The sequence below is a fragment of the Dendrobates tinctorius genome, unplaced genomic scaffold (genome assembly GCF_039654945.1).
Source record: "Dendrobates tinctorius isolate UK_male_01 unplaced genomic scaffold, ASM3965494v1 ptg000028l, whole genome shotgun sequence".
Lineage (NCBI taxonomy): Eukaryota > Metazoa > Chordata > Amphibia > Anura > Dendrobatidae > Dendrobates > Dendrobates tinctorius.
This window is the reverse complement of record NW_027361696.1, coordinates 42,796,784-42,940,962: the sequence shown is the minus strand read 5'-3', so window position 1 is coordinate 42,940,962 and position 144,179 is coordinate 42,796,784. Positions and strand designations below refer to the sequence as shown.

General features: G+C 44.9%; 1 protein-coding gene across 1 annotated transcript; it reads left to right on the top strand.

Annotated features, from left to right (window-relative positions):
• Nucleotides 1–43,984: 43,984 nt before the first annotated feature.
• LOC141084985 (C5a anaphylatoxin chemotactic receptor 1-like) lies at nucleotides 43,985–116,253 on the top strand. Its single transcript, XM_073569913.1, has 6 exons — nucleotides 43,985–44,065; nucleotides 69,915–69,942; nucleotides 70,442–70,649; nucleotides 70,745–70,849; nucleotides 70,966–71,239; nucleotides 115,339–116,253. Exons 1-6 carry the CDS (start codon nucleotides 43,985–43,987, stop codon nucleotides 116,251–116,253), a joined length of 1,611 nt encoding a protein of 536 aa, XP_073426014.1.
• The last annotated feature ends 27,926 nt before the right edge of the window (nucleotides 116,254–144,179 follow it).

Below are 144,179 nucleotides of genomic sequence, written 5' to 3'. Positions count from 1 at the left end.
ATTATAGCCTATGGATGCGCATATGTGCGCACTGGCATGCTCATGTATGCGTTTTTTTGCATATGCGTTTTTTTTTTTTAACCATGGAATTTAGGGGTTTGGGTTAGAGTTAGGGTTAGTTAAGGGGGTTTAGGGTTAGGGTTAGGGTCAGGGTCAGGGTTAGGGTTGGGGTTTGGGTCAGGGTTAGGGTTAAGTATGGTTTGGTTAAGGGTTAGGGTCAGGGTTAGGGTCAGGATTAGGGTTAAGTATGGTTTTGTTAAGGGTTAGGGTCAGGGTTAGGGTTAGGGTTAGGGTCAGGGTTAGGGTTAGGGTTAGGGTTAGGGTCAGGGTTAGGGTCAGGATTAGGGTTAAGTATGGTTTTGTTAAGGATTAGGGTCAGGGTTAGTGTCAGGATTAGGGTTAAGTATGGTTTTGTTAAGGGTTAGGGTCAGGGTTAGGGTTAGGGTTAGGGTTAGGGTCAGGGTTAGGGTTAGGGTCAGGGTTAGGGTCAGGGTTAGGGTTAAGTATGGTTTTGTTAAGGATTAGGGTCAGGGTTAGGGTCAGGATTAGGGTTAAGTATGGTTTTGTTAAGGGTTAGGGTCAGGGTTAGGGTTAGGGTTAGGGTCAGGGTTAGGGTCAGGATTAGGGTTAAGTATGGTTTGGTTAAGGGTTAGGGTCAGGGTTAGGGTTAGGGTTAGGGTTAGGGTCAGGGTTAGGGTTAAGTATGGTTTTGTTAAGGGTTAGGGTCAGGGTTAGGGTTAGGGTTAGGGTCAGGGTTAGGGTTAGGGTTAGGGTTAGGGTCAGGGTTAGGGTTAGGGTTAGGGTCAGGGTTAGGGTTAGGGTTAGGGTTAGTTAGGGTTTAGGGTTTGGGTTAGGGTTAAGTATGATTTGGTTAAGGGTTAGGGTCAGGGTTAGGGTTAGGGTTAGGGTCAGGGTTAGGGTTAGGGTTAGGGTCAGGGTTAGGGTTAGTAAAGTCATGGTTTGGGTAGTGTGAGGGGCCACCTAAAAATGTTGGAAAAAAACGCAAACGCGGTAAAAACGCACTAAAAACGCATACAAACGCATAAAAACGCTGCGTTTTTTTCATGCATGCTCATAAAAATGCTTGAAAAAAACGCAGCAGTTGTATGCTTATGTATGCGTTTTTTCAATGCGTTTTTTTGCGGGAAAAACGCGCTGCAAAAAAAAGCAAGTGTGAAACTAGCCTAAGATCATCCAGAATCTGACTGCACATTGCGGTGTAATATGCACAGGGCCTGACAGTATCCAACTGTGTCCTGAAGTCTACAGAGATTCTAATTCTCCCCACTACTATATACACCTTGTACCTCGTTTTACAGGACCGTAGAGTTGTTGGTTTTTTGGGGACAATTTCCCCAAAAATGAGGAAGTGTGTTGGAAGAGTCCGTGGAAGTGGGCGGGGGTTGGCAGCTGGTAATGATGGTGTTGGTGGTGGATCTGCTGGTAGTGGCAAAAGCAAAATAGCACCTAATGCAGGAGGTGTTGAGCCTGCGTCATCGTCTGCCTCCACAAGGCCCTCGAAGGCTCCCTTTTCTGGGAGTAGGTAAAACGCTTTTAAAGCCGGAGCTTCAAGAACAAGTTTTAGCTTACATTGCTGACTCAGCCTCCAGCTCTATCGCCTCCTCTTCTGAAATTTTAAAAAATAAAAGCACTGAGTCGTCATTGGAGGCTCATGGTCATGTACCACAACTTTCCAGCACTACAGATTACTCCATGGAGCTCTTTTCTCATACCATGCCTGGGTTATCAAGTCAAATCGTGAATTCCCCAGTCCAAGATGAATCTGACATGGAGTGCTCTGATACACAGCCACTGCTAGATTTATCTGCTGGTACATTCACTCAGAGCACTTCATTGTCCTCGCAGTGTACTAGTAGAGCCAGAATCTGACCCTGATGAAACTCAGGTGCCCCTTCCCGCATACTATACCACCGTACACGGTGACACAGAGGAAGGTGCTCATGGCAATGAAGAGGAGGTGATAGATGACCCAGTTGTTGACCCAGAATGGCATCCATTGGGGGAAGAGGGTTCCGCTGCCAATAGCTCAGAAGAGGAGGAGGAGCATCCGCAGCGGGCATCGACATCGCAACAGCTGTTATCTGGCAGGCCCGGAGCAGTCCAAAAACGGGTTACAAAAACCAAAAGATTTGCAGGACAGCTTGGCTAGACGGTCAAAATAGCACAGCGTGCAATGCCTCAAAATGTCTTCCCTAGTAGGAAGAGTGCAGTGTGGCACTTTTTTGAACAAAATCCTAATGATCAGGCAAAAGTTATCTGTAAGAAGTGTGCAAAGACCTTTAGCCGAGGGAAAAATCTGAGAAATTTGAATACGAGTTGCATGCTAAGACATTTAACCAACATGCACTTGCAAGCATGGACGGACTACCAAATCTCACGTACCACATGTGCAACTGCTCCCAAAGAAGGTAGTCAGCAACACTACATTGTTTCCCCCACTGTAAGCCCAACGGTTAGCACACCCCAAGCAGCAAATGTTGAGTTGTCGTCGCAAGGGCAAATCAGTCATGGAATCACACTGTTATTGCAACGAAAGACTGAATCTAGGCCATCAGAAAGAATACCAACTCCATCACCATCATCAACCTTCTCTCAGTCCGCCATGTCCACCGCTAGTTCTACCATATGCAGCTCTCAAGTCCAGCTCACCCTACCAGAGACTATAAGTAGGACAAGAAAGTACTCACCCTCTCATCCGCGTACACTGGATTTGAACGCCCACATTGCCAAACTAATCTCGTTAGAGATAATGCACTATCGCATGGTTGAAAGCGCATCTTTCCGCGAACTCATGGCCCACACAGTGCCACGCTATGACCTACCCAGTCGCCACTTCTTTTCTCTCAAAGCCATCCCAGCCCTCCACCTTCATGTGAAAGACCGCATTGTCCATGCACTCAAGCAATCAGTGAGTGGAAAGGTGCACCTCACAACTGATGCATGGTCCAGTAGGCATGGCCAGGGCCGTTACGTGTCCATCACTGCGCACTAGGTTAATGTGGTGGATGCAGGGTCCACAGGGGACAGCGGTGGTGGGACAGTGCTGCCTAGCCCACGGTATAGGAAACAGTTGGCTGTAGGCGTTCGACCCTCCTCCTCCTCCAGAAGCGAAAGCTCGTCCACAGAGCGCAGTCGCACGAGCACTCCTTCCGCGGCTGCCAGTGTTGCTCACGAGGTGTCCCCCTATCGATCAGCTAGTGGAAAGCATCAGCAGGCTGTGTTGAAGATGATGAGTTTGGGCGACAGACACACCGCGGAGGACCTGGCCGACTACTTTCAGCGAGTCATGGCTGGGCAGTCTACATCTTGAGGCAGGCAAGGTAGTTAGTGATAACGGCCGGAATTTTGTGGCAGCCATAGCCCTATTAAAACTCAGACACATACCTTGCTTGGCTCACACCTTGAACCTTGTGGTGCAGTGCTTCCTCAATAATTATCCGGAGTTAACAGGCCTGCTCCATAAGGTTCGAAGACTGTGCTCGCACATCCGCCGGTCGCCCGTACACTTCAATCGTATGCAGAAGCTGCAGCGATTGCTCCACCTTCCCAAGCACCGCCTAATTATCGACGTTGCAACAAAGTGGAACTCCACCCTGCACATGGTGGAGCGCCTGTGCGAACAGAGGCAGGCTGTAATGCATTTGTGGGAGGATACACTGGCAGGCACTTTGAGGGCAGACATGGAGTTGTCAGGTGGGAAGTGGTCGAAGCTGAAAGACCTCTGTAAAGTCCTTCAGTGTTTTTAGGAATGCACACGACGCAATCATAAGCATGAGCATCCCACTTATGAGTCTGCTCATGCAAACCTTGATGCACATTAAGGAGCAGGCGTCTGCAGCCGAGGATGATGAGGAAGAGGAGGAGGGAAGCCTTGATGAGTGTCAGCCATTGTCTGCTCAGGGACCACTCCTGGACGAGGTGGAGGAAGAAGAGGAAGAGGAGGAGGAGGATGATGATAGGGATGATTATTTAGGGGAGGATGCTTCTCGTGGGGCAAGAGAAAATGGTGACATGGCAATGTCTGGTACAGGCTTTGTGTGTGACTGGAGGGATGCGGATTTGCCAGAAAATGCTCCTCCAGCACTTGCAGTGCATCATTGACACCGGAAACATTGGCCCACATGTCAGATTATGCCTTGCAGATCCTAAAAAGGGACCCCCGAATTGCCAAAATGATGAATGATAACGACTACTGGTTGGCCAGCATCCTGGATCCACTCTATAAAGGCAAATTCCAAAACATCATGCCACAGGAGAACCTTGACCTAATATTGGCTAACAAACAATCAACTCTGGTAAATCAGTTGGTTGAGGCATTCCCAGCACACAGTAGCGGTGATGGTTCTCACACAAGTCGTAGGGGCCGGGTGCAACTTAGAAGGGGTGTTGGTGGTGCACACATCAGAAGTGGCGCTGGAGACAAGGGTTTCATGACAATGTTGTGGACTGATTTTTCAAGTCCCTCTCCCACGACTGGTAATACTGCATCGATTGAAAGTGACAGGAGACAGCACTTGTCAACTATGGTTACAAACTACTTCTCGTCCCATATCGATGTTCTCCCTCACAGGTCATTCCCATTTGACTATTGGGCTGCTAAACTAGATGCCTGGCCTGAATTAGCCCAATATGCCTTACAGGAGCTCGCTTGCCCAGCTGCAAGTGTGCTATCGGAAAGAGTCTTCAGTGCTGCTGGATCAATCCTTACAGAAAAAAGGACCCGTCTCTCGACCCAAAATGTGGATGATCTAACCTTCATTAAAATGAACCATGCATGGGTTTCCAAGGATTTTGTCACACCTTACCCTGATGACACATAGGTTGCCAGAAAAAATGGCTTTCTTTGGTACTCCTCTTCCTGGGACTTGACCAATTTCGCCTTTAGCAGCAGGTGAATGTCCCACATCATCATATGCCATTTTGTAAACCTCCCTAACTGGGCTGCCTCCTCCCCCCATGGCCGGGGTCACCACCTAGTGCACGCAACCGTGTGAGTGCCGTTGCCCTGGACAGGTGGGTGGGCCGACTCTTGAGCGCGGGCACTGGCACAGGGTCCCTCATAGTGCAATCAAGTGTCTCTGATGGTAGTGGTGCACACCCGCTGTCAGACACACCGCCGTACTATGAGGGGTCCAGTGCCAGTACCGACGCCCACGAGTGTGCCCCCCTTGCTTGGGCAGGGCCCCAGCATTTGCAATGTTTACCTCTCCCTGCTCCTCCGCTGTGTAGTCTGGGCTGTCAAATCCTTCACTGGGACTTCCACTACAAATTTGGTGAACTGATAGAAGATGATGGTTAAGACGTAGCTATGCCCTGTCCCGCTGGCCGGGATCTAGCTTCAGATGATCAACGGCTTCCATTTCTTATGGACGTCGACTCGCAATGAGATGCAGTGGTGGTTTGTCATCAGCTTTCACAGTTTTCCTACCCACAGACGTGTGGCATTCCAGCGCACATTTTTAAATGTGCCCTCTCATGCCAATCCAATTGAATCGCCTACGGCCTGTGGCTTCTGTGTTTTGCACTCCAAAGTTACGTGACAGATCATGATAGGCAGTGAGCACCATGTTTACATCTCTCTCTGTGATCAAAATTGGATGGATATGAGTAACGGTGATGGGATCAACGGTACTGCGATACAGCAACACTTTCTTCACAAACAAAGGTTTTTGCTGTCTACACACACTAATTAATTGAGGGTCAGCATTGCCTCTGAGAATTGTGATGGAAGTTTTTCCCGTGAATAGTAATTCCTAGATTTCTGCAATCACTAGACTTTATGTCAGTAATTGTATGCATCTCATTTCCTATTGCGGAGAGTCTGGACTGTTTTACTGAGACAGAAATATAAATGAAGATTAAAAAATACCACCAAAAGTGTATACTGGTCTACGCTTCAAATACATTTCCTTTTTTCAACTTTTTAGATTGTTGTCTAATCCATACTGAGAACATGGAGATTTTAAATGTTTAAATTATGCTATATATACCTGCTATCCAGTGAAAATGTAACCTTTCTCAACTTTGTACAATCTGATCAAATCCATACTGGGCCTGAGAACGTCTGAGCATGCCTCCTGATCTATAGACATAGGTTTTAAAAGTGTAAACTATGCTATACATAACTGATATCCAGTGATACGGTACCCTTTCTCACCTTTGTCCAATCACGTCAAATCCATACTGGGCCTGAGAGCGTCCGAGCCTGCCTCCTGATTTATAGACATAGGTTTTTAAAGTGTAAACAATGCTACATATATACATGTTATCCGGTGAAACTGTACCCTTTATCACCTTTGTCCAATCACGTCAAATCCATAGTAGGCCTGAGAACGTCTGAGCCTGCCTCCTGATCTATATACATAGGTTTTTAATGTGTAAACAATGCTACATATATACGTGTTATCCGGTCAAACTGCACCCTTTCTCACCTTTGTCCAATCATGTCAAATCCATACTGGGTCAGAGAATGTCTGAGCCTGCCTCCTGATCTATATACATAGTTTTTTAATGTGTAAACAATACTACATATAAACGTGTTATCCGGTGAAACTGTACCCTTTATCACCTTTGTCCAATCACGTCAAATCCATACTGGGCCTGAGAACGTCTGAGCCTGCCTCCTGATCTATATACATAGGTTTTTAATGTGTAAACAATGCTACATATATACGTGTTATCCGATGAAACTGTACCCTTTATTAACTTTCTAGAATCTTGTCGAATCCATACTGGGCCTGAGAACGGCTGCCGAGCTGTTAAGCAAGCTACAGCACCTTTGTTTTTGACACGTAATTTTTTAATTTTGTCAGGAATGCCGGTTAGGCCTAATTCCGTAATTGCGGTAGACCTGCACTTACTGGGAAATCATCATTCTCAGAGAATAATTTGAATCACAGATCCCCATCACTAACGGTGTTCAGCGGGTTATCAGCACCTGTAAGCGACAAAAGCTGGTCCTTTCAGTGTAGCGCGCATGCAGCCCCGGACATGTAAGGCCATGATAGACCAGATATTGCTCGATCTCGCGTGCCAGAGCCTCGCATTTCCCTCTAGTAAGCTTGATGCGTACCGCGGGGGCATGCCGGAGTCTCGTTCTTTAAGGGAATAAAGCTGAGAAATCGGTAGCACAACTACAAATGGACATACCACACCACACACAGAATCGACAAAGCTTTCAATGTATGCATCTTTTCTGTAGCTTGTATGGTTGTGGTTTCCCGGGTTGAGTCAAATTAAGCCGCAGGCTCCACTCCTGGTGGTGCCCTTTTGGACATTCCTTTAAGGTTCAGCTTTGCAATCATACTGCACCAGGAAAGCAAACATTTTGCCTTCATGGACGCTGTTTGGATGTTCGTGGAAATAACGCCGCCCGATCACCAGTTGGCATAATTTATTGGTGGGAATTCCGACGGTATATGATCGTGTTCGATTTCATTTTTTTTTTCTTGGTTTGTTTTTTACATTTTTAGTCCAGCCATTCTTGACTTCATATGGGCATTGCAGCCTATATCTGTGTCTCCTCCACCTCCTCCTTTTACTCCTCCACCTCTTTTCTAAATGTAGTTGCCCTTTTCCATATGTTATTTTTGTCTTCTGAACATTTTGTCGGCTTCGGGACACCGTTTAAGGTGTTTTGTAATTGTTTTCTATGTGTTTGTATGTGTTTGTGTTTGCCTGACATTGTTTTCAATGTGGTTCGACGAACTTGCCTTCTGTGCGACGAACCAAAACACTAGCGGGGTGGCTCAACACTACTCCTGATTAGAGTTGAGCGATACCGTCCGATACTTCAAAGTATCGTATCGGATGGTATCGGCCGATCTTTAAAAAAAGTATCGGTATCGCCGATTCCGATACCGGAAGTCCCATTCAAGTCTATGGGACTTCCGGTATCGGAATAAGAAAAACCCTTTCCTGCCCTTGTACAGCCTCTCTGGGGTCTGTACGGGCCTTTCGGGGGGCTGTGCCGGCCTGCCAGGGGGTCTGTGCAGGCTCCGCTGGTCTGTGCCGGCCTGCCGGGGGGCTGTGCAGGCTCCGGGGGGCTGTGCCGGCCTGCCGGGGGGCTGTGCCGGCCTGCCGGGGGGCTGTGCAGGCTCCGGGGGGCTGTGCCGGCCTGCCGGGGGGCTGTGCCGGCCTGCCGGTGGTCTGTGCAGGCTTCGGGGGTCTGTGCAGGCATCGTCCGATGGGACTACAAGTCCCATCGGGCGATGCCTGCTACCATGACAGTGATTGACACATTAGCCAATGATGGGACAGTAGTAGTCCCATCATCCGGCTAATGTGTTGAATGTAAAAAAAAAAAAAAAAAAAATTACATGCTACATACATACAACATGCATACTACATACATGCTACATTCATACTACATACTACATACATGCTACATTCATACTACATACTACATACATGCTACATTCATACTACATAAATACTACATGCAACATACATACTACATATATACTACATACATACTACATATATACTACATGCATGCTACATACATACTACATATATACTACATGCATGCTACATACATACTGCATGCTACATACATACTACATGCTACATACTACATATATACTACATGCATGCTACATACATACTACATGCTACATACATACTACATATATACTACATGCATGCTACATACATACTACATGCTACATACATACTACATATATACTACATGCATGCTACATACATACTACATACATACTACATATATACTACATGCATGCTACATACATACTACATACATACTACATATATACTACATGCATGCTACATACATACTACATGCTACATACATACCACATACATACTACATACATGCTACATGCTACATATATACTACATATATACTACATGCATGCTACATACATACTACATGCTACATACATACTACATATATACTACATACATACTACATACATACTACATGCATGCTACATACATACCACATACATACTACATGCTACATACATACCACATACATACTACATACATACTACATGCTACATACATTCATACATATATACTACATGCATGCTACATACATACTACATATATACTACATGCATGCTACATACATACTGCATGCTACATGCATGCTACATACATACTACATACATACTACATGCTACATACATACCACATATATACTACATACATACAATACATTCATACAATACATACATAGACATACAGTACATATAACATAGAGTAACATACTTACCAATACTTGTCACATTGTTCCCCGAAGCCATTGTCTTTTCCGGAATAAATATTAACATAACAAACCACAAAAATACTCACCCACGATCCGAAGCAGTCCACGAGTGTGTCCCACGACGATCTTGGGTAGAGAACGGCAGCATCAGCTGATGCTGCCGTTCTCTACGGGCTGCAGGAATCCAATGACGGAAGGTAGGTATCCTTCTGCACTGTATTCCTCCGCCACTTAAAAAAAAAAAAAAGTCCCTAGTCTCACTTTATGCCATTGCTGTGTGGGAAATTCCCACACAGCAATGGCATAAAGTGAGACTAGGGACTTTTTTTTTTTAAGTGGCGGAGGAATACAGTGCGGAAGGATACCTACCTTCCGTCATTGGATTCCTGCAGCCCGTAGAGAACGGCAGCATCATCTGATGCTGCAGTTCTCTACCCAAGATCGTCGTGGGACACACTCGTGGACTGCTTCGGATCGTGGGTGAGTATTTTTGTGGTTTGTTATGTTAATATTTATTCCGGAAAAGACAATGGCTTCGGGGAACAATGTGACAAGTATTGGTAAGTATGTTACTCTATGTTATATGTACTGTATGTCTATGTATGTATTGTATGAATGTATTGTATGTAGTATGTATGTAGTATATATGTGGTATGTATGTAGTATGTATGTAGTATATATGTGGTATGTATGTAGTATGTATGTAGCATGCATGTAGCATGCAGTATGTATGTAGCATGCATGTAGTATATATGTAGTATGTATGTAGCATGCATGTAGTATATATGTAGTATGTATGTAGCATGTAGTATGTATGTAGCATGCATGTAGTATATATGTAGTATGTATGTAGCATGTATGTAGTATGTATGTAGCATGCATGTAGTATATATGTAGTATGTATGTAGCATGTAGTATGTATGTATGTAGTATGTATGTAGTATGTATGTAGCATGTAGTATGTATGTATGTAGTATGTATGTAGCATGTAGTATGTATGTAGCATGCATGTAGTATGTATGTAGCATGCATGTAGTATGTATGTAGCATGCATGTAGTATGTATGTAGCATGCATGTATGTATGTAGTATGTAGTATATATGTAGTATGTATGTAGCATGTAGCATGTATGTAGTATGTATGTGGTATGTATGTAGCATGTAGTATGTATGTAGCATGCATGTAGTATATATGTAGTATGTAGTATGTATGTAGTATGTATGTGGTATGTATGTAGCATGTAGTATGTATGTAGCATGCATGTAGCATGCATGTAGCATGCATGTAGCATGCATGTAGTATGTATGTAGCATGCATGTAGTATGTATGTAGTATTTTTTTTTTTTTTTTTAACATTTAACACATTAGCCGGATGATGGGACTACTACTGTCCCATCATTGGCTAATGTGTCAATCACTGTCATGGTAGCAGGCATCGCCAGATGGGACTTGTAGTCCCATCGGACGATGCTTGCACAGACCCCCGGACATCAGCACAGCCCCCCGGCAGGCCGGCACAGCCCCCCGGCAGGCCGGTACAGACCCCCACAGGGTGCACAGACCACCGGCAGGCCGGCACAGCCCCCCGGCAGGCCGGTACAGACCCCCACAGGGTGCACAGACCACCGGCAGGCCGGCACAGCCCCCCGGCAGGCCGGTACAGACCCCGGGCAGTCCACACAGCCCCCCGGCAGGCCGGCACAGCCCCCCGGCAGGCCGGCACAGCCCCCCGGCAGGCCGGCAGAGACCCCCGGAAGGCCCGAAATGACGGCGCATCATGATGCGCACACACCGCGCATCATGATGACGTCAGGCTGTCAATCAACTGAACTTCCGATTCCGATGCCGAATTCCGATATTGAAAAAATATCGGAAGTCGGTATCGGAATTCCGATACAGCAAGTATCGGCCGATACCCGATACTTGCGGTATCGGAATGCTCAACACTACTCCTGATATATAGACGTACAATGTTAATGTTTAAACTATGCTATATATACCTGCTATCTGCTGATACTGTACACTTTGTCTACTTTTTATATTCTTGTGTAATCCATACTGAGCCTGTGAGCGTCTCTGTGTAACTGATGGAATATATGTACAGTGCCATTGCCATATATCTGATGTTATTTTGTGTCTATTTTGTGCTAAATTTGGAAGTTTGGTGGAAGAGGCCGTGGACATGGGCGTGGCAGGGCCAGCTGGTGCTGATGGTGGTGGGGCATCTGCTGGTAGTGGCAAAAGCACAATAGCAGCTAAGGCAGGAGGTGTTGAGCCTGCGTCATGGTCTGGCTCTGGAACGCCTGGAAGGCTACCTTTTCTGGGAGTAGGTTAACCACTTTTAAAGCCAGAGCACGAGGAACTGGTTTGGGCTTACATTGCCGAAACAGACTCCAGCAAATATGCCCTCCTCTTCTGAAGTTTCAAAAAATGCAAGCATTGAGATGTCAAGTGCTGGCTCCTGGTCAGGAAGAACCCCTTTCCTTGTGTCCTGCACCCCCACCCAAAGTGAATGATGCAGCAGGCCACACTTCACATTAGTCCATGTAGCTCTTTCTATCATACCATGCCTGGGTTATCAAGTCAAATTGTGAATTCCCCAGTCCAAGATGAATCTGACATGGAGTGTGGGTGGCCAGCCAGGGCAGTGGGGTTAATCGGTACCGGGCCGATGGCTCACAGGGATGTGTCATGGTGGTGGTGACCCCTTCCATGGCCCTGGGCGTCCATGCAAAGGGGTGAATTACGTTTATAGGTGAATGATATGTGACGCCACCTCTGGTTTCTGATTAGATTGACCAGCGCTGCAGTGGCGCTTCTCTGGGACAGATGTTTTGGTGCAGGTAAGATATAGAAGCCCTGCACAGGTAGGGCCGTTGTCGCAGGGCAGATGAAAGAGTTGGTAGATGATGTGCAGTGCAGGATGTAGCAGAGCCGTGCGCCAGGTGCAGGAGAAAGAGGACAGACATAGTCGTGCAGTTCCTTTACCTGGACTTGGTAAATGCCGTCCAGGACCCAGAATACAGATGGAGAAGGAGTTGGTCAGACTGGAAGCCAATTTGGAATTCTCTCTCTGCAGATAGGTAGTGTGGCCTCCGTTCTAGCACTTATCTGAGGTATTCGCAGTGCTGAATTCAATTAAGTTCCGCCTGTTGACTCTCTATTGGAACTTTCTAGTATGGCAGGCAGCCGTAGCCTTTTCCTTCTGGCTCTCACACGTAGCTGCTGGGGCCTCCGAGCCTTAGTTGGGTACAGAGCATTTACAGCTGCTACTTCCTCCGGTTTCTGCTGCTGGAACGTCAGTGTCCCTACAAACTTGGAGACTGGAATCCGGACCATGCACTCCAGCTAGGAGTGAGCCTTAACTCTGCTCATCCTCCATCTCCCCTTCTCACGTCCACACACTTCCCCTTCCCTTCACAGACTGCCCTAACTTACCTCCTCCCGACCACAGAGAGCAGCTCCTCAGCAGTCAGGTTCAGAGGTCTCCCTGCTGGCCTGGAGTGGGAAATGTGTTGTGTGTTGGTTTAACTGCTAGAGAGATCCTTCGTTGCTCCCAAGCATGACTTCACACTCCCTAGGAGGAAGGTTATGCCACTGTGGCGACTGTACTCCTGGGGGCACCACAAGTGCACTGATGCCCAGCCACTGCTAGATTATTCTGCTGTTAAATTGACCCAGACTACTACATTCTCCTCCCACTCTACACAGCCAGAATCTGACCCTGATGAAACTCAGGTTACCCTTCCCATATACTGTACCACCTTACACGGTGACAAAGAGGAAGGTGCAGATGAAAGTGCAGGTTCGGCCCACCCGCCGTCAGACACACCGCCTTACTATGAGGGGCCCTGTGCCAGTACCATCGCCAACGAGTGGGTCCCCCCTGCTTGCTCAGGATCACAGCACTTGCAAAGTTGAAATACTTACCTCTCCCTGCTCCACCGCCATGACGTCTTCCGCGTTTCCTGATATTCTGATCAGAGAGCGCAATGACATCACGTCTGTACGCCCAGACTAGTACAGGGATTCCCCTAGCGAGGAGACTTATTTGAGGAGACTTATTTAATTGTTTTCAATGTTGGGACAGCAATTTTTGGGGAGCACTATACTCTGGAGAATGATATATGGGGCCCACCATACACTGGAGCATTCCAAAGGTGGACATCAGACGCTGGAGCAGCATTTACAGGGCCCATTATACACTAGAGCATTAGAAATGGGGCCCATTATATATAGAGCATTATTTGGGCCCATAAGACACTGTAGCTTCATCCATGGGGACCAACATATACTGTAGCATTATGTGGAGCTCATCACATACTGTTTCAAACATTATATGGGACCAATGATTCTGTATGGATAAATATATGGGCCTCATTACTCTGTATAGCGCACTATGCGGTGGCCATAATGCTGTATGGAGTAATATACTGTCTGTTTTTGGAGCTATTGGAGAATCTAAAATGGATATCAGTCATGAGATGTAAAAAGTGAAGTATTTTTCATTGTACTATACCGCTATTTCTCTACCGTATCGGAGCATCACGAGTTGTGCTATTTGTTAAAGGGGCGCTCTTTGGCCCAGGGCACATGAAAACCTGGAGCCAGCCCTACCCCCCCACAAATTTACCCAAATAACCCCCATTTTTCAGTGCGTAACTAGTATTATGAAGTAAATTAAGGTTGAAATGCTTCAGTAATAAAAATTGATGTTTTTGGCATTCAAAAGGGCCCTGTAGGTGTGTTTCCTGTCCTCCACTCCCTGCCGACTTTGCTTCCCCTTTGACTTGCATTGGGTTTCGTGTTTCAGTCGGCCTTCGACTTTTCACAATAATTGGCCGATTTTGTTAGACCCGACTTTTGCGAAAGTCGTGTTACATGAAACCCGACTCGATCCGAAAAAAGGCAAAGTCATTCATCTCTAGTGTTGGTGTCTTGGTGGTTGTTAGCAAACATGTCAGAAACACTTCAGTTCACCTCAACTGACTGTGTTCTGTTCAACTGGGTTTTGTCCCGGCGCTTTGGCCAGCCATACCCAGTGATTGTGGATCCGAGGAAGAGGAGACGAATGTGGGTGCATCCACATTTGAGACAATGCCTCAATAAAGGCCATTTTTACAGGCTTTATGCAGCTCTGAGGACATATCCCGACAAATTTTTCCTCTATTGTCGGATGACCATTTCTACCATTGATGTTTTGTTGCAGACAGTGCGCCCAGGGATCATCTTCCAGGACACCCGGATGCGCAATGTATCTCTGCAGAGGAGCGGCTTCTCCATACGTTACGGTATGTATTCCTCAGCTACAGAATGTATGTAGATGATTATTTTCAAAAATAATTATCTTACTCAGTCACACCTTTTTGGCTGAGTGACATTATGAATTGTTCCCAAATATATGCTCTAAAAGTTAGAAGACTTTGATGTGTTATTCCACATTACATAGCCGTGGTACATGTGTATATGTATTGTTCGCCTATCTTCTTACTTACCCACTGTTCTGGTGATCTATATGTAATGTGTGCATCCTTTAGCATGTATTAATGTATATATTTTCTACATTTGTTTAATTGTAGGTTTCTCACAACTGGCCTTTCTTATGCCGCACTCCATCTGGAGTTTTTGATTGGGCGATCGACAATATCTGGCATCGTTCAGGCTAAATGTTCGGAAATCTGGTCCAAACTTAATCAACTGGTCATGTCAGAGCCCAAGATGGGAGACTGGTTGAGGATTGCCAGGGGATTTGAGTTGCACTGCCAATTCCCCAATTTTATTGGAGCCCTGGATGGGAAGCACATCCGTGCGCGTAAGCCACCAAACTCAGGGTCCCAATTCTATAATTATAAACAATATTTTTCTGTAGTTTTGTTGGCTCTGGTTGACAGTAACTACAGGTTTACAATTGTAGACATTTGGGCTTATGGAAGAACTGGAGACTCTAGTCTTCAATTCTTCCATTATGGGTCGGCGGCTGCATAATAAGCAGTTGGACCTACCACCACCACATCAGCTGCCGGTCTCAAATCAAGAAGCGTTGCCTTATGTCCTAGTGGGGGATGAAGCCTTCCAATTGACCAGGCATGTAATGAGGCCATACCCACGCAGAAACCTTGACCACCAGCGCAGGATTTTTAATTTGCGCCTTTCACATGCCCGAAGACTGGTGGAGTGCGCCTTCGGCATTTTTGTGCCAAATGGCATGTCCTCCAGTCTGCCATTCAGCTGAGTGAAGCTAACGTCAATGAGGTCATTAAAGCTTCTGTGGTCCTCCATAACTTCACTAGACTGCATGATTGCTCCTCATCTGATGTGACTTAAGGTGTGGTGGATAGTGTTGAGCTTTCCGATACCGCAAGTATCGGGTATCGGCCGATATTAGCTGTATCGGAATTCCGATACTGACTTCCGATACTTTTTTTATATCGGATACCGGAATCGGATGTTCCCATAATGCTATCAGCCCGCTTGCTTTAATTCAGCCAATGGGAATCCTCAGAATCATAGAATCATAGAATCATAGAATCGTAGAGTTGGAAGGGACCTCCTGGGCCATCTGGTCCAACCCCCTGCTCAAAGCAGGATTCGCTAAATCATCCCAGTCAGATGTCTGTCCAGCCTCTGTTTGAAGACTTCCATTGAAGGAGAACTCACCACTTCTCGTGGCAGCCTGTTCCACTCATTGATCACTCTAACTGTGAAAAAGTTTTTTCTAATATCTAATCTGTGTCTCCTCCCATTCAGTTTCATCCCATTGCTTCTAGTCTTTCCTTGTGCAAATGAGAATAAAGTTGATCCTTCTACAATGTGACAGCCCTTTAGATATTTGTAGACAGCTATTAAGTCTCCTCTCAGTCTTCTCTTTTGCAAACTAAACATTCCCAAATCCTGCAACCTTTCCTCATAAGACAGGGTTTGCAGACCGGTCACCATTCTGGTTGCTCTTTTCTGAACTTGCTCCAGTTTGTTGATGTCTTTTTTAAAATGTGGTGCCCAAAACTGGACACAATATTCCAGATGAGGTCTGACCAAAGAGGAGTAGAGGGAAATAATGACTTCACGTGATCTAGACTGTATGCTTCTGTTAATACATCCTAGAATTGCATTTGCCTTTTTTGCTGCTGCATCACACTGTTGACTCATATTCAGTCTGTGATCTATTAGTATACCCAAGTCTTTTTCACATGTGCTGTCACTTAGCCCTATTCCTCCCATTCTATATATGCTTTTTTCATTTTTATTGCCCAGATGTAGTACTTTGCATTTCTCCCTGTTAAAAACCATTCTGTTAGTTGCTGCCCACTTCTCCAGTTTATTTATATCTTTTTGAATCCTCTCTCTCTCTTCTCTAGTATTAGCTATCCCTCCTAGCTTTGTGTCATCAGCAAATTTAATCAGTTTACCCTCAATTCCTTCATCTAAATCGCTGATAAAGATGTTGAACAATACAGGGCCCAGGACAGAGCCCTGTGGTACCCCACTTGAGACATTCTTCCAACTGGATGTGCAGCCATTTACGGCCACTCTTTGGGTCTGATCACTAAGCCAGTTATGAATCCACCTAACAGTTGCCTTGTCTATTCCATACTTAGTCATTTTTTCAATAAGGATTGTATGAGATACTTTGTCAAATGCTTTGCTGAAGTCAAGATATACTATATCTACAGCATTTCCTTGATCCACCCAATCAGTGATACCGTCATAGAAGGAAATTAAATTAGTCTGACATGACTTATTAGTTACAATGCCATGCTGACTCTGTTTAATCACTTCATTCTTATCCAGGTATTGACATACATGTTGTTTAATAATTTGTTCAAAGATCTTTCCTGGTATAGAAGTCAGACTCACCGGCCTATAGTTGCCTGGGTCCACCTTCTTCCCCTTTTTGAAGATAGGAACAACATTTGCTCTTCTCCAGTCTTCTGGCACTTCTCCTGTTCTCCAAGAATTTTCAAAGATTATGGAGAGGGGTTCAAAAATTTCTTCTGCTATCTCCTTCAGTACTCTGGGGTGTAATTCATCTGGACCTGGAGACTTGAATTCATTTAGGTTAGCTAAGTGTTTCCTCACTATCTTTCTGTTTATAGATATCCTGGATTCTTCTATTCCCTTAATAGGACAGTGAATAACAGTTGATGTTACATTTCCTTTCTGAGAGAAAACAGATGCAAAATAGGAATTTAAAAGTTCAGCCTTCTCAACATCCTGTCTTACCATTCCATCATTTTCATCCTGTAAAAATCCTATAGCATCTTTGACTTTTCTTTTACTTTTGACATATCCCCAAAATCCTTTATTATTGCTTTTGACATCTCTTGCAAGCCTCAATTCATTTTCAGCTTTAGCTAATCTGATTTGTGCCTTGCAGGTTCTGCAGACAGCATTATATTCTTCTTTAGATATGCCTCCCTCTTTCCATTTTATAAACAATTTTTTCTTCCTTTTTAGCATGTGCTTAAGTTCTGTGTTCATTAGAGTTGAGCGATACCGTCCGATACTTCAAAGTATCGTATCGGATGGTATCGGCCGATCTTTAAAAAAAGTATCGGTATCGCCGATTCCGATACCGGAAGTCCCATTCAAGTCTATGGGACTTCCGGTATCGGAATAAGAAAAACCCTTTCCTGCCCTTGTACAGCCTCTCTGGGGTCTGTACGGGCCTTTCGGGGGGCTGTGCCGGCCTGCCAGGGGGTCTGTGCAGGCTCCAGTGGTCTGTGCCGGCCTGCCGGTGGTCTGTGCAGGCTCCGGGGGGCTGTGCCGGCCTGCCGGGGGGCTGTGCCGGCCTGCCGGGGGGCTGTGCCGGCCTGCCGGGGGGCTGTGCAGGCTCCGGGGGGCTGTGCCGGCCTTTCCGGTGGTCTGTGCAGGCTCCGGGGGGCTGTGCCGGCCTGCCGGGGGGCTGTGCCGGCCTGCCTGGGGGCTGTGCAGGCTCCGGGGGGCTGTGCCGGCCTGCCGGGGGGCTGTGCCGGCCTGCCGGGGGGCTGTGCCGGCCTGCCGGTGGTCTGTGCAGGCTCCGGGGGTCTGTGCAGGCATCGTCCGATGGGACTACAAGTCCCATCGGGCGATGCCTGCTACCATGACAGTGATTGACACATTAGCCAATGATGGGACAGTAGTAGTCCCATCATCCGGCTAATGTGTTAAATGTAAAAAAAAAAAAAAAAAAATTACATGCTACATACATACAACATGCATACTACATACATGCTACATTCATACTACATACTACATACATGCTACATTCATACTACATAAATACTACATGCAACATACATACTACATATATACTACATGCATGCTACATACATACTGCATGCTACATACATACCACATATATACTACATACATACTACATGCATGCTACATGCATGCTACATGCTACATACATAACACATATATACTACATGCATGCTACATACATACTACATGCTACATACTACATATATACTACATGCATGCTACATACTACATGCTACATACATACTACATATATACTACATGCATGCTACATACATACTGCATGCTACATGCATGCTACATACATACTACATGCTACATACATACTACATATATACTACATACATACTACATGCATGCTACATGCATGCTACATACATACCACATACATAACACATATATACTACATGCATGCTACATACATACTACATGCTACATACATACCATATACATACTACATGCATGCTACATACATACTACATGCATGCTACATACATACTACATATATACTACATGCATGCTACATACATACTACATATATACTACATGCATGCTACATACATACTACATGCTACATACATACTACATATATACTACATGCATGCTACATACTACATGCTACATACATACTACATATATACTACATGCATGCTACATACATACTACATGCATGCTACATACATACTACATGCTACATACATACCACATACATACTACATATATACTACATGCATGCTACATACATACTGCATGCTACATGCATGCTACATACATACTACATACATACTACATGCTACATACATACCACATATATACTACATACATACAATACATTCATACAATACATACATAGACATACAGTACATATAACATAGAGTAACATACTTACCAATACTTGTCACATTGTTCCCCGAAGCCATTGTCTTTTCCGGAATAAATATTAACATAACAAACCACAAAAATACTCACCCACGATCCGAAGCAGTCCACGAGTGTGTCCCACGACGATCTTGGGTAGAGAACTGCAGCATCAGATGATGCTGCCGTTCTCTACGGGCTGCAGGAATCCAATGACGGAAGGTAGGTATCCTTCCGCACTGTATTCCTCCGCCACTTAAAAAAAAAAAAAGTCCCTAGTCTCACTTTATGCCATTGCTGTGTGGGAAATTCCCACGCAGCAATGTTATAAAGTGAGACTAGGGACTTTTTTTTTTTTAAGTGGCGGAGGAATACAGTGCGGAAGGATACCTACCTTCCGTCATTGGATTCCTGCAGCCCGTAGAGAACGGCAGCATCATCTGATGCTGCAGTTCTCTACCCAAGATCGTCGTGGGACACACTCGTGGACTACTTCGGATCGTGGGTGAGTATTTTTGTGGTTTGTTATGTTAATATTTATTCCGGAAAAGACAATGGCTTCGGGGAACAATGTGACAAGTATTGGTAAGTATGTTACTCTCTGTTATATGTACTGTATGTCTATGTATGTATTGTATGAATGTATTGTATGTATGTAGTATATATGTGGTATGTATGTAGCATGTAGTATGTATGTAGTATGTATGTAGCATGCATGTAGCATGTAGTATGTATGTAGCATGCATGTAGTATATATGTAGTATGTATGTAGCATGCATGTAGTATATATGTAGCATGTATGTAGTATGTATGTGGTATGTATGTAGCATGTACTATGTATGTAGCATGCATGTAGTATATATGTAGTATGTATGTAGCATGTAGTATGTATGTAGTATGTATGTAGTATGTATGTGGTATGTATGTAGCATGTAGTATGTATGTAGCATGCATGTAGTATATATGTAGTATGTATGTAGCATGTAGTATGTATGTAGTATGTATGTAGTATGTATGTGGTATGTATGTAGCATGTAGTATGTATGTAGCATGCATGTAGTATATATGTAGTATGTATGTAGCATGTAGTATGTATGTAGTATGTATGTAGTATGTATGTGGTATGTATGTAGCATGCATGTAGTATATATGTAGTATGTAGTATGTATGTAGTATGTATGTGGTATGTATGTAGCATGTAGTATGTATGTAGCATGCATGTAGCATGCATGTAGTATGTATGTAGCATGCATGTAGTATGTATGTAGCATGCATGTAGTATGTATGTAGTATGTATGTAGTGTGTATGTAGCATGCAGTATGTATGTAGCATGTATGTAGTATGTATGTAGTATATATGTAGTATGTATGTAGCATGTAGTATGTATGTAGCATGCATGTAGTATGTATGTAGCATGCATGTAGTATGTATGTAGTATGTATGTAGTATGTATGTAGCATGCAGTATGTATGTAGCATGTATGTAGTATGTATGTAGTATATATGTAGTATGTATGTAGCATGCATGTAGTATGTATGTAGCATGTAGTATGTATGTAGCATGCATGTAGTATGTATGTAGCATGTATGTAGTATGTATGTAGTATATATGTAGTATGTATGTAGCATGTAGTATGTATGTAGCATGCATGTAGTATGTATGTAGTATTTTTTTTTTTTTTTTTTTTTTAACATTTAACACATTAGCCGGATGATGGGACTACTACTGTCCCATCATTGGCTAATGTGTCAATCACTGTCATGGTAGCAGGCATCGCCCGATGGGACTTGTAGTCCCATCGGACGATGCTTGCACAGACCCCCGGACATCAGCACAGCCCCCCGGCAGGCCGGCACAGCCCCCCGGCAGGCCGGTACAGACCCCCACAGGGTGCACAGACCACCGGCAGGCCGGCACAGCCCCCCGGCAGGCCGGTACAGACCCCGGGCAGTCCACACAGCCCCCCGGCAGGCCGGCACAGCCCCCCCGGCAGGCCGGCAGAGACCCCCGGAAGGCCCGAAATGACGGCGCATCATGATGCGCACACACCGCGCATCATGATGACGTCAGGCCGTCAATCACCTGAACTTCCGATTCCGATGCCGAATTCCGATATTGAAAAAATATCGGAAGTCGGTATCGGAATTCCGATACAGCAAGTATCGGCCGATACCCGATACTTGCGGTATCGGAATGCTCAACACTAGTGTTCATCCATCCTGGTTTCCTTAAATGCTTCCTATTCTTCCCTCTTTTCAGAATTGTTAACAACTGTGTTTTGAGAATTTCATTTTTCAAGATTTCCCATCCTTCCTGGACATTTTTGTCTTTAAGGATATCCAGCCATTGGATCCCTCCAATTCTCTTTCTGAATCCCTTAAAATCTGCCTTTCTGAAATCTAACCTTGACGTCTGAGTCTTCACAGGTCTTCCGCCTCTAGTTATCCAAAATTCTAAAATAGCATGGTCGCTACCTCCTAGGGTCCCAGCCACTTTTACCTCCTCAACCATTTCCTCCCTGTTTATAAGGATTAGATCCAAGGTAGCAGTTCCCCTTGTTTTCTCCCTTACCTTTTGGAAGATAAAGTTGTCAGCAAGAGAGGATAAGAATTTCCTTGACCTGTTAGTTTTGCCTGAGAGAGATTCCCAACAAATGTCTGGATAGTTGAAATCTCCAATGACAACTATGTCATATTTTTTGGAGAACTTGGCCATTTGATGCATAAAGAGTTCATCCATATCTTCAGCTTGCACAGGCGGCCTGTAGTAAATGCCTACAATGGTGTCCTTTCCATTGTTCTGTCCTTGTATTCTTACCCAAACAGTTTCCACAGAACTCTGAAGCTTCAATCTCTGTGCAGATATACGCGTTTCTAACATACAATGCGACACCCCCTCCTCGTTTATCAAGTCTGTTTCTTGCAAATAAGTTGTATCCTTCTAGTCTTGTATTCCAATCATGTGTATCGTCCCACCAAGTTTCAGTGATTCTAATGACATCATATTTCTTTTCCTGTGTTAGTAGTTCCAATTCTCCTTGTTTGTTGCCCATGCTTTGTGCATTAGTATAGAAACATTTTAGTTTGTGATTGGTTTCTCTTTCTCCAATATTTTTATTAATTAGATTCTTTCGTCTTTGTTCTTCCTTTCCACTTCTAATAGCAGAGTTCTCAATAGCATTTGTCAGGTGTATGGCTTTTTCTGGTCTTTTGCTTCCCTTCCCATGTTGTTCTAGTTTAAAGCTCTCCTTACAAGTGTAGCAAGGCGACTTCCAAATACATGCTTTCCAGTCTTCGTAAGGTGCACCCCATCTCTAGCAAGTAGTCCATCGTATAAGTAGCTCACTCCGTGATCCAGAAATCCAAATCGTTGCTGACGGCACCATCGACGTAGCCAGTTGTTCACCTGCAGAATCTTATTTCACCTCCTTGTTCCATGGCCATCCACTGGGAGGATGGAAGAGAAGACCACCTGCGCTCCCAGTTCTTTCACTTTCTTGCCTAAGTCTTCAAAGTCTCTGCAGATGGTTTCCAGGTCGTTTCTTGCGGTGTCATTTGTCCCCACATGTAGTAGCAGGAATGGGTAGTCATCTGTAGGTCTGAAGAGTCCTGATATCCTGTCAGACACATCTTTAATTTTTGCACCTGGAAGACAGCACATTTCTCTTGAAGTTATATCCGGTCTGCAGATAGCGGCCTCTGTTCCTCTCAACAGGGAATCCCCCATGACCACCACTCTCCGTTTCTTCTTCACAACATTTTTCTTTCTCCATCCAGGAGGACTCTGAAGGCGTACAAGGTTGCTGTTTGTTGGCAAAGTCTTATCCTGATGTATTTCTTCATCGTTTTCCTGCGTGAGAGCCTGGTACTGGTTCCTGAGCAGTATGGGTGCTTACTGCCTCCTGATCCTCCTGCTTCTCTGGGTCACATGTCTCCATTCCTCTGTTTCTTCAGGTGCACTTCGAATTTCTTTTCTTTCTGTAACATGAAGAGATAATTCTGCTCTGTCCAAGAACTCTTCACCTTCCTTAATGATCTTCAACGTAGCTAACCTCTCTTCGAGATTTTGCAACTTTTCCTCCAACAGGATCACAAGCTTACATTTGTGGCATGTGAAGTTTGGCTTTTCCACTGGTAAATCTGTGAACATGTAGCAAGAAATGCAGCTCACCAAATGGCTCCTGGCCTCTTCCATCTTGAGATTTCTTAAAAACGATGAAAGATGAGCCAAAATTCAGCTGCAACGGCCAAAACCCAGTGATTGTTGAGCTCGAGGAGACTCTTCACTTATCCCAGAAGGCACTGGGAATATGCAAATGATCTCCTCAAGACTCTTCCCCTGGTTTTCCGATTTCCTCTTTTCAGCTGCAACGGCCAAAACCCAGTGATCGTTGAGCTCGAGGAGACTCTTCACCTATCCCAGAAGGCACTGGGAATATGCAAATGATCTCCTCAAGACTCTTCCCCTGCTTTTCCGATTTCCTCTTTTCAGCTGCAACGGCCAAAACCCAGTGATCGTTGAGCTCGCGGAGGCTCTTCACTTATCCCAAAAGGCACTGGGAATATGCAAATGATCTCCTCAAGACTCTTCCCCTGGTTTTCCGATTTCCTCTTTTCAGCTGCAACGGCCAAAACCCAGTGATCGTTGAGCTCGCGGAGACTCTTCACTTATCCCAGAAGGCACTGGGAATATGGAAATGATCTCCTCAAGACTCTTCCCCTGGTTTTCCGATTTCCTCTTTTCAGCTGCAACGGCCAAAACCCAGTGATCGTTGAGCTCGCGGAGACTCTTCACTTATCCCAGAAGGCACTGGGAATATGCAAATGATCTCCTCAAGACTCTTCCCCTGGTTTTGGGCACATCCTGTTAGGCATGTTAACTATTGGCATGGCTGTGATTGGCTGCTGAAATGATGTCATGATGCACTATAAAAGCCACCGCCACAGTCATTTCTGGTCACTGCTGTGAATTCAGTTAGGGACAGGCTGCTGTTGAAGACTGTGAGGGACAGTTAGAAATAGCGATTCTCAAAACAATATTGTGCTTTACCCAGACTACATAAACCACCACTGTAGCTTTCTTTTCCCTAGCAGCAGTGTTCACAGCTGTCTGCAAGGGCTGTGTGAGTGCAGCTCATGCTGTGGAGTGGGTCCTTCAGCCACGTCTGGCTGTAGGCCGCCCAGCGTGCCTCACTGCTGCCTCATACATATTTTTCTTTTTGAGCTGCTTATTTTTAAAAAATTCTATCTAGTGTGCTTCCATCCGTATCCATATACGTAGGTTGCAAACACTAGTAGTAGACAGCGGAGCCTTTCTGCAGCCTTTCAGTGCTAGTGCCCACTTAGCTGCACTGTTCATGGCTGTCTGAGAGATCTCTGACTGTGTGAGTGCAGCTCACGCTGAGTAGTGTGTCCTGCAGCTACGTCTGGTTGTAGGCCACTCAGCGTGTCACTGCCTCACACATTTTTCTTTTATTGCAGCTCATTTTTTCTCCTATTAGTGTGCATCCATCCGTATCCATATACGGTGGTTACAAACACTCTAGGAGTACACAGCGGAGCCTTTCTGCAGCCTGTCAGTGCTAGTGCCCACTTAGCTGCACTGTTCACGGCTGTCTGAGAGGTCTGTGACTGTGTGTGAGTGCAGCTCACACTGAGTAGTGTGTCCTGCAGCTACATCTGGTTGTAGGCCGCTCAGCGTGCGTCACTGCCTCACACATATTTTTCTTTAATTGCAGCTCATTTTTTCTTCTCCTATTAGTGTGCATCCATCCATATCCATCTACATTGGTTGGTTGCAAACACTATATAGGAGTAGATAGAGGAGCCTTTTTTCTGGTCAGTGCCCTTCAGCTGCAGCCAGATTAGTATTACCCAATTTTTGGAGCCTCATCTTTTGCACTGTAGGTTACCTGCCTGCATTGTAATAGCTCCAGAAAGTTGGTGATACTCTGACTTTCAAATCTTTGGTCACATCCTTTTAGATTTTTTCCCCCCCAAAAAAAAAACAAAGTTCAACAAACACTACATTTGAAAGTTGTGTAGGCCACATTAGCTCCCATTAAAGTGTAGTCGACACACACACTTCATAAAATTAGTGTTTCTTATACCTGTAACCAGCTGTTCAGGAAAAAGCACACTAAGGCCCCCCTTTGTACTTTTCTGCCTATCTTTCTCAGTCTAGCAAGATGAAGAAGGCAGGGAGTAAGGCACGTGGCCGTGGGCGTGGAGTTTCAGCAGGGAGAGGACGTGGGGATTCTGCAGGGAGAGGACGTGGGCATTCTGCAGGGAGAGGACGTGGGGATTCTGTGCCTGCTGTTGGCACCAGTGAGTCAGCATCCCCCAGAATTAGCAGGCAACAGTCCTTAGTCCTTTATGCGCACCTTTGTAGGACCTCATCATACCCCACTGCTGCGGGAGGAACAAATTGAAGCCGTTGTCGGATGGATGGCAGCTAACACATCGACTTCAATTACTTCCACATCCTCTCAGGGCCAGAGCACCGAAGAGCAACCATCTGTCTCTTCACCACCTGCCAAAGTGCCCAGGCAGTCAGAGACCCCTGGACAGGAGCCATCACAGTCTCTACTTCTGTTCTCGGGAATCTGTTGGTTTGGAAAGAGGGGGCCAGCCAAGCAGCATTCAAGAATGTGAAGAAGAGGGAGTATGCAGTGATGCGCAACTTCTTTGTCCCTCTGAATCTGAAGAGGCGGGTGGGCCAGTGCCTATGGTCAGCACACCTCAGTATGCATCAGATGATGACGAGACTCAGTTACCACTTTCTGGTGCGTACGGTGCTGGCGAGACAACCCAGGAGAAGCAGGTGTTTGAAGAGGGGAGTGTAGATGATGAGGTCCTTGACCCATCATGGCGTGAGGAACAGGAAGGTGGTGGGAGCAGCTCTGAGGAAGAGATTCCCCGAATGGCCAAAACCTGAGGGAGAGGGAGGGGGCAGACTTGGTTGCCTGTAGCCTCCACTTCGGCACCGGTTAGGAGCATTCCACTTTCAAAAGGCAAAACGGGAGCTCCCAAGACTTGCAGTGCGTGGTCCTTTTTTGACACAGTTGTAGATGACATTTGCTTTGTCAAATGCAAGCTGTGTCATCAGAGAGTTAAAAGAGGGAAAAATGTCAGCAACCTCAATGCCACTAATATGTGGAAACATGTGCGGACCAAGCACGAGGTGGAGTTACACAGACACACTGAAGATGTAGGCCAACGTACAGCACCACCTACCACCTCTTCAGCTCCTGTTGGGGCCTCTTCCTCCAGCTCACACACAGCTGGTTCGGCTTCCTCACAGGATCGCCAAGGAAGAACTTCTGGCACTGTTGTCCGGAGACCCTGTGACATTCCACCCACAGCACCACGTTCAAAGTTATCCTTACACTCCCAGGCCACTCGGCAGCCATCGGTAGCACAGGCATGGGAGAAAAGGCGGCCATACTTGGCAAACCATCCCCGAGCACACGCTCTGAATGCTGGCATTGCCAAACTAATGGCCCTTGAAATGCTGTCATTCAGGCTGGTGGAGACTGACACCTTCCTGGAGTTCATGGCATTGGCAGTCCCAAAATACACCGTGCCCAGCCGCTTTTATTTCAGCAGGCAAGCCGTCCCTGCCCTGCAGAAACATGCATGTGGAGGCAAACATAAAACATGGGCTACTAAACGCCGTCAGTAGCAAGGTCCACCTGACCACTGATGCGTGGACCAGTAACCATGGACAGGGACGATACCTTTCCCTCACTGCCCATTGGGTCAATGTTGTGGAGCCGGGTACAGATCTGGAGAGTGGCGCTCTACGTGTTCTGCCAACTCCACGGATTGCAGGAATCTAGTCTGTACATATTGACTCCTCCTCCTACTCCAGGTCCTCTGAAACAGCGCAGCAGGAGCCTGTTACGACCGATATGAGCACAGCCGTGGCCAAACGTCAACAGGCCATACTGAAATTAATTTCTTTGGGGAATCGAAGCCACACAGCGCAGGAGCTCTGGAATGCCATCAAACAGAAGAGCGACGTGTGGTTTGTGCCAGCGAATCTCCAGCCGGGCTTGGTAGTGTGTGACCATGGCCGAAATCTTGTGGCAGCTCTTGGCCTAGGCATTCTCACTCACATCCCATGTCTGGCACCATGTGCTCAACTTGGTCGTGCAGAGATTTCTGAGGGACTATCCGGATCTTGATGCACTGCTGCACAAGGTCCGCATAGAGTGCGCTCACTTGCGTCGTTCCAGCACGGCAAGATCGCGCCTTGCTGCTCTGCAGCGCCGATTACGCCTTCCGGAACATCGCATCATATGTGACCTACCCACCAGGTGGAATTCAACGTTACATATGTTGGAGCGGTTGTGTGAGCAGCAGGCAGCAGTCATGAAGTACCAGCTGCATTAGGCGCAAACAAGTCGCAATGTGCGCCGGTCACACTTCAGCACCACTGAGTGGGCCTCTATGAAGGACATCTGCCTCGTTTTGCGTGCCTTCGATGATTCCATGCGGATGGCGAGTGCAGATGATGCACTAGTCAGCATGACTGTCCCCCTTATCTGCCTGCTTCAAAAAACACTGCAAGCACTAAGGGATGAGGTTTTGGAAGAGGTGGAGGATGAGGAGTCCCAAATGCCATCTGCTTCTGGACAGTCTGTGCTACGTGCTTCCTCACAAAGGCCTAGGCAGGGTACACTTTGGGAGGAGGATGAGGAGGAGTCGATGGAGGAGGAAGACATCTCTCCACAGGAGGGAGGTACACAAAGCTCTAGTCAGTATGTACAGCGAGGGTGGGGTGATGCAGAGCAGGCAGAGATCACGCCTCAAGCAGGGGACAGCGGTTCTTTGGCAGTTGGGAGTCTGCAGCACATGGTTGACTTCATGCTGCAGTGCCTGAGAAACGACCGCCGCATCGCCCACATTCTCTACATGGCTGATTATTGGGTGTACACCCTCCTAGATCCTCGCTACCGGGACAACTTGCAAACCGTCATACCACCGTTGAACTGGGAGCGTAAACTGCGGGAGTACCAAGACACACTGGTGCAGTCCATCATGTTTTCCATTCCAACCGACAGCAGTGGTGCTAGTGCTTTACAAAGCACCTCTGTGCATCGAGCCAGTGGAGGAAACTCGACACAAAGAGGGAGCAGAGGCAGTGCCTCAGCACAAGGCAAGACCACTATGGCCCAAATGTGGCAAAGTTTTGTGTGTCCGCCACAATTGTCTACACCATCACTGACGGCTCCAGTCAGCAGGAGGCAACGTTTCCGTCAGATGGTGACAGACTACATGTCTTGCCCTGTGACTGTACTCCCAGATTGCTCTTCCCCTTCAAGTTTTGGGTCTCTAAGCTGGATACATGGCCAGAGCTTAGCCAGTATGCATTGGAGGTGCTGGCTTGCCCTGCTGCCAGTGTATTATCGGAACGCGTCTTTAGTGCCGCAGGTGGTGTATAACAGACCGTCGCACGCAACTTTCTTCCGATAACGTCGACCGGCTTACTTTTCTGAAAATGAACAAGGCCTGGATCTCCCCAGAATTTGCCAGTCCTCTTCCCGACTAAATAATTGGTTGGCAACTGTATCCAGGTCTCCTGTTGTGTTCATGTTTCTACCACCTGAACTATAATCCCTGGGCTTCAACACAGCCAGTTGTCGCTCAGATGTGTCATCTGCACAGAGAAAAACACTAGCTCCTGTGTTAGTGGGGTTCAGTCACGCCAGCTGCTCCCCTGCTGTGTGGACGGCAAAGTCTCCTGCTCCATCCACATTCAAACTACTACTGATTTTTAACCCTGCTCCACTTAGGCCTCTGGCTCCACTGTCTCTAGTATTTCCCCTGGCCTCCAACCCCGCCAGTTACAGCTCTGAAATGGCGTCTGCACAATCCACACTTGTTCCTGAGTTACTGTGGCTCAGTCCCGTCAGTTGATCCCCTGATGTGTGTCCGGCAAGGTCTCCTGCTCTGTCTACATTCACATTACTAGTAGTGTGAATGAGGACTGAGCAGGAGAGCTTGCCAGACACACATCAGGGGATCAACTGACAGGACTGAGCCAAAGTTACACAGGAACAAGTGTGGATTGTGCAGACGACACTTCAGAGCTGTCACTGGCGGGGTTGGAGGCCAAGGGAAATACTAGAGACAGTGGAGCCGGAGGCCATAGTGGAGCACGGTTACAATCAGTAGTAGTCTACTACCTCTATAAAACGTGCTGCAAGTTGGCCTCAGCCTGCTCCATGCCTCATCCCGGGCTCCAATAACGTCAGTTGGTGTTCAGAAGTGCCGTCTTCGCAGAGAAACACACATTAGCTCCTGTGTTAGTGGAGTTCAGTATTGCCAGCTGTTCCCCTGCTGTGTAGACGGCAAAGTCTCCTGCTGCCTCCACATGCCAACCTTATCAGGTCTCCGCGTGCTCCATGCCTCATCCTGGGCTCCAACAATGCCAGTTGGTGTTCAGAAGTGCCGTCTTCACAGAGAAAAACACGCTCGCTACTGTGTCTGTGGGGTTCAGTAATGCCAGCTGTTCCCCTGCTGTGTAGATGGCAAAGTCTCCTGCTGCCTCCACATGCCAACACTATCAGGCCTCAGCCTGCTCCATGACTCATCCTGGTCTCCAACAATGCCAGTTGGTGTTCAGAAGTGCCGTCTTCGCAGAGAAACACACACTAGCTCCTGTGTTAGTGGAGTTCAGTAATGCCAGCTGTTCCCCTGCTGTGTAGACGGCAAAGTCTAGTGCTGCCTCCACATGCCAACACCATCAGGCCTCAGCCTGCTCCATGCCTCATCCTGGGCTCCAACAACGCCAGTTGGTGTTCAGAAGTGCCGTCTTCACAGAGAAAAACACGCTCGCTACTGTGTCTGTGGGGTTCAGTAATGCCAGCTGTTCCCCTGCTGTGTAGACGGCAAAGTCTAGTGCTGTCTACACATGCCAACACCATCAGGCCTCAGCCTGCTCCATGTCTCATCCTGGGCTCCAACAACGCCAGTTGGTGTTCAGAAGTGCTGTCTTCACAGAGAAAAACACACTCGCTACTGTGTCTGTGGGGTTCAGTAATGCAAGCTGTTCCCCTGCTGTGTAGACGGCAAAGGGTCCTGCTGCCTCCACATACCAACACCATCGGGCCTCAGCCTTCTCCATGCCTCTTCCTGGGCTCCAATAATGCCAGTTGGTGTTCAGAAGTGTCATCTTTACAGAGAAACACACACTAGCTCCTGTGTTAGTGGGGTTCAGTAATGCCAGCTGTTCCACTGCTGTGTAGATGGCAATGTCTCCTGCTCCATCCACATGCAAACTACTACAGATTTGTAACTGTGCTCAACTTAGGCCTCTGGCTCCACTGTTTCTAGTATTTCCCCTGGCCAACAACCCCGCCAGTTACAGCTCTGAAGTGGTGTCTGCACAATCCACACTTGTTCCTGAGTTACTGTGGCTCAGTCCCGTCAGTTGATCCCCTGATGTGTGTCCGGCAAGGTCTCCTGCTCTGTCCACATTCACATTACTAGTAGTGTGAATGAGGACTGAGCAGGAGACCTTGCCAGATACACATCTGGGGATCAACAGACGGGACTGAGCCACATTTATACAGGAACAAGTGTGGATTGTGCAGACGCCACTTCAGAGCTGTAACTGGCGGGGTTGTTGGCCAAGGGAAATACTAGAGATAGTGGAGCCGGAGGCCATCGTGGAGCACGGTTACAATCAGTAGTAGTCTACAGCCTCTATAAAACCAGCTGCAAGTTGTCCTCCGCCTGCTGCATTCTTCATCCTGGGCTACAACACAGCCAGTTGTAGCCTGGAAGTGCCGTCCGCACAGATTGAAACACTCGCTCCTGTGTTAGTGGGGTTCAGTAACGCCAGCTGTTCCCCTGCTGTGTGGATGGCAAAGTCTCCTGCTGCCTCCAAACTCACACTACAACGCTTTTTCTCCTGGCTCCAAGTAGGCCTCAGCCTGCTCGGAGCATTGATCCTGGGCTACAACACAGCCAGTTGTAGCCTGGAAGTGCCGTCCGCACAGATTGAAACACTCGCTCCTGCGTCTGTGGGTTTCAGTAACGCCAGCTGTTCCCCTGCTGTGTGGACGGCAAAGTCTCCTGCTCCATCCACATTCAAACTACTACTGATTTTTAACCCTGCTCCACTTAGGCCTCTGGCTCCACTGTCTCTAGTATTTCCCCTGGCCTCCAACCCCGCCAGTGACAGCTCTGAAGTGGCGTCTGCAGAATCCACACTTGTTCCTGTGTTACTTGGCCTCAGTCACGTCAGTTGATCCCCTGATGTGTGTCCGTCAAGGTCTCCTGCTCTGTCCACATTCCCTTTACTAGTAGTGTGAATGAGGACAGAGCAGGAGACCTTGCCAGACACACATCAGGGGATCAACTGATGGGACTGAGGCGAAGTAACACAAGAACAAGTGTGGATTGTGCTGACGCCACTTCAGAGCTGTCACTGGTGGGGTTGGAGGCCAGGAGAAATACTAGAGACAGTGGAGCCAAAGGCCTAAGTGGAGCACGGTTACAATCAGTAGTAGTCTTCAACCTCTATAAAACGTGCTGCAAGTTGGCCTCAGCCAACTCCATGCCTCATCCTGGGCTCCAACAATGCCAGTTGGTGTTCAGAAGTGCCATCTTAACAGAGAAACACACACTAGCTCCTGTGTTAGTGGGGTTCAGTAATGCCAGCTGTTCCCCTGCTGTGTAGATGGCAAAGTCTCCTGCTGCCTCCAAATGCCAACCCTATCAGGCCTCAGCCTGCTCCATGCCTCATCCTGGTCTCCAACAATGCCAGTTGGTGTTCAGAAGTGCCGTCTTCACAGAGAAACACACAGTAGCTCCTGTGTTAGTGGGGTTCAGTAATGCCAGCTGTTCCCCTGCTGTGCGGATGGCAAAGTCTCCTGCTGCCTCCAACATCACACTACATGTTATTTTCCACTTGCTCCAAGTAGGCCTCAGCCTGCTCGGAGCATTGATCCTGATCTTCAACACAGCCAGTTGTAGCTTGGAAGTGCCGTCCGCACAGATAGAAACACTCGCTCCTGTGTCTGTGGGGTTCAGTAGCGCCAGCTGTTACCCTGCTGTGCGGATGGCAAAGTCTACTGCTGCCTCCAACATCACACTACTACTGACTTTTAACCGTGGTCCACTTAGGCCTCTGGCTGTACTGTCTCTAGTGTTTCCCCTGGCCTCCAACCCCGCCAGTCGCTGCTCTTATGTGCTGTCTGCACAATCCACACTTGTTCCTGTTTTACTGGGGCTCAGTCACGTCAGTTGATCCCCTGATGTGTGTCCGGCAATGTCTCCTGCTCTGTCCCCATTCCCATTAATAGTTGTGGGAATGTGGACAGAGCAGGACACCTTGCCAGACACACATTAGGGGATCAACTGACGTGACTTAGCCCCAGTAACTCAGGAACAAGTGTGGATTGTGCAGACAACACTGCAGAGCAGCAACTGGCGTGGTTGGAGGCCAGGGGAAATACTAGAGACAGTAGAGCCAGAGGCCAAAGTGGAGCACGGTTACAATCAGTACTTGTGTACAACCAATATAAAACTCGCTCCAAGTTGGCCTCAGCCTGCTGCATGATTGACCCCTGGGCTTCAACATGGCATGTTGCTGCTCAGAAGTGTGTTTGCCACGGGTATTCCCTCATGCCCAGCCGGGTTCCAGCACCGTCAGCTGTTTCTCGGCAGAGCCTTTGGCCTAGGTGCCTCCTTCTTGGTATCCGAGTTCCAGCAATGTCTGCTGGTCCTTGGTAGTGCTTTGGAGCACAGGTACCTCCTGCTTAGTAACCGTGCTCCAGCACCATCAGCTGGTTCTCGGCAGTGTCTTTGGCATGGTTGCTCCCTCCTGCCCAGCCTGGTTACAGCACGCCTGCTGTTTCCGGGTAGTGTCAATGTCACTTTGCCACTGATACGTTGTCCTGTCATGTTGCGGTCGGGTTAGCCGAGTCTATGGTGCCTGCAGTTTCAGTGCTTCCTATGTGGACTGCAGGTTATGGTAACAAAGGCTGGTTCCATAGTGCCAATAGGAAAAGCACCCCCTGTAGGACTGTGGGTTTCGGTAATTGCGGCCTGCTCGCTGATGCGACACTTTGTTAATCATGGGTACCTTCTGCTATCCATCCGGGTTCCAGCAACGTCAGCTGGTTCCCGGCAGAGCCTTTGGCCTAGGTGCCTCCTTGTTGGTATCCGAGTTCCACCAACATCTGCTGGTCCTTGGTAGTGCTTTGGAGCACAGGTACCTCCTGCTTAGTAACCGTGTTCCAGCACCGTCAGCTGTTCCACGGTTGTCCCATTGGCTCTTGTTCCTTCTGCTGCCCCTCTGGGTTCCAGCACCATCAGCTGGTCCTCGCTAGTTTCATTTGCTCTTGCAGCTTCTGCTACCCATCCGGGTTCCTGCACCGTCAGCTGGTTCTCGGCAGTGCCTTTGGCCTAGGTGTCTCCTTGTCGGTATCCGAGTTCCACCAACGTCTGCTGGTCCTTGGTAGTGCTTTGGAGCACAGGTACCTCCTGCTTAGTAACCGTGTTCCAGCACCGTCAGCTGGTCCACGGTTGTGCCATTGGCTTTTGTTCATTCTGCTGCCACTCTGGTCTCCAGTACCATCAGCTGGTTCTCGCCAGTTCCTCAGCCTTCTTGTAACTTCTGCTACTTTTCAAAGTTCAAGCTTGTGGAAATGGTTGCTGATTCTCACTCTGGATCTCCCTGACAATGACCCTGAAGACGATGACCCTGAAGACCACGCAGAAGAATACCTAAAAGATGACCCTGACGAAGATGACCAAGAGGACAAAGAACAGGAAGACAACCACCAAGATGCAGAACAACAAGAGACAGAAGACCAAGAAGCATAAAAACCAAAAGCAGAACAACATTAAGCATAAGACTAAAAATGAGATTATCAAATTTATAAGCAGAAGAAGACTAAGCAGTGTATGGAGGTGAGTCCGTTCCTCCTCGTGGTGCCCCTGGAAAAGGCCTGCTGCTGCAGGCCAAACTGAACGCGGACAAATCCTGTTGTAAATCTTTTGTGACAGGCTGAACGGGAGGTGTAATCTTCAAACTTTTATAGATAACAACTACAGGAATGCCTGACACAAATAAGAATATGATGAAGAAGAAGATGAAGAAGTAGAATATGAAGAAGAAGAAGAAGATGAAGAAGAAGATGAAGAAGAAGATACTGCTACTGCTGAAGATGATGAAGGAGAAAGTGTGGGAGAAGTAAAAAAGAAGGTGAAGAGCATGGGAGTAGTGAAACATACATATCTGACAAAAAATTAAAGACTTTAACATAGTCAATATCTTTGTAACTACGAACGTCTTTAAAAAAAAAAAAAAAAAAATTCCTGCTATTCCATTTGATTGGGCTAAACCTCTATGGCTTTAATGTCTCCTACACCTCCCACAATACATTCTACATTATTATTAGTTGTTTTTCTTCACGTAGAATTAACCGACAGGGAAAGAAAGGGTTTTTTTAATTCCGATATTTCTGTTCCATTGACTTGAATGGGACTTCCGGGATCGGAATCGGCGATATCCGACACTTTTTTAGATCGGCCGATCCATTCCGATCCGATATTTTTCAGTATCGGGTGGTATTGCTCAACACTAGTGGTGGACAATGGGGATAGGCCTAGGCCACATGTGCTCCCTTTACTGCATCATCTCTCAGGACTCAAAGTGTGTGATGTGTTCACCCAGTATTTTGTTTCACCTCATGGTGCTACTACCTGGCAAGATCAGGCTGTATCTATGTTGTGATGTTCTTATGTGTGTGTATATAATTTTTTTTTTTTCTGTACTATGATTTGTATGTTTGGTTTATATGGGCTAAAGTTGTCTTACTTCTTCGATTGCCTAAAATAATGAAAGAAGAGGCCCAAAGTTGCATTTTCAAATTTTTTATAAATGCAAAGAATACTGTTTACCATATTTTTTTCATATGGCAGATATTGCCCTGGCCATTTAGGCTTTTCTGTATTGCACATTATATTATTTGTACACCCAAATAGGTAACTAGAAAGAATCATTTTCAAACACAAAAACATAAACAACTTTTTGGTTTTCTAACTGCTGGTAGCTTGGCGGAGGTGATGGCGGGAGGCCTTCATCTCTTTGTTGGGGGTTGGGGTGCCCAGCTTGACCATCACCCTGTTGGGGTGGATGTTCTTGGCCCTTTGGGAATATGTGGCCATGGTCATGTAGCTGCGCACCAAAGAGACCATAAGTATACTGGCGATTAAAATCCTGTGGCTGATTGTAGCCACGTCCATCATACCCCCAATATGACCATGTCATCCAAACCCAGGTTGGGGCCAGCCTCTAACACCGGGTATGTACAAGTGGCCATATTGGGCAGGTTGGTTAAAGGCTGCCATTTGGCCTTGTTGTTGCCAAGGTTGGTTTTGGGGGGGAATGGGTAGAGGTGTATGCAGATCCTAATTGAGCATGCACATCTCGTTGTCGGGCAAGGCGGAGACGGTTACGGGTTGAGAGCTGCCACCTCTCAAGATACTCAGACAACTCATATGGGTCATTGGGGTGTGTGCATGCATCAATTAGGATCTGAATGGATCCTCGCACACGTAGCCTCACCTTACGGGGTAGGGGATGGAGGTACCGGGCCAGGCTTCGGGAATATGCCTCTTCACCCTCATCCTGGGCAGCCCTGGAAAGGTCAATTGAGGACACCTGTGTCTACATGCCTCCAGGTATCATAGGCCATGTTGCTTCTTCTCCGTCTCCCACGGAGGCCTACGGCTGCAGGCTGGAGGGACCCCTCAAGACGGCCAGTAGGGCTGTTGCTGTTGTTGGGGTCTTCTACGTTGCTGGGTGCTGGTGGCTGTGCTGGTTCTGGACCAGGTCCAGAACCTGATGCTGGTCCTTGTGGTGGTGGAGCTTGGGGGTTTCAAAAGCTCGGGTCAGAACATGGGCCAGCCACCTCTTCACATCCCCGTCCGGATCTATAATGGGCTCAGTATCTGACCCTGTCTCCCTCTTTGTGAGGTTGGCCTGAGTTCTGTTAGGAAATGTAGTAAAAAAATGTAGCTCTGAGCCTAAACAGCATATGTGTCATGTGGTTTGATGTCTGTACTTACGGTCTGAGATCCATAATGGGTGCCAAAAATGACAGGCGCTCAAAATATATGTATTTCCGCTTGGTCGGTGCTGCTGCCCCACTCCTGGCCCTCTGCTGTCTATCCCACTGGTACTGGTCACGGATGCTGTGCCAGCGTCTCATCACATCCTCAACTGCAATGTGAAGGGAAAATGGACTTTAACCTTTGGAAAATGTGCCAAGCAATATTCCAACATTTCACATAGTCATGTGTCCTAGTAGGGGCTGCTTTTTAGCTACATTTTTCATTAGCAAACAGGGATACCAACATACAAAATATAGGATTGTAGGGGCTACTTTTCAAAAAGCTCACTTCTCGCATTTAAGATGATTGGTAAAAAAGACAATTACTTACTAATTTGTTGTTGCTCCTCACGTGGCCATTGGGCAAAGTCTGGAAACATCTGCACATAGATGAGCCTCCATGCCACCTCTTTTCTGGCCCTGTCGGAATAATGGGCATCCCATTGGTCCCAAAGTTCGGGCCTTTCCTGGACCAACACAATTAAGAGCTCCACATTAATGTGGGTAGACATGCTGCTGTACTCCGTGGAGGCATGCTTCCTGGATGTCTGGAGCGCTTTTTGAGCTAATTTGCATGTCTAAGCTTCCTGATGATGGATTGGCCCATTTCCTGTCACCAGGAGAAGTCTTGCGTATTTCTCACAAGTCATACATGTGTAATGCAATTTTTTTGCGCACCAATAGACTTGCATTGTCGTACTACGGTCATAGTACGCTGACAATCGCAGCATGCTGCGATTGGCTTGGCCCATAAAAAATACGTGACAAAAATATGAGAGAATATATATATATAGAGAATCATTGGTCCGTGTGCAATGCGTGTTTTTAACGCCTCTCACTCATCTGTATTGCTCTCTAGTGTGACGCCGGCCTAATAAACAAATCAGGATGACCATATATTCAGAACATATGTCATGGTCCTGAGCATACTCATGTATATGTCTGGGAAATCCAGTAAATATAGCTGGTAAAATAAACATACGCCCAATGTAAGCTACATTGCCATCATTAGCAACAGCATCCCTTAAATGAATGTATTCATCCAAGTTTTAGCTGGTTCAATCGTAAGTACAAAAGATGCTCACTTTCCTCCTTAGCATACATACCAATTGCAAATTGATGAAAAAGTTGCCTACATTGCAAAATGTGGTTAGAAGACCTGTAAGTCTGTTCCAAGGGTTATTGTGGTGTGTGTAACATTGGGCCAAGGCAGCCCTTGCATTCAATGCATAGGCAAACACTATGGGAGACCCACTTTCTTATAATGGGAACATTTTTTCATTAGGCCCTCCTGTACATCTCGTGAAAGTGGTATTGGGGTGCCTCCAAATTTTTGGCAGCCCAGTCACTCAATGCATAGGCAATAACAGTGTTATAACTTTATATACTACGTGCAATGGACGTCGGTGACGTGGATCAGAAAAGAGGCCTGAGCTCATAGGTTTTCAGTTCCGTAGTATTTATCAGAATCAAGCAGGTTTACAGATAAGACACAGCAGGGTAAAAGCAGATGAAGATAATAATGCAGTGAGCAAACGTACAGACCGTGGCGACGTATGAAGATCAAGTTGCCAGGTCCGGAGACCTGGAGAGCAGGCCAGGTCTGCTAGCAGAAAACAGTCTTGAAGTGGAGGTGGGTGCAGAGCTGATCCGAAGAAACAAGTCCTTACAATGAAACAGAGATTCAAAGGCAAGCGGAATATCCCAAGGTAACGAAGAGACGAGCTGGTTAGCAGTCCTTCCAGCTTGATAACAAGTCCAAGAACAAGTATACTCAAGCAATGAGTAATCATACAGAGCATCCTTATATACAGAGCAGACAGGAACAAGAAAGATCAACACAGGAAGTAAGATGGCCCCCGTGAGGCTAGTGGCTCCATCTTGGATGAGGGCAAAAATGAACTAAACTAAGGGCAAAGCAGAAACTGAGCGACAGACATAAGGCAAGAATTTCAGAGAAACGGATATGCAGTCCAAGTCCTTACATTACTCTCCCCTTAAAAGACGTCCTCTGAACGATCTTAAATCCGGCTTATTGGGATATCTGCTGTGGAACAGTCTGATTAAGTGAGGAGCATGGATGTTCTCCACTGGTTCCCAGGAATTCTCTTCAGCCGAATATCCTTGCCATTTTACCAAGTATTGGAGACGTCTCCTATGAACCCGTGAATCCAAAATCCTTTCCACGATGAATTCCTCTTGCCCGTCAATGAGAACTGGGTGAGGAGGAGCAGAGGTGTGTCCGGGAAAAGGGTTAGGCACTGCCAGTTTTAACAAAGAGACATGAAAGACAGGATGAATTTTCAATGAGTTAGGCAACTTGAGTCGACAGGCTATAGAATTCACTATACTGCTGATCTTATATGGGCCGACAAATTTTTGCCCCAGTTTAGACGTTGGGATCCTGAGCTTCAAGTTCTTAGTTGAGAGCCAAACCATGTCTCCTACCTTGTACCTTGGAGCTGGCTTACGGAATTTGTCAGCTGCCTTCTTGTATCTTTCCTGTGCTGAACCTAAAGTGTCTTTAAGAACTTCCAAATTGCGTTGCAAGGACGAAATCCGGTCAGCTACCGCAGGCACAGACATGTCTATTGGAAGTCGAGGAAGAATACTAGGGTGGTATCCCTTGTTGGCAAAGAACGGAGACAATTTGGTGGAAGCATTCTGAGAATTATTATATGTGAATTCAGCCAACGGAAGCAAACTCACCCAATCGTCCTGTAGGTGGCACACATAGCAACGCAGATATTGTTCCAAGGTCTGATTGGTCCGTTCAGTTTGGCAGTTAGACTGTGGATGAAAAGCAGATGACAATTTTACTTTGAAGTCCAGAGCAGCACAGAAGCTTTGCCAAAACCGTGAGGTAAATTGAACCCCACGATCCGATATTACTTCATCCGGAGCTCCATGCAAATGAAAAACATTTTGTACAACAAGATCCGCTGTTTGTTTAGACGTTTGTACACCAGCACAGGGAATGAAACGAGCAGCTTTAGTCAGCCAGTCAACTACTACTAGAATTGTGTTTTTCCCCTGTGACAGAGGCAACTCAACAATAAAGTCCATTGAAATAGACCCCCAAGGACGAGATGGAACAGGCAGAGGTTGCAAGAGTCCTGTTGGTGAGGAGCGAGGAACTTTTGACCTGGCACATACCTCACATGATGACACATACTGAAGCACATCTTTCCGAAAGGTTGGCCACCAAAAAAAACGAGACAGAAATTCCTGAGTCTTCTGAACTCCCCTATGGCCGGCAAACTTAGAGTCATGCATTAGTTTTAAGACACTCAGTTTTACTGTTTCTGGAACATAAAAGTGCTGTCCTTGAAACCAAAGTCCATTCTTGAAAGTGAGATTTACCTGGGTGGGGGGTAGGCCCAAAAGCGAATCTGCAGCATAAGCCTCCTTAATCTCCGTTAAAAGATATTGATTATGTAGGACACTTACAAAGTTCTTCTCAGATAGAATGGTCCTTGGAGGCGAAGCAAGAGTTGCTTCATCTGAATGAATCCTGGACAGTGCATCAGTCTTTCCATTGCAAGACCCCGGCCTATAGGAGATGACAAAATCAAACTGGTTAAGGAAAAGATTCCACCGAGCCTGTCTGGGTTTTAGACATCTTGCCGACCTCATAAATTCGAGATTCCGGTGATCCGTGAGTATAACAATCTGTTGGGATGCTCCTTGTAACAGATGTCTCCATTCTTTAAATGCGGTTATAATGGCTAACAGTTCTTTGTTGCCAACGTCGTAATTCCTTTCGGCAGGTGATAACTTTTGAGAGAGAAAGGCACATGGATGCAAGAGATCTTTCTCACCTGTCCTTTGCTAGAGTATGGCCCCTACCGCACAGTCCGAGGCGCCCACTTCCACTATGAAGGCCTTGTCTGGGTCAGGATGTACGAGAACGGGAGCTGTTGTAAATTTAGACTTTAATGTGGAAAATGCTGTTTGAGCTTGAGGTGACCAGACAAATGGTGTCTTCTTCCGGGTTAAATGAGTGATGGGTGCAACGATTGCTGAAAAATTTTTAATGAATCGTCTGTAGAAATTAGCGAATCCGATGAATCGCTGTACCTCCTTCACTGATTTGGGAGTTGGCCACTCCTGAATGGCTTGCATCTTGCTTACATCCATGCTGAGACCCTGGGGAGAAATAACATATCCCAAAAATTGAATTTCTGTTTTGTGAAACTCACATTTCTCCAGTTTAATGTATAAATGATTTTGCCGTAGACGATCCAAAACCATTTTCACGTGTCGAGGATGATCCTCGATATTGCTGGAAAAAATTAAAATGTCATCCAAGTAAATCACAACAAAAATATCAAGTATGTCTCTGAAAACATCATTTTCCAAGTGCTGGAACGTAGCTGGTGCATTATGGAGGCCAAAAGACATAACTAGGTACTCAAAATGTCCATAACGTGATCGAAATGCCGTTTTCCACTCGTCGCCAGGACGAATCCCTACTAAATTGTATGCTCCACGAAGATCTAATTTAGTGAAGATTTTGGCATGTCGAACTCTGTCAAGTAACTCGGGAATTAGTGGGAGTGGGTAAGAGTTCCTGATTGTGATTTTGTTGAGCTCCCGGTAGTCAATGCATGGACGAAGTGAACCATCTTTCTTGTTGATAAAGAAGATTGGGGCACCCGCTGGGGAGGAAGATGGTTGTATAAACCCTTTAGCTAAATTTTCGTCAATATACTCTTTAAGAGCTTTTAATTCTGGACCAGACAGTGGATGAATACTCCCGAATGGAATTGCGGCACCAGGCAATAATTCCACAGGGCAATCATATGGCCGATGTGGCGGTAAGTTATCCGCATTTTTCTTGTCACACACATCACTAAAATCCCGATACTCTACCGGTAGTGTCGAGTCGACCGCGACTGCTGTTTTCACTGGAGCCAGCTCTCCGGACGCTGCTGATTCATTTGGAAATTGTAACTCCTTTGTTGTCCAATTGATCGTATGATTACGCAGCCGTAACCAAGGCAGACCTAAAATAATAGGAAAATTAGGAGAGGAAATCAGTAAAAAAGACATTTTTTCCGAATGATCTGCCCCCATATGGATCTTTAGTGGGACTGTTTCGAGTTTCACAGGCCCAGATATCAAAGGAGACCCGTCCACAGTCTCCATAAACACCGAAGAGTCCCTCTTTCGTGAAAGAATGCCATGTTTCTCAGCAAAGGAAGTGTCCATGAGATTGCTGCAAGCTCCAGAGTCTATCATGGCGGGCACGTGATCCAGCGGGAATGTACCCAGATCTTGATAGAAATGAAACAGAGCGAATCTCTCCTGGCTGTGGTAGAACTCGCAGAAAGTAAGGCAATATCCTCAGGTGATGAGGCCTCCGATGAATCATCAGGGAAATCAAAATTTGCAGCCGTTATTTCCTGACTGTGTGAATGAGAACCTACAGAAGAAATATCTGAAAAGTCAGGTTCGGTCACTGCAGCTGCGGACTTGCGATTTTTTCCCAGGGCACTCCGATATATAATGACCCGACTTTCCGCAATAGAAACACAAATTCTCCTTGAAATGATATTCCTTACGTGTATCAATGAGTTTTCTCCATACTGCGTCGACCTGCATAGGTTCAGACTCTGTCTGGGATAAAGTCTTGCTCGACGCCTCCCTGGTGGAGGAAGGGAAAGACATGAGGTTATTACGATGATGTATAAAGTCAGTTAGATTAGTAGGTGATTCTCCTCGAGCCAGTTCGTCCTTAATTGAAGCAGACAAACCTCTCCTGAACACTGCATACTTTGAAGAATCGCACCATGTAGTATCCAGCACCCACCTCCGGAACTCCATTGCAAATTCCACCACCGGACGCTTCCCTTGACGAAGTGTCAGTAATGTGGTTTCTGCTGTTAAACTTCGGTTGGGGTCATCAAACATTTGAGACATTGCGGCAGTAAAGTCATTCAAAGAATTCAAGCATACATCATTAGTCTCAATTAACGGATTAGCCCAGGCTAACGCTTTGTTTGATAGCGACATAATCATAGTCAATATTTTATCTCGATCAGTTAAAAACTGGGCCGCACATGCAGAGAAATACAGCTGACATTGATTCAAAAATCCCCGAAATTTCTCTTTCACCACCGAATCTGAATGGTGGGAGTTTAGGTAAACCCGGACCCGGAGCTGGAATTGGAGCCGGGGCAGCAACCACAGCTGCAGCTGTAGTCTCTACATTTGAAAGTCGAGACATTAAGGCCTGAATAGACGTATCGGCCACATTCGCGTTATGATTGGTTTGCGATTCTAAGGTCCCCAGCTTTGTTTTAAAAGCCTGCAGCTCCCCATGAAGTCCAGAAACAAATGAGCAAAGTTTCTTCATTCGTACCTCCATAGAATCTGACCCAGAGATCTCCATCTTTGATGGCTTGAGTATTCTGTTATAACTTTATATACTCCGTGCAATGGAGGACGGTGACGTGGATCAGAAAAGAGGCCTGAGCTGTTATGATGAGTCACCGAAGGAGGAAAAAACAAAATACCAGCTAAGTCCAGAAAAACCAGAGAGGTTGGCAGCTTTTGGATTGCAGACCCCTGAACCTATCCACAACAAATAGCAGTAGCCGTGGGGGGTTCCTACGGTGCCCTAGACCCCTCGATCACAGCCGGAGAGCTGCATAGCCTAAAGACAGAAAGGGGAAAAACTAAACTGCCTCAGAGCAGGCCCCAAAGCAATAGGCAGCCCCCAACATATAATGACGGTGAAGCAAGATGAAAACACTAACACAGATAGAAAGATAGGTTGAGCAAATGATGGGGCCCAAGCTAACTACATAGGACAGGATAGGAAAGCTGCTGTCTGCCATCCGCAAAAACCCTATCAAAATGAGCCAACCGACTGATAGGAAAAACAGGCCCTGAAGTCGCTAGGCTTCAAAAGACTATATCAGCACTCAGGTATATTCTGAAGACAGAGCAAAAGATCAACAGATCAGAGAAAAAAATGGAATTCAGCTCACCCCCGGCCGGGGATGGCAGAACTCCCAAAAAACAAGGCAAAACAAAAACAAAACTGAAGAGTACAAAGCAGAGCAGAAAAACTTAGCTTTGAGATGCAGGAATCAGACTGGTCTTCATGAATCCAGCAGGAAAATCACCAGCCAGGAAGAAGGGCGTCGGCAGCCTTATATACAGTCCTCAATTCCGGCCACCCAGTTATCATCTAGCTGCCCAGGTGTTTGGTAATCAGTCTCACTACCTTCCTTCACCAGAGGAGGGAGTTCATCAGACCTCAATGGTGAAGGGAAAAATGAACTCACAACACTGAGCTCATAGGTTTTCAGTTCCGTAGTATTTATCGGAATCAAGCAGGTTTACAGATAAGACACAGCAGTGTAAAAGCAGATGAAGATAATAATGCAGTGAGCAAACGTACATAGAATCATAGAATCATAGAATCCTAGAGTTGGAAGGGACCTCCTGGGCCATCTGGTCCAACCCCCTGCTCAAAGGGGAGATGTATGAAGATCAAGTTGCCAGGTCCGGAGACCTGGAGAGAAGGCCAGGTCTGCTAGCAGAAAACAGTCTTGAAGTGGAGGTGGGTGCAGAGCTGATCCGAAGAAAAAAGTCCTTACAATGAAACAGAGATTCAAAGGCAAGCGGAGTATCCCAAGGTAGCGAAGAGACGAGCTGGTTAGCAGTCCTTCCAGCTTGATAACAAGTCCAAGAACAAGTATACTCAAAGCAATGAGTAATCATACAGAGCATCCTTATATACAGAGCAGACAGGAACAAGGAAGATCAACACAGGAAGTAAGATGGCCCCCGTGAGGCTAGTGACTCCATCTTGGATGAGGGCAAAAATGAACTAAACTAAGGGCAAAGCAGAAACTGAGCGACAGACACAAGGCAAGGATTTCAGAGAAACGGATATGCAGTCCAAGTCCTTGCAAACAGTATTGGAGACCCACTGTTTAATGATGGACCTCTAAGAATTTTTATTTCCAACTGATGCCTGTATAAAAATAGGATTTGTGACTTTAAGGGTAACTCCTTCATAAATGAAACAAGATGTGTCTGATGATGTGTCACACACCACATGACCAACTAAGGTTTCTATAATGACATTTCCCAGTAAATGCATTTGTATTGGTTGAAAGCAATGGTAACATTGAAAAATGCATGAAAAGCGCTATGTGTGAACATAGCCAAAGTGATGGAGGAACTTTTTTTCTTTAGTTATTTCTTTTGCCTTACATACAAATTATCACCCTGGAAAGGATGTCCCTTAACATATTTCAATGTAAAATACATTTTGGTTTCATTTTTGTATGTTTCACTGTGCGCCTATAAAAGTGGCATCATACTCTGACAACATTGGTCACAGCAGTGACCTAGGAGTCAGAAATGCTTCCAGGGGCATTCCCCGTGAGGTTCCAATGTTGCTTGTGCACTGTTCCCAAACATTTACGACATTTTGATACTCTAGAAAGACCTCAGGGGGGGTCGCGGCAAAAAAGCTCGGATTTCACATAGACTAACATAAGGTTCGTTGCTCGGGTCAAGTACCCGAGTATACCAATACTTTCGACCCAAGGAACGAGCACCCGAGCATTTTAGTGCAAGCTCATCACTAGTAAAATTGTGTTATTGATGGAATTGGTGTTAAGGCCATTTCTCCAAAGTGTTCCAGAAGCCGTACTCCAACATAATGAAAGGCGTCATGTTACTCGTGTTACTGTGAGCAGCATGCGTGGCCTAAACATGCTCCCATGGCTGCTGCATCTCTGGATTTTCCTCCGATTGAGCACATCAGAGAGCTGTTAAAGGATCTTAAAGATTTGCCCAAGTGCATTCGGAGAAGGAGAACTTTCAGCTCATTAATGGCCTCTATCATAGCAGAAGAGTCTGTCAGTTCTGGTGTTTCCACACTCGCCACTGATACTCTGCATAGAATAAATCGATAAGTTTTGAAAATGTTGTTTTTTATTTTTTAAACATTTGCAGAAAAGTGACATGACTCCATCTTCACAAAACAATCACTGACCTCAGGTAGACCAGTCAAAGAAAACACTGCGGCAGCCGGCAAAGGCGCTCAATCAGTGAAATCCTAGGTGCAATGCTCCCTGGGAAATACGAATATGCAAATAAAGTCCGTGGAGCCTCATTTAAGAGTCTCAAGCACGGGACTAGCCAGATCTTCATCCAGGGAAGGACCCAGCCAAGGGGTGGCTCCTTTCGGAAACCACCAATACCACCATTAGTATTGGGCCCCCTACTTTTTAATATATTTATTAATGATCTAGTGGATGGCTTACACAGTAAAATATCAGTATTTGCAGATGATACAAAACTATGTAAGGTAGTAAACACAAAGGAGGACAGTTTGCAACTACAGACAGATTTGAGTAAATTGGAGAATTGGGCTGAAAAATGGCAAATGAGGTTTAACACAGATAAGTGTAAGGTTATGCACATGGGAAGGAGAAACAGATGCTATAATTACTTACTAAATGGGAAACTTCTGGGGAAATCAGACATGGAAAAAGACTTAGGCATCTTAGTCAATAAGAATTAAATTGGAGTGCCCAGTGTCAGGCAGCTGCCACCAAAGCAAATAGAGTCATGGGATGCATTAGAAGAGGTCTGGGGACACGAGATGAAAACATAATTCTCCCTCTGTACAAATCACTCGTCAGACCACACTTGGAGTATTGTGTGCAATTTTGGACGCCGGTGCTCAAGAAAGACATTACTGAACTTGAAAGGGTTCAAAGGCGGGCTACTAAAATGATAAATGGAGTTGGTTCACTACAATACCCAGAAAGGTTATCAAAATTAGGTCTATTTACTCTAGAAAAGAGAAGACTAAAGGCCCTTTTACATTTAGCGATGCACCAGCGATCCGACCAGCGATACGACCCGGTCAGGATCGCTGGTGCATCGCTAAATGATCGCTAGTGAGTTTTCACACAGAAAGACCTCACAGCAATGCAGCAGCGACGCAGCACACGATACTCACCTTTCACACACAGCGATCCTGGTGTCCTCCCGCCCGCCTCCACGCGTCGCTCATCTCACACAGCAGGAAACCCAGCAGGAAGCAGACGACGAGAAATGGAGCCGCCCGATCTCACGCGATCAGCGATGGACAGCGGGGGAGCCAGTCGGAGGTAAGTATCACACATAGCGATATCGCTAGCGATATTGCTATAACGTCACAAAATCAGTGACGTTTTAGCGATATTGCTAGCGATATCGCTATGTGTAAAACTCCCTTTAGGGGAGACTTTATATATATGTACAAGTATATCAGAGGGCAATACAGAGATCTCTCCAATGAACTGTTTGTACCAAGGACTGTGACAAGAACAAGGGGGCATTCTCTTCGTTTGGAGGAAAGACAATTTCTGCACCAGCATAGAAGAGGGTTCTTCACGGTAAGAGCAGTGAGGCTCTGGAATTCTCTTCCTGAGGAAGTGGTGATGACCAACTCACTGAATGAATTTAAGAAAGGAATGGATGTTTTTCTTGTGAGTAACAGTATAGAAGGTTACGAATAACAGAATATTATAGGTAGATGGTTGACCCAGCCTAGGGGAAGGAATTTTTTTCCCTATGGAGAAAATTGGCTTCTACTCTGTGGGTTTTTTGCCTTCCCCAGGATCAACAATGCAGAACAGCTGCACTAAAAATAGGCTGAACTAGATGGACATAAGGGCTTCCTTCAGCCTTCAAAACTATGTTACTATGTTTGTTACCATATTAAGTGGCCCTTTAAGTCAATATCCAACTCTTTACGAGTTTACAGATATGACAAGGGAAATACCAAGGCCAGGTAACCGTCCACAGACAACTGTTTCGAGGTGTTGCCCCTCTTCAGTGTGGAGTAGGATTCTGGCTAGGTGGGAGCAATGCCTAGTAGACCAACATCACGAAACAATCACTGACCTCAGGGAGACCAGTCAAAGAAAACAAGACTCCATCTTGTGATTTCCAAAAATCCACTTTTCTTTTGTGGTGTTGCGTTTTCACTGCTGGACATTGTATATTCCATGTGCGCTTCATATGTTACTTGTTGATACGTTGAATATATTCTATAATCTTGTGATTTTTATAAAATACATACTAGGGTGCCAAGGAAATGCATGGTAAAAATTAAGTAGCAAGTTTTTGAAGGTCTTACCGTCTAATTTTGTTCCTTTTTGGTCATAGATATTTTAACATTTTCTTATTTTAAGATTAGTTATCATTTACTGGTTGCTCAATGGCACATCTTATTGCAGTTTCAAATGTTTGTTTAGTATTTATCGTCATGCATATCCCGCGTTATGTATGGTATGTTATGCCATTTACCGATCAGATTAATTGATTTTATATTTTGATAGATCGAGCGTTTCTGAACGCAGCGATACCAAATGTGTGCGTGTATGTGTATATGCTTATATATATATACAGTATATAAATATATATATATATGTCATGCTCGCCATGTCTGTCATGTCCGCCATGTCTGTTTTGCCTCATGACCCCAGGAGCGGTGTGCACGCGCATCTCATGTCTGCTATCCTGCGTCTGCATGTTCGCTAGAGCAGTGTGCACACTCAACTCATGAATGTTGGGCTGCAAGATGCCTGCGTTTCTGCTCTGCCTTCTGTTATCATCTCTGTGTTCCAAGAACCCCTGATCATGTGTCCTTCCTAGGTTCCAGCACTGTCTGGTTCTGCAATCATTTCTGCATGTCTGGAAACCCTGATCATGTGACCTTTCTTAGGTTCCAGCACTGTCTGGTTCTGGAATCATCTCTGTATGTCTGGATTCCCTGGTCATGTGACTGCTCTCTGTGATCCTGGAGGAGCTGAACTGGAAGTTCTCCCCTGGCCCTGACCCGGAAGTGGAGGTGCTAATGCCCTATATCAGACCGCCCCTCCCTATGCTCAGGGCCTGAGTATTGTGTTGCTTCCCTGCATGGCTGCTTGGTCTGCTGGGTCACTCCCTCTATTCTGTGCCCCTGCACTCTGCCCTGTCATGCGTCTCTGCGCACGCTCCGTGCTTGTACTCCGTCTCTTGTCCCGTGCCTTGTCTAGTGTTTGTCCTTCATGCCATGTTTTGTCTCTGCTCTGCTTTGCCTTGTAGTCCTTCCTCGGTCTGATTCCGTTCTGTGCTCCTGTCAAGCTCCCGTTCCTTGTTCCGTACCATGCTTTGCTCTGCCTTGTGTTCCTTCCTATGTTCTCTGTCTTTGCTTGCTCTGCCTCGCTCTCTCCTATGGTGCTCTGTAGTGCTACCTTGCACACACACTATTCCTCCTTTCACCTTTTGTCCTCTTTTCCATGTCTAGTCCCAAGGCTCTGCCTTGGCCCGGCTCTGGGCTTCGGCCTATGCTCTGCTTCTAGATTCTGTCCTATTATGCTTTCTTGCACGTTTCTAGGCTAGTCCCAAGGCTCTGCCTTGGCCCGGCTCTGGGCTTCGGCCTATGCTCCGCTGCTAGACTCTGTCCTATTGTGCTCTCTTGCACTTTCTGGGCTAGTCCCAAGGCTCTGCCTTGGCCCAGCTCTGGGCTTCGACCTACGCTTCGCTGCTAGCTCTGTTCTTGCTCTGATCTGATTCTGTGTTTCTGCCTATGTTTCCATTCCTGGTTCCGTACTTTGCCTAAGCTCTGTCTTGTTTCTTGTCTTGCCTTGCTTTGTTGCTTCGTGTGCTCCTTGCATGCACCTGGCCTTCCTAGCCTCCTGCTTGTGCCTCAGCCTCACCGCCCTAGCCGTGCCCGCCTGTTTGTGCCTCAGCCGTGCTCGTCGGTCAGTGACAGCTGTGTCACCTGCTATGCCTCAGCCGGGTTCGCTGGAGTCTTGCCCGTCTGTCAGTGCTGCAGCCCGTCCAGCTAGCCAGTGCCCCAGCCGTGCTCTACGTGCTTCCTTGCACCTCACGCTGTTTCTGCACTGTGCTCTTTGTGCTCTCTAAAGCACGCGCAGGTCCTCACCTGCTCCCTGGCATACCTCCCCGTGCTTCTATAAAAGCACGTGCAGGTTTTGCCATATTACCTGTCATGCCCTCTTGCACGCACAGGCCCTATCCTTGGCGTGTCCCCTACATGCGCAGGCCTCCGTCCTAGTACCAGACCCTGGCATGTCTCTCTACATGCGCAGGCCTCTGTCACTGTACCTGTCCCTGGCATGTCTCTCTACATGTGCAGGCCTTCGTCCCTGTACCTGTCCCTGGTGTGTCTCTCTACACGCGCAGGCCTCTGTCCCTGTACTGACCCTGGCATGCCTCTCTGCATGCGCAAGACGCTGCCATGGACCTGACCCTGGCGTGTTCCTTAACACGCATCGTGTCTCTAACTTGTCTTGTCTCCTTGCATGGAACCCTGGTTTGCCTGCCAGATGCCCGGAACCTGCTGATCGCTGTTAGAGATCGTAAGCCTGATGACTGCGGCCTGATGTCCGGAGCTGATGTCTGCAGCCTGATGCCCTGATCATGTCGATCGTTGCCTGATGTCCAGAGTCCAATGCCATCGTGCCTTTGCCTACCATCTTGCACGTACCATATATTGGACCTTGGCGTGCCCTGCACGCACCTTGCTATGTGTTCCCTGTGTGTTTACGTTTTGTACCTGTTGTTACCATGAACTGTTCCATAATGAAGTTATCTTGAACTTACGTCTTGTCTCGCCTTGTCTAGCTTCCGTGAGCCGGCCGTCTGGTCCCAGCTTTCGTGGTGGCTCACCCCCTTGGTCTTGCCCCTGACACTCCCTGTATAGGGGGTGGCTTCTCACAAGGTCAGCTCGCCCTAGGTGGGTGGGTGCCACGGCCCAGAGGTTCCACTCTCAAAAGAAAAACGACTCAGCGTAAGCTGACGCTCATCACTATATATATATATATATATATATATATATATATATATATATATATATATATACTAGCTGAAGAGCCTGGTGCTGCCCGGGCATAGTAACTAACTGTGGTTAGCTATAGCAAATTATAATTATCCTCCATCCCATAGTCCTGTGCCCATATACCCATCATACATATCCACGATCCCATAGACCCGTGCTCATATACCCATCACACATCCTCCATCCCATAGTCCCATGCCCATATACCCATCAAACATCCTCCATCCCATAGTCCCATGCCCATATACCCATCATACATATTCGCCATCCCATAGTCAAGTGCCCATATACCCATCACACATCCTTCATCTCATAGTCCCATGCCCATATACCCATCATACATATCATCCATCCCATAGTCCCATGCCCATATACCCATCATACATATTCGCCATCCCATAGTCAAGTGCCCATATACCCATCACACATCCTCCATCCCATAGTCAACCATTATGACATCATAATGAGCGGAGGGGCTTGCAACCTTTGATGACATCAGTGTCGCCATGGCAACCATTATGACATCATAATGAGGGTCGGGGCTTGATACACACACTTTTTCCCCATTATGTAGATAGGGGCAAAATTGTTTGGTGAATTGGAATGCGCCGGGTTAAAATTTTGCCTCACAACATAGCCTAGGACACTCTCAGGGTCCAGACGTGTGACTGTGCCAAATTTTGTGGCTGTAGCTGCGACGGTGCGGATGCCAATCCCGGACATACTGTACATACACACATACACACCGACATTGAGCTTTATATATTAGATATATATATATATATATATATAATATTCTTGAGCAAGGGGTAAATCTAAATTAAATGTCCACATTATTTACATGGTGAATCCTTATGCCAAAAGGATCAATTTTGAGGGGTAAGACTTACCAAATTGCAAAGTTCAGTTTTCCTTGGCACCTTAGTACATACATATCCAGCACATCTTTATACCTAGACGGTCACACTCCTCTCTTGTATCCTCTCACTTTACAAGTCTTTGTGCATGAGCAGTTGTGGCAATGTGGACTTAAGCCCCCGTTACACACTGCGATATCGCTAGCAATATCGCTGTAAAGTCACCGATTTTGTGACGTTGCAGCGATATTGCTAGCGATATTGCTGCATGTGATACTTACCTCCGACCGGCTCCCCCGCTGGTTATCGCTGATCGCGCGAGAAGCTGCTGGACCATTCCTCGTCGGCCACTTCCTGCTGGGCTTCCTGTGGCGCCGACGAGCGACACGTGGAGCCGGGCGGGAGGACGCAGGATCGCCACGTCTGACAGGTAAGTAGCGATCCCCGACCCCTGCGATGTCGCTGGTGAGATCTGCCTGAGTGGCAGCTCACTAGCGACCACCTAGCGATTCACCAGCGATCCTGACCGCGTCATATCACTGGTCGGGATCGCTGATGAGTCGCTAGGTGTAACGGTACCCTTATTCTCCTTACACATCTCTTTATCAAGCACACTTTCCATATGATTGCTCTTCAGGTGAACGCTCCCTGCCATCTACATATGAAGTACAGTGGTCTCCGGTCATTCCATGTTTGTGTTTCTTCTCATGCTGAGTTGTTGGCAGTGGTGGGAGATTCTCAGCCATCATCCACTATAGAGATGATAATGAGCCTGGACCAGCAAGTAATGGGATTACAAGGCTCCGGACTGGTGAGACCTCTGCAGTCTATTGTGTCTCATGGACAATTCTATAACATTAAGAACATAATAATGGAGGGAACTGCAGCACAATCCAATGCACCAATACCTGAGTGGTTTCTGGAGAAAACAAATAGGAAAGGTGATATTTATTTTAAGTCTTGAAATTAGAAGAATTAACATCACAGCCAAGTCATCAGTTTTCTTTACAACATGACGAAGAGTCCACAGGAGCAAAATGGACACAATTCTGTCTATTCAGTGAGTTTTATCTGTTATAAAACTGTATAATTTACACATAGATAAGAGCTGAACAAGTAGTGACCTTCTGATATTCCACAGACAGATATAAAACAGATACTTCCACTTATAACCTATTGGGTTCAAAGAGAGACAATGGGATCCAGGTTTACACAACTGATATCAAAATGTATTTCCAAGTAATCCTCCATACAGGGGTGTACCGGAGTGTGACCACATGAATCGTCCACAGATAATAATGGACCAGAAACAGAAGCCACAAATACTATATGCCCCTCTATTACATATGTGTATATTTACTTATTATAAAGACAGTCACAACATATCTCAGGCTATCACACCCTGCATGGTGAAAACAGACAAATATCTCTATATTAACCATTGTGTGTATTGTATCAAGAATCCCTTCATACAGGACCCATCATATATATTAATAGTAAGATATGTGAGTGTAGAGGTAAAGGATAATGGGACTATAAGGCTATGTGCACGCGTTCAGATTTTTTGCGTTATTATCCGCTGCAATTCCGCAGCTCCCTGCCATGGGAAATCCGCGGGAAATCTGCAAAAAATCCGCATGCTGATTGACTGGTTGGTCACACTCATCAAACATAGTGTTTGACAAGTGTGACCAACTTTTTTACTATTGAGGCCACCTATGCAGCATCAGTAGTAAAAGAACGTTAAAAATAATAAAAAAAATAAAAAATTGGGATATTCTCACCTTGCGGTGTCCGCTGCAGCCATCCCGGTCCTCGCGATACTCCCGGCAGCTCCCTGTCCCAGCAATGCCTTGTGGCAATGACCTGTGATGACGTAGCGGTCTCGTGATACCGCTATGTCATCACAGGTCATTGTTGTGCAAGACATCGCTGGGATCGGGAGCTGCTGGGAGCATCGCTGAGGCCTGGGGACTCCAGAAGGTGAGAATATCAACAATTTTTTATTTTAATTCTTTTTTTACCAGTGATATGGTACCCAGGGTCTGGAGGAGAGTCTCCTCTCCTCCAGACCATGGGTATCATCCGCACATTTTCCGCAAAAAGAATGTGCCTGCTGCATATTATTCCACGATATGATTTAGCCGCGGAAAAATATGCAGCATTAGCACAGCATGTGTGGAATGCCATTGAATTCAATGGCTTGCTTATGTTATGCATTTTCGCAACGTTTATACCGCGTTTTCGCTGTGAAAAAACGCGGCAAAACGCATAAAATACGCGGGAATTCCGGACGTGTGCACACAGCCTAATAGTCTCTACAGCCGCTGCAAACAAATGATCCAACCTTTTACAGAAATACAGGAAACATATATGATATATCAATGTCTCATGGCAATAAACTAGAAAGTATTTCAGTTTTTTATATTACCTGATAATCAACAGATAGATGAGTAATAGGTAGGTAGATAATAGATAGATATATAGATAACACTGGTCAACAGCATTTTTGGTGCCAAAGATATTTCATCGAATTTAGGGTATTTTTGGGGTGCTGATTCTGAATATGTCATCAGTTTTGCCAGATTGGCTCAAGTTTTTGAGATTTTTGGTATCTTATTTATAGCACTTGTTGGTAAATGCGACGCATCATCTCATTAATTTCTTTGGATTAGTACTTGAACTGAGCAGTTCTCAATATAGTTTTGTGTTAATTAGTGTTCTAAAAGTTTGTTCATAGCTTGATTTTTGCACTAACTTTATGTTGTTGTCTGTTTTCCAGTGAAAAGCATGAACTCATCATGAAGAAGTTGTCTTAACGATCCAGACTCATTCTGTTACATTTGTGGTGAATACACACTGCCAAAACATAGAAGAAACATAACAGACTTCGTAAAAAAAGTGTATTTTGCCTATTTTGGGGTTATGCTTGGGGACCAAGACAAGTTTTGGGCACCACACATAGTGTGCAAAGCATGTATCGAATTATTACGAAAATGGAGCAAAGGACAAAGAAAAAGCTTCAAATTTGGTGTTCCAATGGTGTGGAGAGAGCCAAAAAATCATCATGATGACTGTTATTTATGGTAAACACAGGTACAGGCACATCTTCACAATGAGGGACAGGCCTTCTTGCAGATTCCATGTTACTCCCATTTTCGTTTCTTATGCTTATTGAATCCTTGCACTTGCACTGCACAGAAATAACAGTCATCATGATGATTTTTTGGCTCTCTCCACACCATTGGAACACCAAATTTGAAGCTTTTTCTTTGTCCTTTGCTCCATTTTCGTAATAATTCGATACATGCTTTGCACACTATGTGTGGTGCCCAAAACTTGTCTTGGTCCCCAAGCATAACCCCAAAATAGGCAAAATACACTTTTTTTACGAAGTCTGTTATGTTTCTTCTATGTTTTGGCAGTGTATATTCACCACAAATGTAACAGAATGAGTCTGGATCGTTAAGACAACTTCTTCATGATGAGTTCATGCTTTTCACTGGAAAACAGACAACAACATAAAGTTAGTGCAAAAATCAAGCTATGAACAAACTTTTAGAACACTAATTAACACAAAACTATATTGAGAACTGCTCAGTTCAAGTACTAATCCAAAGAAATTAATGAGATGATGCGTCGCATTTACCAACAAGTGCTATAAATAAGATACCAAAAATCTCAAAAACTTGAGCCAATCTGGCAAAACTGATGACATATTCAGAATCAGCACCCCAAAAATACCCCAAATTCATTAAAATATTTTGGACACCAGAAAAAAAAATTTTTTTCGTTGACCTGTGTAATAGATGAGAGATAGATAGATAGATAGATAGATAGATAGATAGATAGATAGATAGAAAGAAAATACTGTAGATAGATAGTAGATAGCTAAATGGAAAGATACAGTTGTGGCCAAAAGTATTGACACCCCTGCAATTCTGTCAGATAATACTCAGTTTCTTCCTGAAAATGATTGCAAACACAAATTCTTTGGTATTATTATCTTCATTTAATTTGTCTTAAATGAAAAAACACAAAAGAGAATGAAGCAAAAAGCAAAACATTGATCATTTCACACAAAACTCCAAAAATGGGCCAGACAAAAGTATTGGCACCCTCAGCCTAATACTTGGTTGCACAACCTTTAGCCAAAATAACTGCGACCAACCACTTCCAGTAACCATCAATGAGTTTCTTACAATGCTCTGCTGGAATTTTAGACCATTCATCTTTGGCAAACTGCTCCAGGCCCCTGATATTTGAAGGGTGCCTTCTCCAAACTGCCATTTTTTAGATCTCTCCACAGGTGTTCTATGGGATTCAGGTCTGGACTCATTGCTGGCCACCTTAGAAGTCTCCAGTGTTTTCTCTCAAACCATTTTCTAGTGCTTTTTGAAGTGTGTTTTGGGTCCTGCTGGAAGACCCATGACCTCTGAGGGAGACCCAGCTTTCTCACACTGGGACCTACATTATGCTGCAAAATTTGTTGGTAGTCTTCAGACTTCATAATGCCATGCACACAGTCAAGCAGTCCAGTGCCAGAGGCAGCAAAGCAACCCCAAAACATCAGGGAACCTCCGCCATGTTTGACTGTAGGGACCGTGTTCTTTTCTTTGAATGCCTCTTTTTTTCTCCTGTAAACTCTATGTTGATGCCTTTGCCCAAAAAGCTCTACTTTTGTCTCATCTGACCAGAGAATATTCTTCCAAAACATTTTAGGCTTTTTCAGGTAAGTTTTGGCAAACTCCAGCCTGGCTTTTTTATGTCTCGGGGTAAGAAGTGGGGTCTTCCTGGGTCTCCTACCATACAGTCCTTTTTCATTCAGACGCCGACAGATAGTATGGGTTGACACTGTTGTACCCTCGGACTGCAGGGCAGCTTGAACTTGTTTGGATGTTAGTCGAGGTTCTTTATTCAACATCCGCACAATCTTGCGTTGAAATCTCTTGTCAATTTTTCTTTTCCGTCCTCATCTAGGGAGGTTAGCTACAGTGCCATGGGCTTTAAACTTCTTGAGATTGCTCATGCTTCCTCACAATTTGGTTTCTCAAGTCCTCGGACAGTTCTTTGGTCTTCTTTCTTTTCTCCATGCTCAATGTGGTACACACAAGGACACAGGACAGAGGTTGAGTCAACTTTAATCCATGTCTACTGGCTGCAAGTGTGATTTAGTTATTGCCAACACCTGTTAGGTGCCACAGGTAAGTTACAGGTGCTGTTAATTACACAAATTAGAGAAGCATCACATGATTTTTCGAACAGTGCCAATACTTTTGTCCACCCTCTTTTTTATGTTTGGTGTGGAATTATATCCAATTTGGCTTTAGGACAATTCTTTTTGTGTTTTTTCATTTAAGACAAATTAAATGAAGATAATAATACCAAAGAATTTGTGTTTGCAATCATTCTCAGGAAGAAACTGAGTATTATCTGACAGAATTGCAGGGGTGTCAATACTTTTGGCCACAACTGTAGATAATAGATAAATAGAAAGATAATAGATAAAAAGATAGATAAATAGATAATAGATAGATAAAAGTCAGATAGATAGATAAATAGATAACAGATTGCTAGAAAGATAAAATATAGATAGATAAATAAAATATAGATAATATAAAGATAGATGACTAATAGATAGATAATAGATAGATAAATAGATAATAGGTAGATAAACAGATAATAGATCAACAGATAAACTTTGGATAGATGGATAATAGATAGATAAAAGATAGAAAGATATATAATAGATAGATGATAGATAAAATATAGATAATAGATACATAGATGATAGATAGTATATTAATAGATAACACAGGTCAACGAAAAAAAATTTTTTTTCTGGTGTCCAAAATATTTTAATGAATTTGGGGTATTTTTGGGGTGCTGATTCTGAATATGTCATCAGTTTTGCCAGATTGGCTCAAGTTTTTGAGATTTTTGGTATCTTATTTATAGCACTTGTTGGTAAATGCGACGCATCATCTCATTAATTTCTTTGGATTAGTACTTGAACTGAGCAGTTCTCAATATAGTTTTGTGTTAATTAGTGTTCTCAAAGTTTGTTCATAGCTTGATTTTTGCACTAACTTTATGTTGTTGTCTGTTTTCCAGTGAAAAGCATGAACTCATCATGAAGAAGTTGTCTTAACGATCCAGACTCATTCTGTTACATTTGTGGTGAATATACACTGCCAAAACATAGAAGAAACATAACACACTTCGTAAAAAAAGTGTATTTTGCCTATTTTGGGGTTATGCTTGGGGACCAAGACAAGTTTTGGGCACCACACATAGTGTGCAAAGCATGTATCGAATTATTACGAAAATGGAGCAAAGGACAAAGAAAAAGCTTCAAATTTGGTGTTCCAATGGTGTGGAGAGAGCCAAAAAATCATCATGATGACTGTTATTTCTGTGCAGTGCAAGTGCAAGGATTCAATAAGCATAAGAAACGAAAATGGGAGTAACATGGAATCTGCAAGAAGGCCTGTCCCTCATTGTGAAGATGTGCCTGTACCTGTGTTTACCATAAATAACAGTCATCATGATGATTTTTTGGCTCTCTCCACACCATTGGAACACCAAATTTGAAGCTTTTTCTTTGTCCTTTGCTCCATTTTCGTAATAATTCGATACATGCTTTGCACACTATGTGTGGTGCCCAAAACTTGTCTTGGTCCCCAAGCATAACCCCAAAATAGGCAAAATACACTTTTTTTACGAAGTCTGTTATGTTTCTTCTATGTTTTGGCAGTGTGTATTCACCACAAATGTAACAGAATGAGTCTGGATCGTTAAGACAACTTCTTCTTGATGAGTTCATGCTTTTCACTGGAAAACAGACAACAACATAAAGTTAGTGCAAAAATCAAGCTATGAACAAACTTTTAGAACACTAATTAACACAAAACTATATTGAGAACTGCTCAGTTCAAGTACTAATCCAAAGAAATTAATGAGATGATGCGTCGCATTTACCAACAAGTGCTATAAATAAGATACCAAAAATCTCAAAAACTTGAGCCAATCTGGCAAAACTGATGACATATTCAGAATCAGCACCCCAAAAATACCCTAAATTCGATGAAATATCTTTGGCACCAAAAATGCTGTTGACCAGTGTAATAGATAAATACATGATGGATATTAATGTTTGCAAAATGATGAAGATCAATGATATATTTAAATATAGTAACATATAGATAAGCTGTCATATTAAAAAATATAGAAAATTCATATGAAGATTCACAGAATGATAAATATGTGAGATATATTACAGGCAGTTACAAAGCCAAATAGAAATATCAAAAAATATTGAAATATAAATTAAATAATAGAGATTAAGTAAAGAGGTAGATATATATACTGTATATATATATATATATATATATATATATATACAGTATATATATATCTACCTCTTTACTTAATCTCTATTATATATAATATATATAAACATTTTGGGAGGAGGGAAGTGATTGTGTTATTACAAGTGTTGAGCATTCCGATACCGCAAGTATCGGGTATCGGACGATATTAGCGGTATCGGAATTCCGATACTGACTTCCGATACTTTTGTCATATCGGATACCGGAATCGAAAGTTCCCATCATGCTATGAGCCTGCTTGCTTTGATTAAGCCAATGGGAATCCTCCGAAGTGTGGGCACATCCTGTTAGGCATGTAGGCATGTTAGCTATTGGCATGGCTGTGATTGGCTGCCGAAATGATGTCATGATGCACTATAAAAGCCACCGCAGCCGCCATTTCTGGTTCACTCTGCTGTGAATTCAGTTAGGGACAGGCTGCTGTAGAAGACTGTGAGGGACAGTTAGAAATAGCGATTCCACCAAACATCTAGTGCTTTACCCAGGCTACATAAACCACCACTGTAGCCTTCTTTGCCCTAGCAGCAGTGTTCACAGCTGTCTGCAAGGGCTGTGTGAGTGCAGCTCACGCTGTGGAGTGGGTTCTGCAGCCACGTCAGGTTGTAGGCTGCCCAGCGTGCCTCACTGCTGCCTCATACATCTTTTAATTTTTGAGCTGCATTTTTTACATAATTTCAATCTAGTGTGCTTCCATCCGTATCCATATACGTTGGTTGCAAACACTAGTAGTAGACAGCGGAGCCTTTCTGCAGCCTTTCAGTGCTAGTGTCCCCTTTGCTGCACTGTTCACGGCTGTCTGAGAGGTCTCTGACTGTGTGTGAGTGCAGCTCACGCTGAGTAGTGTGTCCTGCAGCTACGTCTGGTTGTAGGACGCTCAGCGTGCGTCAGTGCCTCACACATATTTTTATTTGAGTGCAGCTCATTTTTTCTTCTATTAGTGTGCATCCATCCGTCTCCATCTATGGTGGTTGCAAACACTATATAGGAGTACACAGCGGAGCCTTTCTGCAGCCTGTCAGTGCCAGTGCCCACTTAGCTGCACTGTTCACGGCTGTCTGAGAGGTCTCTGACTGTGTGTGAGTGCAGCTCACGCTGAGTAGAGTGTCCTGCAGCTACGTCTGGTTGTAGGACGCTCAACGTGCGTCACTGCCTCACACATATTTATCTTTGAGTGCAGCTCATTTTTTCTTCTCCTATTAGTGTGCATCCATCCGTATCCATCAACATTGGTTGGTTGCAAACACTATATAGGAGTAGATAGAGGAGCCTTTTTTTCTGGCTTGTGCCCTGCCAGCGCAGCCAGATTAGTATTACCCAATTTTTTTGGAGCCTCATCTTTTGCATTGTAGGTTACCTGCCTGCATTGTAATAGCTCCAAAAAGTTGGTGATGCTATCAGTTTCAATTCTTTGTTCACACACTTTGAGTTTGTTTCCAACACAGAAACCACAAAAAAAGTTCACCAAACACTACATTTGGAACTTGTGTAGGCCACATCAGCTCCTATTAAAGTGTAGTCCACACACACACACTTCATAAAATTAGTGTTTCTTGTACCTGTAACCAGCTGTTCAGGAATAAGCACACTAAGGCCCCCCTTTGTACTTTTCTGCCTATCTTAAGCAGTCTGGCAAGATGAAGAAGGCAGGGAGTAAGGCGCATGGGCGTGGGCGTGGACGTGGAGTTTCAGCAGGGAGAGGACGTGGGGATTCTGCAGGGAGAGGACGTGGGGATTCTGCAGGTAGAGGACGTGGGGATTCTGGGCCTGCTGCGGGCACCAGTGGATCAGCATCCCCCAGTTTTAGCAGGCAACAGTCCTTTATGTGCAGCTTTGTAGGACCTCAACGTACCCCACTGCTGCGGGAGGAACAAATTGAAGCCGTTGTCGGATGGATGGCAGCTAACGCATCAACTTCAATTACTTCCACAGCCTCTCAGGACCAGAGCACCGAAGAGCAACCATCTGTCTCTTCACCACCTGCCAAAGTGCCCAGGCAGTCAGAGAGACATGGACAGGAGCCATCACAGTCTCTACTTCTGTTCTCGGAATCTGTTGGCTTGGAAAGAGGGGGCCAGCCAAGCAGCATTCCTGAATGTGAAGAAGAGGGAGTATGCAGTGATGCGCAACTTCTTTGTCCCTCTGAATCTGAAGAGGCGAGTGGGCCAGTGCCTATGGTCAGCACACCTCAGTATGCATCAGATGATGACGAGACTCAGTTGCCACTTTCTGGTGCGTACGGTGCTGGCGAGACAACCCCGGAGAAGCAGCTGTTTGAAGAGGGGAGGGAAGATGATGAGGTCCTTGACCCATCATGGCGTGAGGAACAGGAAGGTGGTGGGAGCAGCTCGGAGGAAGAGATTCCCCTACCGGCCAAAACAGGAGGCAGAGGGAGGGGGAAGACTTGTTTGCCTGTACCCTCCACTTCGGCACCCGTTAGGAGCATTCCTCATTCCAAAGGCAAAACGGGCGCTCCCAAGACTTGCAGTGCGTGGTCCTTTTTTGACACAGTTGCAGATGACATTTGCTTTGTCAAATGCAAGCTGTGTCATCAGAAAGTCAAAAGAGGGAGAAATGTCAGCAACCTCAATACCACAAATATGTGGAAACATGTGCGCACCAAGCACAAGTTGGAGTTGCAGAGACACCCTGAAGACGTAGGCCAACGTACAGCACCACCTACCACCTCTTCAGTTCGTGTTGGGGCCTCTTCCTCCAGCTCACACACTGCTGGTTCGGCTTCCTCACAGGATCGCCAAGGAAGAACCTCTGCCACTGTTGTCCGGAGACCCTGTCAGATTCCACCCATAGCAGCACGTTCCCATCCATCACAGCCATCGGTAGCACAGGCATGGGATAAAAGGCGCCCTTACTCGGCAAACCATCCCCGAGCACAGTCTCTGAATGCTGGCATTGCCAAACTTCTGGCAGTTGAAATGCTGTCATTCAGGCTGGTGGACACTGACACCTTCCGGGACTTAATGGCATTGGCAGTCCCCCAATACAACGTGCCCAGCCGCTTTTATTTCAGCAGGCGAGCCGTCCCTGCCCTGCAGAAACATGTTGAGGGCAAAATAAAACATGCGCTACTAAACGCCGATAGTAGCAAGGTCCACCTGACCACCGATGCGTGGACCAGTAACCATGGACAGGGACGATACCTTTCCCTCACTGCCCACTGGGTCAATGTTGTGGAGCCGGGTACAGATCTGGAGAGTGGCGCTGTACGTGTTCTTCCAACGCCACGGATTGCAGGACTCCAGTCTGTACACATAGACTCCTCCTCCTACTCAAGTTCCTCAGAAACAGCAGAGCAGGAGCCTGTTAAGACCGATATGAGCACAGCCGTGGCCAAACGTCAACAGGCTGTACTCAAATTAATTTCTTTGGGGAATCGAAGCCACACAGCGCAGGAGCTCTGGAATGCTATCAAGCAGGAGAGCGATGTGTGGTTTGGGTCAGCGAATCTCCAGCCGGGCTTGATAGTGTGTGACAATGGCCGAAATCTGGTGGCAGCTCTTGGCCTAGGCAACCTCACACACATCCCATGTCTGGCACATGTGCTTAACTTGGTCGTGCAGAGCTGTCTGAGGGACTATCCGGATCTTGATGCACTGTTGCACAAGGTCCGCATAGAGTGCGCTCACTTGCGGCATTCCAGCACGGCAAGATCGCGCCTCGCTGCTCTGCAGCGACGATTTGGCCTTCCAGAACATCGCATCATATGTGACCTACCCACCCGGTGGAATTCAACGTTACATATGTTGGAGCGGTTGTGTGAGCAGCAGGCAGCAGTCATGGAGTACCAGCTGCATCAGGCGCAAACAAGTCGCACTGTGCGCCGTTCACACTTCAGCACCATTGAGTGGGCCTCTATGAAGGACATCTGCCTCGTTTTGCGTGCCTTCGATGAATCCACGTGGATGGCGAGTGCAGATGATGCACTAGTCAGCATGACTGTCCCCCTTATCTGCCTGCTTCAACAAACACTGCAAGCACTAAGGGATGAGGTTTCGGAAGAGGTGGAGGATGAGGAGTCCCAAATGACATCTGCTTCTGGACAGTCTGCGCTACGTGTTTCCTCACAAATGCCTAGGCAGGGGACACTTTGTGAGGAGGATGAGGAGGAGTCGATGGAGGAGGAAGACATCTCTCCAGAGGAGGGAGGTACACAAACCTCTACTCAGTATGTACAGCAAGGGTGGGGTGATGCAGAGCAGGCCGAGGTCACGCCTCAAACAGGGGACAGCGGTTCTTTGGCAGTTGGGAGTCTGCAGCACATGGTTGATTTCATGCTGCAGTGCCTGAGAAACGACCGCCGCATCGCCCACATTCTCGTCTCGGCTGATTATTGGGTGTACACCCTCCTAGATCCTCGCTACCGGGACAGCGTACAAAGGCTCATACCAACGTTGAACCAGGAGCGTAAACTGCGGGAGTACGAAGAGTCACTGGTGCAGTCCATAATGTTTTCCATTCCACCCGACAGCATTGTTACTAGTGCTTTACAAAGCAGCTCTGTGCGTCGAGGCAGTGGAGGAAACCCTACACAAAGAGGGAGCAGAGGCAGCGCCGCAGCACAAGGCAAGACCACTATGGCCCAAATGTGGCAAAGTTTTGTGTGTCCACCACAATTGTCTACCCCATCAGCGACGCCTCGAGTCAGCAGGAGGCAACGCTTCCGTCAGATGGTGTCAGACTACACGTCTTGCCCTGTCACTGTACTCCCAGATGGCTCTTCCCCCTTCAAGTTTTGGGTCTCTAAGCTGGATACATGACCAGAGCTTAGCCAGTATGTATTGGAGGTGCTGGTTTGCCCTGCTGCCAGTGTATTATCGGAACGCGTCTTTAGTGCCGCAGGTGGTGTACTAACAGACCGTCGCACGCGACTATCTTCCGATAATGTTGACCGGCTGACTTTTCTGAAAATGAACAAGGCCTGGATCTCCAAAGACTTTGCCATTCCTCTTACAGACTAAATTAGTGGTTGGCAACTGTATCCAGGTCTGCTGGTGTGTTCATTTTTCTACCACCTGAACTATAATCCCTGTGCTTCAACACAGCCAGTTGTCGCTCAGATGTGTCGTCTGCACAGAGAAACACACTAGCTCCTGTGTTAGTGGGGTTCAGTAACGCCAGCTGATCCCCTGCTGTGTGGACGGCAAAGTCACCAGCTCCATCAACATTCAAACCACTACTGATTTTTAACCGTGCCCAACTTAGGTCTCTGGCTCCACTGTCTCTACTATTTACCCTGGCCTCCAACCCCGCCATCTACATCTCTGAAGTGGCGTCAGCACAATCTACACTTGTTCCTGTGTTCCTGTGGCTCAGTCCCATCAGTTTATCCCCTGATGTGTGTCCGGCAAGGTCTCCTGCTCTGTCCACATTCCCATAACCAGTAGTGGGAATGAGGACAGAGCTGGCGAACTTGCCGGACAAACATCAGGGGATCAACTGACGGGACTGAGCACCAGTAACACAGGAACAAGTGTAGATTGTGCTGACGCCACTTCAGAGATGTAGCTGGCGGGGTTGGAGGCCAGGGTAAATAGTAGAGACAGTGGAGCCAGAGGCCTAAGTGGAGCATGGTTAGAATCAGTAGTAGTCAACAACCTCCATAAAAACCGCTGCCCATTGGCCTCTGCATGCGGCATGCGTAATCCTGGGCTCCAACAGCGTCAGTTGGTGTTCAGAAGTGTCGTCTCCACAGAGCCAAACACATTCGTTCAAGTGTTAGTGGGGTTCAGCACTGCCAGCTGTTCCCCTGCTGTGGAGATGGGAAGTCTCCTGCTGCCTACACCTGCCAAAATCCAGTAGGCCCCAGCCTGCTCCACGCCTGATCCTGGGCTCCAACAGCGTCAGTTGGTGTTCAGAAGTGTCGTCTCCACAGAGCCAAACACATTCGTTCAAGTGTTAGTGGGGTTCAGCACTGCCAGCTGTTCCCCTGCTGTGGAGATGGCAAGTCTCCTGCTGCCTACACCTGCCAAAATCCAGTAGGCCCCAGCCTGCTCCACGCCTGATCCTGGGCTCCAACAGTGTCAGTTGGTGTTCAGAAGTGTCGTCTCCACAGAGCCAAACACATTCGTTCAAGTGTTAGTGGGGTTCAGCACTGCCAGCTGTTCCCCTGCTGTGGAGATGGCAAGTCTCCTGCTGCCTACACCTGCCAAAATCCAGTAGGCCCCAGCCTGCTCCACGCCTGATCCTGGGCTCCAACAGCGTCAGTTGGTGTTCAGAAGTGTCGTCTCCACAGAGCCAAACACATTCGTTCAAGTGTTAGTGGGGTTCAGCACTGCCAGCTGTTCCCCTGCTGTGGAGATGGCAAGTCTCCTGCTGCCTTCACCTGCCAAAAGCAACAGGCCCCAGCCTGCTCCTCGCCTAATCCTGGGCTCCAACAGTGTCAGTTGGTGTTCAGAAGTGTCGTCTCCACAGAGCCAAACACATTCGTTCAAGTGTTAGTGGGGTTCAGCACTGCCAGCTGTTCCCCTGCTGTGGAGATGGCAGTCTCTCCTGCTGTCTCCGCATTCCAAAGACAGTAGGCCTCTGCCTACACCCTCCTATTTCCTGGGCTTCAACACAGCCAGTTGTAGCTCGGAAGTGCCATCCACACGGAAAGAGACACTTGCTGCCGTGTCTCAGTGGGGTTCAGTAACGCCAGCTGTTCCCCTGCTGTGTGGATGGCATTCTCTCCTGCTGTCTCCGCATTCCAAAGACAGTAGGCCTCTGCCTACACCCTCCTATTTCCTGGGCTTCAACACAGCCAGTTGTAGCTCGGAAGTGCCATCCACACGGAAAGAGACACTTGCTGCCGTGTCTCAGTGGGGTTCAGTAACGCCAGCTGTTCCCCTGCTGTGTGGATGGCAGTCTCTCCTGCTGTCTCCGCATTCCAAAGACAGTAGGCCTCTGCCTACACCCTCCTATTTCCTGGGCTTCAACACAGCCAGTTGTAGCTTGGAAGTGCCATCCACACGGAAAGAGACACTTGCTGCCGTGTCTCAGTGGGGTTCAGTAACGTCAGCTGTTCCCCTGCTGTGTGAATGGCAGTCTCTCCTGCTGTCTCCGCATTCCAAAGACAGTAGGCCTCTGCCTACACCCTCCTATTTCCTGGGCTTCAACACAGCCAGTTGTAGCTCGGAAGTGCCGTCCACACGGAAAGAGACACTTGCTCCCGTGTTTCAGTGGGGTTCAGTAACGTCAGCTGATCCCCTGCTGTGTGGATGGCAAAGTCTCCTGCTGCCTACACAGTCCTACTACTACTGATTTTTAACCGTGCTTCAATTAGGCCTGTGGCTCCACTGTCTCTCGTATTTGCCCTGTCCTCCAACCCTGCCAGTTACAGCTCCGAAGTGGCGTCTGCACAATCCACACTTGTTCCTGTGTTACAGGTGTTCAGTCCGGTCAGTTAACTAGTTATGGGAATGTGGACAGAGCAGGCGACATTGCCGGACACACCTCAGGGGATTAACTGACCGGACTGAACACCTGTAACACAGGAACAAGTGTGGATTGTGCAGACGCCACTTCGGAGCTGTAACTGGCGGGGTTGGAGGACTGGGGAAATACGAAAATCAGTGAAGCCACAGGCCTAAGTGGAGCTTGGTTAAAATTAGTAGAAGTCTACAACCGATCTTAAAATTTCTTCAATGCAGCCTCAGCCTGCTCCGTGCTTGTCCCTGGGCTTCAACACAGCCAGTTGTTGCTCGGAAGTGCCGTCTTCACAGAGTAAAACACTAGCTCCTGTGTTTGTGGGGTTCAGTAACGTCAGCTGTTCCCCTGCTGTTTTGATTGCAATCTGTCCCGCTGCCTCCCAATTGACAGCACATCAGGCCTCAGCCTGCTAAGTGCTTGTCCCTGGGCTCCAACATCGCCAGTTGCTGCTCATAACTGACTTTGGCACGGGTACTCCCTCCTGCCCAGCTTGGTTCCAGCCCTGCCTGCTGTTTCCGGGAAGTGTCAATGTCCGTTTGCTACCCCAAGTTGCCATGTCGTGTTGCGGTTGGGTTAGCCGAGGCTAGGGTGCCAGCAGTTTAGGTGCTTCCTATGTGGACTGCGGGTTCTGGTAAGAAAGGCTTGTTCCGTAGTGCCAGTAGGACAAGCACCCCCTGTAGGACTGTGTGATTCGGTAACTGCGGCCAGCTTGCGGCATGCCAACTTTGCTTTTCAGGGGTAACTTCAGCTGCCCCTCCGGGTTCCAGCACCGTCAGCTGGTTCTCGGCAGAGCCTTTGGCCTAGGTGCCTCCATCTCGGTATCCGAGTTCGGGCAACGTCTGCTGGTCCTTGGTAGTGCTTTGTAGCACAGGTACCTCCTGCTTAGTAACCGGGTTCCAGCACCGTCAGCTGGTCCTCGGTTGTGCCATTGGCTCTTATTCCTTCTGCTGCCCCTCCGGGTGCCAGCACTGTCAGCTGGTCCTCGCTATTTCCATTTGCTCTTGCAGCTTATGCTACCCCTCCGGGTTCCAGCACTGTCAGCTGGTTCTCGGCAGAGCCTTTGGCCTAGGTGCCTCCATCTCGGTATCCGAGTTCTGGCAACGTCTGCTGGTCCTTGGTAGTGCTTTGTAGCACAGGTACCTCCTGCTTAGTAACCGGGTTCCAGCACCATCAGCTGGTCCTCGGTTGTGCCATTGGCTCTTATTCCTTCTGCTGCCCCTCCGGGTGCCAGCACTGTCAGCTGGTCCTCGCTATTTCCATTTGCTCTTGCAGCTTATGCTACCCATCCAGGTTCCAGCACCGTCAGCTGGTTCTCGGCAGAGCCTTTGGCCTAGGTGCCTCCATCTCGGTATCCGAGTTCCGGCAACGTCTGCTGGTCCTTGGTAGTGCTTTGTAGCACAGGTACCTCCTGCTTAGTAACCGTGTTCCAGCACCGTCAGCTGGTCCTCGGTTGTGCCATTGGCTCTTATTCCTTCTGCTGCCCCTCCGGGTGCCAGCACTGTCAGCTGGTCCTCGCTATTTCCGTTTGCTCTTGCAGCTTATGCTACCCATCCGGGTTCCAGCACCGTCAGCTGGGTCTCGGCAAAGCCTTTGGCCTATGTGCCTCCATCTCGGTATCCGAGTTCCGGCAACGTCTGCTGGTCCTTGGTAGTGCTTTGTAGCACAGGTACCTCCTGCTTAGTAACCGGGTTCCAGCACCGTCAGCTGGTCCTCGGTAGTGCCATTGGCTCTTGTTCCTTCTGCTGCCCCTCCGGGTGCCAGTACTGTCAGCTGGTTCAAGAGGACAAAGAACAGGAAGACAACCACCAAGATGCAGAACAACAAGAGAGAGAAGACAAAGAAGCATAAAAAAACAAAGCAGAAGAACATTAAGCATAAGACTAATACTCTGAGCAAATGATATTATCTTATTTATAAGCAGAAGAAGACTAAGCAGTGTATGGGGGTGAGTCCGTTCCTCCTCGTGGTGCCCCTGGAAAAGGCCTGCTGCTGCAGGCCAAACTGAACGCGGACAAATCCTGTTGTAAATCTTTTGTGACAGGCAGAACGGAAGGTGTAAACTTCTAACTTTTCTAGATAACAACTACAGGAATGCCTGACACAAATAAGAATATGATGAAGAAGAATAGGAAGAAGATGAAGAAGTTGAATATGTAGAATAATAATTGTTGAATAAGAAGAATATGAAGAATGTAAGAAAAGGAAGAAGAAGAAGAATGTAAAAAAAGGAAGTAGAAGAATGTAAAAAAAGGAAGAAGAAGAAGAATGTAAAAAAAGGAATAAGAAGAAGAAGAAGAAGGTAAAAAAAGGAAGAAGAATAAGAAAGAAGAAGAAAGAAGAAAGAAGAAGAAGACATACATGTCTGGCAAAATATAAATGAGGCTAACATAGTCAATATCTTTGTAACTCCTAACGTCTTTAAAAAAAAAAGTTTAATTCCTGCTATTCCATTTGATTGGGCTAAACCTCTATGGCTTTAATGTCTCCTCCACCTCCCACAATACATTCTACATTATTCTTAGTTGTTTTTCTTCATGTAGAATTAACCTACAAGAAAAGAAAGGGTTTTTTTTAATTCCGATATTTTGGCCCCATTGACTTGCATTGGTTCCCGGTATCGGAATCGGCGATACCGATACTTTTTTTTAAGATCGGCCGATCCATTCCGATCCGATATTTTCAAGTATCGGCTGGTATCGCTCAACTCTAGTTATTACTTTTCTTTTATGGTGTTAAATTAACTAATTCCTTGGCTTGTGCTCTGTAATCAGATTTACACCCACTGATACCTGTAATGCTGGAGACAATGGCAGGAACCAGGTGACCGCTCCCCAGTCTACACTGATATAAAGCAGGCTCTCCTCTCTGACCTCACACACTCTCCTGGTGAAGACCCTTCTGGACTCTTCTGCTCCACATCCTGCACCGCAGAGACTTTCCCTCCGCTCCTCTCCTCCATCACCTGTAAGGTAAGTGCACAGTGACCATATGGGCAATAGTTCTGTAAATCCTATAGATACAGAAATGTCCCATGGACTGACGGCCCTGATAACTGATCTAAGGGCCCCGTCAGACATAGCGACTCACCAGTGATCCCGACAATGAAATCACCTTGTCAGGATCACTGGTGAGTCGCTATGTGATTGCTGGTGAGCTGTCAAATAGGCAGCTTCACCAGCGATCAGGACCAGCGACATGCGGGTAACAAGCGATGCAAGTCACTTAGTTACCCACAGTGCATCTTATCTACCAGCGCGCTGATGCAGGGAGCTGGTAACCAAGGTACACATCGGGTTTCTAAGGGGCGCGCAGCACTTAGAAACCCGATGTGTACCTTGGTTACCAGCTCCCTGCATCAGCGCGCTGGTAACTAAGGTACAACATCGGGTTTCTAGACACAGCGTTCCCCCTTAGCAACCCGATGTGTACCTTAGTTACCAGCTCCTGCTCGCTGGTCTCCCGCCTGTCACACGCAGCAATGCATGCTGACCAGCGAGAGACCAGCGACCCCAAAAATGTCCAGCCATTTCAACAGCGATCAGCGATACCCGGCAGGGGGGCCGGTTGCTGATAGCTGTCACACACAGCGATCTCGCTGGTGAGATCGCTGTTGCGTCACAAAACTTGTGACTCAGCAGCGATCTCGCTAGCGAGATCGCTGTGTGTGACGGGGGCTTTGCTGGTATATTGTGTTACAGGAGTATATCGATTGCTGTGGGCATCATTGTCTTTTTTTCCTTTTGAGACCATTTTTTATATGAGGCTCATAGATTCCAGATGCCAATCTATTTCTTACAAACTCTCTTCTTCCCATCAGATTCTTCCTTCACGCTTAATTTTTGCACTTTTTTAACAACTTTTTGTCTTTTCCAATCATATTAGAATAAAGAAGTTGAAGACTTTGATACAAGTACAGGGTCAGCCTCCTATTATTTTTAAACACCTTGTAGTCTTTTGCCTTCTTTTTTACATTTTTATTATAACCTTTCCTGTTAAGGTCAATTTTCAGTTTTGCCCTAACAATTTTTGAAAGTGCAGTAAGACATATTGTTTTTTATGTGTGCTGAAGTATTTTATTTTAGAGCACCATTCACCAAACAATATATAGAAAAATTGGAAAAAATTCCAGTTGTGGTAACATGGTGATGTAAAAATGCAATTTTACAGTTTTTTTATTTTTTAGATATTTTTTTCTTACAAGTTGTGTTTATGTTATGTTTTAACTTTTCTTACTTGCTTTTTTTTTTACAGAAATTAAATATGTGATTGTCTGATTTCTTATTTAATATGTTGAAAAACAGATGCATTCCAGTTCTATGTCTGACATCTCCACCTTAGAGGAATATGAAAAAAATAAGCATATTTTATAAAAATCTGTACAAGTAAATTTTCTCTTTTTTTCTTCTCAGATAAAATGGCTGCAAAGAATTTTATTCCAGTATCTATGAGGCAGGGACTGATGGCCGGAGTGGACTATGTAAAAACTGTGGGCAACAGATTCCAAATATTGGATTCCACCACAATTACCATATTTGGAGAAAATTTGGCAGCAATTCTGTGTAAAAGATTCACTGGAGACTGGCATCCAGAGAACCCAATCAAAGGACAAGCATATAGGTAAATTTCTAGATAATCTCCATATTGGTCTTGCAGATGCTCGTGAAATTTCCTATCTTGTACTAATGGCATCTCATCTCATTTTTGTCTTTTAGGTGTATCAGAATCAACAGTCAAAGCAGAGATGAGAGCATATTAGAGGCTTGTGCTCTTACTCGTATAGGATTTCAAGATCTTGCTCTGCCCAAGGAATTCACTTTGTGGATTGATCCGTTTCTTGCCGGTGAGTAGTCACTTTGCATATAATATTCAGTATATATGGTTCCAAAAATTCCCATGACTGATAATCATTTCTTATTGATTTATCTTTCGACAGATTGGGGGAAGAAAATTTCACCTTCACTGTGGCGAGCTTCGATCCAAGATCCCCTCGAGGTGAAGATGTGTCTATAACACCAGAAGAAGATGAACAAGAACCTTCATCTCCATGTACGGTTGACTGCGCCATACAGGTCACTGAGGATATCGGAGAAACATGGAGCTTATCACCATCATCATCTCCAACAATTAGTGAAGATGGTGATAGTGGAATCGATGAAGCTCCCAATCCTCCGGTGGAGCAAATACAGGGGAACCCAAGACCAGATGAAGTCAGAAATCCTTAGCATTCACTGATACTTGGGTTATAGGAAAATAGCACACTAAAGACCCCGTTACACACTGCGATATCGCTAGCAATATCGCTGCAAAGTCACCGATTTTGTGACGTTGCAGCGATATTGCTAGCGATATCGCTATGTGTGATACTTACCTCCGACCGGCTCCCCCGCTGGTTATCGCTGATCACTCGAGAAGCTCCTGGACCATTCCTCGTCGGTCACTTCCTGCGGCGCTTCCTGTGGCGCCGACGAGCGACGCGTGGAGCCAGGCGGGAGGATGCCAGGATCGCCGCGTCTGACAGGTAAGTAGCGATCCCCATCCCCAGCGATGTCGCTGGTGAGATCTGCCTGTGTGGCAGCTCACTAGCGACCACCTAGCGATGCACCAGCGATCCTGACAGCGTCATATCGCTGGTCGGGATCGCTGGTGCATCGCTAGGTGTAACGGTACCCTAAGGGTACATGATATTAAGACATGGAGTTTGGGATAATTACGTTGACACTTAGGCGCAGGATAATTACATTTTCTTGAATTAACTCTCCGTATTCTTCCATTTTCAGGCCTCTCCTCTTTTTAGAACTTGGGCTCCACTCTGGTTCCCACCATGGAGGGTTCGTCTTTTTAATGACCCCAATTCACAACATCGGCCCTGGTTTTAGATACTGACAGTTTCTGGTGGCTTCAAAATACAGGATCTGCAAATTGTAATTAAAAATATCATTGCACTTTTTATAATTATTTCTTTGTAAAAATGTGAATATTATTCTTGCAATAAAGGTCTAATGAGATGACTCTGCAACTCTGTGATTATTATAATATTTATAAGTTATCGACCTGGGAACATCTCAAACTACAAGATTCCCACATGGATTATATGTAAGAGGTGGGAGGAGGGCATGTAAACCAAATGTCACTGTGTCCCCTGAAGTGTATACTGAGCATGCACGAGCTCCCGACAAAAAATTGTGTCGTCATGTACAGCCGTCCAATATGGAGGCACTTTTACTTTAAATGTTGCACAACAGAAAAACTTTTCAACAACTGTGCACCTTTTCTGGTTTCTTCAGGTGTCTGTGCTTCTATATGCAGGGTCCTCAAACCCACATTTAAATGACTTGTTAATCATTCCTTGTGTAGGATCCTGACTCTAGAGGCCACTTCCCTGGTTTCTCTGTGATGATCATTCTCACATTATTGTTTTACAGCAACATTTCATCTCAAGATCCTCACTCCACCCATGTTCTTCAGGCCATTATTAGAACAGCCACAATATTTCAGAACTTCATAAAATCACAAAAATACATGAGCAACCATCTCTCACTCCATTGTCTGGTGCTCTTAGACCTGTAAACCCCAATCCTCTGCATTCAGGTCATATTTTTAGGAATTCCCTTAACCCAGCAAATTGGAACAATAAATGTTGCACAACAGAATGAGTTCTCCACCATTGTATATTGTCTCTGGCCTTAACTCTTTAGAATGAACTCAAGTCACTACTATATTTGTCCCTCAGACCCAGGTTGCATACATTGGAGTTGTCAATCACTCTCATTTTAAGGCCACAATCACACGATCCATATTTGATCTGTATTAACCATCAGTATTTCTAAGCCAAATACTATTATACTTTTCCTCTGATGCAGTTCTGGATTGGTCTATGAGCAAGGTCCTGTCTGACTGGACTTAAACGGAACATATGAAATGTTCCCAGAAGTGGGCTTTGGCGTGCTAAGATAATTTGAGTTTGAGGTGTTGGTGGATACGTTACCACCCTGTGTGCACATGTGCCACTACTAGCACTGCAAGTATGTGTTTAGGCAGACAGTGTAGGGTGAGAACTCCCGCTTGGCTTAGCATCTGAACCAGGCATCTTAAGTCGCATGTGCGGATCGCACACTGTATCAGAGCAAGCACTACTGTAACGGGGGCCCGGGTGCCAACTGTGACGAGGAGCTTTAACTCTTCAGCACCCGGACGCTCCACTACTACAATTTTAAAGTGTTCCTGTGTGTTGGGGCGGTATGTGTGCAATTCTTCATCCACCTGCGGGACCGGAGCCTGATCAGGATACAGGGTCCCACTGGGATGTGAACACACACAAATGTCCGCAGAATCCTTGCTCGTTTTCTGTAAGGCTTTAATTGAAACAAATTCTTTCATCACAGTCCATCTGTTCTCAATAAACATAAACATGACATCTGTACAGTTCCTGGTCTGGCCCTGCCGCTTAATGACCTGCACGTTCTCTGAACTCAAGTCCTGCAGAATCCTCCCATTAGCAGTCACTGGATGCTCCCCGTCTACGTTTCCCATTTTCAGCCAAAGTACCAGACTGCCGCTTGCAGTCTCAACTGGACCTTAGGTCCCTGACCATTCCAGAGGGTGTCCTACAGACTTTACCCGAGATCCTCTTCCTGGCCTCTCTCCAACAGTGCTCCGCAGAAGCCAAGCTTCAAACTCTCTTCATATCACTGTACCACGTCTTGCCTGTTCTTACACACCATTGCAACTGAACTACTCCTCCCACCAGTTTGACCTATCCTCTACACATTTAACTATTACTTATCTTATCACCATCTACATCTCTCTTAACTTTACAGTACCTCCTAGTGTCCTAACTACATATCTATGCTGTCCCTACATTGCTTTAGCATTACAATAACACCAATTATATATACAGTAATTAAAGCAGAACACAGATCACATATAGCACCCCCTTTACACTACCATCAGCTTAGACTTTTCTTAGGGGTAGCTACAGGGGCCCCAATTAGCGTCACTATCACTATATCCCTGTGATGCCTAACAGAGTATAGGCTTGAGTGCTCTCTTGTTGTACCGCTCTGTGGAGCAACCGAGCAGGTACTTTGCACTCTTTCCACATGGAGTGACATTTAACTCCGTTGTGTTTAATGTGCTTGCACACAGCATTGCTCCACCATTGGTTACTAGCTGCGGTTCCTTCATCACCGAACGGTGGACCCCGGGTTGCGATCACACATTTTCATAATTTATATTTGGTGCAATCCGCAAACCTTAACAGTATCTTAGCACTGGAGTCTGGCTGGCAATGATGGACGAGCAGCTCTTACAGCGATACATCCAGCAGCTGGAGGGCAGGTTGTTCGCTTTAGAGTGCACAACTTCAGCAGTGGATGTTACCACGGTAGCGGGTAGTACAGCCATGGAAGCTGTGTTTAGAGTTTCCACTGCTACCCCTGCTTCATGTCTCACACACTTCCCCCTACCTGATAAGCTGTCGAGTGACAGCAAAGTCTGTCGGGGATTTGTGAACCAGTGCGCTATTCATTTTGAGCTACTGGCGTCATGTTTCCCATCCAAGCGGGCCAATGTGGGATTTGTGGTCTCTAGAGTTGAGCGACTTTTGGTTTTTTAGGGTCGAGTTTCGTTTCATGAAACCCGACTTTTCCAAAAGGCGGGTCGAGCAAAATCGGCCGACTATAGGGAAAAGTCGGGGGTCCGACCGAAACACGAAACCCAATGTAAGTCAATGGGGAATTAAAGTCGGCAGTGAGAGGAGGACAGGAAACACACCTACAGTGCCCATTTGAATGCCAAAAGCATCAATTCTTATTACTTAAGCTTGTTAACCTTAATTTACTTCATAATACTAGCTACACACTAAAAAAAGGGGGTTATTTGGCTACAGTTGTGGGGGGTAGGGCTGGCTCCAGGTTTTCGTGGGCCCAGGGCCAAAGAGCGCCCCTTTAACACATACCACAACTCATGATGCTCCGATATGGCAGAGAAATAGCAGTATAGTACAATGAAAAATACTTCACTTCTTACATCTCATGACTGTTATCCATTTTAAATTCTCCAATACCTCCAAAAACGGACAGTATATAACTCCATACAGTATTATGGCCAGCGCTTAGTGCGCTATACAGAGTAATGAGGCCCATATATTTCTCCATATGGAATCATTGATCCCATATGATATTTCAAACCGCATATGATGAGCTCCACATAATGCTATAGTATATGTTGGTCCCAATGGATGAAGCTCCACTGTCTTATGGGCCCAAATAATGCTCCATATATAATGGGCCCCATTTCTACTGCTCTTGTGTATAATGGGCCCTGTAAATGCTGCTCCAGTGTCTGATGTCCACCTTTGGAATGCTCCAGTGTATGGTGGGCCCCATATATCATTCACCAGAGTATAGTGCTCCCCAAAAATTGCTGTCCCAACATTGAAAACAATTACATAAGTCTCCTTGCTAGGGAATCCCTGCACTACTCTGAACTCCTTGTCGTCCCATCTTCCATCTCACTGCACTTGGCTGTTTAGGCTCTCCCACCGGCAGAGACACTTTTGCGTACTATGCGGTGCCCTGTGCCAGTGCCATCGCCCATGAGTATGCCCCCCCCACCTGCTCAAGGAACCTGCACTTTCATCTGCACCTTCCTCTTTGTCACCATGTAAGGTGGTATAGTATGTGGGAAGGGGAACCTGAGTTTCCTCTGGGTCAGAGTCTGGCAGTGTAGAGTGCGAGGGGAATGTAGTGGTCTGGGTCAATGTACCAGCAGCATCATCCAGTGGCTGGGCCTCAGTGCACTTGTGGCGTCCCCAAGAGTACGGTCGCCACTGTGGCATTACCTTCCTCCTAGGGAGTGTGCTGTCAAGCTTGGGAGCAACGAAGGATCTCTCTAGCAGTGAAACCAACACACAACACATTTCCCACTCCAGACTAGCAGGGAGACCTCTGAACCTGACTGCTGAGGAGCTGCTCTCTGTGGTCGGGAGGAGGTAAGTTAGGGCACTCTGTGCAGGGAAGGGGAAGTGTGTGGACGTGAGAAGGGGAGCTGGAGGATGAGCAGAGTTAAGGCTCACTCCTAGCTGGAGCGCATGGTCCCAATTCTGGTCTCCGAGTTTGCAGGGACACTGACGTTCCTGCAGCAGAAACCGGGGGAAGTAGCAGCTATAAATGCTCTGTACCCTACTAAGGCTCGGAGGCCCCAGCATCGACGTGTGGGAGCCAGAAGGAAAAGGCTACAGCTGTCTGCCATACAAGTAAAGCCTGAGGAACATCTGTTAGACTGGAGGCGCTTCAGTGAACCACGGTCCTGTGAGTGCTTCCCCCACAAGCGCTAGAAAGGAGACGTTCAGGAAGGTACATGTTGGCGGAGTGTTGGAAGGGAGCTTTCCATTTTGGTCCTGGAGGTTGGCTGAGGTTCTGACCCAGAGGACACAGCGCGGAGGCAGGCATCTGTGTAACCTGCAGACTGTGAGTAAAGCTTTGGAACTGCGCGCTCTGGTGTCCTACAGTTATTTCAGCACCGCTACATCTGGGTATCAGCACCTACACCGCCTGTGCCTTTCCCCCATCACTACATCTACACTTCCCTGGGACTCCAGCTCCACCTGTGGGGAGCTTCACCATCTTTGCTGCACAACACCATCAGTCCCAGAGGATCTGCATGCAGCGTCGGCCTAACATCTATGTTGCCGAACACCACAGGTGGCGTCAAACTATCTATATAAACTCTTTACCATTATACCATGCCATTTACATGGACGCCCAGGGCCACCGTCCGGGTCACCGCTGCTGTGACACATCCCACTGACACCAGCCCAGTACCGAGTACCCCACAGCCCTGGGAGGGCGACCCATATGCCGACTGCTGATCGGGCGGCGTTATTCCCACGAACCTCCAAACAGCGTCCATGAAGGCAAAGTTTTTGGTTTCCGGGGGCAGTATGATTGCAAAGCTGAACCTTAAAGGAATGTCCAAAAGGGCACGACCAGGAGTGGAGCCCGTGGCTTAATTGGACTCCACCCGGGAAACCACAACCATGCCACCTAAAGAAAAGATGCACACTTTGAAAGCTTTGTCGATTCTGTGTGTGGTGTGGTATGTGTGTTTGTAGTTGTGCTAGCTATTTCTCAGCTTTATTCTGTTAACAACCGAGACTCCGGCATGCCCCAGCAGTACGCGTCAAGCTTACTAGAGGGATAAGCGAGGCTCTGGCACGTGAGATCGAGCAATAACAGGTCTAGCATTCCCGTACATGTCCAGGGCTGCATGCACGCTACACTGAAAGGACCAGCTTTTGTCGCTTACAGGTGCAGATAACCTGCTGAACTCCGTTAGTGATGGGGATCTGGGATTCAGATTATTCCCCGCGAACGATGATTTCCCAGTAAGTTCAGGTCAACCGCAATTCCGAAGTTAGGCCTAACCGTCATTCCTGAAAAAAAAACGTGTCCAAACCACAGGTGCTGTAGCTTGCTTAACAGCTCGGCAGCCGTTCTCTGGCCCAGTATGGATTCAACAACATTGTAGAAAGTTGATAAAGGGTACAGTTTCATCGGATAACACGTATATATGTAACCTAGTTTACACATTAAAAATATATGTCTATAGATCAGGAGGCAGACTCAGATGTTCTCAGGCCCAGTATGGATTTGACCAGATTGTACAAAGTTGAGAAAGGGTACTTTATCACTGGATAGCAGGTATATATAGCATAGTTTAAAGTCAATGCAAGAAAGCGGGCGGCACCGCTATTACCGTGCTGAGATCCGTGGCTGGCAGCAGGCGGAGAGCTCACATCCAGGATTCCCGGGTGCTTGACCTCATAGCAAAACGATAGTGGTATCCAAGAGAAAAAGATCGCACTCTGCGGGATAATGATGAATGTTTATTGACACTGAATTACATGTCATGTCGGGGATGTGAAGGAGAGTGTGTCAAATGGCTGACTACGGCCGTTTCACGCTACTCGAGAGCTTCCACGGGTCCTGACGTGACATGTAATTCAGTGTCAATAAACATTCATCATTATCCCGCAGAGTGCGATCTTTTTCTCTTGGATACCAATAGCATAGTTTAAACATGTAAAATCTCCGTGTTCTCAGTATGAATTACAAAGCAATCTAAAAAGTGGAAAAAAGGAAATGCATTTGAGGCATACACAACTATATACTTTTGGTGTTATTTTTAAATCTTCATATATATTTCTGTCTCAGTAATACATTCCAGCCTCTCCGCAATAGGAAATGAGATGCATACAATTACTGACATAAAGGCTAGTGATTGCAGAAATCTAGGAATTACTATTCACGGGAAAAATTTCCATCACAATTCTCATAGGCGATGCTGACCCTCAATTAATTTGTGTGTTGAGACAGTGAAAACATTTTTTTGTGAATAAAGTCTTGCTGTATCGCACTTCCGTTGATTCCATCACTGTTACTCATCTCAATCAAATTTTTATCACAGGGAGCGATGTAAACATGGTGCTCACTGGCAATCATGATCTGTCACGTAACTTTGGAGTGCAAAAGACAGAAGCCACAGGCCGTAGGCGATTCTATTTGATTGACATGAGAGGGCACATTTTAAAATGTGCGCCGGAATGTCACACGTTTGTTAGTAGGAAAACTGTGAAAGCTGATGATAAACCACCACTGCATGTCATTGTGAGTCGATGTCCATAAGAAATGGAAGCCATTGATCATCTGGAGATAGAGCCCGGCCAGCAGAACAGGGCATAGCTACATCTTAACCATCATTTTTCAGTTCAATCAATTTGTAGTGGCACTCCCAGTGAAGTATTTGACAGCCCAGACTACACAGCGGAGGAGCAGGGAGAGGTAAACATTGCAAATGCTGGGGCCCTGCCCAAGCAAGGGGGCACACTCGTGGGCGTCGGTACTGGCACTGGGCCCCTCATAGTACGGCGGTGTGTCTGACGGCGGGTGTGCACCACCACCGTCAGAGACACTTGATTGCACTATGAGGGACCCTGTGCCAGTGCCCACGCCCAAGAGTCGGCCTACCCACCTGTCCAGGGCAACGGCACTCGCACGGTTTCGTGCGCTAGGTGGTGACCCCGGCCATGGGGGGGCAGCCCAGTTAGGGCGGTTTACAAAGTGGCATTTGTTGATGTGGGACATTCAGCTGCTGCAAAAGGCAAAATAGGTCAAGTTCGCGGAATAGGAGGAGGACCAAAGCAAGCCATTTTTCTGGCAACCTATGTGTCATCAAGGGAAGGTGGGACAAAATCCTTGGAAGCCCATGCATGGTTCATTTTAATGAAGGTTAGATCATCGACATTTTGGGTTGACAGATGGGTCCTTTTTTCTGTCAGGATTGATCCAGCTGCACTGAAGACTCTTTCCGATAGCACACTTGCAGCTGGGCAAGCGAGCTCCTGTAAGGCATATTGTGCCAATTCAGGCCAGGTGTCCAGTTTAGCGGCCCAATAGTCAAAGGGGAATGACCTGTGCGGGAGTACATCGATATGGGAGGAAAAGTAGTTTGTAACCATAGTTGACAAGTGCTGTCTCCTGTCACTTTCCATCGATGCAGTATTACCAGTTCTGTGAGCGGTACTTGAAAAATCAGTCCACAGCATTGTCATGAAACCCCTGTCTTCAACGCCACTTCTGCTGTGTGCACCACGAACACCTCTGCCAAGCTGCCCCCGGCCCATACGGCTCGTGTGAGAACCATCACCGCTGCTGTGTGTTGGGAATGCCTCAACCAACCGGTTTACCAGAGTTGCTTGTTTATTAGCCAAAATTTGGTCAAGTGTTCTCCTGTGGCATGATGTTTTATAACTTGCCTTTATAACGTGGATCCAGGATGCTGGCCAACCAGTAGTCGTCATCGTTCATCACTTTGGCAATGCGGGGGTCCCTTTTTAGGATCTGCAAGGCATAATCTGACATGTGGGCCAATGTTCCCGGTGTCAATGATGCACTGCGAGTGCTGGTTGGAGGAGCACTTTCTAGCAAATCCACATCCCTCCAGTCACGCACAAACCCTGTACCAGACCTTGCCACGCCAACATTTTCACTTTCTCCACGAGATGCATCCTCCTCCCCTAAGTAATCATCCCCATCATCATCCTCCTCCTCCTCTTCTTCCTCCACCTCATCCAGGAGAGGTCCCTGAGCAGACAATGGCTGAATGTCATCAAGGATTCCCTCCTCCTCTTCCTCCTCGTCAACATTGGCTGCAGACGCCTGCTCCTTAAGGTGCGTCAAAGTTTGCATGAGCAGACGCATAAATGGGATGCTCATGCTTAGGATGGCGTCGTCTGCGCTTACCAGCCGTGTGCATTCCTCAAAACACTGAAGGACTTTACAGAGGTCTTTCAGCTTCGACCACTGCACACCTATCAAATCCATGTCTGCTCTCAAAGTGCCTGGCCGTGTATCCTCCCACAAATGCATTATGGCCTGCCTCTGTTCGCACAGCCGCTCAACCATGTGCAGGGTGGAGTTCCACCTTGTTGCAATGTCGATAATGAGGCGGTGGTTGGGAAGGTGGAGCAATCACTGCAGCTTCTGCATATGAATGGAGTGCACAGGCGACCGGCGGATGTGTGCGCACAGTCTGAGCACCTTCTGGAGCAGGGCTGTTAACTCCGGAAAATTGTTGAGGAAGCACTGCACCACCAGGTTCAAGGTGTGAGCCAAGCAAGGTATGTGGCTGAGTTTTGAAAGGGCTATGGCTGCCACAAAATTACGGTCGTTATCACTAACTACCTTGCCTGCCTCAAGATGTATACTGCCCAGCCATGACTCAGTTTGTCACTGAAAGTACTCGGCCAGCACCTCCGCGGTGTGTCTGTCGCCCAAACACATCATCTGCAACACAGCCTGCTGACGCTTTCCACTAGCTGCTCGATAGGGGGACACCTCGTGTGCAACAGTGGCAGCTGCAGATGGAGTGCTCATATGATGCGCTCTGTGGACGAGCTTTCACTTCTGGAGGAGGAGGAGGGTCGAACGCCTACAGCCAACTGTTTCCTATACCATGGGCTAGGCAGCACTTTCCCACCACGGCTGTCCCCTGTGGACCCTGCATCCACCACATTAACCCAGTGCGCAGTGATGGACACGTAACGGCCCTGGCCATGCCGACTGGACCATGCATCTGTTGTAAGGTGCACCTTTCCACTCACTGACTGCTTGAGTGCATGGACAATGCAGTCTTTCACATGATGGTGGAGGGCTGGGATGGCTTTGCGAGAGAAGAAGTGGCAACTGGGTAGGTCATAGCGTGGTACTGCATAGGCCATGAGTTAGCGGAAAGCTGCGCTTTCCACCAACCGATAGGGCATCATCTCTAACGAGATTAGTTTGGCAATGTGGGCGTTCAAACCCAGTGTACGCGGATGAGAGACTGAGTACTTTCTTGACCTACTCATAGTCTCTGGGAGGGTGAGCTGGACTTGAGAGCTGCATATGGTGGAACTAGAGGTGGACAGGGCAGACTGAGAGAGGGTTGATGATGGTGATGGAGTTGGTGTTCTTTCTGATGGCCTAGATTCAGTCTTTCGTTGATGCAACAGTGGGATTCCCTGACTGCTTTGGCCTTCACACACTTCTTACAGATAACTTTGGCCTGATCATGAGGATTTTGTTCAAAAAAGTGCCACACTGCACTCTTCCTACTTTGCAAGACATTTTGCGGCCTAGCACGCTGTGCTATTTTGACCGTCTGGACAAGCTGTCCAGCAACTCTTTTGATTTTTGGAACCTGTCTTTGGAGTGCTCCGGGCCTGCCAGATAACAGCTGTTGCGATGTCGATGTCTGCTGTGGATGCTCCTCCTCCTCATCTGAGCTATTGGAAGCAGCACCCTTTTCCCCCAATGGATGCCAATCTGGGTCAACAACTGGGTCATCCATCACCTCCTCTTCAATGTCATGTGCACCTTCCTCTGTGTCAACGTGTATGGTGGTATAGTATGCGGGAAGGGGCACCTGAGTCTCATCAGGGTCAGAATCTGGCTCATTACACTGCGAGGACAATGTAGTGCTCTGACTGAATGTACCAGCAGAATCATCTATCAGTGGCTGTGCATCAGTGCACTCCATGTCAGATTCATCTTGGCCTGGGTAATTCAGCATTTCACTTGATAACCCAGGCATGGTATGTGAAAACAGCTCCATGGAGTAATCAGTTGTATGGCCTGCGTCATCCTTCAATCTTGGTTGGGGTGAAGGACACAAGGAAAGGTGTGGTTCATGAACATGACCCTCCAATGATGACTCAGTGCTTTTATTTTTTACAACTTCAGAAGAGGAGGCGATAGAGCTGGAGGCTGAGTCAGCAATGTAAGCCAAAACTTTTTCCTGATGCTCTGGCTTTAAAAGCGGTTTGCCAACTCCTAGAAAACTAAGTCTTCGAGGCCTTGTGGAGCCAGACGATGACGCAGGCTCAACACCTCCTGCATTCGGTCCTATTTTGCTTTTGCCACTACCATCAGATCCACCACCAACACCATCATTACCAGCTGGCAACCCCCGCGCAATTCCACGGCCTCTTCCACCAGCCTTCCTCATTTTTGGTAAAAATGTACACAAAATCCCACAAACTATATAGTAATGTAAAACAAGGTACATGGTGTATATAGGACAGGGGAGATGTCGAATTTCTGAACACACTTGTAGACACTGTTGGATTGTGTGAGGCCCAGTTAATATCACACCGCTATGTCACAGGCTCAATGTCGCAGGTGTGAAAAATGTCACTATAGGACAGGGGAGATGTAGAATTTCTGAACACACTTGTGGACACTGTTGTGTGAGGCCCAGTTAATATCACACCGCTATGTCACAGGCTCAATGTCGCAGGTGTGAAAAATGTCACTATAGGACAGGGGAGATGTAGAATTTCTGAACACACTTGTGGACACTGTTGTGTGAGGCCCAGTTAATATCACACCGCTATGTCACAGGCTCAATGTCACAGGTGTGAAAAATGTCACTATAGGACAGGGGAGATGTAGAATTTCTGAACACAAATGTGGACACTGTTGTGTGAGGCCCAGTTAATATCTCACCGCTATGTCACAGGCTCAATGTCGCAGGTGTGAAAAATGTCACTATAGGACAGGGGAGATGTAGAATTTCTGAACACACTTGTGGACACTGTTGGATTGTGTGAGGCCCAGTGAATATCACACTGCTATGTCACAGGCTCAATGTTGCAGGTGTGAAAAATGTCACTATAGGACAGGGGAGATGTAGAATTTCTGAACACACTTGTGGACACTGTTGGATTGTGTGAGGCCCAGTTAATATCACACCGCTATGTCACAGGCTCAATGTCGCAGGTGTGAAAAATGTCACTATAGGACAGGGGAGATGTAGAATTTCTGAACACACTTGTGGACACTGTTGTGTGAGGCCCAGTTAATATCACACCGCTATGTCACAGGCTCAATGTCGCAGGTGTGAAAAATGTCACTATAGGACAGGGGAGATGTAGAATTTCTGAACACACTTGTGGACACTGTTGTGTGAGGCCCAGTTAATATCACACCGCTATGTCACAGGCTCAATGTCGCAGGTGTGAAAAATGTCACTATAGGACAGGGGAGATGTAGAATTTCTGAACACACTTGTGGACACTGTTGTGTGAGGCCCAGTTAATATCTCACCGCTATGTCACAGGCTCAATGTCGCAGGTGTGAAAAATGTCACTATAGGACAGGGGAGATATAGAATTTCTGAACACACTTGTGGACACTGTTGTGTGAGGCCCAGTTAATATCACATCGCTATGTCACAGGCTCAATGTCGCAGGTGTGAAAAATGTCACTATAGGACAGGGGAGATGTAGAATTTCTGAACACACTTGTGGACACTGTTGTGTGAGGCCCAGTTAATATCACACCGCTATGTCACAGGCTCAATGTCGCAGGTGTGAAAAATGTCACTATAGGACAGGGGAGATGTAGAATTTCTGAACACACTTGTGGACACTGTTGGATTGTGTGAGGCCCAGTGAATATCACACTGCTATGTCACAGGCTCAATGTTGCAGGTGTGAAAAATGTCACTATAGGACAGGGGAGATGTAGAATTTCTGAACACACTTGTGGACACTGTTGGATTGTGTGAGGCCCAGTGAACATCACACCGCTATGTCACAGGCAGAAATTTGCTAGTGTATGACAAACTACAAGGTGTATATAGAATTGGGCAGAATAGGAATCTCCCTAGAGTGTAGGTCTGTAAGAACGGAACAAGTCCTCGACTTATCCTTACAGAGTCACACACAGATAGCTTCACTGTGGCCGTGGTAACAGCCGTTACACGGTACTGAGAGAGGCCATTTGCCGAAATGTGCGTTGGGGGGGGTACAAACATGGGTGGACCTCTACTTGCTGTCCTAACAGGTAAAGTTTTATCATTGTCTATTTGCATATAATGATAATGTCTATATCAATATAACCTGTTTGGGCATTTTTTACTATTTGGGATTGGCGCAATGTATCATCTAATACTATATTGCAACAATGCTTTAGTTATGCCTTATCCCTTTTTAGTCCCTTTATCCCATGTATGCCCCAGGTGTTTGCCTTTGGGCTGCTATGGTCAATCTTGACTCAATTTCCCCCTTTTTCCATGTCCCTGTTCACATTTCAATAAAGTGTTTATATTATTTTTTCCAATACCGAGTCTCTTGGACTTTTTTTGATCGCTTCTCTTTCTGGTGGATATTTATATGGAGAGGGGAGATGTAGAATTTCTGTACACACTTGTGGACACTGTTGGATTGTGTGAGGCCCAGTGAATATCACACCGCTATGTCACAGGCAGAAATTGGCTAGTGTATGATAAACTACAAGGTGTATATAGAATTGGGCAGAATAGGAATCTCCCTAGAGTGTAGGTCTGTAAGAACGGAACATGTCCTCGACTTATCCTTACAGAGTCACACACAGATAGCTTCACTGTGGTCGTGATAACAGCCGTTACACGGTACTGAGAGAGGAGCGTGCACGTACACCGCTGTCCGGTGTCCATAAAATTGTCAAGCTCCGTGATTTTTAAGTATACGGACTGACACACGCTGTCTCTCTATAGTTTTGAATGTGATGAAACAGCAAATATACTTAACTGTTTGAAAAGCAGACAAAACTAGAAGGTGCAGGTCTGTAAGAACGGAACATGTCCTCGACTTATTCTTACAGAGTGACACACAGATAGCTTCGCTGTGGCCGTGATAACAGCCGTTACACGGTACTGTGTGAGGAGCGTACACCGCTGTATGGTGTGAAAAAATGCACGCTCAGTACCTCACCAGGACAAAAAAAAAAATTTGGATTGCTTTTAAAAAAGCAGTTTGCAGAGCAGTGGGAAAATAGCAATGCAGCTATCAGGAAGCCTTATAAGGCAGCCTAACAACCAACACAGCTGATACAGCACAATATAGTCTCCACTTGCACTGCACACACAGTGACTGGTGTGTTGTACAGGCAAAATCGCTAGCAGCAGAAGTAGTTTTTAGTGTCTTCTTCCCTGCCTAACGCTCTCCCCACAGAATCAGCAGCAGCAGCAGCTCTCCCTATTCTGAGGTCAGCATGAGTAACATGGCGGTCGGTGTGCACGCCCTTTTATACCCCCTGTGACGCCCCCCAAAGCAAGCCAATCACTTGCATGCCCTTCCCAAAGATGGTGGTGACCCCTGCCTATGTCATCACGTTGCCCACAGTGTCCGTGGATCCTGATTGGCTGAAAAAGGGCGGAAAACAAACTTTTGAAACGCGACTTTGGCGCTAAAGTCACCGAGCTCGTGGCCGTCCTCACCCTAGGGTCGGGTTTCGTTTCATGAAACCCGACTTTACCATAAGTCAGCGACTTTTGAAATTTTTCGACCCGTTTCGCTCAACTCTAGTTCTGACTTATGTAACATCATTTGGGTGATAATAATTATTCATACCTATTTGCTTCACAATATATTCATCTTTTTCTTCAAGGCTTCGGAATATAATGTTGTAAAAGTGAAAGCAAGTTGGTGAAGTGTGTTTTAACTCAAATGTGAAAGTAATTATCATCCTTACTATTTCTCCATTCCGTGCGTGGCTAACCCACCTCATTGATCTTACTGAGTTTATTTGGCAAGAAAACAACAGCTCTATGAATACCACATGCTTTTCCTATTAATTCATCATGCTGGTAAAGTAGAGGTAAGATTAGGGATCTAGATAACATCTGTGGACTGTAGTCAATATAACACTGTGCCAAGACCCACTGGGGTCTAGCTACCAATTTGACATAGTTTGTCCACAGCTGAACAGAGTTGTCAGAAAAACAAGATTTTGATTCAATAACATGTTGGATGGATTGTCTAGTGGGAACACCCTTGTATTATTATTATTATTATATTTATCTATATAGCGCCATTAATTCCATGGTATTGTACATGAGAAGGGGTTACATACAAAATAATAGATATCTTTTACAGTAAACAAATGTACAATGACAGACTGGTACAGAGGGGAGAGGACCTTGTCCTTGTGGACTTAGATTCTACGGGGTAATGGGGAAGAGACAGAAGATCGGGGGTGCAGAACCTTGGTTGGTGGAGAGGCTTCAGCCCGGGTGGTGGTGTAGAAGTCACATCTACGACCACCACGCTCTCCAATTGACACCTCTTGAAATGCAGCCGAAATGTATAGTTCTGTTAAAGAAAATGCAGGGGCTCCTTTTTGACGTCATCATACAACCAGTTCAGTATTAAATATAAACACATGGGCAATGTACACAGTGAACAAGTCTGTAGGACAGTCTTCACACCACCAAAAGACTGAAACACAGAAAAACACAGTATAACAAATGCATAAAAATACTCTTTCTGAATCCTGCTCATATAGGTACCATACACATGGTCAGGTTTTTAAATACATCGGTTAGGGACTGATCTGATATGGGTGTACCTTGACGTTTGGTAGAGTGGCTTAGTATACATTTTTTGCAAAAAACGTATCAGCCAAATACCCTGTTTTGTCATCATCTTTTTACTAGTACTTGCTGTTTAGGCTGAGTTCACACGTGGCGTTTTTTTCGCGTTTCCGCGGTGGTTTTAACCGCGCGATTTTGCCGCGAAAACGTGAAAAATAAGCATCCCATGCATTCCTATGGGATTCCGCAATGCTGTGCTAATGCTGCGGTTTTTACCGCGGCGGAATCGCTTCGCGGTAAAAACCGCAGCATGCTCATTAATTTGCGGAATCGCGGCGATCCCGCACCCATAGGAATGCATTGTTCCGCTTACTTCCCGCATGTGGCTGTGCACACCATGCGGAAAGTAAGCAGAACAATTGCGGATGGTACCCACGGTCCGGAGGAGAGGAGACTGTCCTCCGGGCTTTGGGTACCATATCCCTGTAAAAAATAGAATTTAAAAATAAAAATATTGTTATTCTCACCCTCCGACGTCCCGCGCAGTCTTCCCGCTTCTCTCCACGCTCTCGTTCCCAGTAATCCTTTGCGAAAATGCCCGCGATGGTGTCCGTTCTCGCGGGATCGCGAAGTCTCGCGGTCATTCGCGCGACGTCATCGTGAATTACCGCGAGACATCGCGATCCCGCGAGAATGGACGCCATCGCGGGCATTTTCGTAAAGGATTACTGGGAACAGCTGCGCGGGACGTCGGAGGGTAAGAATAACACTATTTTTTATTTTTTTTTACATTCTATCTTTTTCTATTGATGCTGCATAGGCGGCCTCAGTAGTAAAAAGTTGGTCAAACTTGTCAAACACTATGTTTGATGAGTGTGACCAACCTGTCAATCAGTTCTCCAAGCGATGCTACAGATCGCTTGGAAAACGCTAGCATTCTGCAAGCTAATTACGCTTGCAAAATGCTAGTTTTTCCGCAGGAAAAACGCGGGAATTTAAAATGCGATTTTCCCGCGGACTGGAATTCCGGAATTCTCGCGGTAATTTCCGCGAGAGTTCCGGTACGTGTGCACTTAGCCTTACTGTTACCTTTTTTACAACAGAGTATTTTTATTCATTTATTATACTGTGTTTTTCTGTGTTCCAGTTCAGTATTAGTAGTTGATGGATTGTCAGAATCCGGCCCAGGAACACTAGGCTTCAGTAGTTGCTAGTCCTGGCCCCATGCTCTTCCACGTGCTCTTGCTCTGGCTCTTCCACTTATGATTTTATCTAGAAGATTTCACCTTCATAATCCAGAGACAGAGTACAACACTGCCCAAGTGTTCACCCTTTGCTTCTCAGACTTTCTATATGCACAGTGACTGCCTCTAGGCAGAAGAAGATGATGATGATGGTGGTAGTAGTTGGAGCATTTAAGACAGTCATGAAGCAGCAATAACAATTTGAAACAGAAGTATTTTACCAAGATAACACACTGTTCAATATGTGGCCTGTAGTTTTACCCCAAAATAGTGTAGAGAACTAGGGTAACAGACAGCAAATACAGTCGAATGTAGTCCTGAATTGCCACAGTTTGTAGGCCACGAATACATCAGACGTCTGACAGTGATACCAGACTGCCCAATATGTGGCCTGTTTTTTTTTTTAAAATGCTAAATAGTGCTATATATAACTAGAGTGAAGACAGGAAAACACTGGAATACCGGCCTAAAATGCCCAAACAGAGCACAAAGATATATACACGAGGCTTTTCACAGAGATACCTGCCAAATATGTGGCCTGTATTTTTTTCTGCAAAATAGTGCTGTATACAGTATAACTAGAGTGACAGACAGGAAAACACTGGAATACCGGCCTAAAATGGCCAAATTTGGACCACACAGATATGAGGCCTGGCACGGAAATACCTCACTGACAAATATGTGGCCTGTATTTTTTTTTATGCTAACTAGTGCTGTATATAACTAGATTGACAGACAGCAAAAAAAATGGATTTTAGGCTTATAATGCCCAAATTTTTAGCACACAGATGTATGAGGCGTGTCACAAATATACCACACTGTAAAATGTGTGGCATGTATTTTTTTTGGGGGGTTTCTGCAAAATGGTGTCAAGAAATTGTGTAAGACACTCAAAAAATTTTCTACTCTACTGTACCACATAAAAATGAAAGATTTCTCTGTACATTCAAAAGTGATTTTTGGGACCCCTTTAAAATTGCTGGATTTTCATGGTGTGCTAGGAAAAGGATCTGGCTGTATTGTGCAGTGTCAAAAAGCAAATGGAGAAAAAAAAGGGCCCTGGATTGCTTTGCAATAAAATAATCTCTATTAACCTGGCAAAAAAATGTTTCCTAGCCAATTATACCTCGGGCTAGGTATATACTGTCAATATATGCTATAGGTAGCTGCAGCAGCAGACAGTAATGGAATGGACCCTCTTGATGTATGCAATGATATCTATATACACACACATATAGTGCCTGCAGGCCTTGCACTGATATGTATAGAACGACGTACAATGCCCTGCCTACCTAACACTGCAACCTATATACTCCGGAATTAGTCCGTAGAAGGACTGTTGGTTTAGTTGGATTTGAGTAGTTTAGGATGGTAGACCCCACACTGACTAAGAAATTCCCAAATCTGACCCTATCTCGGCACCATCTCTCCCTACACTACCTCAATCTGGAGCTGAATGCATCGAGTAGGGCGGCGTCCGGTCTCTTATACCCCTGATGATGCTGTGCGGCCAGCCAATTGTTGCAAGACCACAACAAAGATGGCTTCTGTGTTACAGTGCCTGGCAGACAATCCCCGCATGGTGATTGGGTCTCTAAAGACTGCCAAAAATGCAGGGTGGAGACCCGAGTTCCCGCCGAGTAATCCTGGAAATGCTCGTTGCTTGCTGAGTACACCGAGAACAGTGATACTCAGGTGAGTGACGAGTAGTGGAGAGCATGTTCGCTCATCACTAGTATGCACCTGTTCAGACTAGTCCATGAAGTGCTGTCAGTTTTGTTATTTGTATGCTAGCGTTCTGACTGAGCATTGTGCCCTTCACCATACTGTGGTTTTTATTACATCCAATCACATTTGGTTCTGACCTTCCTATAAATATAGGCTTTACCAAGTCATTAGCCAGAGGTAAGTGCTCACACTAGGCAATTAGTTCAGGGACCCATTCAATGAGATCACTTTGACATTGGTGAATGGGCTCACTTTTTTTGGCCAAATTTTGTTTTAAGTATCTCATGTGTTTTTCCTAAATTTCAAAAGCCATTAGGCTATTCACACATCATGTATTTCACATTGATATGCCTTAATGCAATTGAGTGCAACCATTTCCTTATTTTTTATATGAAGGCTAACAGTATGGCAGTAGCAAATTAAAAATAATTGGAACTTTTGTTTCATGAGGTCATCCAGGACATCTGTTCCAAGGTTTATTGGGGTGCGTGTAACTTAGGGGCAAGGCAGCCCTTGCATTCAATGCATAGGCAAACACTATGGAAGACCCATTTTCTTATAATGGGAACATTTTTTCATTAGGCCCTGCTGTACGTCTCATGAAAGGGGAATAGGGTAGTGTTCTAATTTTTGACAGTCCAGCCACTCAATGCATGGGCAATAACAGTATAGAAGACCCACTGTTTAATAATGGCCCTTTAAGAATAGTAAGGCCGACTGATGCCCTTATAAAAATAGGCTTTGTGACTTTAAGAGTCATTCCTTTATAAATTAAACAAGATGTGTCTGATGTGTCAAACCATATGGCCAGCTAAGGTTGTTAAATGCTGCAATGACATTTCACGGGACATGCATTTGTATTGGTTGAAAGCAATTGTAAAGTTGAAAAGCGCATCAAAAACGCTACATGTGAACATAGCCAAAGTGTTGAAGGAGCATTTCTTTGGATTATTTCTTTTGCCTTACATACAAATTATTATCCTGGAAAGGATGTCCCTTAACATATTTCTCTGTAAAATCCATTTTGGTTTTGTTTTTGTATGTTTTACTGTGCGCCTGTAAAAGTGATGTTACACTCTGACTACATTGTTCACAGCTGTGAACTAGGAATCATAAATGCTTACAGGGGCCTTCCCCATGATGTTCCCATGTCGTTTGTGCACTATTCTCACAGATTTCTGACGTTTTGATATCATAGAAAGACCTCCGTGGGGGGGTTGTGGCAAAAAAGCTTGGGTTTCCCAAAGACTTAGATCGGTATCGTTGCTCAGGTCGAGTACCCGAGTATTCCAATTTGCTCGACTCGAGCAATGAGCACCCGAGCATTTCAGTGCTCGCTCATCACTACTTATGAGTGCTTATAATCTACAATGAGGTCGGTGAGATACAAAGTACAGGTGTGTATTTACAATGATGGTCCAGCCATCTTGAGGGAGTGGGGGATAAATAGAGATAGTGAATGGGCTACACAAACAAACACTCATAAAATGGCTTTGATAAGGGAACGTGATTGACTGCTCTGAACAAATGTGTTTTGAGGGAGTGCTTAAAACTTTGCAAGTTGTGCCTGGTCCTAATTTCTTGGGGTAGTGCATTCCAGAGGATTGGCGCAATGCGGGAGAAGTCTTGGAGTCAGGAGTGTGAGGTATGGATTAGTGCAGAGGTTAGTCGAAAGTCGTTTGCAGAGCGCAGCGATTGGCTAGGCCGATAGACAGAAATGAAGGAGGAAAGATCATCAGCACAAATGTCTGGGATAGGGGCTTGTGCTTTCGGCCTGATGAGGGAGTGAAATGTGTCAAAAAGTTTTTAGGGGTTGTTGGATAATGAGAATAGGGTGGTGAAGTAGGTCTTTTTGGCGAGGTGTAGGGCAGTGTTATAGATTCTTAACATAAATTAGAAGTGGATGAAGTCTTCTGGTGTGCGAGTTTTCCTCCATAAGCGTTCAGCACTCCTAGAGCATCGTTGGAGAAATCGCGTTTGCGATGTGAGCTAGGGCTGTTTTTACTCTGTGCTTGGAGGTTCTGAGGGTGAGGGGAGCTATTTGGTAAAGGGTGCTTCTGAGAGTGTCATTGTAGTGATGTACAGCCAGATCAGGACAGAAAAAAGAGGAGATTGGGGACAGCGACGAGTGTAGGGAGTCTGAAAGTGCATGACAGTTAATGATTTGTGGATTTCTGAATTTGTGGTAGGTAGGAGTGTACTGGTTTGATGAGGATTTGTGAGCGTGAAGGAGAGAATGTTGTGGTCAGAGAGGGGAAGCGGTGAGCGATCAAGGTAGGAGATTGAACAGAGTCAGACAAAGATCACGTCAAGGGTGTTACTGTATTTGTGTGTTTGAGAGGTTGAGAGCTGTGAGAGGCAGAGAGAAGTGGTTAGTGGTAGCCTAAGGGTACCGTTACACCTAGCGATGCACCAGCGATCCCGACTAGCGATATGACGCGGTCAGGACCGCTGGTGCATCGCTAGGGACGGGGATCACTACTTACCTGTCAGACGAGGCAATCCTGCATCCTCCCACCCGGCTCCACGCGTCGCTCGTTGGCGCCACAGGAAGCGCAGCAGGAAGTGACCGACGAGGAATGGTCCAGGAGTATCTCGCGTGATCAGCGATAACCAGCGGGGGAGCCGGTCGGAGGTAAGTATCACATGCAGCGATATCGCTAGCAATATCGCTGCAACGTCACAAAATCGGTGACTTTACAGCGATATTGCTAGCGATATCGCAGTGTGTAACGGGGGCTTAACTTCCACATCTGCATCCCATATTCTGTTAAAGGGGATGTTGAAGTCTCCCAGGATGAGGAGTTCTGAGAACATGAAGTGCGGCATCCAGGCATTCTAGTCTCATACTGCAAAATTGAGGTGGTAAATACTTGCCACATAGGTTGTGTATTCTGACTTCTGTAACATCATTTGGGTTATAACTCAGACCTATTTGCTTCATATTTATAATCTTCAGAAGCCTTCAGAATATAATGTAAAAATGAAAGTAGTTGGTGTAGTTGGTGGTAACTCAATTGTTAAAATAATTGTAATCTTTACTATTTCTCCATCGCGTCTGCGGCTAACCACCTCCATTGATCTTGTTTAGTTTCTTTGACAAGGAAAGAACAGCTCCATCAAAGCCACATGCTTTTCCTACTAATTCATCATACTGGTAAAGTAGAGCTGACCTCAAGGATCTAGATTCCATCTGTGGATTGTAGTCAACATGGTACTGGTACAAGACCCCCTGCGGTCTAGCAATCAATTTGACATAGTTTGTGCACAGCTGAATAGACTTGCCAGAAAAAACAGATTTGGATTCTATGACATGTTGGATGGATTGTCTTGTGGAAACACCCATATCATGGAGGTCACATTTATGGCCACCACGCTTTCCAACTTCCACATCTTGAAATCCAGTGGAAATGTCAAAATCTCTAGCTTCTAGCAACTGCAGGGGCTCCTTTTTGATGTCCTCATCCAACAAGTTCAGTATTAGTAGGTCATGACTTGTCAGAATGCGGCACAAGAACACCAGGCTTGGGTGGTTGCGAGTCCTGGCCCCATGCTCTTCCACGTGCTCTTACTCTAGCTCTTCCAGTCATGATTTAATCTAGAAGCTTTCATCTTCACAATCCACTGACAGAGTACAACACCACCCAAGCATTCACCCACTGCTCTTCAGACTTTCTATCTGCACAGTAACTGCTTCTAAGCAGAAGATAATGGTGGTAGTAGTTGGTGCATTTGAACCCCAGTCATGAAGCAGCCATAAGAATTTGAAACAGAAGTCTTTTTTACTGAAGGTAATGGGGCAAATTATTATTTACAAACAGCAGTAAACTGAGGTACAGGATTACACTCACAGTTGATTTTGCTGTATACCTGCAGACAGGCAGATCTTAGTAATCTCTGATTTTATTAAGTCTGATTATCTCTTCTTCAGCACTGTGCTCTGTTTCTGCCCTCAGGTAATCTTCCTCCTAGAGGTGCAATGGTAGTCTTCCTCATATGAAGACTATTAACTCCCCTTTTCGTGCTAGTCCCCTTTTAAGCAAAGCCGGCAGGGAGATAGTACTTCAGCTTCAAAATGGCTTCCTTTTCTCAAGATGTCCAACCACCAACTGCTACTTCAAATTTAAAACTCTCCCCCAGGACTTGGCTGCTCCCCCTTCTATGTGATCGTAGAGCTGCAGCCATTGGCTGGCTGACTGCTATGAGGTGTTTTTCCAGAACCTTCTGCATGTTAAAACAGAGCTGGATTACATGATGAAGCCAAGGAGGAGAAGATTAACCCTTTTTGTGCTGTCTGTCAACAGGTCTTACAATGTATTTAAAATGCACAGTACACATAAAAATTCACAACATTTATATAAAAACACACTATATGTACGGTATCCCATAGAAGTGGCCACTTTGTCGGATACCACAGTAGCACACAGCAAAAACAGTTGAATGGAGGTCTCAAATGCCACAATTTGTAGCCAAAAGATAGATGAGGCATGTGACGGAGATACCACACTGTAAAATATGTGGCCTATATTTTTACTTTTTTTTTTACAGCAAAATAGCTAACTAGGGTAGCACACAGCAAAAACAGTACAATATAGGCCTGAAATGCCCACATTTTTAGCCCACAGATAGATGACTCATGTGACAGAGATACCACACTGCAAAATATGTTGTCTGAATTTTAATTAGTGTCAAGAACTAGGGTAACACATAGCAAAAACAGTTGAATGGAGGCCTCAAATGCCACAATTTGTAGCCCACAGATAGATGAAGCGTGTGACGGAGATACCACACTTTCAGATATCTGTCCTGTATTTTTTTTTCTTTTGGCCAGTAAAATTGTGTCAATAAGTAGGCTAAGACACAACAAAAACAATTCTATGGAGGCCTGAAATGGCACAATTTTTACCGCAATGATAAGTGATCCGTGTAGCGTACAAAACCCACTGTAAAATATCTGCCCTGTAGCTAAATATTTTTTTTGGCAGCTAAATATTTTTTGGCAGCAAAATGGTGTCAAGAAATTGTATAAAACACTCCAAAAAATTTTACATTACCACAAAAATGGCAGAATTTTCTGCTCATTCAGATTTGATCGCTGGGACAGGCAAACCCGTTTAAAATAGCTGGATTTTCACACTGTACTATGAAAATGATCTTGCTGTATTCTGCAGTGTCAACAAGCAAGCAGAGAAAAAAAATGTGTGCTCTGGATTGCTTTTCAATAAAATAATCAGGATTAAGATGCAAAAAAAAATTATTCCTGGCCACTGTTACCTGGGGCTATGTATATACAGTCAATATATGTAATAAGCAGCAACAGACAGTAATGGAATGTCACATACAATGTTTGCCTGACTAGCACTGATATCTATATTCCCACATACAGTGCCTGCCTACCTAGCAATGCAATCTATATACCCCGTAATTAGTCATTAGAAGTACTGATGATTTAGCTGGATTTGTGATTTCAATTATATACAGTAGATGAAGAGAAAAGCAGGGGTATATCCGCGCTAGACCACAAGGAACCAACCGAAGATGCAAGCAAACCTTTATTCACACTCAAGCCAACGCGTTTCATGGCCACCTGGCCACTTCATCAGGGCAACAACCCTTCACAACCACACCAGGTGAGTGGATTACCTTTGTTAAACACGCTGGTGTCCCTCATTTACCGCCTTAGTGCGCTCCCCCTCTCTCTATTTTTTGCAGTTGTATTCAATTATGGTATACCCACAGTAACTGTATACCCCACCTATTCTGTCCCTATCACTGCAGCAACTCTCCCTGCACTGGTGATTCCGTAGCTGACTGGGACAAGCAGGGCAGAACCAGTTCTGATATAGACCTGATGACACTGTGCGGCCAGCCAACATGGCTGCAGCATTACAGTGCATGGCAAACAATACCTGCATGGTGATTGGTGCTCTAAAGAGCACCAAACGTGCAGGGCAGGGACCTTAGCTCCCACCGAATAATACTGGGAATGCTAGGTGCTCACCGAGCACCGCAAATACAGCAATTCTCGGGCGAGTACCGAGCATTACCGAGTATGCTCGCTCATCACTATTAGTAACCATTCAAATCCATTTGTGTCAACTTCTTTGGATGATATCAGGCCAAAATCACTAGGGTATGTAAACTTTTGATCAGGGTCATTTCCATGCTTTGGGTCAACATTATGATTTAAAAAAAATGAAAACAGAGTAGTTTGACAATAAATGGCATCACCCAGCCACTAACCATGAGTGGAGAAAAAGTTCTTGTGTCATCATTCTTACTCCATGAAAAAAAAAAGCAAGAAAGCAAAAATTCTGCCAGGGTATGTAAACTTTTGAGCAATATGTGTGTGTGTGTGTGTGTGTATATATATATATATATATATATATTATATATAAAAATCTATACAGCTCTGGCAAAAATTAAGAGCCCACTTTCAAATGTTCAGTTTGTCTGATCTCAAAAAATGCAAGGAAAGCAAGTTTATAATAATTTAGAAACAACAATACTAATGTTTTAATTCAGGAAGAGTTCTGAAATCAATATTTTGTGGAATAACCATGATTTATAAAAAAAAACGCTCTCATGCGTCTTAGCATGCTTGCCACCAGTCTTTCACACTACTTCTGGCTCAAAAATGTAAGCAGTTCTTCTTTGTTTGATGGCTTGTGACTATCCATCATCCTCTTGATTACATTCCAGAGGTTTTTAATGGGGTTTAGGTCTGGAGAATGGGCTGCCCATGACAGGGTTTTGATGTGGTAGTCTCTTAAATTTATAAGTATATATAATTATTATGTTTATTTATTATATATACATATATACAGTATATATATATATTATATATTTTATATATTATAGTATATATATATATATATATTATATATATATCATACACACATATATATAATATGAAATTGCAGTGAACTCATTGAGCTCAGCACTGCTGTGCTCTCATGGAGGTCACCGCAGTTAATTGGCCCGGCTCATAGTGAGTGAGCTGGAAACGCAGCCTTAGTGACCTGTGGTAACCTTGATGACGTCACTGAGGCTACACTCGCAACAGCTCTTTGTGTGCTGGTTTTCAGCCTGGATGGTCCATCTTGGCACCTTTCAGGTTGAAAACCATTTATCGCAGACATGGATTACGGCTTGGGACAGTAGTACTCCCATCAGCCGACGCCTGTGGCTGGAGGGAAACTTTTTATTGCTGGTCACAGCAGCTGGCTCACGCTGTCAACTGACAGCATGGGAACCGCAGCTCGGACAGGCGGTATTATTCTTACCACCGATCAGAGCCAATGTATGTCGCACGGTCATGCGGATGACAGTGTAGCAAACAGTGGATGTTTGGTTCTCTCATTCATGTGAATGGTGTCCAGGTTGAACCATGGTACTGTTCTAGTACCCAAACCAAACTTTTTTTTTTACTGTTCGGCCAAACCCATTGGACCCGAACATCCGGGGGTTCGCCCATCACTACTTGTGAGAATTTCATGTAAAAATCTCCTTTGCAAATATATTTACTTAGAAAACTGGCAACATGTTCAATACTTATTTCACCCGCTGCATATGGTTTCATTAACCATATTAGAGTGGATTTAGAAAACAAATTGGCAGTCATTCAGTGGGATGCATTAATAAAGGCATGGATGATGCTTGTGACATAATGCAAGTATATGCCGCTATACATAGTCATTCGTGCAGCCACACTTAGATACTGTGTATAACTTTGGTCTTTGGTGTATGAAAAGGACATGGCTGAACTGGAGCAGGTGCAGAGAAGAGCAACAAAGGGAAAGAGGGCCTGCAGGTCCAAGACTGATTATAAAACTTGGGGTGAGTCACTTTGGAAAAATGAAGGTTTAGGGGCGATCTTATTACATTGTGCAAACTTATGATAATTTTTTTTTTCTTCTAACAAACTGTGACAGGATATGTGGGTTTTCTGATGATGACAAAACCCCTTAAAGAAGTTGCATAGAAGTTAAGAAAAATGTTGCTTTTAAATATGTATAATTTATTTATAAATAATAATGTTTTTTTTTATTAGGAGTAATTAGATATAAAGAGGAAGATGTTAAAAGAACAAATAAATAAATGATATTAAGAACAATTTTTCAGAATTTTGATAACTTGTTGTACTTAGCATAAATGTGTAATGGATTTAGGCAAATAATTGAATATAGATAAATACAGCAGCAATGCAGGTTATAGACAAAAGATATGCTTCACTCACTAACCAAAGAGAAGGGATCCTGATGGAGATGAAAAGGAGGTAATTATCTATCTATTATCTATCATCTATCTATTTTCAATTATCTATTGTCTATCTATAATCTCTCTATCTATCTATCAAACGCTCTATATACTGTATATTTATGTTTCTATGTTCATATTGTTTAACTATTCTTACAATTAAGACCAGAAATATGCCCTACATGATAAACACGGAGGATCATTATATAAACAAAAAACCTATTAAAAAAAGAAGTCCTCCAAGCATAGATTGCACGATGAGTAAATAATTTTTATTAGGACATACAATTAAAATATTTCTTTAAAAAAAAAAAAAGGATTGAAGATGTAAACAGACCATACAGGAATTGGTATCAAGCAAACACTGGACAAATGGTTAGGTTGTATCCAAAAAATGTGCAAAGCTTATATTACATCTAAGATTATACAAAAATTATGACCCTCTGCAAAATTAATTCTAATTCAAAATAGACAAATGTGTGGGATAGAGACTAGAAAGCAATGTTATTCTAATAGATAAGGTGCAGAGTTCAAGCAATTAGAGAACAAAGAGGGATACTGATAAATAGACTGGACACTTCTGGGATTTGTCTCTGGTAAAGCCCCCGTTACACACTGCGATATCGCTAGCAATATCGCTGTAAAGTCACCGATTTTGTGACGTTGCAGCGATATTGCTAGCGATATCGCTGCATGTGATACTTACCTCCGACCGGCTCCCCCGCTGGTTATCGCTGATCGCGCGAGAAGCTCCTGGATCATTTCTCGTCGGTCACTTTCTGCGGCGCTTCCTGCTGTGACGATGAGCGACGCGTGGAGCCGGGCGGGAGGACGCAGGATCGCCTCGTCTGACAGGTAAGTAGCGATCCCCGTCCCCAGCGATGTCGCTGGTGAGATCTGCCTGTGTGGCAGCTCACTAGCGACCACTTAGCGACGCACCAGCGATCCTGACCGCGTCATATCGCTGGTCGGGATCGCTGGTGAGTCGCTAGGTGTAACGGTACCCTTACTCCTAATGAGGATGGTAAAGCATATGTAATGAATTGGGTGGCATAGATTACATAACTCATAGGAGAATCCAGAAATAAAAAGTGCACACCATAGTTCAAGGTCAAAGATGGACACCATGTAAACATATGAGCCAGGAAAAGTATAGATACCCAGGGTCCAGAAGGTTCCAGTGATGCCCATTAAGGGGAATTAATTTCAAATGATTTACTCATTGTACAATCTCTGCTTGGAGGACTTCTTTTCTACATAGGTTTTTTAATTCTTACAATTTTTTATTACATCTCTGCTAATTATAAAATTAAAAACTAACAAACTATTGGAACAGTAATGTACATACAGTAGAATGTCAGGGCTCTGTTCTTGGTCAACCTGGAAGCTCTAAATGAGGATACTATGGACAGGCTATGAACAAGTTACTCAAACTATCACCTTTTAACTTCTGTACATACAGTATATGTTGATTTATTTAGAGACCTTAGATTGAGTTCTTGGAGCAGCTGCTAGTTGCAGGAGCAGGTTGACAGGAATGGCAAGGTGGCTGGGTCAGAGCCAATAAGGACAACAAGGGACATAGCAAAAAGTCAGTACAATCATCAGTGAGAATCAAACAGGCGGAATGGGAGCTAAAAAATAAGAGATAACGAGACTTTGTCGAAACTGTAACTGTATCAACTCACAGAAATAGTCTAGAATTTTGGACAGCACACACACACACACATATGGCTTGACTGGATGGCACTACAGATCTGAGCCACACTAGCTTCTGAGGCTGTATTATTATACATTATTATAGCACCATTTATTCCATGGCACTTTACATATGAACAGAGCCTGCTTCGCCCAAAGCTTCTTATCCTGACAGTTCCTCCATCACCAGCACCTTACACAAAAAAAAATACAGTAGTGCCTGGTTACTGCATCCACATTAATTAAATGAGGCAAATGTTACGCACATTTCAATTACACACACATATAAAGCTATAGCACCACTCATATGACCTGCATGCAATACAGACCATTAAGGGCTCATATTGATATCTGATAAACTCTTAAAAATAAAAACTGACACACAAACCACAGACTGATGAAAATCTAATTACAAAACAATGATAATAACTGATACTTGTTTGTGGACAAGAAAAATCCCTGATATGTGAATGAGCCTTTACACATCAAATACATAGACTCTGTACACATAATAGATAAAGTTTTCTGTTTGAGGTTCATTTAGGAGGACTTTCAAAGTCAATTTCTAAGAGAAAAGTGCTAAGTATTTCAAAGCCCTCACTATCATCTCCTGGAAGCTCCTGATCTGTCCATATATTAACATTCTTGGTGGAAACGCGTTTCGGGTGTGTTGGGCTCCTGGATACTTTCAAGGTAATTATGTGTTTGGCTTACGAAATGCTTTTTTTTATGCTGTTATATATACAGGCTTGTGCATATTGAATAGATTGTTCCTGCATGGATTTGGCATTGTGTGTATACACTCACTGGCCACTTTATTAGGTACACCATGCTAGTAACGGGTTGGACCCCCTTTTGCCTTCAGAACTGCCTCAATTCTTCGTGGCAGAGATTCAACAAGGTGCTGGAAGCATTCCTCAGAGATTTTGGACCATATTGACATGATGGCATCACACAGTTGGCGCAGATTTGTCGGCTGCACATCCCTGATGCGAATCTCCCGTTCCACCACATCCCAAAGATGCTCTATTGGATTGAGATCTGGTGACTGAGGAGGCCATTTGAGTACAGTGAACTCATTGTCATGTTCAAGAAACCAATCTGAGATGATTCGAGCTTTATGACATGGCGCATTATCCTGCTGAAAGTAGCCATCAGATGTTGGGTACATTGTGGTCATAAAGGGATGGACATGGTCAGCAACAATACTCAGGTAGGCTGTGGCGTTGCAACGATGCTCAATTGGTACCAAGGGGCCCAAAGAGTGCCAAGAAAAAATTCCCCACACCATGACACCACCACCACCAGCCTGAACCGTTGATACAAGGCAGGATGGATCCATGCTTTCATGTTGTTTACGCCAAATTCTGACCCTACCATCCGAATGTCGCAGCAGAAATCGAGACTCATCAGACCAGGCAACGTTTTTCCAATCTTCTACTGTCCAATTTCGATGAGCTTGTGCAAATTGTAGCCTCAGTTTCCTGTTCTTAGCTGAGAGGAGTGGTACCCGGTGTGGTCTTCTGCTGCTGTAGCCCATCTGCCTCAAAGTTCGACGCACTGTGCGTTCAGAGATGCTCTTCTGCCTACCTTGGTTGTAACGGGTGGCAATTTGAGTCACTGTTGCCTTTCTATCAGCTCGAACCAGTATGCCCATTCTCCTCTGACCTCTGGCATCAACAAGGCATTTCCGGCCACAGAACTGCCGCTCACTGGATTTTTTTTCTTTTTCGGACCATTCTCTGTAAACCCTAGAGATGGTTGTGCGTGAAAATCCCAGTAGATCAGCAGTTTCTGAAATACTCAGACCAGCCCTTCTGGCACCAACAATCATGCCATGTTCAAAGGCACTCAAATCACCTTTCTTCCCCATACTGATGCTCGGTTTGAACTGCAGGAGATTGTCTTGACCATGTCTACATGCCTAAATGCACTGAGTTGCCGCCATGTGATTGGCTGATTAGAAATTAAGTCTTAACACACAGTTGGACAGGTGTACCTAATAAAGTGGCCAGTGAGTGTATATATATATATATATATATATATATATATATATACTTTTGGCCACACTTATTAATAGTAATCTGTTATTATAGTGTTTGTTCCTTAATATTTACCCTATATAGAGATACATATACGCTTATATCAAAATGTGGTCACCAGATCCTTCCAGCTGCTGCACAATTATATATTATATTATATGCACTTCATTTAGATGTGCATAAATATATCTGTGTATTAATTTTGTATGTATTTATGCACACCATAACTCTTTGGGTCATTGAAGCAACAATTTTACCATTACTAGTATCCAGGTATATCCACCATTTGTTTTTCTATGGTTTCTCACTTTTTAAATGTACTCGTAAATGTTTTTAAATATTTTTGAAGGTCAATAAAATAAAATAATGCTTTTATACATTGGAGGCCAAATGGACACTTTTTTAGCCATGATAAACAACATTTTTGCAAATAACCTTTCACATACTGTACATCATATCAAAAACAGGAGCTTGCGAGTTACAGGAGGTTTAAATAGTGATTTTTAATCAACAAATTTATTTTGGATAAACAGTTTATAAAGTGTATGAAAAAGACAAACAAATGAATAACAGTTATGAGTACATCAAAAACACAAGTAATCAAGTGAAATCCTCACAGAATGTGAGCAGCATAGAAACCTTTTATTGTATATTTTCTCAGACCAAGTGGACATAAATAGTACATGGCTGGAAAGGGAAGATCTTACCTATGTGGAAAGAGAGACTCAGGCTGTTAAGAAAAGGGGATGGCAAGACCCGCTGACGCGCGATTCACGTATTAGAATGTAACTTTTTTTCTTGAGATGTACGCATAGCTGTCAGTCGTTTGTCTTCATACACTTTTTATAAATTGTTTATCGTGAAGAAATTAAAAATCACTTTTTAAACCTTCTATACTCCGCATGCTCCTGTTTTTTAAATTTTTTTTATTTATTTTTTTTTTTCACCTGAGCTTTATTGCACCAACATTTGGTGTAGGTACGCACATGTAACATGCAACTGGGTTGTTTGGTTCTAATATTGTACATCATGTAGGTAAGTCACAGACATCTTCCTTTAAGCCTTATTTCCATTTATCAGGTAGTCCAATGTTTCTCCTTCCACTATGAAATGGAAATGTCAAGGGGTTAACTGAATTAGGAATTGATACCATAGAATTTCAATAGTCATTTGGTATGTCAGATGTTTTATTGGATGTTTTTTATAGCTAGATGAGAAAATGCTGCACTGAAGCATGTTCTCATCTAGCGATGAATACTGGACCAGTGTGAAAAATCACACCGTAACGGTAACCATAGCCAGATCTACTCTCTGCATATTGGGTGTGTCCAGTCATAGATATGACTAAAGATGAATAAACCAGAAAAGAATAGAATATGCTTATTTCTAAGGAAGAACTGACCAGTGGAAGTTCGGGTTCTGGTACCCGACCTGAACTTTAATTCAAAGTTCGGTTTGGGTACCGTAACTGTACCCGAACTCGAGCCATAACCCAAACACCCTTTGAAAACAATGGGGGACCTGAACTTTGGGACTGGAAAATTTTTTCTCTCTCTGTCTGGACCGGACTTCCTACAGCTCCGAACATTAAAATGGAATTCCAATAAAACTCACTATCCCCCATCTTTTTCATTTGGGTTCGCTCACCTCTACTTATTATTATGTAAGTGTTAGTAATTATGCTTGTATAAAGCATTTCATTTTTTATTCTTGTTGCTAGAGTTTTATCTAATTTTTAGCTATACTAAGTCTTTGCCTACGCCTCAGAACAACTAATAATAATCTAATGTTTATTTTTACTCTTCATTATTATTATTATTTTTATTACTTTATCTTTTCGGTAAAACTTCAGAATGGACACTGCTGATTTTATCTTGACCATTTCTAATATAACTCTGGATTACATCAATCAGTAAGTCTACATTCCTATTTTTTTGTTTCTGTAGTGAAAAATAGGGTTATACTCTATTCATATCTATATCTGTCCCTGACTATATAACACTTTATAGGAAAACAGCTTTAAGCCCTAAGTTTTATGGTCAAGACAATGGAAATTCTTTTCAACTCATCAAAATTCATTGCAAGTCAGTTGTCTCTGTCTATTAGTTGCCATTGGTGTTTGTGGTGTCATACAGTGTAGGCCATGTATATGGATACACCTAAAAAAAATGGGAATGGTTGGTGACTTCCTGTTTGTGATGCATTAGTATATGGGAGGGGGGAACTTTTTAAGATGGGTGGTGACCATGGTGGCCATTTTGAATGGGAAGAGGCTAATGTGACACATCAAAATTATTGAGAATTTCACAAGAAAAACAATGCTGTGCTTGGTTTTAACGTAACTTTATTCTGTCATTAGTTATTTACAAGTTTCTCTTTGTTAACCTCTGCGACATGTCAATGGCTGTAAACACGTGAGGAGTGGATAGAAATTGTGTTGATGTCTGGTGAACGCAGTACCCGGGTCATTGCAGCAGATTTCAATGCAAGACACCCTACACAAGAAAACTGTCACCATTCCGATCTTATTTATGTGTATCCATATAAATGGCCCACCCAAAAAAGTCTGCCTCATCACTGAACATGATGTTCTGTGTAAACTGAGGGCCCTGTTCCAATTTTTGTTTTGCCCATTCTGCAAATTCAGCATGCCGATCTGGCATCAGTCGAACATCCCTTGCGCAGATATTAGCTACTCACAAATAGCACCTCTACAAAATCCAGCTGCTGCATCATCTCGAGCATGACCCAGATCAGCGCGTTGAATTTGCAGAATGGGCAAAACAAAAATTGGAACAGGACCCTTAGATTACACAGAACATTATGTTCAGTGATCAGGCAAACTTTTTTGGGTGGGCCATTTTTATGAAGGCACCTAAATAAAATGTAAATGATGACCGTTTTCTTGTGTAGGGTGTCTTGCATTAAAATCTGCTGCAATGACCCGGGTACTGCGTTCACCAGACATCAACACAATTTCTATCCGCTCCTCACGTGTTAACCTCTGTGACATGCCAATGGCTGTAAACAAAGAGAAACTTGTAAATAACTCATGAAGGAATAAAGTTACGCTAAAACCAAGGACACCATTTTTTTCTTGTGAAATTATAAATAAGTTTTATGTGTCAAATGACCTTCTTCCCATTGGAAAAAATAAAGTTGGATCCAAAATGGCCACAATGGTCACCACCCATCTTGAAAAGTTTTCACCCTCCCATAGACTAATGTGCCACAAACAGGAAGTTGATATCACCAAAAATTCCCATTTTATTTAAGTTTATCCATATACATGGCCCACCCTGTAGATTATCCACTGCATTGAGGTTTCTGCCTATATAAATTACATAAGTGAAACGAATCTTCAATAGATATTATTTCACTTTTTTACCTTAATTTTGTTGAGTCATGTAGATGTTTTAGAAAAAGGTCCTTCAAGGAGCAGTTGAGATGGAAAAAAGCACACAACTAAAATGATCTGTCTTGCCTGAACATGCATTTATGTTGCCTGATTGAGAAGGACTGATTCAAATTTATATGTTGAGGTTCAAAGAGGGCACATTCGCGTTCTTGACTTTAGTTTATTACTGAAGAACAATGTCAATTGATTGACATGATTGGATTAATCCACTGCAAATACGCTTTGAGCTGAATTTCTTGAAACAGTTTGAGATTTGGTTCATGCAAAGTGACCCCAACAAAAAAATGACTGGTACCATTTCACACACTGCTAAACAGTCACAAAGAGAGCTCATTTGGACAGGCTTGACCTGCACCAAAAGCAACCTGTAGCAATTTGGTGTGCTCGGCGCAGCGTCAAAAGGACGCATGCACCGCCAAACGCATACCTACGCACGTCCTGCATCCCCAGTGCTAAAGATAAGGGACGCAGGATGCATGCAGCGTCATGCGACCGTAGGCGGCGCTACCTGCGGAGGCGCGGCATGGAGCGTGGCTTAGCGGCGGCTGTGCGCAGGCCGCCGCTGCGGCCTTAAACGCAAATGTGAAACTACCCTTAGCGTGCGACAGCTGCCAAATATAAAAACCGCCATAAATAGTAAATCAAACCCCCTGTTATCACCCCCTTAGTGAGGGAAAAATAATAAAATTAAAAGAAAATGTATTTATTTCCATTTTCCCACTAGGGTTATGGTTAGGGCTAGGGTTAGGGCTGAGATTAGGGTTAGGGGTGTGTTGGGGTTAGGGTTGGAGTTAGAATTGGGGGTTTCCACTGTTTGGGCACATCAGGTGCTCTCCAAATGCAACATGGCGTCTGATCTCAATTCCAGCCAATTCTGAGTTGAAAAAGTCAAATGGTGGGGGAAGGACCAAGCTCTGCCATGCGCCCAGTGTTTTACCCCCACATATGGGGTATCAGCCTACTCAGGACAAATTGCAAAACAACTCTTGTGGTCCAATTTCTCCTGTTACCCTTAGGAAAATAAAAAATTGGGGGCAAAAATATCATTTTAGTGGAAAAAATACGATTTTTTTATTTTCACGCCCGGGCGTTATAAACTTCTGTGAAGCACTGGAGGGGTCAAAGTGCTCACCACACATCTAGATATGTTCCGTGGGGGGTCTAGTTTCCAAAATGGTGTCACTTGTGGGGTTTTCCACTGTTTTGGTACATCAGGGGCTCTCCAAACGCGATATGGTGTCCGATCTCAATTCCAGCCAAAAACGTCAAAGGGCGCTGCTTCCCTTCCGAGCTCTGCCATGCACCCAAATAGAGGTCTACTCCCACATATGGGGTAACATCGTACTCAGGACAAATTGCACAATAACTTTTAGGGTCCTGTTATCCTTGGAAAAATAAGAATTGAGGGTGAAAAGATCATTTTTGTGGAAAAAATATGATTTTTTAATTGTACGGCTGTATGTTATAAACTTCTGTGAAGCCCTTGGGGGTTCAAAGTTCTCACCACACATCTAGATAAGTTCCTTGGGGGGTCTAGTTTCCAAAATGGTGTCATCTGTGGGGGGGTTTCCACTGTTTTGGTACATCAGGGGTTTTCCAATCGCGACATGGTGTCCAATCTCAATGCCAGCCAAAAACGTCAAATGGCGCTGCTTCCCTTCCGAGCTCTGCCATGCACCCAAATAGTGGTTTACCCCCACATGTGGGGTGTCAGCGTACTCAGGACAAATTGCTCAATAACTTTTAGGGTCCTGTTACCCTTGGGAAAATAAAAATTGGGGGTGAAAGGATCATTTTTGTGGAAAAAATATGATTTTTTAAATTGTACCGCTGTACGTTATAAATTTCTGTGAAGCCCTTGTGGGTTCAAAGTTCTCACCACATATCTAGATAAGTTCCTTGGGGGGTCTAGTTTCCAAAATGGGGTCACTTGTGGGGTGTTTCCACTGTTTAGGTACATCAGGGGCTCTCCAAACATGACATGGCGTCCGATCTGAATTCCAGCCAATTTTGCATTGAAAAAGTCAAACGGCGCTCCTTCCCTTCTGAGCTCAGCCATGCGCCGAAACAGTGCTTTCCCCTCACATATCAGGTATCAGGGTACTCAGGACAAATTGCACAATACATTTTGTTGTCCAATTTCTCCTGTTACCCTTGGAAAAATAAAAAAAATTGAACCTGAAGTATTTTTTTGTGAAAAAAGTTAAATGTTCATTTTTTTTAAATATTCAAAAAATTCCTGTGACGCACCTAAAGGGTTAATAAACTTCTTGAATGTGGTTTTGAGCACCTTAAGGGGTGCAGTTTTTGGAATGGTGTCACTTTTGGGTATTTTCTATCATATAGACCCCTCAAAGTGGCTTCAAATGTGATGTGGTCCGTAAAAATAAAATGGTGTTGCAAAAATGAGAAATCGCTGGTCAATTTTTAACCCTTATAACTTCCTAACAAAAAAAATTTTGGTTCCAAATTGTGCTGATGTAAAGTAAACATGTGGGAAATGTTACTTATCAAGTTTTTTGTGTGCCGTATCTCTGTGATTTAAGGGCATAAAAATTCAAAGTTGGAAAATTGCAAAATTTTCAAAATTTTTGCCAAATTTCCATTTTTTTCACAAATAAACGCAAGTTATTTGAATGAAATTTTACCACTAACATGAAGTACAATATGTCACGAGAAAGCATTGTCAGAATCACCGGAATCCGTGGAAGCATTTCAGAGTTATTACCTCATAAAGGCACAGTGGTCAGAATTGTAAAAATTGGCCCGGTCATGAACGTGCAAACCACCCTTGGGGCTTAAGGGGTTAATGAAGGAAAGTATAAAAAACCTTGCTGTGGTGTTCACAATCCTCTTATAATAGGACAAGCTGGATGGCAAAACAAGTGCTAGTAATATCCCAAAAGTAATAGGAAAGAAAAAATATCTTTTAACCATGCCAAAGGAGTCTAAAAGAAGAGTCTTGAGTTAGGAAAAGAAGGGTTCAATTCTGGCTTTACTAGCAGAGGGATACAGTGAACATCATGTTGCATCCAACCCCTTACTTACCACTGACCGTATAGTACGTCAGCGGTAAGTATCCCCTGCTTTGAGGTGGGTTCCGGCGGTAAGTCCACCTCAAAGCTGTGGCATGTCAGCTGTTATAAACAGCTGTTATAAACAGCTGACATGTGCTCGCAATAGGCGCGAGAGGAATAGCGATCTGCCCGTGCCTATTAACTAGTTAAATCCCGCTGTCAAACACTGACAGCCGGCATTTAACTAATACTTCAGGCGCCCGGCTGGAAAATAGCGCATCGCCGACCCTCGTCACATGATCGGGGGTCAGCGACGCATTGCCTTGACAACCAGAGGTCTTATAGAGACCTCTATGGTTGTTGCCGGCACATTGCTATGAGCGCCACCCGGTGGTCGGCGCTCTTGGCAATGCAGTAAATCTGCTACATATAGATGACCTGAGCATCGCCTATATGTAGCAGAGCCGATCAAGAAAGGCAGGCTTCTATTGAAGCGTGCCAAAAATATAAAAAGTGTTTAAAAATTAAAAAAATAAAAAAAACATAAGTTTAAATCATCCCCCTCTTTCACCCAAAATAAAACAATTTAAAAAAAATCAAACCTACACATATTTGGTATTGCCGCATTCAGAATCACCCCATCTATCATTAAAAGAAAAGATTAACCTGATCGCTAAATGGCATAGCGATAAAGAAAATCAAAATGCCAGAATTCCTTTTTTTTTGGTCACCCCAATATTGCATTAAAATGGAATAACGGGCGATCAAAAGAACGAATCTGCAAAAAAGTGGTATTATTAAAAACATCAGCTCGGCATTAGTGTTGAGCGATACCGTCCGATACTTAAAAGTATCGGATCGGATGGTATCGGCCGATCTAAAAAAAATATTGGGTATCGCCGATTCCGATACCGATACCGGAAGTCCCATTCAAGTCTATGAGACTTCCGGTATCGGAATAAGAAAAACCCTATTTTTGCCTTGTACAGCCTCTCTGGGGTCTGTACGGGCCTTTCGGGGGGGCTGTGCCGGCCTGCTGGGGGGTCTGTGCAGGCTCCGGTGGTCTGTGCCGGCCTGCCGGGGGGCTGTGCCGGCCTGCCGGGGGGTCTGTGCAGGCTCCGGTGGTCTGTGCCGGCCTGCCGGGGGGCTGTGCCGGCCTGCCGGGGGGTCTGTGCAGGCTCCGGTGGTCTGTGCCGGCCTGCCGGTGGTCTGTGCAGGCTCCGGTGGTCTGTGCCGGCCTGCCGGTGGTCTGTGCAGGCTCCGGGGGGCTGTGCCGGCCTGCCGGGGGGTCTGTGCAGGCTCCGGTAGTCTGTGCAGGCATCGTCCGATGGGACTACAAGTCCCATCGGGCGATGCCTGCTACCATGACAGTGATTGACACATTAGCCAATGATGGGACAGTAGTAGTCCCATCATCCGGCTAACGTGTTGAATGTAAAAAAAAACAAACATTTACATTCTACATACATGCTACATACATGCTACATACATACAACATGCATACTACATATATACTACATGTAACATACATACTACATACATGCTACATACTACATGCATGCTACATACTACATACATGCTACATACATAATACATATATACTACATGCATGCAACATACATACAACATATATACTACATGCATGTAACATGCATACTATATATATACTATATATACTACATGTAACATACATACTACATATATACTACATGCAACATGCATACTACATACATGCTACATATATGCTACATACATACTACATACATAATACATATATACTACATGCATGCAACATACATACAACATACACTCACTGGCCACTTTATTAGGTACACCATGCTAGTAACGGGTTGGACCCCCTTTTGCCTTCAGAACTGCCTCAATTCTTCGTGGCAGAGATTCAACAAGGTGCTGGAAGCATTCCTCAGAGATTTTGGACCATATTGACATGATGGCATCACACAGTTGGCGCAGATTTGTCGGCTGCACATCCCTGATGCGAATCTCCCGTTCCACCACATCCCAAAGATGCTCTATTGGATTGAGATCTGGTGACTGAGGAGGCCATTTGAGTACAGTGAACTCATTGTCATGTTCAAGAAACCAATCTGAGATGATTCGAGCTTTATGACATGGCGCATTATCCTGCTGAAAGTAGCCATCAGATGTTGGGTACATTGTGGTCATAAAGGGATGGACATGGTCAGCAACAATACTCAGGTAGGCTGTGGCGTTGCAACGATGCTCAATTGGTACCAAGGGGCCCAAAGAGTGCCAAGAAAAAATTCCCCACACCATGACACCACCACCACCAGCCTGAACCGTTGATACAAGGCAGGATGGATCCATGCTTTCATGTTGTTTACGCCAAATTCTGACCCTACCATCCGAATGTCGCAGCAGAAATCGAGACTCATCAGACCAGGCAACGTTTTTCCAATCTTCTACTGTCCAATTTCGATGAGCTTGTGCAAATTGTAGCCTCAGTTTCCTGTTCTTAGCTGAGAGGAGTGGTACCCGGTGTGGTCTTCTGCTGCTGTAGCCCATCTGCCTCAAAGTTCGACGCACTGTGCGTTCAGAGATGCTCTTCTGCCTACCTTGGTTGTAACGGGTGGCAATTTGAGTCACTGTTGCCTTTCTATCAGCTCGAACCAGTCTGCCCATTCTCCTCTGACCTCTGGCATCAACAAGGCATTTCCGGCCACAGAACTGCCGCTCACTGGATTTTTTTTCTTTTTCGGACCATTCTCTGTAAACCCTAGAGATGGTTGTGCGTGAAAATCCTAGTAGATCAGCAGTTTCTGAAATACTCAGACCAGCCCTTCTGGCACCAACAATCATGCCACGTTCAAAGGCACTCAAATCACCTTTCTTCCCCATACTGATGCTCGGTTTGAACTGCAGGAGATTGTCTTGACCATGTCTACATGCCTAAATGCACTGAGTTGCCGCCATGTGATTGGCTGATTAGAAATTAAGTCTTAACACACAGTTGGACAGGTGTACCTAATAAAGTGGCCAGTGAGTGTATATACTACATGCATGCAACATGCATACTACATATATACTATATATACTACATGTAACATACATACTACATACATGCTACATGCATACTACATACATGCTACATACATACTACATACATGCTACATACATACTACATGCATACACTATATGCATGCCACATACATACTACATATATACCACATGCATGCAACATGCATACTACATATATACTGCATATATACTACATGCATGCAACATACATATATACTACATACAATACATACATATAGACATACAGTACATATAACATAGAGTACATACTCACCGTCACTTGCCACTTTGATCCCCGAAGCCATTGTTGCCTGTGGAATAAATATCAAAATAAAAAAACACCAATATACTTACCCCTATCCGCAGAAGTCCACGAGGGTCCCACGTCCATCTTGCGTGGAGAACAGCAGCATCAGCTGGTGCTACCGTTCTCTACCAGCTCCAGGAATACAATGCCGGAAGGGAGGTATCCTTCCGCACTGTATTCCTCCACCACTGTAAAAAAAAAGTCCCTAGTCTCACTTTATGCCATTGCTGCGTGGGAAATTCCTTTGACAATGGCTTCGGGGATCAAAGTGACAAGTGACGGTGAGTATGTACTCTATGTTATATGTACTGTATGTCTATATGTATGTATTGAATGTAGTATATATGTATGTTGCATGCATGTAGTATATATGCAGTATATATGTAGTATGCATGTTGCATGCATTTGGTATATATGTAGTATGTATGTTGCATGCATGTAGTGTATGTATGTAGTATGTATGTAGCATGTATGTAGTATGTATGTAGCATGTATGTAGTATGTATGTAGTATGCATGTAGTATGTTGCATGTATGTAGCATGTAGTGTGTATGTTGCATGTATGTAGCATGTAGTATATATGTAGTATGTATGTTACATGTAGTATATATAGTATATATGTAGTATGCATGTTGCATGCATGTAGTATATATGTTGTATGTATGTTGCATGCATGTAGTATATATGTATTATCTATGTAGTATGCATGTAGCATGTATGTAGTATGTATGTTACATGTAGTATATATGTAGTATGCATGTTGTATGTATGTAGCATGTATGTAGCATGTATGTAGCATGTAAATTTTTTTTTTTTTTTTTTTTTTTTTACATTCAACACATTAGCCGGATGATGGGACTACTACTGTCCCATCATTGGCTAATGTGTCAATCACTGTCATGGTAGCAGGCATCGCCCGATGGGACTTGTAGTCCCATCGGACGATGCCTGCACAGACCCTCGGAGCCTGCACAGACCACCGGCAGGCCGGCACAGCCCCCCGGCAGGCCGGCACAGACCACCGGAGCCTGCAGAGACCACCGGCAGGCCGGCACAGCCCCCCGGCAGGCCGGCACAGACCACCGGAGCCTGCACAGACCACCGGCAGGCCGGCACAGCCCCCCGGCAGGCCGGCACAGACCACCGGAGCCTGCACAGACCACCGGCAGGCCGGCACAGACCCCCGGAGCCTGCACAGACCACCGGCAGGCCGGCACACCCCCCCGGCAGGCCGGCACAGACCACTGGAGCCTGCACAGACCACCGGCAGGCCGGTACAGACCCCCGGACAGTCGGCACAGCCCCCCCGAAGGCCCGAACTGACGGCGCATCATGATGCGCACAGACAGCGCATCATGATGACGTCATTTCGGCAGCCAATCAGAGCCACAAAAGTGGCTCATTGCATTTTGGACTTCCGATTCCGGTATCCGATACGAAAAAAGTATCGGTACTCGGTATCGGAATTCCGATACGGCAAATATCGGCCGATACCCGATACTTGAGGTATCGGAAAGCTCAACACTACTCGGCATGCATAAAATAAGCCCTCAACCGACCCGAGATCACGAAAAATGGAGACGCTACGGGTCTCGGAAAATGGCGCTTTTTTTTTTTTTTTTTTTTTAGCAAACTTTGGAATTTTTTTTCACCAAGAGATAAAAGAGAACCTAGACATATATTTGGTGTCTATGAATTCGTAATGACCTGGATAATTATTATGGCCGGTCAGTTTTAGCATTTAGTGAACCTAGCAAAAAAGCCAAACAGAAAACAAGTGTGGGATTGCACTTTTTTTGCAATTTCACCGCACTTGGAATTTTTTTCCCATTTTAGAGTAAACTACATGGTAAAATCAATGATGTTGTTCAAAAGTAAAACTCGTCCCTCAAAAAATAAGCCACCACAAGGCCATATTATTGGAAAAATAGAAACGTTATGGCTCTGAAAAGAGAGTGAAAAATGTAAAGGAAAAATCGAAAAAGGCTCCGGGAGTTAAGGGGATTAAAATTTCTAAGACGGTAGTCCATTACAACAAGGTCAAGCAGCAGACATTGGGGACAGGAAAGCTACAGACCTGCAGAGGGTGAAAACGACTTTCCACATACCTGGATGACCGTCATCTTATTCGAATGTCACTCAGCAACCGCAGGATAACATCAAGTGACCTAAAAAAGGAATAGCAAATGGCGGCTGGGGTGAAGTGCACGGCAACAACAGTTCGTAACAGGCTCCTAAAGGCAGGGCTCAAGTCATGTATAGGAAGAAAAAAAGCCTTTTATTAATAAGAAGCAAAGTATATCCAGGCTTAAGTTTGCCAATGACAATAAGGATTGGACCATAGAGGACTGGAGTAAGGTAATCTTCTCTGATGAGTCAAATTTTTAGCTTTGCCCAACACCTTGTCATCTAATGGTTAGATAGAGACCTGGAGAGGGGTACAAGCCACAGTGTCTTGCACCCACTGTGAAATTTGGTGGAGGATCCATGATGATCTGGGGATGCTTCAGAAAGGCTGGAATTGGGCAAGTTAATCTTTGCGAAGGACATATGAATCAAGCCACATACAAGGGTATCCTGGAAAAACAAGACGGAAAAAACAAATATGATTAAGATTAATGATTCCTCAACATATTGAATGCCATAAATAAGAATATTAATATGATTATGTGAAGTTTATATTTTTATTATGCCTGTTTTTATTTTTGCATCTGATGAAAAAAAAGTCAACATTTAAAAATGACTTTTCACCAAATTTTTCATGTTGAACTGGGCACAGGATGCAATAGAAGCTGCAAAGCACAATAAAGAATTTTTTGTTATTTTTACATTTTGCCTCTCCATTGCAGAGATATTGGCTGTCAAAGTATTTGGCACCTAATTAACTTTTATTAGGTCATAGTGAGTGTTTTCACTGGGGGTGTGCACCTCTTTTCCCTGTACGAGTTGCTGTTTGGTAACTTTTTTATGTCTAAGTGGGTGTTATCAAATAGCAACTCATACAAGGAAAAGAGGTGCACGCCCCCAGTGAAAACACTCACTATGACCTTATATAAGTTAACTCATTAGGTGCAAAATACTTTGATTGCTAATATTTCTGCAATGGAAAGGAGAAATTAAGAGCAAACAAAATTGTTTTATTCTGCCCTGCAGCCATTATTACATTGTGTGTTCAGTACAAGATGTAACATTTTGTGAAAAGTCCTCTTTAATAGGATCAAGTGTTAGAAAGCTTTCTAATTATAATATACTATGTGCCACTCAAAATTCATGACGGTTAGGTCAAATGAATTGAAGGATGGTCCCTGTTACCTTTTTCCAGGGGCAACTGTGCAAGGTTTCTCCTCTTGATTTGAATTGCAAAAAAAGGCTAAAGAGTAAAAGACCTATGACCTTTTTTGAGATGGGGAAATATACTGTAAAGCAGTTCCTTAAAACCATTTTATGGTCTTACGTTGTTTCTTGTTCTGTTGCCTTCATAGTTTTCTCATGTATAATAAGTAGCTGTTTAAAGTATAAAACTATACATTTTGGTGAACCTAACATCTACCTTATCTTGCCTTCCAAGGTCATATTTCAAACACAACAGAACAAAATACTTAAGATATAATCCTTATTTTGCAAGTATTTCAAAGAAGACATCAATTACTTTATACTGTGCCATTTTTGTTCTTGGGACAATTGGCAATGGATTAGTCATCTGGATTACTGGATTCAGGAGTAAGAGGACAATCAATGCTGTGTGGTTTCTCAACCTGGCCATTGCTGATTTCCTGTGCTGTGCATTTCTTCCTCTGCGAATTACAGAATGGATTCATCTTGGCATGAAATCAAAATTGGCTTTTTGTTCAGTGAACATTATTCAGTTCAATCTAAACATGAGCACCAGTGTTCTTCTCCTGATGGCCATGAGCGTTGACCGCTGTGCATCAGTCATTTGGCCAATTTGGGTAAAAGTTCATAAGACTAGAAAACTGGTGAGAATCACTGTAGCGATCATTTGGTTCTTGAGTTTCCTATTGACCGGTTTAGTGTTTTACCTATTTCGATTTTATTTTTGCGACATATCTGAATGGTGTCAATTGCATTCAACTAAGGCAGATGCATTCAAAAAGATTAAATACATTATTAGACTGATCAGATTAGTAATAATGTTTATAATCCCATTTCTTATCATCTTCACCAGTTATGTTACCATCTTCTTGAGACTTAGAAAAAGTAAGAGATCCCAGAGATCTCAGAGGTCCTACAGGATCATCATCGCTGTTATCTTGTGTTTCTTTATCTGCTGGTCTCCATATTACATCTGGCCACTAGTATCCCCATATGATGGAAGATACACTGAGTACTTTACAATAAATATTATCATTACCAACCTGGCTTGCTTTAACAGTTGTATCAATCCAATCATTTATGTTTTTGTGGGCCAAGAATTTCAACAAGGTTTTTTCAGATCCATCCCTTCTAGAATTCGAAGAGCTTTAAATGAAAACACTAACCCATCTGGTGAGCAAGAGGGTGTTGAGGATACTCAGTATACAAAGGTTTAATATATAGTCCTCTTTGAAAAACTTTTAACCCACATTTTTAGAATTGTTTGATGCATCATAATCTGACAGTTATTTTAAAGTAGGTTTGCATTAGCAGTATATTTTGAAGTCAAGATTTTTTTTTCGGATTCTTATGATAATTCAAATTTTTGTTTAAATTAGTCAAGAGATCACACATAAATCACTATTTCCAGTTTTCTACAGCACACTTTCAATATTTGCTGTGTAGACTGGGTCAGGGACTTCAGAGTCATCTCATTGCTTTAAAAATGCAAAGCCATCTCTTTACCATTATCAGAATCGACTTTTGAGTATTTTAAGTACTTAATATGTAATGAGTATTTTATGTGCTGTGGTCTTCCATAAGCTTTATCTATTTTCTTTAGAATGTATCTCTGGTGTGAGTTTGTTGGTTGTTTCAGTGCTGCATTTGACATGTGGCACAACTCATTCATAAAATGAGTCTTATCTTGATATTTAATTACAATGTACACACTATGTAGTTTCGTATATAGGAAAAAAAATATAAAAATATATTACAAAATATTCTACATGTACAGATGCAGCAAAAGTTATCTTGACTCAAATTACTCAACATTAGGATATTTTGGAGCAAAAAAGTCAAGAAGTAACTAACATCTGTTACTGGTTTGCGCATTGTTAATTTATTTTAATTATCTTAAGTGACATAACCTTGTGTGGCAAGTTATCAAGATGATGTGAGTCTGCATTTTTTGGAGAATATCATACAAGTATTTGTGAAAGTATCATTATCAAATATCTGTCAATTTATCTATTATATATATATATTTCATAATTATCTACAGGTGCTTCCCATAAAATTAGAATATCATCAAAAAGTTAATTTATTTCAGTTCTTCAATACAAGAGGTGAAACTCACATATAGAGTCATTACAAACAGAGTGATCTATTTCACGGGTTTATTTCTGTTAATGTTGATGATTATGGCTTACAGCCAATGAAAACCCAAAAGTCATTATCTCAGTAAATTAGAATAATTTATAACAGCAGCTTGAAAATGATTTTGAAATCCAAAATGTTAGCCTACTGAAATGCATGTTCAGTAAATGCACTCAATACTTAGTCAGGGCCAACTGCTGCATCAATGCGGCATGGCATGGAGGCGATCAGCCTGTGGGGCTGCTGAGGTGTTGGATTGTGGCCTCTCCACTCTTCCTCCAGACTTTGGGACCTTGATTTCCAAATGAAATGCAAAATTTACTTTCATCTGAAAACAACACCTTGGACCACTGAGCAATGTACAGTTCTTTTTCTCCTTGGCCCAGGTAAGATGCTTCTGGCGCTGTCTATTGGTCATGAGTGGCTTGATAGAAGGAATGCAACACTTGTAGCCCATGTCCTGGATATGTCTATGTGTGGTGGCTCTTGAAACAATGACTCCAGCAGCAGTCCACTCCTTGTGAATCTCCCCCAAATTTTTGAATGGCCTTTTCGTAATAATCTTTTCAAGGCTGTGGTTATCCCGGTTGCTTGTGCACCTTTTTCTACAAACAATTTTTCCTTCGAATCAACTTCCTTTTAATATACTTGGATACACACTCTGTGAATAGCCAGCTTCTTTAGCAATGACCTTTTGTGGCTTACCCTTCTTGTGGAGTGTGTCAATGACTGCCATCTGGACATCTGTCAAGTCAGCAGTCTTCCCCATGATTGTGGAGCCTATTGAAACAGACTAAGATGTTTTTAAATGCTTAGGAAGCTTTTGCAGGTTTTTTTTGGCAATTCTAATATACTGAGACTTTTGGGTTTTTATTGGCTGTAAGCCATAATCTTCAACATTAACAAAAATAAACACGTGAAATAGATCACTTTTTAATGACTCTACGATGAGGGAATGGGAGCCAGTGAAGAGATTTGCAGAGGGGAGAAGCAGAGGAGTAGCGAGGAGAGAGATGAATTAGTCAGGCAGCAGAGTTAAGGATGGACTGGAGAGGTGCGAGGGTATTAGCACGGAGACCACAGAAAAGGATGTTGCAGTAGTCGAGGCGGGAGATGATAAGGGCATGCACAAGCATTTTAGTAGATTGAGGGTTGAGAAAGGATGGATTCTGGAAATATTTTTGAACTGGAGGCGACAGGAGGTAGAAATAACTTGGATGTGTGATTTGAAGGACAGGGGAGAGTCAAAGGTTATCTATCACAATATACTACTGTCCATTTATATCTATATACAATGTTTTCTAAAAGATACAGTAGAATGCCAGATTTACTCTTAATTTAAAAATAAAGATAATTCAGTCTTACTGCCTGTTTTATGTATTTTAGCAGTTTGTGCAATTTCACAATGTAAATTTTAAATAACCTTAAAAATTGAAACTTTAGTTGAACTTTGTGTGTATGTTAATGCAGGAGTTTCAAAATAAAGCATATTATTCAATAAAATTATTACAAATGCGATGAAGAATTATAATTATTTCAAGTGAAAAAGGTTTAAGCTAGAAATAAAGGTGATTTCAAAATCACATTCTGGTTTATTTGGATGATTCTTCCAACTAAAGTCAAATCATATATTTAATAAATCTGAACCGATAAACTCACAATACATAGGTGTCACGTCGCTGTCAGACTCAGGGCCTGCTGTTCCGGCTTCGGCCACTAGGAGGGGCCGGACTGGCACATCGCTGCCAGACTCGGGGCCTGCTGGTCTGGCTTTGGCCACTAGGAGGTGCCGGACTGACACGTCGCCGCCAGACTCAGGGCCTGCTGTTCTGGCTTCTGCCACTAGGAGGCGCCAGACCGTTGCGTCGCCGTCGGACTCAGGGACGGCTGTTCCTTCCTCGGCCACTGGGAGGTGCCGTGGTTCACCCCTGGGTGAGGGTGGTGACAGAGAAGAGGCTCCTGCGCAGGCATCTGGTGGGCGCAGACTCCGCCCCTCTGTCAGTCATGTAGGGCTTACTGCATCACCATATGGCCTGGTCCTGGGGGCGGTCCTATTTACATCATCAGTCCATCAGTCTGAAAACCTGTGAGGGATGACCTGATCCCTCAAATACCTTGGGACTGGTCTTGCAAGCCGCCGGATATATTCTTGGTTCCCCTGCGTGCTACTGTGTGAATTGCTATAGTCAACTCTGAACTCAGCCTGGATTTCTGACCATTCTATTGCTTGCCATTTTTGTACCTCTGGCTCTCTTCCGATTTTTTGATGCGGACCTTCGCTTGGATTCCTGACCCTTCTTCTGCCTGATGATTCTGTACCTTTGCTGCCCTTCTGGTTTTACTGACCTTGGCCCGGACTTTTGACACTTCTTCTGCCTGCTGATTTTGCACCTCTGTTGCCCTCCGGCCTCCGACTCCTGCCTCCTGACCACGATTACTGGTTTTAGTTTTAACCTCTTGGCGGCCGTCCTGCTCTGGTCCACTGCTCCACCAGACCCCCTGGGCCTTGCTACAATTCCAGATCCCTGTATAGGGGTTAAGGGTCTCGGGGTTACTCGGGGTGCTGTTCCTACTGCAGCCCAGATTCGCAGACGGCCGTCACTAGAGTTGAGCGAAACGGGTCGAAAAAATTCAAAAGTCGCCGACTTTTGGCAAAGTCGGGTTTCATGAAACGAAACCCGACCCTAGGATGAGGTCGGCCACGAGGTCGGCGACTTACGCACCAAAGTCGCGTTTCAAAAGTTTGTTTTGCGCTCTTTTTCAGCCAATCAGGATCCACGGACACTGTGGGCAACGTGATGACATAGGCACGGGTCACCACCATCTTTCAGAAGGGCATGCAAGTGATTGGCTTGCTTTGGTGGGCGTCACAGGGGGTATAAAAGGGCGTGCACGCCGACCGCCATCTTACTTCTGCCGATCTTAGTATAGGGAGAGGTTGCTGCTGATTCTGTAGGGAGAGCGTTAGGCATGGAAGAAGACAAAAAAACTGCTTCTGCTGCTAGCGATTTGGCCTGCACAACACACCAGTCACTGTGTGTGCAGTGCAAGGGGAGGCTATATAGTGGTGTATCAGTGGTGTTGGTTGTTGGGCTGCCTTCTAAGGCTTCCTGACATTCCTGCATTGCTGTTTACCCACTGCTCCGCAAACTGCTTTTTTAAAAGCAATCCCAATTTTTATTTTTTTGTCCTGCTGAGAAGAAAAAAAAACTGCTTCTGCTGCTAGCAATTTGGCCTGCACAACACACCAGTCACTGTGTGTGCAGTGCAATGGGAGGCTATATAGTGGTGTATCAGTGGTGTTGGTTGTTGGGCTGCCTTCTAAGGCTTCCTGACATTCCTGCATTGCTGTTTACCCACTGCTCCTCAAACTGCTTTTTTAAAAGCAATCCAATCTCCCTTATCCTCTAGTCACTTTTGTCACAGCTGTGCCATCGAGCCTGTCACATAGCACTCAGATATTCATTGGGCCTCACACAATCCAAAAGTGTCCAGTGTCCAAAAGTGTGTGCAGAGATTCAAAATCTCCCTTATCCTCTAGTCACTTTTGTCACAGCTGTGCCATCGAGCCTGTCACATAGCGCTCAGATATCAGTGGGCCTCACACAATCCAAAAGTGTCCACTGTCCACAAGTGTGTGCAGAAATTCAAAATCTCCCTTATCCTCTAGTCACTTTTGTCACAGCTGTGCCATCGAGCCTGTCACATAGCGCTCAGATATCAGTGGGCCTCACACAATCCAAAAGTGTCCAGTGTCCAAAAGTGTGTGCAGAGATTCAAAATGTCCCTTATCCTCTAGTCACTTTTGTCACAGCTGTGCCATCGAGCCTGTCACATAGCGCTCAGATATTCATTGGGCCTCACACAATCCAAAAGTGTCCAGTGTCCAAAAGTGTGTGCAGAGATTCAAAATCTCCCTTATCCTCTAGTCACTTTTGTCACAGCTGTGCCATCGAGCCTGTCACATAGCGCTCAGATATCAGTGGGCCTCACACAATCCAAAAGTGTCCACTGTCCACAAGTGTGTGCAGAAATTCAAAATCTCCCTTATCCTCTAGTCACTTTTGTCACAGCTGTGCCATCGAGCCTGTCACATAGCACTCAGATATCAGTGGGCCTCACACAATCCAAAAGTGTCCAGTGTCCAAAAGTGTGTGCAGAGATTCAAAATCTCCCTTATCCTCTAGTCACTTTTGTCACAGCTGTGCCATCGAGCCTGTCACATAGCGCTCAGATATCAGTGGGCCTCACACAATCCAAAAGTGTCCAGTGTCCAAAAGTGTGTGCAGAGATTCAAAATCTCCCTTATCCTCTAGTCACTTTTGTCACAGCTGTGCCATCGAGCCTGTCACATAGCGCTCAGATATTCATTGGGCCTCACACAATCCAAAAGTGTCCAGTGTCCAAAAGTGTGTGCAGAGATTCAAAATCTCCCTTATCCTCTAGTCACTTTTGTCACAGCTGTGCCATCGAGCCTGTCACATAGCGCTCGGATATCAGTGGGCCTCACACAATCCAAAAGTGTCCACTGTCCACAAGTGTGTGCAGAAATTCAAAATCTCCCTTATCCTCTAGTCACTTTTGTCACAGCTGTGCCATCGAGCCTGTCACATAGCGCTCAGATATCAGTGGGCCTCACACAATCCAAAAGTGTCCAGTGTCCTCAAGTGTCTGCAGAAATTCAAAATCTCCCCTGTCCTATAGACACCTTGTACCTTGTTTTACATTACTATATAGTTTGTTGGATTTTGTCTACATTTCTACCAAAAATGAGGAAGGCTGGTGGAAGAGGCCATGGAATTGGGCGGGGGTTGGCAGCTGGTAATGATGGTGTTGGTGGTGGATCTGATGGTAGTGGCAAGAGCAAAATAGGACCGAATGCAGGAGGTGCTGACCATGCATCATCGTCTGGCTACATAAGGCCTTGAACGCTTAGTTTTCTAGGAGTTGGCAAACCGCTTTTAAAGCCAGAGCATCAGGAAAAAGTTTTGTCTTACATTGCTGACTCAGCCTCCAGCTCTATCGCCTCCTCTTCTTCAGTTGTAAAAAGTAAAAGCACTGAGTCGTCATTGGAGGCTCATGTTCATGAACCACACCTTTCCTTGTGTCCTTCACCCCAACCAAGATTGAAGGATGACGCAGGCCATACTACTGATTACTCCATGGAGCTGTTTTCACATACCATGCCTGGATTATCAAGTGAAATGGTGAATTACCCAGGCCAAGATGAATCTGACATGGAGTGCACTGATGCACAGCCGCTGATGGATGATTCTGCTGGTACATTCACTCAGAGCACTACATTGTCCTCGCAGTGTACAGAGCCAGATTCTGACCCTGATGAGACTCAGGTGCCCCTTCCCGCACACTATACCACCATACACGGTGACACAGAGGAAGGTGCACATGACATAGAAGAGGAGGTGATGGATGACCCAGTTGTTGACCCAGATTGGCATCCATTGGGGAAGAGGGTGCTGCTTCCAATAGCTCAGATGAGGAGCATCCACAGTAGACATCGACATCGCAACAGCTGTTATCTGGCAGGCCCGGAGCACTCCAAAGACAGGTTCCAAACATCAAAAGAGTTGCTGGACAGCTTGTCCAGAGGGTCAAAAGATCACAGCGTGCTAGGCCGCAAAATGTCTGCCAAAGTAGGAAGAGTGCAGTGTGGCACTTTTTTGACCAAAATCCTCATGATCAGGCCAAGGTTATCTGTAAGAAGTGCGCAAAGACCTTTAGCCGAGGGAAAAATCTGAAAAATTTGAATACCAGTTGCATGCTTAGACATTTAACCAGCATGCACTTGCAAGCGTGGACACAACACCAAACCTCAAGTGCCACATGTGCAACTGATCACAACGAAGGTAGTCAGCAACGCTACATTGTTTCCCCCACTGTAAGCCCACCGGTTAGCACAGCAGCAAATGTTGAGGTGTCGTTGCAAGACCACAGCAGTCAGGGAATCCCACTGTTATATCAACGAAAGACTGATTCTAGGCCATCAGAAAGAACACCAACTCCATCACCATCATCAACCCTCTCTCAGTCCGCCATGTCCACCGCTACTTCCACCATATGCAGCTCTCAAGTCCAGCTCACCCTCCCAGACACTATGAGTAGGTCAAGAAAGTACTCAGTCTCTCATCCGCGTACACTGGGTTTGAACGCCCACATTGCCAAACTAATCTCGTTTTAGATGACGCCCTTTAGGTTGGTGGAAAGCACAGCTTTCCGCGAACTCATGGCCTATGCAGTACCACGCTATGACCTACCCAGTCGCCACTTCTTCTCTCGCAAAGCCATCCCAGCCCTCCACCATCATGTGAAAGACCGCATTGTCCATGCACTCAAGCAGTCAGTGAGCGGAAAGGTGCACCTCACAACTGATGCATGGTCCAGTCGGCATGGCCAGGGCCGTTACATGTCCATCACTGCGCACTGGGTTAATGTGGTGGATGCAGGGTCCACTGGGGACAGCGGTGGTGGGACAGTGCTGCCTAGCCCACGGTATAGGAAACAGTTGGCTGTAGGCGTTCGACCTTCCTCCTCCTCCTCCAGAAGCGAAAGATCGTCCACAGAGCGCAGTCGTACGAGCACTCCATCTGCAGCTGCCACTGTTGCACACGATGTGTCCCCCTATCGAGCAGCTAGTGGAAAGCGTCAGCAGGCTGTGTTGCAGATGATGTGTTTGGGCGACAGACACACCGCCGAGGTGCTGGCCGAGTACTTGAAGCGACAAACTGAGTCATGGCTGGGCAGTGTACATCTTGAGGCAGGCAAGGTAGTTAGTGATAACGGCCGTAATTTTGTGGCAGCCATAGCCCTTTCAAAACTCAGCCACATACCTTGCTTGGCTCACACCTTGAACCTGGTGGTGCAGTGCTTCTTCAAAAATTATCCGGAGTTAACAGCCCTGCTCCAGAAGGTGCGAAGACTGTGCGCGCACATCCGCCGGTCGCCTGTACACTCCGTTCGTATGCAGAAGCTGCAGCGATTGCTCCACCTTCCCAACCACCGCCTCATTATCGACATTGCAACAAGGTGGAACTCCACCCTGCACATGGTGGAGCGGCTGTGCGAGCAGAGGCAGGCCATAATGCATTTGTGGGAGGATACACGGCCAGGCACTTTGAGAGCAGACATGGAGTTGACAGGTGTGCAGTGGTCGAAGCTGAAAGACCTTTGTAAAGTCCTTCAGTGTTTTGAGGAATGCACATGGCTGGTAAGCGCAGACGACGCCATCCTAAGCATCAGCATCCCACTTATGCGTCTGCTCATGCAAACTTTGACGCACCTTAAGGAGCAGGCTTCTGCAGCCAATGTTGATGAGGAGGAAGAGGAGGAGGGAATCCTTGATGACATTCAGCCATTGTCTGCTCAGGGACCTCTCCTGGACGAGGTGGAGGAAGAAGAGGAGGAGGAGGATGATGATGGGGATGATTACTTAGGGGAGGAGGATGCATCTCGTGGGGCAAGTGAAAATGTTGGCGTGGCAAGGTCTGGTACAGGGTTTGTGCGTGACTGGAGGGATGTGGATTTGCCAGAAAGTGCTCCTCCACCCAGCACTCGCAGTGCATCATTGACACCAGGAACATTGGCCCACATGTCAGATTATGCCTTGCGGATCCTAAAAAGGGAACCCCGCATTGCCAAAATGATGAACGATGACGACTACTTGTTGGCCAGCATCCTGGATCCACGCTATAAAGGCAAATTACAAAACATCATGCCACAGGAGAACCTTGACCTAATATTGGCTAATAAACAAGCAACTCTGGTAAATCGGTTGCTTGAGGTATTCCCAACACACAGCAGCGGTGATGGTTCTCACACGAGCCGTACGGGCCGGGGGCAGCTTGGCAGAGGTGCTCGTGGTGCACACAGCAGAAGTGGCGTTGGAGACAGGGGTTTCATGACAATGTTGTGGACTGATTTTTCAAATACCGCTCACACAACTGGTAATACTGCATCGATGGAAAGTGACAGGAGACAGCAGTTGTCAACTATGGTTACAAACTACTTTTCCTCCCATATCGATGTTCTCCCACACAGGTCATTCCCCTTTGACTATTGGGCCGCTAAACTGGACACCTGGCCTGAATTGGCCCAATATGCCTTACAGGAGCTCGCTTGCCCAGCTGCAAGTGTGCTATCGGAAAGAGTCTTCAGTGCAGCTGGATCAATCTTGACAGAAAAAAGGACCCATCTGTCAACCCAAAATGTGGATGATCTAACCTTCATTAAAATGAACCACGCATGGGTTTCCAAGGATTTTGTCCCACCTTCCCCTGATGACACATAGGGTGACAGAAAAATGGCTTGCTTTGGTCCACCTCTTCCTGGTACTTCACCTATTTCGCCTTTTGCATCAGCTGAATGTCCAACATCAACATATGCCACTTTCTAAAACTCCCTAACTGTGCTGCCTCCCCCCCCATGGCCGGGGTCACCACCTACCGCACGACACCATGCGAGTGCCGTTGCCCTGGACAGGTGGGTAGGCCGACTATTGGGCGCGGGCACTGGCACAGGGTCCCTCACAGTGCAATCAAGTGTATCTGACGGTGGTGGTGCACACCCGCCATCAGACACACCGCTATACTATAAGGGGCCCAGTGCCAGTACCGACGCCCACGAGTGGGCCCCCCTTGCTTGGGCAGGGCCCCAGCATTTGCAATCTTTACCTCTCCCTGCTCCTCCGCTGTGTAATCTGGGCCGTCAAATCCATACTGTGCCTGACACCGTCTGAGCCTGCCTCCTGCTGTATAGACATATATTTTGAATGTGTATGCTATCCATACATGTTATCCAGGGATACGGTACCCTTTCTAACCTTTGTGCAATCACGTGCAATCCATACTGGGCCTAACACCGTCTGAGCCTGCCTCCTGAGACATATATTTTGAATGTGTACGCTATCCATACATGTTATCCAGGGATACGGTACCCTTTCTAACCTTTGTGCAATCACGTGCAATCCATACTGGGCCTAACACCGTCTGAGCCTGCCTCCTAAGACATATATTTTGAATGTGTACGCTATCCATACATGTTATCCGGGGATACGGTACCCTTTCTAACCTTTGTGCAATCACGTGCAATCCATACTGGGCCTAACACCGTCTGAGCCTGCCTCATGCTGTATAGACATATATTTTGAATGTGTACGCTATCCATACATGTTATCCAGGGATACGTACCCTTTCTAACCTTTGTGCAATCACGTGCAATCCATACTGGGCCTAACACCGTCTGAGCCTGCCTCATGCTGTATAGACATATATTTTGAATGTGTACGCTATCCATACATGTTATCCAGGGATACGGTACCCTTTCTAACCTTTGTGCAATCACGTGCAATCCATACTGGGCCTAACACCGTCTGAGCCTGCCTCCTGAGACATATATTTTGAATGTGTACGTTATCCATACATGTTATCCGGGGATACGGTACCCTTTCTAACCTTTGTGCAATCACGTGCAATCCATACTGGGCCTAACACCGTCTGAGCCTGCCTCATGCTGTATAGACATATATTTTGAATGTGTACGCTATCCATACATGTTATCCAGGGATACGGTACCCTTTCTAACCTTTGTGCAATCACGTGCAATCCATACTGGGCCTAACACCGTCTGAGCCTGCCTCATGCTGTATAGACATATATTTTGAATGTGTACGCTATCCATACATGTTATCCAGGGATACGGTACCCTTTCTAACCTTTGTGCAATCACGTGCAATCCATACTGGGCCTAACACCGTCTGAGCCTGCCTCATGCTGTATAGACATATATTTTGAATGTGTACGCTATCCATACATGTTATCCAGGGATACGGTACCCTTTCTAACCTTTGTGCAATCACGTGCAATCCATACTGGGCCTAACACCGTCTGAGCCTGCCTCCTGAGACATATATTTTGAATGTGTACGCTATCCATACATGTTATCCAGGGATACGGTACCCTTTCTAACCTTTGTGCAATCACGTGCAATCCATACTGGGCCTAACACCGTCTGAGCCTGCCTCCTGAGACATATATTTTGAATGTGTACGCTATCCATACTTGTTATCTGGGGATACGGTACCCTTTCTCACCTTTGTGCAATCACGTGTAATCCATACTGGGCGTGAGAACGGCTGGCGAGCTGTTAAGCAAGCTACAGCACCTGTCCAGACAAGTACAGGGATTCCCTAGCGAGGAGACTTAGTTGATTGTTTTCAATGTTGGGACAGCAATTTTTGGGGAGCACTATACTCTGGAGAATGATACATGGGGCCCACCATACACTGGAACATTCCAAAGGTGGACATCAGACACTGGAGCAGCATTTACAGGGCCCATTATACACTAGAGCATTAGAAATGGGGCCCATTATGTTTGGAGCATTATTTGGGTCCATAAGACAGTGGAGCTTCATCCATGGGGACCAACATATACTGTAGCATTATGTGGAGCTCATCATATACTGTTTCAAACATTATATGGGACCAATGATTCTGTATGGAGAAATAGATGGGCCTCGTCATGAGAAGTGAGGTATTTTTCATTGTACTATACCACTATTTCTCTGCCGTATCGGAGCATGATGAGTTGTGGTATGTGTTAAAGGGGCGCTCTTTCGCCCAGGGCACATGAAAACCTGCAGTCAGCCCTCCCCCCCCACAACTTTAGCCAAATAACCCCCATTTTTCAGTGCGTAACTTGTATTATGAAGTTAATTAAAGTTGACAAGCTTAAGAAAGAAGAATTGATGCTTTTGGCATTCAAATGGGCACTGTAGGTGTGTTTCCTGTCCTCCTCTCACTGCCGACTTTTATTCCCCATTGACTTAAATTGGGTTTCGTGTTTCGTGACGACCCCGACTTTTCCCTATAATCGGACGATCTTGCTCGACCCGACTTTTGGAAAAGTCGGGTTTCACGAAACGAAACGCGACCCTAAAAAACCAAAAGTCGCTCAACTCTAGCCGTCACAATAGACTTCTGGTACAAGAAATTGGATTTTGACTATGTCTGAATTTTTAGCAAACAGAATATTTCAAAGGGCTATTACAGATTATTTTATTTATGAGGGTCTGAAGTTATGAGAAGATTTTGATCCTTTTAACCCCTTACTGCCATTGGATGCAATAGTACATCCAATGGCAGTACCCCCGCTTTGATGAGGGCTCCGGTAGTGAGCCCTCATCAAAGCCGTGACATGTCAGCTGTTTTCGAAGCTGACATGTGCCTGCAATAGGCGCAGGTGGAATCGCGATCCACCTGCGCCTATTAACTAGATAAATCCCGCTATCAGCGCTGGGCCGAAAATATGCGCATAGCCGAGCCCGTCATGTGATTGGGGGTCAGCGATGCATTGCCGTAACAACTTGAGATCTCCTAGAGACCTGTATGGTTGTTGATGTGGCGTTGATGGGGCATTTCTTTGAGCGCCACCTGGTGGTCGGCGCTCATAGCAATGCTTTAATTCTTATACATATAGGTGAACTGCTCATCGCCTATATCTAGCAGAGCCAATCGAGTTTTGGATGCTTCTAGCCTCCCATGGAGGCTATTGAAGCATGCCAAAATTTAAAAAAAGTTTTAAAAAATATGAAAAAAATAAAAAAAATAATTTTAAATCACCCCATTTTTTAATCATTCAAAATAAAACAATTAAAAAAATCACACATTTACATATTAGGTATCGCCACATTCCGAATCGCCCGATCTATCAATAAAAAAAGCATTAACTCGATCGCTAAATGGCGTAGCAAGAAAAAAATAAAAACGCCAGAATTAAGGTTTTTTGGTCGCCGTGACATTGCATTAAAATGCAATAATGGGAGATCAAAAGATTGTATCTGCACATAAATGGTATCATTAAAAACGACAGCTCGGCATGCAAAAAATAATCCTTCAACCAACCCGAGATCACGAAAAATGGAGACGCTACGGGTATTGTAAAATGGCGCAATTTTTTTTTTTTTTTTAGCAAAGTTCAAAAGTGGAATTTTTTTTCAACACTTAGATAAAATGGAACCTAGACATGTTTAGTGTCAATGAACTCTTAATGACCTTGAGAATCATAATGGCAGGGCATTTTTAGCATTTACTGAACCTAGCAAAAAAGCCAAACAAAAAAGTGTGGGATTTTTCTGCAATATCACCGCTAGAGTTGAGCGATACCGTCCGATACTTCAAAGTATCGGATCGGAATGGATCGGCCGATCTTAAAAAAAAAGTATCGGTATCGCCGATTCCGATACCGGAAGTCCCATTCAAGTCTATGGGAAATTCCCACACAGCAATGGCATAAAGTGAGACTAGGGACTTTTTTTTTTTTTTTTAAGTGGCGGAGGAATACAGTGCGGAAGGATACCTACCTTCCGTCATTGGATTCCTGCAGCCCGTAGAGAACGGCAGCATCATCTGATGCTGCAGTTCTCTACCCAAGATCGTCGTGGGACACACTCGTGGACTGCTTCGGATCGTGGGTGAGTATTTTTGTGGTTTGTTATGTTAATATTTATTCCGGAAAAGACAATGGCTTCGGGGAACAATGTGACAAGTATTGGTAAGTATGTTACTCTATGTTATATGTACTGTATGTCTATGTATGTATTGTATGAATGTATTGTATGTATGTAGTATATATGTGGTATGTATGTAGCATGTAGTATGTATGTAGTATGTATGTGGTATGTATGTAGCATGTAGTATGTATGTAGCATGTATGTAGTATGTATGTAGCATGCATGTAGTATGTATGTAGTATGTATGCATGTAGTATGTATGTAGTATGTAGCATGTATGTAGTATGTATGTAGCATGCATGTAGTATGTATGTAGTATGTATGTAGTATGTATGTAGTATGTAGCATGTATGTAGTATATATGTAGTATGTATGTAGCATGTAGTATGTATGTAGCATGCATGTAGTATATATGTAGTATGTATGTAGCATGTAGTATGTATGTAGTATGTATGTGGTATGTATGTAGCATGTAGTATGTATGTAGCATGCATGTAGTATGTATGTAGCATGCATGTAGTATGTATGTAGCATGCATGTAGTATGTATGTAGTATGTATGTAGTATGTAGCATGTATGTAGTATGTATGTGGTATGTATGTAGCATGTAGTATGTATGTAGCATGCATGTAGTATATATGTAGTATGTAGTATGTATGTAGTATGTATGTGGTATGTATGTAGCATGTAGTATGTATGTAGCATGCATGTAGTATATATGTAGTATGTATGTAGTATATATGTAGTATGTATGTTGCATGTAGTATTTATGTAGTATGAATGTAGCATGTATGTAGTATGAATGTAGCATGTATGTAGTATGCATGTTGTATGTATGTAGCATGTAATTTTTTTTTTTTATTATTTTTTTTTTGACATTTAACACATTAGCCGGATGATGGGACTACTACTGTCCCATCATTGGCTAATGTGTCAATCACTGTCATGGTAGCAGGCATCGCCCGATGGGTCTTGTAGTCCCATCGGACGATGCCTGCACAGACCCCCGAAGCCTGCACAGACCACCGGCAGGCCGGCACAGCCCCCCGGCAGGCTGGCACAGCCCCCCAGCAGGCCGGTACAGACCCCCGGAGCCTGCACAGACCACCGGCAGGCCGGCACAGACCACCGGCAGGCCGGCACAGCCCCCCGGAGCCTGCACAGCCCCCCGGCAGGCCGGCACAGCCCCCCGGCAGGCCGGCACAGCCCCCCGGCAGGCCGGCACAGACCCCCTGGCAGGCCGGCACAGCCCCCCGAAAGGCCCGTACAGACCCCAGAGAGGCTGTACAAGGGCAGGAAAGGGTTTTTCTTATTCCGATACCGGAAGTCCCATAGACTTGAATGGGACTTCCGGTATCGGAATCGGCGATACCGATACTTTTTTTAAAGATCGGCCGATACCATCCGATACGATACTTTGAAGTATCGGACGGTATCGCTCAACTCTACTCTCTACATCATATTGCTTGGTCTCAGAATAGGTGGCATAAATCTTGATAGATTCTATTTAATCCACAGTTACACCACGAAAAAGTCAGATTTTTTTTGCAATTTTAATTCAACCAAAAAAGTAATAAAAAAGAAATACAGCTGTCTGTAAGCCAAAATACTATTTAAAAACCGCACAAGACTACCTTCTTCCACTTTTAATGTGAACCAATGAAGGGAATCTTTTACACGGAACAGTGAGTGCCACCTTTGTTTCTTTTATTTGGTGGGCACTCAAGATCACAGGGGTGGTATTATTAATTTTTCTCCGCATGGATACACATTTTGGCTCCAGGTGCAAGAGTGGTGCCAGTTTTTTATTGCTTATCCATGTGTATTGTGGTTAAATATGGTATATACATATATATCCAACAATGTAGACCAGCTCACTCCTGTGAACCACCTGGGACCTCAGCTGACCTGGTTAACTCCGTTGTGCCCGGATCTGGATGTAGGAGTCCATCCATACAAATGTGAACAACGACAGAGCAAAGTCCAGCAATAACGTGAGCAATCCAGGATGCTGTTAAAAAATTATTTTCTCTTTCTTTTTATTGATAAATCCATTAAAATACAATGGTCCAAGCAGTTCAAAACAGCAATAACGCAGGAAAGTAGTGCAGATAGGACTACGTGTTTCAGCGGTAAAACCCGCCTTCTTCACGGTCCGGCTCAATTAGAGAAGCTACAAATACTATTCAAGTAATATGTATAACTCCAAACATGGGTAATATCAAAGTGCAATAATTTATTGTGCTTGTGCACATATTGTGTCATGCTCGAAATATAATACAATATTCTTACAGGTAAATGGGAAAAAACAGAAAAAAATCACAATTACAGTCTTATCCCAGAAGCATTAATAGCAAAACACACAAAAATGGGGAGAATAGAAAAAAAAATTATATGCCCCATATAGTAATAAATGATTTCTCATCAGTGCTGCAGAACAAAGCAATAATAGTGTTGGAAACAAAACAAGTATTGTTTATTCGATGATGAAAAACCAAGCACCGGGTCCTAGACTGTAGCAGTTATAAAATACTAAACATGTTTCACTGTATTGCAACCTTGTCAGGGGGTGACCTCCTGAAGAAGAAGCAAAATGTGTGTCTGGTGTTTTCACTGTCAGCCATATTCCTGTCTTGTTGTGTCTACAGGTACTTATGAAGGATGTAGGATTTATGATTCTAATCTCTCTCTTTCTCACCCCTACCTCATGGCTGACCTCACAGCAAAAACCTGCTGACAGATTGCCTTTAAATAAGAAGTTGAGTTGAAGAGGTGAGACCAACATTCATAGAAAGCATTTGTAAAAAAACATAATAGGTTTGATTTGATGGTGTAGATATTGAAGCCTGAAACCATTAAGAGAAGAGGAAGAGGACGCTGTCAGCAGAAGATTAGCTGTAGTCTATGGAATGGTGACTTCATGAACGTGCCAGAAAACGAGCTAATCCTAACAGTGGGCACAATACACACTATTATTATTGTGAAAATTACAAGCACTGTCCAATTAGATAAATATACATGACTATCCCTTTAAAGCTTGCATGAATTTATCATTAATTACGAGTGTCAAGAAAAGGGTTTTTACGTTTAAAACAAATAAATATTTTAGACATCATTATAATTTAGAGGTTTTAAAAATGAATTATTAAGTAATATAAAAGACAAATATTCAGTACTTTGATAATTGCATGCACTTAGCAAAAATGTCTGATGGAATGGGCGAAGAGAAATGAATAAATATATAAATATATATATACGGCAGCTACAGTCACTGACCACAGAGAATCCAGGTGAAGAAGAAAGGAAGGTAATGATATCTATCTATCTGTCTATTATCTATCATCTATCTATTATCTATCATCTATTATCGATCTATTATCTATGTATTACCTATCATCTATTAGATATCTATCATCTATTTTCTATGAATTATCTATTATCTATCTCTTATCTATTATCTATCTCTCTTATCTATCATATATCTATTAAATATCATTTATCTATTATCTATCATCTATTATCTTAATATAATTTATCTATCATCTATCTATTTATCTATTGTCTAGATACCATTTTTTCTTCATACCATAGCTATTACCTTTCTGTCTATTCATGTTTCTATGCTCATAATGTTTAACTATTTTTACGAATATTAATGTATCTAATAATTCTACCATTAACAATCTAATATAACAGTAACATTAATATTAATACTACCCTATATATTCATATATAAGCTGAGATTTTCAGCACTTTTTTTGTGCTGAAAACGCCCCCCTCGGCTTATACAGTGGAGAGGCAGCAGGAGCTGTGGCACAGTGACAGCTGTAGCTGCCAGGTTAACAGAAGACATCATATTCACCCTCCTCGCACCGTCACTGCATCTCCGTTCTTGCATCTTTGTCCTGGCGCCAGCAGCTCTTTCTGTGCTCATGTGGTACCGCTCATCAAGGTAATGAATATGCACGCGTCTCCACTCCCATAGGCGTGGAGCGCATATTCATTATCTTAATGAACGGTGTCACTTGGCAACTGAGCACAAGAAGAGCTGCCACACCGGGACAATGGAGATGCAGTGACGAGGAGGGTGAGTAGGATGGGGGGTGAGCCATGCAGGACCGGGGGAGCCGAGTCATGCGGGACCAGGGGATTCGAGCCATGCAGGACTGGGGTGAGCCTTGCGGGACAGGAGGAGCCATGCGGGATCGGGCGAGCCATGCATACAACAGGGGGAGCCACACATAGCAGGACAGGATGGAGGAGCCACATATACCAGTAGAAAACAAGGGAGCCACATACCTGGACAGAATGGGGGGGGGCCACACATAGCAGGACAGGGATAAGGGGACAATGCATACTCGGCTTATACTCGAGTTAATAATCTTACCCAGTTTTCCGTGGAAAAATTAAGTGCCTCGGCTTATACTCGGGTCGGCTTATACTCGAGCACTTACGGTAATTGTTAATATTACTACTACAGTAGCAATATACTATAAGAACTATGTGTAGAGATTGAGAACCTTTTGAACAATCAATATGTTTTAATTTTTCCAAATGTTGCACCACCACAATCTTTTTGTAATGTCGCCAATTACCATGTGTCATATTTGCTATCCAGCAGACTACAGGTATCTGGTGTGATGAGCAAGGTTCCTCCAATTACAGAACAAGTGGGAAGAATGATGGCTAATGACAGACTATGGAAATAAAAGTTTTGGGAAAAACTACAGCCCATTCACCGAGAATTTAACAATTGAAGAAAGATGCACATTGGACAGAAATAAAGATAAAGCAATTGTACAATATCTGCCATTGATACTATAGCTATAGTCCCTATATGTACTTGTTACGCCACAAACAGAAAAAAGGAAAAAATGTAAAATTTGATTAAAAAATGGTTAAAATATGTAAATATTCATCAGGTTCTATCAAAGATGGATAAAGAACATGAATGAACGGATGGAAAAAAAATAGAATCAAAATGTATGCAATATATTATTTATTAGAAGAATAAGGATGATGATTAATAATAATAAAAATAATGATGGTAGTCATAATAATAATTACTATTATTATTTCTAATAATAATGAAGATGATTAATATTACTTTTACTACTACTCATAATAATAAGGATAGCAAAAGTAATAATAATAATAGTAATAACTAGTGTTGAGCGATACTTGCCGATACAGAGAAATATCAGATCGGATTAGATCGGCCCGATACCCAAAAAGTATCGGGTATCGCCGATTCCGATACCGGAAGTCCCATTCAAGTCAATGGGACAGAAATATCGGAATTAAAAAAAACCCTTTCTTTCCTTGCACATCCAGTTCGGGAGGGGGGGGAGTGAGGCCGGTGCGTGGGCGGACACTGTGCATGTCTGTGTGTGCGGGCGGGGTCTGTGCGGGCCTGCCGGGGGTCTCTACAGGTCTGCTGGGGGCCTGTGCCGGCTGCCGGGGGTCTGTGCCGGCAGTCGAGGGTCTGTACGGGCCTGCCGGGGGGCTGTGCCGGCTGTCGGGGGTCTGTACGGGCCTGCCGGGGGCCTGTGCCGGCTGTTGGGGGTCTGTATGGGCCTGCCGGGGGCCTGTGCTGGCTGCCGGGGGTCTGTGCGGGCCTGCTGGGGGTCTTGTGTATGTGCAGGCATCGTCCGATGGGACTACAAGTTCCATCGGGCTATGCCTGCTACAATGACAGTGATTGACACATTAGCCAATGATGGGACAGTAGTAGTCCCATCATTCGGCTAATGTGTTGAATATAAAAAAAAACAACATACATACTACATACATACTACATACATACAACATACATACTACATACACTCACTGGCCACTTTATTAGGTACACCATGCTAGTAAGAGGTTGGACCCCCTTTTGCCTTCAGAACTGCCTCAATTCTTCGTGGCAGAGATTCAACAAGGTGCTGGAAGCATTCCTCAGAGATTTTGGACATATTGACATGATGGCATCACACAGTTGGCGCAGATTTGTCGGCTGCACATCCCTGATGCGAATCTCCCGTTCCACCACATCCCAAAGATGCTCTATTGGATTGAGATCTGGTGACTGAGGAGGCCATTTGAGTACAGTGAACTCATTGTCATGTTCAAGAAACCAATCTGAGATGATTCGAGCTTTATGACATGGCGCATTATCCTGCTGAAAGTAGCCATCAGATGTTGGGGACATTGTGGTCATAAAGGGATGGACATGGTCAGCAACAATACTCAGGTAGGCTGTGGCGTTGCAACGATGCTCAATTGGTACCAAGGGGCCCAAAGAGTGCCAAGAAAAAATTCCCCACACCATGACACCACCACCACCAGCCTGAACCGTTGATACAAGGCAGGATGGATCCATGCTTTCATGTTGTTTACGCCAAATTCTGACCCTACCATCCGAATGTCGCAGCAGAAATCGAGACTCATCAGACCAGGCAACGTTTTTCCAATCTTCTACTGTCCAATTTCGATGAGCTTGTGCAAATTGTAGCCTCAGTTTCCTGTTCTTAGCTGAGAGGAGTGGTACCCAGTGTGGTCTTCTGCTGCTGTAGCCCATCTGCCTCAAAGTTCAACGCACTGTGCGTTCAGAGATGCTCTTCTGCCTACCTTGGTTGTAACGGGTGGCAATTTGAGTCACTGTTGCCTTTCTATCAGCTCGAACCAGTCTGCCCATTCTCCTCTGACCTCTGGCATCAACAAGGCATTTCCGGCCACAGAACTGCCGCTCACTGGATTTTTTTTCTTTTTCGGACCATTCTCTGTAAACCCTAGAGATGGTTGTGCGTGAAAATCCCAGTAGATCAGCAGTTTCTGAAATACTCAGACCAGCCCTTCTGGCACCAACAATCATGCCACGTTCAAAGGCACTCAAATCACCTTTCTTCCCCATACTGATGCTCGGTTTGAACTGCAGGAGATTGTCTTGACCATGTCTACATGCCTAAATGCACTGAGTTGCCGCCATGTGATTGGCTGATTAGAAATTAAGTCTTAACACACAGTTGGACAGGTGTACCTAATAAAGTGGCCAGTGAGTGTATATACTACATTCATACAGCATACATACATACTACATACTACATACATACTACATATATACTACATTCATACAGCATACATACATACATATACATACTACATTCATACAACATACATACATACTACATACATACTTCATATATACTAGATTCATACAACATAGATACTACATATACTACATTCATACAACATACATACATACTACATTCATACAACATACATACAACATGCTACAGACATACAACATATATACTACATACATACTACATACTACAAGCAATACATTCATACATTCATACAATACATGCATATAGACTTACAGTACATATAACAGAGTACATACTCACTATTACTTGTCACTTTGCTCCCCGAAGCCAGTGTCATCTGTGAAAAAATATGAAAATAACAAACAAGCAATATACTCTCTGATCCGCAGAAATCCACGAGTGTCCCACGCAGATCTCCCGTGGAGAACAGCAGCATCAGCTTATGCGACCGCTCTCTAGGGGGCTCCAGGAAGACAATGACGAGAGGTAGGTATCCTTCCGCACTATATTCCTCCGACACTGTAAAAAAATAGTCCCTAGTCTCACTTTTGGCATTGCTGTGTGAGAAAGTTCCCACACAGCTTTTGCCATAAAGTGAGACCAGTGAACGATAGTAACCTCTCAGTGATGCAGTGCAGGAGATCATCGTAGCTCATGAGACACTCGTGGATTTCTGCGGATCAGGAAATATATAGGTTGTTTGTTATTTTCATATTTTTTCACAGATGACACTGGCTTCGGGGAACAAAGTGACAAGTGATAGTGAGTATGTACTCTATGTTATATGTACTGTATGCCTATATTTATGTATTGTATGAATGTATGAATGTATTGTATGTAGTATGTATGTAGTATGTATGTAGTATGTCTGTAGCATGTTGTATGTATGTAATATGCATGTACTATGTATGTATGTTGTATGAATGTAGTATATATGTATTGTATGAATGTATGAATGTATTGTATGTAGTATGTATGTTGTATGTAGTATGTATGTTGTATGTATGTATGTTGTATGAATGTAGTATATATGTAGTATGTATGTAGTATATATATATGTTGTATGAATGTAGTATATATGTAGTATGTATGTAGCATGTATGTATGTTGTATGAATGTTGTATGTATGTAGTATGTATGTAGTATGTTTGCTGTATATCTGTAGCATGTTTTATGTATGTTGTATGTATGTATGTAGTATGTATGTAGTATGTATGTAGTATGTATGTTGTATGAATGTAGTATGTATGTAGTATGTATGTATGTTGTATGTATGTTGTATGAATGTAGTATATATGAAGTATGTATGTAGTATGTATGTATGTTGTATGAATGTTGTATGTATGTATGTATGTAGTATGTAGATATATATTTTTTTTTACATTCAACACATTAGCCGGATGATGGGACTACTACTGTCCCATCATTGGCTAATGTGTCAATCACTGTCATTGTAGCAGGCATAGCCCGATGGGACTTGTAGTCCCATCGGACGATGCCTCCACACACGCAAGACCCCCAGCAGGCCCGCACAGACCCCCGGCAGCCGGCACAGGCCCCCGGCAGGCCCGTACACACCCCCGACAGCCAGCACAGGCCCCCCGGCAGGCCCGTACAGACCCCCGACAGCCGGCACAGGCCCCCGGCAGGCCCATTCAGACCCCCAGAAGCCGGCACAGGCCCCCGGCAGGCCCGTACAGACCCCCAACAGCCGGCACAGGCCCCCGGCTGGCCGGTACAGACCCCCGGCAGCCGGCACAGGCCCCCGGCAGGCCTGCACAGACCCCCCGCGGTCGGCACAGACCGCACATCATGATGCGCACAGACCGCACATCATGATGACATCATTTCAGCAGCCAATCACAGCCACAACAGTGGCTCATTGCATTATGGGAACTTCCGATTCCGGTATTTGATATTGAAAAAATATCGATACTCGGTATCGGAATTCCGATACAGCGAATATCGGCCGATACCCGATATTTGCAGTATCGGAATGCTCAACACTAGTAATAACTAGCTTGGCCCATGCAAAATGTTCGCACATTGGTTGTCGGGGGTGCAGGCAATTTCAGAAAAAGCAAGCTGGTCAAATGTAAATGTATTTCATGAGCTGATGAACACAGACAGGTATTTATATATGTAGATTGGTAATACAATAATTTGCCAAAAAATGTTTTCCAGTTGAGGTGCCACCTACAGGTCATTGTGTCTTTCTGCAGGTTTATGAAAAATAGAATTAGACTTACCGGTAATTCGGTTTCTAGAAACCTTCCACGACAGCTTGGGAGGTTGTCTCCATGCCCTAATAGGGGACAGGAAGTACGAGAGGTTAAAAGATCCCTCCCACCTCCCTCACACCAGTGACTTATAACTGATTACCATAGCACCAGTAACCTTAAGACTCTCAGAATTTGTCCAGGTATGTAGGGAGGGAAATAGTGGTGTCGTGGAAGGTTTCTAGAAATCGAATTACCAGTAAGTCTAATTCTATTTTCTCTAGCAACCTTCCTCGACAGCATAGGAGGCATAACAACCTATACTGCACTAGGGGGGGACAATGGCCTGAAGAACTTTCCAGCCAATGACTAGATCCCTGTTGGACACAAGGTCCAACCTGTAGTGTTTAGTAAAAGTATGTAAGGGGGACCAGGTCGCTGCCTTACAAATCTGCTCTTAAGATGCGCCTGCCCTCTCAGCCCATGATGCAGAGGTAGATCGTGTTGAATGCGCTTTGATCCCCATAGGAGGAGTGATGTTCTGCACCAGGTATGCTTTGGAGATGGCTTTCTTAATCCAATTGGCAATGGTGTTTTTTGCTACCTTTTTTCCCTTGTTTGGACCAGAGGTATGTATAAATAGGTTTTGGTCAATTCTATAGGATTTGGTACACTCTAAGTAGTAGAGAATTATGCGCCTCACGTCCAGCGTATGAAACACCCTTTCCTTAGGGTTTGCTGGGTTTTGACAAAACGAGGGAAGAATTATTTCCTGTGATCTATGGAAATCAGACACAACCTTTGGTAGGAACGATGGATCAAGGGAAAGAACTATGGAATCATCTTGAACTGTTAGGTAGGGTTCCCTGATTGAGAGAGCTTGGAGCTCTCCTATTCACCTTGCTGAGGTTATTGCTATAAGGAAGGCCACCTTACAGGAGAGGAGCTGAGGAATACAAGATGGCAGGGGCTCAAAGGGAGATTGAGTGAGTCCCGTAAGTACCACATTCAAATCCCATGGTGGAATGGCGACTAGTCTTTTTGGATGCAGCCTAGTGGCTGATGTAATGAATCTTTTTATCCACCTGTGGTTGGCCAAGTCACAGTCGAGCATGGAGCTTAATGCTGATACCTGAACTTTAAGCGTGCTTGGTTTTTAGACCTAGCTCAAGCCCCCTCTGTAGGAAATCCAGGATAAAGGAAATATTAGGGTTTTCTGGGTCAGGCACATCTGGCATACACCATGAGGAAAACTTTTTCCATATTTTGTTATAAATAGCAACAGTCACCGGTTTCCGAGATTTCTGGAGGGTTTTTATTACTGCCTCTGATAGCCCGCTGGCCCTCAGGATCTGGGTCTCAGTAACCAGGCCGCTAACTTAATTCCCCGGAGGTTTGGGTGATGTAGAGGACCCTGCAAGAGAAGGTCGTCTTCCAGGGGTAGGTGGAAAGGCCCGTCTATCTGTAGCTCCATAATTAGAGAATACCAGCTCCTCTTTGGCCATAACGGGGCTACTAGAATGGTTTGGGTCCGATCCTCCTGGATTTTCCTCAGGGTTGCGGCAAGGATTGGAACTGGTGGGAAGGCATACGCCAGGTGAAACCTCCACTTGTGGGCGAAGGCATCTACCCCCAGGGATCTGTCTCTGGGGTTCAGGGAGAAGTAGTTTCTCACTCAGGCATTTTCTCTTGAGGCCAGTAGATCCACCTCCGGAAGACCCCACCTGTTGACCAGCCTCTGAAAGATTCTTTCGTTTAGGCTCCACTCTCCAGGCTGGATGCATTTTCTGCTCAAGAAATCTGCTTGAAGATTGGAGGTACCCTTTAGGTAGACTGCCGTTAGAGAACGGAGGTGTCTTTCGGCCCAGCAAAATATTCGGCCTGAAAGGCCTTCTAGGCTGTTGGATCTCGTGCCACCTTGGTGTCTGAGATGGGCCACTGTTGTTATGTTGTCCGAGTAGACTCTGATATGATGGCCCTGGGCAAGGTGTCTTGCTGCCAGAAAAGCTTCCTCCACAGCCTTCAGCTCCCTGAAGTTTGAGGATTTTGCACTCACTTTCTGGCTCCACAACCCCTGGAATGGTTGTCTGGACACTATGGCTCCGCAGCCTTTTTTGCTGGTGTCTGACATTACCGTGACCAGGGGGATCTGGGACCAGTTGATTCCCTTGCACAGATTCTTGCGGTCCATCCACCATACTAGTGAAGCTTTCACCTTTCCAGGGGTCTGGACTCTGGTTCAGGCAGGTATGATCTCCATTCCAGTTTCCTAAGATGTGGGACTGGAGTATTCTGGAGTGGGCCTGCGCCCAAGGCACTGACTGGATGCAGGAGGTCATTGACCCTAGTATGGACATGGCTGACCTGAGGGTTGGGGACCTTTGTCCCCTGAAACTCGAGATCCTTGATATTATGGACCGCTGATGTTCCTCTGGGAGGAAAGTCATTTGTTTTCCTGAATCTAGGAGGATTTCTAAGAATTTTATCTCCTGGGAGGGTTGGATCTGCGATTTTTTAATATTCGGGATCCACCCCAGTGATTGACAAATACTCAGGGTTTGAGTCACCTGGCTTTCCAGGATCTGGCAGGAGGCTCCTATTATAAGTAGGTCATCCAGGTAGGGCACAACGCATATGCCCTGGCCTCTGATGTGGGACACAGCTTCTGCCATAATCTTGGAAAATACTCGAGGGGCAGAGGATATCCCAAAGGGAAGCACGCTGTTCTGATAGTGCCTGACTTCAGTACCCTGACGGATCGCAAACCTCAGATACTTCCTGTGAGAAGGATGTATGGGGATCTGAAAATAGGCATCCGTCAAGTCTATGGTTGCCATAAAGTGAGACGGCCCTATCAGAGGAATGGCGGTCTTCACCGACTCCATCTTGAATCTGTGATATGCGATGTGTCGGTTGAGGCCTTTCAGATGTATTATTATTCTTGCCTCTCCTGTGGGTTTTTTCACTAGGAACAGTCTGGAATAATGCCCCCTTCCCCGTTCCTGCACAGGGACCTGAGAGAGGGCATTCAATTGTAGCAGTATCTGGATGCCGGATTTTAGTGCTGGAGTCTCCCGAGGTGGTAGGGAGGTAACTCTTTTACCCCGTGGGGGGAGGATTTGAGTTCTAGCAGTAGGCCCTCCCTGATCACACTGAGGACCCAGGGGCTTTTGGAAATCATCTGCCAAGAGTGAATGAACCTCGAAAGCCTTCCCCCCACCGGGGTCAAGTCATTGTTTTTCTTGTGGCTGTTGCTGCTACTGCTGCTGCTGGGGGACCAGGATGTTCCTGCCTTTCCCCTTAGTGTAACTCCATCTTCCCATCTTTCCCTTGCCTCTCGGCTGGGATGGCTGATTCTGGGGGGCTCGAAAAAGCAGCTTTTTTGTGGTCCTCTGCTCGGGAAGCACCTTCTTCTTATCTGTGGCCTTTTCAAGAATTTCATCTAAGGCCGGGCCAAAGACATGTTCACCCTTGAAGGCTAAAGAGCAGAGTTTAACCTTGGAGGTCACATCCCCACTCCACGTTTTAAGCCAAAGGGCCCGTTGCTGTGAACTCATTTTCTGGTTTACCTCTGGCTTCTAGTGAGGGTGGTGGAGCTGGCTGTGTTGACAGAGGAGTCGTGAGTTCTCCATCCGGGCTCTCTCTGGTGGTGATAGTAGGTAATGAAGCTGATCTAAATGGCAGAGACCTGCCACCTGAGGAGGAGGACTGTGATTTGACATCAGGAGTCTCGGACTGGATTTAAGACAGCCGACTCCCTAATTCTGTGCTGGTGATTTTCCTGCCCTGAAGTTCTGGTTTCCAGTTCTGTTCCTACCTTCTCAAGCTAAGTGTGCTCTGCTATTTTTTCACATGAGATTTGGTCTGGTTTACTCAGTTTTTGTGGTCAGCCAGCCCCTGCTGGTGCTGTGCTGAATTTCCATTCTTATGTCTCTGTTTATGCCAGTTTGCTTTTTGTCCCTGATCAGATTGGTCTCTTTTTGCTCTGTCTTCAGAATATACCAGAGTGCTGATATAGGGAATTGAAGTCTATCGACTTCAGGGTTTTTGTTATCAGAAAGTGTTGGACATTTTTTGGCAGGGTTTTGTGCGTGATTGCAGACAGCATCTTTCCTTTCCTGTCCTTTCTAGTTAGTTTGGGCCCCATTGTTTGCTCAGCCTATTTTTCTATCTGTGTTTGTGTTTTCATCTTTTCTCACCGACAATACATGTTTGGGGGCTGTCTATTGCTTTGGGGTCTGCGCTGGGGCAGTTTAGATTTCCCCTTTTCTTGCTTTAGGCTTATTTAGTTCCCCGGCTGTGACGAGGCATCTAGGATCATCGTAGGTACACTCCATGGCTACTGCTAGTTGTGTGGATAGGATCAGGGGTCTGCAATCTGCTTAGTTACCAACCTCTCTGGTTTTCTGTGGCTTAGCTTGTTTTTGTTTTTCCTCCTTGGTGACTCATTCATAACAGAATCACCAGCCATACCGCAGATTCTAGGGTACTCAAAAGCAGGAAAAAAAATTGTAAAAAAAAAAAAAGTCAGAATTTTTCTTTTATATGTATTTTTTCCTCTTTTTCTCTGGAGCCATAGGAGGATTTTTTCCTTAATGGAGATTAAGCAATTGTCTGATCGTGTGGAGCAGCTCGCTGCTGAAATGCGGGGAATTTCTGCCTATCTCGCTTAGTCACATGCTGTTGAACCAAAAATCCCTACTCCTCATGTATTTTCTGGGGATCGGTGTAAATTTTTGAATTTTAAAAATAATTGTAAATTATTTCTTGCCTTGAAGCCTAACTCATCGGGGAGCTCTGCGCAGCAGGTTAAAATTGTCATCTCCTTGCTGCGCGGCGATCCCCAGGATTGGGCGTTTTCTTTGACACCTGAAAATCCTATTCTGACTAATGTGGATGCATTTTTTCAAGCCTTGGGGTTGTTGTATGATGAACCTAATGCTATTTATCAAGCTGAGAAAGCCCTATTGGCATTGAATCAGGGTCAGGATTCTGCAGAGTTATACTGTCAAAAATTCCGAAAGTGGGCGGTCCTTACTACGTGGAATGAGCTCTCTTTCGCAAGGGTTTATCAGAAACCGTAAAAGATACTATGGTGGGATTTCCTGTTCCCTCTGGTCTTGACGATTCTATGTCATTAGCCATTCAAGTTGATCGCCGTTTACGTGA

Coding starts and splice junctions, on each gene's coding strand:
- LOC141084985 (XM_073569913.1), top strand. CDS start 43,985: ATGTATGAAGATCAAGTTGCCAGGTCCGGAGACCTGGAGAGAAGGCCA. Junction 44,066..69,914: donor AAAACAGTCTTGAAGTGGAG/GTGGGTGCAGAG, acceptor CAATCATATTAG/AATAAAGAAGTTGAAGACTT. Junction 70,850..70,965: donor CTGCCCAAGGAATTCACTTT/GTGGATTGATCC, acceptor ATCTTTCGACAG/ATTGGGGGAAGAAAATTTCA.